Source organism: Mesocricetus auratus, unplaced genomic scaffold, assembly GCF_017639785.1.
Source record: "Mesocricetus auratus isolate SY011 unplaced genomic scaffold, BCM_Maur_2.0 Super-Scaffold_6730, whole genome shotgun sequence".
Classification (NCBI taxonomy): Eukaryota; Metazoa; Chordata; class Mammalia; order Rodentia; family Cricetidae; genus Mesocricetus; species Mesocricetus auratus.
The window spans coordinates 101,757,973-101,879,868 of NW_024429184.1; the positions used below are offsets into that span (position 1 = coordinate 101,757,973).

General features: G+C 38.0%; 1 protein-coding gene and 1 long non-coding RNA gene across 11 annotated transcripts; both read right to left on the bottom strand.

Annotated features, from left to right (window-relative positions):
• Positions 1-21,321: 21,321 nt before the first annotated feature.
• LOC110340730 lies at positions 21,322-23,288 on the bottom strand. Its single transcript, XR_005875743.1, has 2 exons — positions 22,244-23,288; positions 21,322-21,520 (listed from the first exon to the last, which is right to left on the bottom strand). It is a non-coding gene; the product is annotated as an uncharacterized LOC110340730 (long non-coding RNA).
• A 15,682-nt stretch (positions 23,289-38,970) lies between these two features.
• On the bottom strand, positions 38,971-121,093 carry Csnk1g3 (casein kinase 1 gamma 3). 10 transcript variants are annotated; one of them, XM_040741802.1, is made up of 14 exons: positions 120,961-121,093; positions 95,762-96,187; positions 87,414-87,454; positions 83,428-83,497; positions 78,762-78,910; positions 76,814-77,048; positions 66,037-66,122; positions 65,833-65,917; positions 64,288-64,433; positions 63,451-63,546; positions 60,082-60,177; positions 50,370-50,476; positions 49,862-49,885; positions 38,971-41,284 (listed from the first exon to the last, which is right to left on the bottom strand). In XM_040741802.1, the coding sequence occupies exons 2-14, from the start codon at positions 95,937-95,939 to the stop codon at positions 41,230-41,232; spliced, it is 1,368 nt and encodes a 455-aa protein (XP_040597736.1). In that variant the 5' UTR covers positions 95,940-96,187; positions 120,961-121,093; the 3' UTR covers positions 38,971-41,229. The 10 variants fall into 10 exon arrangements, with proteins under 10 accessions (XP_040597736.1, XP_040597737.1, XP_040597735.1 ...); XM_040741803.1 differs by having other exon boundaries at positions 60,088-60,177; positions 64,288-64,436; XM_040741801.1 differs by having other exon boundaries at positions 64,288-64,436.
• Positions 121,094-121,896: the final 803 nt, after the last annotated feature.

The window sequence follows — 121,896 nt, forward strand, 5'->3', positions numbered from 1 at the left end:
TTTTGGAGACTTGCTTATTGAGTTCTTTGCAAATTTTGGAGATCAGCCCTCTGTCAGATGTGGGGTTACTGAATATCTTTTCCCAATCTGTGGGGTGTCTTTTTGTCTTGCTGACTGTGTCCTTTGCCTTACAGAAGCCTCTCAGTTTCAGGAGGTTCCATTTATTAATTGTCGATCTCAGTGTTTGTGCTACTGGTGTTATGTTCAGGAAGCAGTATCCTGTACCAATTCATTCAAGAGTACCTCCCACTTTCTCTTCTAGCAGGGTCAGTGTGGCTGGATTTATGTTGAGGTCTTTGATCCATTTAGACTTAAGTTTTCTGGATGGCGATAGACATGTATCTATCCGCATTCTTCTACATTCCAATATCCAATTATGCTAGCACCATTTATTGAAGACGCTATCTTTTTTCCATTGTATAATTTTAGCTTCTTTGTCGAAAACCAGGTGTTCATAGGTTTGTGGATTAATCTCAGAGCATTTAATTCAATTCCATTCGTCTATCTGTCTATTTTTTTTGCCAATACCAAGCTGTTTTCAGGACTATAGATCTATAATAGAGCTTGAAGTCAGGGATAGTGATGCTTCATGATGTTGCTTTGTTGAGCAGGGGTGCCTTGGCTATTCTGAGTTTTTTTGTTTTTCCATATAAAGTTGAGAATTGTTCTTTCAAGGTCTGTGAAGAATTGTGCTGGGATTTTGATGGGGATTGCATTGAGTCTGTAGATTGCTTTTGACAGGATTGCCATTTTTACTACATTGATCCTACCTATACAAGATCATGGGAGATCTTTCCATTTCCTGGTGTCATCTTTAATTTCTTTCTTTAAGACTCAAAGTTTGTTTGATACAAGTCTTTCACTTGTTTGGTTAGCGTTACCCCCAGGTATTTTATGTTGTTTGTGGCAATTGTAATGGGTGCTGTTTCTCTGACTTCTTTCTTGGCCCTTTTATCATCTGTATACAGTAGGGCTACTGATTTTCTGGAGTTGATCTTGTATCCTGCCACTTTGCTGAAGGTGTTTATCAGCTGTAGGAGTTCCCTGGTAGAGGTTTTTGCATCACTTATGTAAACTATCATAGCATCTGCAAATAGTGAAAGTTTTACTTCTTCCTTTCCAATTTGTATCCTCTTGATCTCTTTTTGTTGTCTTATTGCTCTAGCTAGAACTTCCAGTACAATATTGAAGAGGTATGGGGAGAGGGGACAGCCTTGCCTTGATCCTGATCATAGAGGACTTGCCTTGAGTTTCTCTCCATTCAGTTTGATGTTGGCTGTTGGTTTGCTGTATATAGCTTTTATGATGTTTAGGTATGTTCCTGTTATCCCGGATCTCTCCAAGACTTTTATCATGAAAGGGTGCTGGATTTTATCAAAGACTTTTTCAGCATCTAGTGAGATGATCATGTGATTTTTGTTTTTCAGTTTGTTTATATGGTGGATTACATCGATGGATTTTCATATGTTGAACCATCCCTGCATCCCTGGAATGAAGCCTACTTGATCATGGTGGGTGAGTTTTCTGATGTATTCTTGGATCCAATTTTCTAGTACTTTATTGAGTATTTTTGCATCAATGTTCATGAGGGATATCGGTCTGAAGTTCTCTTTCTTAGTTGTGTTTTTGTGTGCCTTGGGTATCAATGTTATTGAAGACTCATAAAAAGAGTTTGGCAACAACCCTTCTGCTTCTATTGCATGGAATACTTTGAGGAGAATTGGTATAAGCCATTCTTTGAATTTCTGGTAGGATTCTGCGTTGAAGCCATCTGGACCTGGGCTTTTTTTGGTTGGGAAGCTTTTGATGACTTTCTATTTCCTCAGGTGTTATGGGACTATTTAAATTGCTTATCTGTTCTTGATTTAATTTTGGTAAATGATATTTATCCAGAAAACTGTCCATTTCCTTTAAATTTTCAAATTTTGTGGAGTACAGCTTTTCAAAATATGCCCTGATGATTCTCTGGATTCCCTCAGTGTCCGTTGTTATGTCTCCCTTTTCATTTCTGATTTTGTTAATTTGCATGTTCATACTCTGCCTTTTGATAAGTTTGGATAAAGGTTTGTCTATCTTGCTGACTTTCTCAAAGAACCAACTCTTTGTTACATTGATTCTTTGTATCATTTTCCTAGTTTCTACTTTATTGAGTTCAGCCCTCAATTTAATTATTTCTTGGCATCTGCTCCTCTGGGGTGAGTTTGCTTCCTTTTGTTCTAGAGCTTTCAGTTGTGCTGTTAATTCTCTAGTGTGACTATTCTCCAGTTTCTTCATGTGGGCACTTAGTGCTATGAACTTTACTCTTGGCACTGCTTTCAAAGTGTCCCATAAGTTTGGGTATGTTGTGTCTTCATTCTCAATGAATTCTAGGAAGTCTTTAATTTCTTTTTTTTTTTATTTCTTCTTTGACCCAGGAATGTTGCAATTGTGTATTTTTTAATTTCCATGAGTTTTCAGTATTTCTGCAAATTGTGTTATTGTTGAATTCTAACTTTAAGGCATGATGGTCTGATAAAATACATGGAGTTATTCCAATTTTTTTTTGTAACTGTTGAGATTTGCTATGTTGCCAAGTATGTGGTTGACTTTTGAGAATGTTCCTTGTGGAGCTGAGAAGAAGGTAAATTATTTTGTGTTTGAATGGAGTGTTCTATAGATGTCTGTTAAACCCAATTGGGTTATAACATCTATTAGTTCCTTCATGTACTTGTTAAGTTTCTGTCTTGTGGTCCTGTCTAGTGGTGAGAGTAGGGTGTTGAAGTCTCCCACTACAATTGTGTGAAGTTTTATATGTGCTTTGAGTTTTAGTAATGTTTCTTTTATGAACGTGAATGGCTTTGTATTTGGGGCATAGATGTTCAGAATTGAGACGTCATCTTGGTTGATTTCTCCTGTGATGAGTATGAAGTGGCCTCCTTCATCTCTTTTGATTGATTTTAGTTTAAAGTCTAATTTGTTAGATATTAGGATTTCTACCACTGCTTGTTTCTTGGGTCCATTTGATTGGAAAATCTTTTCCCAACCCTTAACTCTGAAATAACGTTTTGTATTTGTAGCTGAGGTGTGTTTCCTGTATGCAGCAGAAGGATGGATTCTGTCTTTGAGTCCATTCTGTTAACCTGTATCTCTTTATGGGTGAGTTAAGACCATTAATATTGAGGGAAATTAATGACCATTGATAGTTCATTCTTGTTTGTTTTGGAGTGGTTGCTGGTTATGGAACTTTATGTGGATTTCCACCACTTTTTCTTTTGCCTGTTGGTAAAGTGGGATTATCTATTGCCTATGTTTTTCTGGTTCTAGTTAACTTCCTTAGGTTGGAGTTTTCCTTCCAGAATTTTCTATAGGGCTGTGTTAGTGGATATGTATTGTTTAAATCTGGTTTGTCATGAAATATCCTGTTTTCCCCATCTATATTGATTGAAAGCTTTGCTTGGTATAGCAGTCTTGGCTGGCATCTGTGGTCTCCTAATGTTGGTAGAATATCTGTCCAGGAGCTTCTGGCTTTCATAGTTTCCATGGAGAAATCAGGTGAAATTCTGATAGGTTTGCCTTTATATGTAACTTGGCCTTTTTCCCTAGTTGCTCTTAATATTCTTTCTTTATTCTGTATGTTTGGGGTCTTGATTATTATTTGTCGAGGAGATTTTTGGGGGGTCCACTCTATTTGGTGTTCTGTAAGTTTCTTGCACCTTCATTGGCATGCCTTTCTTTAAGTTGGGAAGGTTTTCTTCTATTATTTTGTTGAATATGTTTTCTGGCCCTTTGAGGTGGGTTTCTTCACCTTCTTCTATACCTATTATTCTTAGGTTTGGTCTTTTCATGGTGTCCCAAATTTCCTGGATATTTTGTGTTAGGGATTTGTTGGACTTAAAGTTTTCTTTGGTCAATGAATCTAATTCTCATAGCATATCTTCAACACCTGAGATTCTCTCTTCCATCTCTTGTATTCTGTTGGTTATGCTTGCATCTGTAGTTCCTGACCGTTTTCCCAGTTTTTCTATTTCCAGCATTCCTTCAGACTGTGTTTTTTTATTGTTTCTATTTCAGATTTCAGCCCTTGCACTGTTTGAATTGTTTCTTGCAACTTTTGCTTTGTCTTTTGCTCCATTTCCTGAATTTCTTGGACTGTTTTTTCTTCCATCTCTTTAAGGGATTTTCTCATATCCTCTTTGAGGGCCTCTATCATTTCCATGAAGTTGTTGTTTATGTCATTCTCTTCTGGTTCATTTGTGTTGGGGTGTTACAGTCTTGTTGGTGTAGGGTCTCTGGACTCTGGTGGTGTCATATTGGTTTTTCTATTGCTCCTTGTGTCTTTATATTGTCTCCTTCCCATCTGTTCTTGCAGTGGGTTCCAGAGGGTGCCTCTTCCTCTCCTGGTGGGTGTGGGACCAGGGTTCCCTTCTGGTGGGTGTAGGCAAGTTCACTGTTGTGGTAGCTCTACACTTCCTGGTCTCGTGGGTGGAGAAATGGAGTAGGATGCTGGGATGCTTTGGATCCCATTGGGATGGATGGGGGTCCCAGTGGTATACCCCAGGCATATGGGTGGAGCAGGAGACTAGGATGCTGGGATGGAAGATGCAGCAGTAGGCCCCAAGCGCAGGCAGCCAGTCTTGTCCTAGTTCTGTGGGTGGAGCAGGAAACTATGGTGGTACCTTGGCTCCTGCTGCCTCCGCCGGGATGGAAGCCTCAGTCTCCTTCCATATTCTTAATTTATAATGTACAGTCTGCTTAATCACTTATTTTTCTTCCCATTTTTTCAGATAATTAAGTCCTTAAGAACCTAAAATATACTGGTTTATAGGTTAAATCATAAAAAAATCTGAAAGTTTTAAGTGCTTTAATTCCACTGAACTCTCCTGTGGTTAACTAATTCTGAGTCTGTTTTTGTTTTAAAGGTTATAATCTCCTCTTTCCAAGACATTTTAGTATCTAGATCTCAATGTGCCTATTTTGTGTGCTTTTTACACATTTTCCTATCAAGCCCTGCAGAAATAAATTAGGACTGACATTTTATGTCAGTTACAAATGCATTCATGTGTTTTAGCATATTCTTTTTGTTGTTGTTGTTAAGAAAACAGAAAAGTGTGAGAACCACCCAGTTCATTACCCTGATTACAAAGCCAAATGGAAAGCATAAGAAATTTTATGAGCCTGTTTTACTTATAAACAAGGATCAAAATGATAAATTCTAAGTAAAATAATTTAAGATACAGGGTTTCTCTCTGTAGTTTTGGAGCCTATCCTGGCATTCGCTTTATATTCCAGGCTGGTCTCGAACTGACAGAGATCCTCCTGCCTCAGCCTTTCGAGTGCTGGGATTAAAGGCAGGTGTGCACCCCCAACGTCCGGCATGTTTGGGTATATTCTTGTTACAGATGATTTGAGAAATGTCTTTTTTTCCTCTGTGATAAAGGTAACTTGGTCCTTTTGTGCTGGTGAACCCAGGAAATGCAAATTGAAGATTTATTTTCGCCCTCTTTGCCCTCACATTTCCCATGGTGTGTCTTGTATGGCTTTTGGGACCACACAGTCTACATGTTGAGAGCAGCCCCCTTCTCTAGGTCAGCACGCATCTAGCCATGCTGTCCTTCCAGACTTTCAACATCCCATTCCCTTCCAACCCAGGTCACTATTGGCCTCCTTTCATTTTTAAAAGCCCACTTATGCATTGAATTAGATACATTATTCATTTTCCAACATATTTTGTAGAAGCATGGTTTTCACTATATTTAGATGGATGAAATGCTAGCTAGCTATTACTGATTTTATTAGGTTGCTAAAGTCTCTTAAATTATTTTACTTAGAATTTATCATTTTGATCCTAGTTTATACATAAAACAGGCTCATAGTATTTCTTATACTTTCCATTTGGCTTTGTAATCAGGGTAATGAACTGAGTGGTTCTCATGCTTTTCTGTTTTCTTAAACAAGCCACATAATACAGAATTATTTCATTGCTCAAATCTTTGATAAAATGTTAATATCAAATATTCTGGTTCTGGGGAGGGGAAGGGGATCTTTGATCTTCACAGACACTGTCTTAAGGATTTTTCTCTCAACAACAATTTTGACATTTTCAAAAATCAACTATTTCATCTACGTTTCCAACTGCATCCATGAATTTCTTCATAATGGTATTATTGTTCGAATGACTTTTTTCTTTTAATTACTTATGTTTATGTGTGGAGCAGTGCACATGAGTGCAGTGACTGCAGAAGCCAGAAGAAGTTGTTGGATCTCCTGAAGCTGAAGTTACACATGGTAGTGATTCACTCTATGACATGGGTGCTGGAAACCAAACCCAGGTCTACTGCAAAAACAGTATATTACGCCCAGAGGCATCACTCCAACCCCAGAATTACTGCTTTATGTGATGCACAGTTTGTAATTACCCCACATACATCTTTTCTCTTGCTTCTAGTTGGTCTATGTGAGTCTTACTACAGGCTTATCTCTCTGGAATGTTTTCAAATCTACTCTCTTATTTGTTTTCTGCTTTCAGACTTTAGACATATAATGTTGATAGCCTCCAGAAATTTTGTTTAGAAAAACATCTTCTATAGTTACAAAATTCAAATATAATAAAGCAAAATAAGAGCGTATTTTTGTTGAAAGCATTGAAGACTAATGGTGTCACTTTCCTGTTGTGATCAGCGCTTTCATTTATCTAACAATGCCACAAGCCTTCTTTGCTCCCCAGATGATACTATCTTTATCATCCCATTTTATAATAAACAGCCCACTTGCTATAGTTTGGACATGGTTTGAGTATGTTCCCAATGATTCCTCTATTGGAGAGTTGGACCCTACTGTAACAATGGTGGTGAAAATTTTAAAAGTCAGGGCCTCACTGGGCAATATAATTCTTAGGGACACCACATATAACAGAAATTAATATAGTTGCCATGAAACTCCAGTTAGTTAGAGTAGATCATTATAAAATAGTGGGGTTGGCCAGGAATGTCTCTGGCATTCTGTCTCACTGTGTGATCTGACCTGCTGACACATACTGCCAGCATAATGCCATCTATTGTGTTGTGGTATATTTAAGGGTCCTCTTGCCAGAGGACCTTTAATTATATAAGGTCACTTTATTGGAACTTTCAGCCTCCAGAACTATCAGTTAAACAATTTTTTATTAATATTTTGCAAAACTTTCAGCATTTTGTTGTAGCAACAGAAAGCAAACTATTATAGAACACTCAAAAGTATCAAAGCTGCCAATGTAGTATGTGCCTTGCAGAAGTCACCACATGATGGCAAAGAGCACTATTTCCATTATAAGTTGTGTTCCCTAAGAAAACAAAAATATCATTCCATTGATAAAATATAATCTGTGGGGAATAACTATGAACTTAATAAATGTGATTTTTCTTACCATGTTTTGAGAGCCAGGGGCCAAGGGAGAAGAAGAGATTTAGTGTTAAAATTCTGTTATCTTGGCAATTCTAGATGATGTGGTGTAGAAAGAGAAGTGTCTTAGGTAGGGTTTCTATTGCTGTGAAGAAACACCATGACCACGGCATTAAGGAAAATAATTAATTGGAGTGGTTTACAGTTTCTAAGGTTCATCCCATTATCATCATGACGGCACACAGGCAAACAGGGTGCTAGAGAAGGAGCTGAGAGTTCTACACATTGATCTTCAGGCAACAGGAAGTGAACTATCTCACTGAGCATAGCTTGAGCATAGGAGACCACAAAGCCCACCCCCCTGGTGATACACTTCCTTCAACAAGTCCATGCCTATTCCAACAAAGCACATTTCCTAATAATGCCACTCCATATGGGGGCCATTTTCTTTCAGACCACCACAGGAAGCAAACAAAAATGGGCATTGCATTTATGTGACGAACTAATACCTCATGTTGGTATTTCCCATCCATCACATTTTCAGTCTTGGGGGAGAGGAAAAGAATGTAGCATAATCTCATTTGAACCCAGAGCCTAATCATATGTGGCCTTTAAACCCTGAAGCCAGAACTATCCCCCATGTGTGAAATGCAGTTATGGAATTTGATTTCCTATATGTTGTAAGCAATGTAACTGTTCTAATTGATGATGATAAATATTTGTAATAAGTTCTGTAAAAGTCAAAAATCCATGTCAATTTCAGCTTTCTATGTAATTTTTTATTGAACAAATAAAAAAATGTGAGGGGATGGACCTATGAAAAGTAGTGAAATGACACATGGGACAGACAAACAAAACATAACCCTGGCACAGCTCTCGGTTGTTCTGAAGCATAAGGCTGTAGGATTTAATTGACCTTAAAGCTGCTTCAGAATTTAGGATAGCTCCAAAATATTATGGTAGGTAGAAACCCCTTAATCATTTCAACATTTTTCTCTTTGCTTAACACCAGATCAAACCACTAACAAATCTTTACTTCCTTCTCCTTTCTGAGAGGTTTTTTTTTTTGGTTCTGTCTTAAATGAGACCCAGATGCGCATAATGGAGTCAGCTTTGCTACAGTAAGATGAAGTGTCCCACATCAGGAGGTCCAGCACACAGAATGAAGTTCCCGGAGCCAGGTTTTGGTTGCACTCTGCTAACCAGAGATACCAGGATTCACGAATGCACATGTGCACACAACCATACACACACACCTGAGTAGCTAGCGATAGGACTGTCGAATCCTCTGCTTTCCTTCTATAAATTCTCCTTTTATCACTAGTGATGAGGACTTTGCTGTGGACACTTGATATTTCAGAGTGCCAAAAAAGGTGAAAACAAAGCCCTCCACCAAGGGGCAGCCGCTCTTTGTGGTGTTCACTAAGCTTTCCCTTCCTACACTGCTGACTTCAGTGGGACCTCACAGTCACCGCCTCAGATCGCAAGACCTGTCAAGGCTGTTCTTTCCCTTTCCTTTTCCATATTGACTTCATCAGAGACTGAATACATCAACAATTATGCCTGTCAAATCAAGCCTTAAACTTCCTATACAAGTTTGAAAATATCCCCTGTTGTCATCAGGCCATCTGGAGTCAGGTCCTCTTCATAAGTTCCTATATGTATACAATCAGGCCAGTGGTTGACACTAGCAGCATCATTTTAAGGTTTCTTATCTAGGGCACCAAACTATGTCTGCATAATAGGAGATATGAAAGTAAGTCATGTTAGAAAAGATTGTGCAGTGACCAAAACTGTGCTCATATGGATTGGAAACACTTAAACAAAACTAATATATGATCCAATGAATACACATTTATATTTATGTATATATTAAGACATTCATGTAACTGGAAGCCTATAACACTCAAGTAACGGCATAATAACATATTATCCTCTGGTGTCTTCATATCCTCTAAGGTTTCTACAGTAATCTTGAATTACTTTGATATAGACATTTTTTAAGCAAGCATGAGATGAATACATAGGGAGAATATATGCGGAACATAAGTCTCCCGCACACAGGCCCAGAATAACCAAGTGTATATAAACAGAAGGAAATGTACAATTGTGTGTAAGTAAATATATACAGAGCTCAGGAAAAACAGAGTTGAGCCTGCAAAGACTGCAGCACTGGAGGATCCTGCCCCAGAATATTTATATACAGCCTGGAAGGTATTTATAGAAGCTTGCCGCCGTCTGAGGCTTCCCAGGCTGCTGTCTTGCCATTTCTGCAGGCTTGGTGACCCCAGCAGAGCTTCCTTTACAACCCTACTGTCGGGTACCTTCACCTTGCCCCAACATATAAACTCAAATGGTAATGAATTATAATTAGAGGAATCTTCTTTCCTAACAGCTCAAAAAGCAGAAAGCCACCAAAGTTTTCCAAATGCCATTATTTTTTAAGACAAATGGGGGCCAGGAGAGAACAGAGGCTGGTTAAAAAACAAACAAAAGCCTCTTCTCCTCTTTCAAGCCAAAAGCACTAAATGGTAACTGCCTTGTAAATCTCTCTCAATTTGCTCCATGTAAATCTCAAACGGGAGTTCTGGGCAAACCTTCCCTTAGAATGGCGTTGCCAGCGTGTTTGTGGAATCCTTACTGGCAGGTTTCTCTCTGCAGGAAACATCTCAGCTTCAGCTCCATTCTTTTGGGGGTACAAAAAGGCTATTTCAAAAGCCAGACGCTTTTTTTAAATATTAAAAAATAAAAAGACTTCAGTTCAGATCATAATTATTCTCACAAAGAAGTTGAGAAATGAGATTTTCTTTTCTTTCTTTCATTTTTTGGGGGTAGATCAATGGCTTTATGCAAGCAACAGCTCATGAATAAATCTCTTTTTAAAGATCTAAAATATGTCACAAGCTCATTATTAAGAATATATTCAAATAAGTGAGTCTGTGGTTTTAAGGGAGAAACACTGTGGTGCAGAAGTTGGAACCAGAGCAGCATTCTCAATGATGGATCTCTTTATTTTTTTTTAATTATTGGGAAAGTACGTTTTGGTTAGATTAAAGTGAGATCTGTGCGATCACTTCTCCTGCAGATATTTCAACTGTAACGAAATAATGCAACACTAATCTGTAAGACTTTTTCAGTAATAGATGTTTTTCCACAGTAAATCAATGCAAAGGCTAATTGGGGTGGAAGGTGACTATCTCTCGTGGTTATAAATACATTTGCATTGCTATCAATCTTTTCCACCACCAATGTTAAACGAGGCTGAACAACATAAAGGAAAGGAAAAGGGGGTGGGGGGAGAAAGAAAAAAAGTTCAATTCCAGCACATAGTACATGCTGCCATCAAGTGGTCAAGCAGAGAGTTGTCCTAACGAAAACAAAGCTAGCAACTAAATTGCTAATACCTTTAAAATCTACAATGAATCTTTCTTGTTTGACATGCATTTTTATCATGAATGGGGGCCAAACACAGCCTGTAGTCTTTTTTAGTATGAATCACATGCTACAATGTGACCCATAAAAACTAAGAAAAAAATAACAGAATAATAATAACAAAACTCTGTGTGCTGCTTATTAATAAATGCTATGTCTGCATCTCAAGCTTGCCTATTACATTGCCATGTGCTGGTGGCATTGATCATGGACCAATTAATAGTAAATTGTTGAATTCTCTTTTCTGATATTAAAAATAAATTTCTGTGACAGTCCCAGCACTAAATTTATACAAGTTTGGTCTTTATAATTTTCAGTTCATTGCTTAGACCTCTGAAGTAGATTGGTTACATTTGAGTGAAAAATGTTTCCCAAGAAGGTATTAGAGTGTGGAAGGTAAAGGTTTCCAGCTTACTGCACATGGAACTGTGTATCTCTAAGATTTAAGGTTAATTATAATATTAATTCATTTATGCTTTTCCTAACAGGAAAGAAAACACGACACGCAGGAAAAAACCCACCAAAAATTGACTACTTTGTTTATTTATTTTTATTTTCTATGCATGTTTTCCCTGTATATGCATATGTTCCTTGTGTGTGCCTGTTGCCTACAGAGCCCTGAAGGGGACTTCAGATCCCCTGGAGGTGGAGTTACAGATGGTTGTGAGCCACCATGTATGTTCTGGGAATGCAACCCAGGATCTTTGCAAAAGCAGCAAATGTTCTTATCATTGAGCCATCTCCCAAGACCCCATGTAATACTTCTTAATCAACAGATCTTAATGGTGTTCATGAGGAACTAGTGTATCTTTTATTTACATAATGGCAGATGCAGAAGCATTGGATGCACACTAGAAGGCTTATTCTCAAGGACATTCTCAATGGTGCAGGCAATTAAATCATTGTTCAATGAGGACTTGAAATATGCATCTCATCACCCATAGAGTTCTGGGGAAATGAGCAGTTTCTGACATTTCCAGATGGGGCGTGTCAAAGTATTGTTAGCTGACTACCCACAAGTCCCTCAAAATCAGATTCTTAGGTCTTCTTTTGTGCCTCTAAGAATTTCCTGAAGGCACAGACCAGGGATGTACATCTCTACAAAATCCCCCGAGAAGCCTTCTATAAGCTTACAGTTTAAGAACTACCTTAACTGAGAGACTGAGGGGAACATGTTTCTTCCCATTCAGAACAGGCAAGCCTTCCTGACTTCTAGTGCAGACTCCAACATCTCATACTACACTAATGCAGAGACTTCCCACATTAGGCCTCAACATCTGGTCACTGAGGCTTAAGCCACTTCCCACACACAATAGAGTCACTACCTGAGCTCTATCCATCCTATGGGCTTTAAGACTTAAAAGGTAAGCAGTGTTATGTTATTAATCTGCATGAGGCAGCTTCTATGTGTATTGCTACTGGAAGTCATCTTAGCCTCTTTTTGAAAGGCAGCTAAGTACATGCTCTCTCCTTTCTTTATGATAGACCAAATAAAACAAGATTAAGAAGCATAACCAAAGGGTGATAAATTATTAGGCAAATTAAATGCACACTTCCTTCTGCCACTAGATGAACACCTCAGGATGATGTTACTTTGTCATTCCTTAAAACTGGACTGGTTGTCAACTGTAGGTGGAGTTTTCTGTTCAGCCAGACAGCTCCCAAATAACCACACAGAGACTTATTATTGATTATAAATGCTTGGTCGATAGCTTAGGCTTGTTACTAACTATCTCTTACAACTTAAATTAACCTATTTTTTTTTATCTACACTCTACTACATGGCTATACCTTTTTTCAGCACAGCATGCTCATCTTGCTTCTCTCCACATCTCCTGACAACTCTGCCCTCTTTTATCCCACAGCTCTTTCCCGAAAGTCCATATAGTTGTGAAAAATGAGAACCAAGGAACTATGATAACCACTTGGCAGGTCAGAAGAGCCTGCCTGCGCAATAGTGGTACCACTGCTATGGGTGTAACCAAATATTCTCTGCTTGGGCTTGAGACCCACCCCACAGAAAAGAGCACACACCATGAACCAGGTTTTAAAAACCCATGGTAAAGGATGTTACAGGCCACAGGAAGGAACTAAACACTACTGTACTACTGTTAAGCTAAATTGACATAGTGTCAAACCATTTTCCAAATATTTATGTTTATACTAATAGAAAAATGAGACTCTCAGTCTTAATCAGCCTCTCTTTCCAGTGGACAATAGTAAGTGGCAGGTAAGTCCTGGGCCCTAAGTACAGGAAATACAAATGGGCTCTTTTCCCCAGAAGTCATCAAGTTACAGAAGGGGCTCATGAACTCATTCCTACTCCATGGAAGCGCATTGATGTCCTTGATCTTGTGAAGCCAACCACAGCTGCTTTGGGTTCATGAGTGCAACAGCATTGTCATGTCCAGAAGACATTGTTTCCACTTCTGTTCTCTCTGACCTGTGGTTCTCATGACCTTTCTGCCCCTTCTTCCATGATGATCTCTGAGCCTTGGAAGGGGATGTAATATAAACAGCCCATTTGGATCTGAGTTCTATTTCCTGTTAGATCATTCATGACCCAGTGGATGGCCCGCACTGGGAGGAACAGGTCTGGGAGAAGTTGTGAGGGGGACAGTGAGGATGAATATGATCAAAATACATTGTATGAAGTTCCCAAGGCATTAATTAAAAAGCAAGCTGGGATTGGTCCTTGGGCACCTGGCCCAGTGGGACTTCTTTGAACAGTGCCCCTCATTTTCTGGCTGGTTGCAAAGTATTGATGTGGACAAGAGCATCTAAAGACACTAACACTGCTGCAGACCAACCAGCACCTTCCAGGAGACAAAAAGATGAATCTAAATGGTGCACATACACTAACAGAGAGACATGACTCAAAACTGCCAAGAGGAATAGTAGACAGTGCTTCCTCTTGACGCCTGGCTTGACAAAGCAGAACCTGTAATAAAAGGATTATTGGGCAGGGGGACATGATGAAGAAAAGAAGCCACTAGCAATGGCACAAAGTCACAAAGTCAAAAATATTAGGGGAAGCAACATAAAGCCTTAGAGACAAAAACAAACAAACAAAAAAGCACCATTGAGCATCCAAGAGAGAGAAGAAACAAACACAAAGGTGAATACATGATGCAGGACTAACTAAGGAACTGAAGAGCAGAACTGAGCCCAACCATGAGCCCCGGCAAAACAACACTATTGGAGGCGATGCCAGAAAAACACAAGGAGGAAAGGCAGCAATGGGGAACGGCAGGAGCAAGATAAAGATCACCGGGAACACATGATTCAAGTGAGATTTACAGAGCAAGGATCCCAGGAAAGACTGCAAGCCTGGAGCAGCCACCTCTGCAGAACTCCGAGAGCTTAAAAACAGGTAAAGGAGTTTGAAGGGGCTGCTGCCCACCAGGATTCCAGCCACATCATCTGAATCAGAAAAAAAGTGAATGGTCTTACAGGAAAGTCTCAGAACACAGTGGAAGCGAACTTCGTCACAACACCTGACTAAAGAAAACACCTGGCTGAGACACATTTTTGAGAAGTCAAATAGGAAAAATAAAGCCCTTGTAAGTTTTAAAATAAATGAATAAAGCCTGGGGCTGGGGGCGTGTCCCTAGTCAACAGAGAGCTCACCTAACATATATGAAGTCCAGAGTTTGATTCCCAATGTAAAACCAGGCCCGGAAGTGCACACCTGCCCCCCTAGCATGGAGGAAGCAGAGGCAGGAAGATGAGAGGTTCAGGGTTATCCTTGGGTACACAGCTGAGTTTGGGGCCTGCCTGGACTATAAGGGATACTGTCACAAAATTGAATAGAAATAAAATAAAATGGCAATAGTGTTAAAGCTGAGGAACAATTGAAATATGCTTTTTAAGAGAAATTGTATATTAAAATCCTGAAGAAAAGACTATGTCACAGAGGCAGCAAACCCCCAACAAAGATAAAATACAGAAAACTACAACACTAATAAAGGGGGGAAACAACACACAAATATGATACCCATAAAATAATGTTTGGAGTAAAATGAACTTTCAAAACTATAACTCCTCTGAAACAAAAGTTTCAATAAGATATAATGGGACTCAGGGAAAGATCAGAAATACAGGTAGTCAGGGAGCTGTCAGAACCACACTGTAACATATACACAGCAGGCTTACATTAGAGACACTCAAAGGAAATAAAGCCATGTCTGAAAACACAAAAATAAAATTAAAATATTAGGAAAAAAACTGTTATTTGGTCAAAGGAAATACAGCATGTAGATAATCAGCATTCCTAAATAAGAAACAGAAATAATATATCCTGTGAGTGCTCTGAGGGGTAAATGAGTTCAGTTGACTTACATAAATGATAATTTAAAAGTAAATAAATAAATAAGTAAATAAAATCTAGTGAGCCTATTTATTAGCTCCCAAAATTATTCATAATTCAGCTATAACACTTACAAGTATATACTATAACCTACCCACTAAAGTAGACCTACCAGGCTATGTTAAGAGCTTGAGACAAATTTTAAAATGATTTACAATTCAGAAAAGCTACTCTCTTGGCTTCTTCTAGTAAAAGCACTACACAGTCATTGACACTGCTGTGAAGATGCCATCATCATGTATAAATTGCACTGTAAAATAAGTCATGTATTCATTTTACAGAGTATTTGGAGGTTTTAAGGTTCACATGGGCTTAGAAACATTGAGCACTGTCTAACTGTGCTCAGTGAAGGCCAAAGTCCTTCCCAGGTTTATTTTCAAGGGGTTATTAACTCTAAGGCTTGCCCAGTTCATGCCTGATACTGGGTATCTTACTAACCTGTGTGAACATGGACTCAGATTTAATTTGATTTTTACAGGCAAGGCAATATGACAGAGCCTGCAATTAGCTGTCACCTCTGCCTAATTTGTCTCTTCTGCATGATCCTAGTCTATTCAAATGTCCTCTTAGCACAAATGCACTGTGCTCAGTATGACCACAGACAAACTCACAAGTAGCTGTGGTTATCTACACAAGATCAAACTACTCAAGATTCACTCACAGTTCAGGAAGGAGCTTTCAAGGCCCCATACCTATTGGAGGGTCTACTGGAAGGTGATGGCTGCTCATGGAAGGAGAGTCACTCTCCTAGGGATGTAGCCACTGGTAGGTTGCTCGTGTTTCAGTGGATGGCACACACACATTTGCATGTGGGCAGCTAACTGAACACAGGGTGTTATTAATAATAAAAAAACACAATAGGTAGAGGACATGAAGTTTGCAAGGAGATGGGTTAGGGACTACTGGGGGATAGGAGGGAGATGGTAGATGGATATGATCAATATAAATCATGTAGCCGGGCAGTAGAAGCTCACACCTTTAATCACAGCACTCAGGAGGCAGAGACAGGTAGACAGGTGAATCTCTGTGAGTCCAAGGCCAACCTTGTCAACACAGCAAGTTCCAGAGCAGGCTCCAAACCTACACAGAGAAACCCTGTCTCAAAAAACCTCTCTCTCTCTCTCTCTCTCTCTCTCTCTGTGTGTGTGTGTGTGTGTGTGTGTGTGTGTGTAAAACTTGAAGAGTAAAAAATATTCTTTCAACACTCAACCGTCCCAAGGGTTTTAGTGTATCATTTATTCTGCTCAGGCTTGGACACAACAGGGCTGCTGTCCACATTTAAGTGAAGTTAGGAGATGTTAATTGCAGTTAATAGATAAATCCTAAATTCTAAATCCAAAACCAACTACTAAGACTTTCTTTTGCCTTATAGGAATTGCACATAGCTCAGCTGTGTATCAACACCCTCATAAAGGTGGAAGAGGTACAAAAGACTCAGTAAATAAACACAACCTACAAGTCTCTCAAAGCTCCCGAAACTTACAAGACTGACAAGACTCCACCCAATAGGTTAAACAGTGGCAACAGCCAGGGAGAAGAGACTCTGATCATCCAAGCTGTCTGCAATTCTGCAAAGAACTCCAGAGATGCAGCTGCAGTGGCTCCCCATCCATGCTTTATGGTGATGCCTTTGAGTTACCAATGTTCCTATAAGCAGCCCATATATACACTATAAGATCAATAAGCTATTGTTTGACAAGTTGCTCCTTTGTGGCATCATTACTTTGGTCTGTTGATGGTACTCTATCTGGAGTGAGTAGGCATTTGTTCATGTTCCTAGAAGTCACATAAGTGCCAACAGCTCAACATCCCCAGTGAACTTCTCTCTTTTCCAAGCAGCTCCATTTATGTGCAGAGGCACAAACATGTTAGGAGCAACTAGAAATCAAGGACAAAACACAGCAGCACCACAAACAATGTTGCTTTCCTGTCTTTATATCTGACACTTGGCTGGATAATGGCTCAAACAGGGTCCCACAGTGATCTCCAGAGGCTATCAGTTTCAATTTATATGTTGATTGAAAAGAAAAGTATCAGCTTAGGACCCCCAAGACCAAGTTCTCAGCACAAAAGAGATTTATTTGCCCCAGAGGGTCAGAGGGCAGAGAATAAGAGACAAATAAGAGATAGTGGATGAGGAAGAAAGGAGGGGAACAAGGGAAAGAGGTTAGGGGTATTTGTCCTGGGCAGAGGACAAAGAACTACTTCTGGATATTGGACACACAGATGTGGCACATAGAAAAGCGGTGGCTTTTAAAGGCAAAATTGGAAAACCTGTGTTAAGATGAGGTGTTTAATTTAATTGGGCACGTTAATTAAGTGAGCCAAAGGGGACTTTTTGATTGCTGGACTTCAATACTTTGATAACTGGACCTTAGTAGTCAGCCTTAAGACGAGGAAGTGACCAAATAAGGAACTAGACCTTGGTGGCTAGCTATTAAAATGTATTCTAATGGTTTTTCAGCAAGGTAGAGGGAATGAGGGAGAAGGGCAAGGCCTGCCAGAACCACACGGTCAAGTGGACTACTGTCCCTTCATTGATAGGGACTCAATAGATACTGTCAAATTAAAAGATCATGATCTATAATTAATTGGGATCTTATCCAGGTAGGGCCTGTTGTGCTATCTAGCTTTTTTGTCTATTTGCTTTGTCAACTTGATACAGCCAATAAGCAGCATTCTTCCATGATCTCAGCTTCACTTCCTGCCTCTAGGTTCTTGCTTAGGGTTCCTATAACAACTTCCCTAGATGATGAGTGTGACCCAAGAGTTGAAACAAACCCTTTTTTCCCCCAGTTAGCTTTGGTCATGGTGTTTTATCATAGCAACAGAAAAGTAACTAAGACACCTGTGATTCTAAGCCTCCTTTAAAAGAACAAGCTAGGAGTTAGGATTTCAAAGGGAGGAGAGCTAACGTGATAACAGTAACACTAGCCACAATGCAGTTGCACACTCAGAAATGTTGTCCGCTTCCAGATACTGAAGAGACATATTTTAAGACTCTCAAGGTACAAATGGCCAGGTCCTCCTGCTCCTAGATAACTCTAATGGCCATAAGGGTTGTTTTCAGCCCCTCAAGATAAAGGCAGCCAAGCTCCACCCTACAACGGAGAAACAAAAACAAAAACAAAACAACAACAACAACAAAAAAAAAACAAGACCAGGCAACAAAATCCCACCAATCCCCAGCTACCTTGGAAAACCTCCCTCCCCCACCTCAAGAAACCCTAGATAAAGCCTGTCTCCCACTCAGTTCTTTGCTATTTCTCTTCCAAGCAGAGGCAACCACCCTCTTGTATCTTTTCCAATAAATCTCTCATGTGAGGTTTGCTGTGGGGTGTGACTTTGTGGTATCCTTTGGCTCCCAACTGCCAGGATGTCTTTGCCAGGACCCCTTGCCCTTCAGAACTGTAACACTTACACATATTCTCCCCCTAGGGCTTCCTACAGTGGAAACTAGCCCTCCACTTCCTGGACTGTAGCCTGCAACACTGACTTCGCACTTCAGGTTTCTGACTCACAGTAATCAGAGATAATAAATCCATTCACTACATGTCTTGTAACTGCTAACAGCAATAATTGGAAGAACTAATGTATATCTTCCTTATCTAGAATGCTTAGTAATATCATTGCACTTTTTCTTGGCTAGCCAGAGAGCTAAACTTGTCTAGTATTTGTTTACCTCTACCTTTCCTACTCAGATTTTAGAATCCATGGCCTTTAGGCCAGAAAAAGAAGAAAAGGGAACAAACAAAAGCATGCGCCCTGACCGCTGTAAAAGCATGGTGCACTTACCATGTTCTAAGCATTCACACACGACCCAGTAAAATTCTTTTTATGAACCTGAAGAGCAGGGAAGAGCTTGTGACAGTTTCCAGATCTTTTGAAAAAGTAAAAACAGGTCCAGAGACTGGCAAGCTTCCCTCCTCAAACGGTAGGTCCCCCTAAAAGTGTCCTGCATTTCTCCCTGTGGTACAATTGGATAGTATCAGATAGGCTCTCTTCCCCGGCACTGCTAAGTTTATTTTCCATGACAACAGGACCTTGTAAGTAGATTAAGTTAAGGATCTTGTTGTTTGTGACCCATGTCCCTGCTCTCCCCCAAAGCTTTGAAGGCAAGAACCATGTTTTACTTCTTTCTATATATGTTCAGAAGAGTGACTAGTATAAATATGGGGCTCAATATGTTTGAGAAATGTACACATTTGGCCAGGACAAAATTAAATATAAAGTATGTAAGAAAGTCCAAAGAATGCAGGCCACCTTTGATGGTTCATATACCATTCTAGACATGACATTAGGGATCTTCTGGTCTTTATACAAGTTCTGCTACAAGAGGAAAAGAACTCTTTCGGTGACATCAATTCAAAGTATCCAGTGACAGATTTTAAAAGTAAGCATTTCTGATTCCTTTCTATTTTAAGTTAAAGTAGCCCACAATACTCTGTGTTTACAGAAACACACCACGGCTAAAAATGTATCTACACTGCTCTTTTGACAGCCTGTCTTGTTGATGATATCTTTAGTCATCCACCGCAGCTTCAGGAAGAGGGAATTCAGCCATTTATCACAGTCCTACAGAAGTGATCCACATTTCTGCTGAATCAAGCATGAAATAGTGCTGCATGTTGCACTCGAGCAAAACCCATCACCTCAGCTACCATACGCCACTAACTATTAAGACAAAACAAGAATTGGGTTTTCTACTCAATAGTCTACCTGAAAGTCTCTCTTAGGCAGGTTTGACCTTTACATTATGAATTCCATTTTACTGGAAGTGCTTACATTTGTGTTACTGCTTAATATGCACCCTTCCTGGGGAATCTTCCCTTACAATTCCTAACTATATTTATTCATGCTGAGTACTTGCTTAACTGCTAGTCAAAAATGCAGTAGTGTTAACCAGGGCAAAAACATGTCCTGTTATGTCGGAACTGTGAAGGTCAGACCAGTTTCATGTGAAGAAAAATGAGATGTTTTGTCTTTAGACTATTCAGTGCAATTTAAACATGCTCCTGGCTGCTTGTGGTGGCACCTTCCCCTATTTGTCACTTTACTGCTTTTCAACAGTGTCCTCCCTACCCTCTCTCTTGTGCCTTTTTAACTGAGTAATGTTATTTCTTGTGCTGTACAGCTTAAAGAATTTTGTAACATGTACAGCCATTGAAATTGTAAGTCAAAAATAGCCTTTTTAAAAAGCCAGTAAGGAAGTCACATTAATAAAATGGTTATGTATGCTTCCTTAATCAACAAATTAATCTCTTGGGTAAAATAATTTATTTGATTCTCTATGCTATCTTGAGAAGTCAAATGACCCTACAGGACTGCTCATTGGGCTTCTATTAAGCTTTCTTGATAGTCGTCTAAATCTAATTAGTACTAATGGTATATGCACAGGTTATCTACTGGAACACAAGAAACCTACTAGTGGGAACATTGTCAAAAACAAAACAAAAAAAACCCCACAATTCTCTTTCCCCAAGCAGCTATCAGGTGCCAATAAGTCCTCATTAAGAGGTGAGGCCTTTAATCCCAGCACCCGGGAGGCAGAGGCAGGCGGATCTCTGTGAGTTCAAGGCTGGGCTGGACCGACAGCCTCCAAACGATACAGAGAAACCCTGTCTCGTAAAAAAAACCAAAAAAAAAAAAAAAAAAAAAAAAAACAAGAGGTGAGGCCTTGAGAGTACCACGCCCATCTAGAATGAAATTTTGGCAGCTTGATCTTGTGCAGGCCACCATGGCAGCTGTGAGCTTATATGTGTAATAGCGTTTTCATATCCAGAAGACAGCATTTCACAGTACTCCTCCCCATCTTCTGGCTCTTACATTCTTTCCTTTTCTCTGTGGAAATGCTTCCTGAGCCTTAGTGGGAGGTGAGGAGATGGGGGATGTCCTTTTGTATGCTATATATTTCTCTTATTGATTGATGAATAAAGCTGTTTCAGTCCATGGATAGGCAGGAAGTATAGGCAGAGGGATACCAGAAGAAGAGAATTCTAGGAAGAGGAAGGCAGAGAGGAGCCACCAAGGAGACGCCATGTAGCCACCAAAAGAGTAATATACCAGAGCATTATGGTAAGCCAGAGCCTTGTGGCAATACACAGTTTAATAGAAATGGGTTAATAATTTAGAGAGAGCTAGCCAATAAGAAGCCTAAGCCATTGGCCAAACAGTTCTCAGTGTATTTATTTGGGTCTAAAGGGCTGCAGGATCAGGCTGGAAAAGAAACTTCTGTCTTCAGTGGGGATGATAAAGGTGTCCCATTAGGGCTGAGCACTCAGTCTGTCTTCTCAACGCTTTGATCAATTTTTGATGGCTAGCCATTTCAAACAGCTTCTCATCAAACTTCATAGTAACTCTTGTCTGAGTATAAACATAAACATGTAGAAGTTACATTGACTGACAACATAAATATTTAGTAAAATAAAAACCAACCTGTGTTGTGGACTATTTGTTTAACTAGGAAAGTGTTACATTTGTTTATGATGCATTTGTTTTACCTTGCCTGCCTAAGGCATCTGACTAATCTAATAAAAACAATAGCTAGGCAGTAGAGGGATAGGTGGGGCTGGCAGGCAAAGAGAATTAGTAGGAGGAATCTAGGAGAGTGAGAGAGAAAGAGAGGGAGGCGACAAGGGCCAGCCAGCCCGGCGGCCAGACATGGAGAAAGCAGGAAAGTAGGACATGCAGAATGAAAGAAAAGCAAAAAACCCTGAGGCAAAACATAGATGAAGAGAAACAGGTTATTTTATGTTAAAACAAACAAAAAAGGTTAGCCAGAAATAAACCTAAATTAAAGCCAAGCATTCATAACTAATAATAACACTCTGTGTTGTGATTTGAGGGGTGGCAGTCCAAGAAAGCCTAGTACAATCATGCTCTACACTGGGCCTATGGCCTTCCCACCTTCCCAGACACTGTGGGCTTGTAACCAGGATTATAGTACCAAGCAACAAATTCCTTCCTGTGGAGTAAGCCTCAAAGCCAATTAGAAACCAGTTAGCTTCTCGATATCATCCAAACCAATGAGCACATCGTGAGCTGCAGGTCCATACTGTAGCAGGAAAGCTCTAATACTAGATTTACCTTTTTCCCCAGTAGCCTGCAGAACACCTCTGGTACTATGAAAGCTAGCCACCATGGAGAACATTTCTAGGTTGGTTTGAGATTAAGTTTTCTATATCCTGCAGACCAAGTGTGATGTGTCTTCAGTTACAGGATCTTACCACGCAGCTATGGAAGACAACCAAGGGAAATGTCACTAGACTGTGTACAACATGTGCACCTGGCACGCATCAGATCCCTTAAACTGGAGTAACAGTTGTATGCCAGTATGTGGGTGCTGGGAGCGGAAACTGCATTGTCTGGAAGAGCAGTCTCAAGTGTTCATGGGTGCATTTGTCTTTTATCTAGCTTACTAGTCTATTTATTAAACAAATGATTGGGCTTTTATATGTAATTATTATCATTCTTTGTAGATTCTACATGTTAATCCCCTGTTTGCAGTAGAGTCAACAAAGATTTTCTCCTATTGCTACACTTGTTTCTTTTGCTGTACAAAAGCTTGATTTGATGAGCTCTCATTTGTCAATTCCTGGGTCTATTCCTGTGCTCTTACAGTCTCTTGCAGAGAAATCTTTGATTGTGCCTTTATCTTGGGAGTGCTGTGACTGTGGTTTTCTCTAGTGGGTTCTCTGAACATGTGGATATCAATATTTTCCAATACTGTTTGCTGAAGAGGCTTTTTTTTTATCAATGTGTATTTGTCAACTTTGACAGAGTAGTTGTAGGTGTAGAGGGTTTTTTTTTTCCTAATAGGACTGTTTTTTTATATCCCTGTACTGTTTTTGTTACTATAGCTCTATAGTAAAATTTGAGATTATGTATTGTGATGCCACCACCATTGCTCTTTCTGAATAGGAATACTTTAGCTACCTACCTGTGGTCTTCTATGTTACCATATGAATTTTAAGATTTTTTTCTCTAGGTCTGTAAATATTTTCACTGGAATTTTGGTAAGAATTACACTGGTTCTTTAGATTGTCTTCTACAGTCATTTTCATAATGTCAAATCTGTTGATCCATAAATATGGTGGAGTCTTTTTTTAAATTTATTTTACATACCAACCAGTGTTTCCCCTCCCTCCTCTCCTCCCATTCCTTCTCCCCACCTCCTTTCTACCCACTCCCATCATAAAGGGGCAGGCCTCCCACAGAAGTCAACAAAGCATGGCATACCAAGTTGAGTAAGGACCAAGCTCCTCCCTGCTTCATCAAGGTTGAGCAAGGCATCATCTCTACAGGAAATAGGTTCCAAAGAGCCAGCTCATGTGTCAGGGACAGATCCTAGTCCCACTGCCAGGGACCTCACAAACAGATCAAGCCACACAACTGTCACCTTATGAGGTATGCTTTCTATTTTCTAGTGTCTTACTCAATATCTTTTTTCAGTGTTTTAATGTTTTCCTCTGTTAAAGAGTTGTTTTTTTTTTAACCTCTTTGGTTCAGTTTATTTCAGCATAGATGAGAGGTGGGTTCATGAGGCTCTACCCCTAGCTAGGGAGTTATTGGTGGTTGATGGCTCCTGAAGAAGTAGTCATTTTTCCTTTGGGAATGTAGTCATTGCTAAGCTGCCCAGACTATAGTAGATAGTTCCATGCCCAGTCCAACTAATACAGCCCACATATGCATGGGCATGGGAATATAAGTATATTGGCATTGTGGTCCCTGCTGCCACCCCAGGCAGTGTTAATGCCTGAGGACCATGTGACTGTCTGATGAGACCACATTCCATGTTGGTTTTTGTGTCCTTTACTATCATTGAGGGCCATAATGGTGACCATGGTCCTTGATGTTGCTGATGGCTGTGTTGATGTCTGTGGATGCAGGCCGTATGGATGTCCCTGGTCTGTTCTCCCACTGGAGGCCATGTTGATGCTCATGGCCCCATGTTACCACCAACAACCATGGAAATGTCAAGGGTCTATGCTGCCATCTGGATCCATGTAGATGTCCATAGTCCATACTGCTACTGTGGGCCATGTTACAGTCCATGGTCCATGTTGCTGCTGGAGGCCATATTGATGTGTGTGGTCTGTGCTACAGCCTAAGCTATTTTGATACCTGCGGCCCATGCTGCCACTCTGTGACCTGCTTCCAAGGTCCATATTGATATAAAAGGCCCATGTTACCATCAGAGGCCATGGGGATGTCTGTGGTCTGTGCTGCCACCTGAAGCCATGTTGATGTCAGTGAACCAGGCTGTCAATAGAGGCCATGTTGGCATGTGTGGCCTGGAATGCCAACTGAAGCCATGTTGATATCAGTGAACCAGGCTGTCAATAGAGGCCATGGTGACATATGTGGCCTGGACTGCCACCTGAGGCCATGTTGATGTCAGTGAACCAGGCTGTCAATAGAGGCCATGTTGGCATGTGTGGCCTGGACTGCCAACTGAAGCCATGTTGATATCAGTGAACCAGGCTGTCAATAGAGGCCATGGTGACATATGTGGCCTGGACTGCCACCTGAGGCCATGTTGATGTTTTCTTTTTTTCTCTTTTTGTTGTGGAGGAGGACACAAGAGTAGGAGCTAGACCTGGGAGGACTGAGAAATGAGTGTGATCAGGGTGCATTATGTGAAATTTCTAAATACTCAATTAAAATATTACATTAAAAAGGTAATAGAAGTGGTAAAAAGTACAGAAACATAGAAGCTAAACAACTCATTCTTGAATGAAAATTGGGTCAAGACAGAAATCAGGAAGGAAATTAGATTAGGACTGAATGAAAATGAAAACATAACATGACAAAATGGGACAACAAAGCAGTTCTGATAGGAACTTCATAGCTTCTAAGAAGAATTTCATAACATTAAGTGCCTACAAAACAAACAAACAAAAAGATGGAAGGAGATGATATTAAAAACTTAAGAATACACCTGAAAGCTTTAGAAAAACAGAATGGTGCAGGCATTAGGACCAACAATAAATGGGAGCTCATAAAACCGAAAAGCTCCTGTATGGCAAAGGACACCATCATTCAGAAAAAGAGGCTGCCTACAAAATGGGGCAGGGTACCAATTATACATCTGACAGAGGGTTAGTATCTAGAATATACAAAAAAACTAAAAAAAAATTGGACATCAAAAAATAAATAGCCCAGTTTAAAAATGGAGTGTAAAACTAAACAGTTCTCACAAGATGAAACATAAATGGCTGAGAAACACTTAAAAAATGTTCAACATTCTTAGCCAGCAGGGAAATGTGCATTAAAGTAATTCTGAGATTCATCTTATCCCAGTCAGAATAGCCAAGATCAATAAGACAAATAGCAGTACATGCTGACAAAGATGTGTGATTAGGGAAACACTTTTTCATTGTTGAAGGAAATGAAAACTGGTACAGGGTACACCCATTATAGAAATCAGTATGGAGATTCTTCAAAAAGGTAAAAGTAGACCCATCACAAGATGGGCATACACTCAAAAGACTCTGCATCTTACTATAGAGATACCTGCTCACCAATGATCATTACTGCTCTATTCATGATAACCAGAATTCGGAAACAGGCCAAGTATCCATCAACTGTTGAATGGATAATGAAAATGGGATACATTTATACAAGGGAATTAATGTCAGTTGTTAGGAAAAATTAAATTATGACATTTGCAGATAAGTGTATGAAGCTAGAAACAATCTAGGGTGAGATAACCCAGACCCCAAAAGACAAATGCTGCATGTATCTCTTCTATGTGAATGTTTGCTTTTATGTTTTGAACATTAGCTATGTGTGTTTCACTTTGAATAGTCATAAAGGTATGGCATCTAGTGAGGGGTAAGGGGATATCTTCATAGGAAAGGGAGATAGAATATAGTCCTTTTTTGTTTTTTCAAGACAGTGTTTCTCTGTATTGCTTTGGAGCCTGTTCTGGAATGAGCTCTGTAGACCAGGCTGGCCTTGAACTCACAGAGATCCGCCTGCCTCTGCCTCCCGAGTGCTGAGATTAAAGATGTGTGCCACCAACACCCGGCTAGAATATAGTCTTATAAAGGAGAAATCAGAATAAGGATTAAACGGGAAGGTAAATGGGAGGGCAGGGTATTCTACAAATATCCCCAATAACAGGGATAGGTTGTATCTTTTATAATCACTGGTCAAAAGGGTTCTACAGATCCCCAAACATTACAGGCTATGCCAATGCTATTGATTACCTTCCACAGGTTGACAGTAACAGTCAACTGCTGAAGATATTACATATTTATGTCATTAAACATGGAGAAATTGAGCTGGTGCTCAACTGGAAGCGTCATCCCTACTGAGAAGCATTCATCATGCTGAAGGTATTATACATGCCACTGGAGCAGAAAAGTAGCCATCAATCTCATCAGCTATAAACCATGCCAGAAATAATGGTGACCCACCTACAAGATATGCCCACAGGTGCAGGAGTGTCACAAAGGTTATGGGAGTGACCAACAACTATTTAAAAACTGGATTTAAGGCATACTCCATGAGATGGAACCTGACACTGTAACCCAGGGCAAGAAACTGAGATTATACAGGTCATGGACCCTGAAGGGAAACCTACTGCTATTATTTGGCTAAATGAACACAGAGATAAAAAATTACTCCAAATGACATATTGCTACACCCACAGAGCAGTGCAGCCCTCATTCTGCATCAGAAAAGCTTCCTGTAATAAGATAGCAATGACACAGGGAATCACAACTGGACAGTGTGCTGAGAATGAGACTTCAGAGCACTTGGTCCTAAATGGGATGTCTATCACACCCCTCCCTTCAAGGCTCAAGGATCCATGAGGAAGAGTAAGGAGAAAGACTATAAGAGCTGGAGGTGGTAGATGACTTCAAAGAAATAGTATTTTCAATACACAACAGGGCTGAGCACATAAGAACTCATATAGACTGTGACAGCATGCACAAGACCTGCACAAGTCCAAGCCGATAGCTTCTGGGGGAGGAAAAAAAATCAGTTTTCTTCAATGGAGTGACACACCTATAAGTAAAAATGGTAAATCATTAGTGAACAACAACAAAAAAACCACACACACACATACCCCTAATACACACACACACACACACACACACACACACACACACACACACACACACACACACACAAAGCCTTGGACCAGATGGCTTCACTACCCAATTCTACCAAGTGTCTAAAGAAGAATCAATACCAACCTTTCTCAAATCCTTTCAAAACAAATGATGCTTGCTAACTCATTTGAGGTCAGCATTATTCTGATAACAAAGCCAGATGTAAAGGCCCCAAGTAAAACACAAATCAATATTTCTTCTGAAACATCAAAAAAATACTTTCAAACTAATCCCAACAGCATTTAAAATTCTGTGTCAAGGTGGGTAGAATACAAAATCAATGGAATACACCATTTAACAAATAAAGAAAAACTGTATAATCGTCTCAATCAAAGCAAAGCAAGGCATTTGACAAACTAACACTTTCATAATTAAAACAAAACATCCATATAACCACCTACAAATAAAAGGATACCCCCACAACTAGTATCATAATTACTGCTGAGATACTGAGCTGAGGACTTCCTACTGAGATATAGAAAAAGTTAATTGTAGGCTCCCACCACTTCTATTCAACATTATCCTGGATGTTCTCATGAGGAAAGACTGGCAAGAAAATGAAATTAAGGAGAAATAAAACTCAATTGGAAAGAATTAGAACTATTCCTTCCTCACTCATACTCACACTCACACACACACATACACACACACACACAATTTCCTAAAGAACACAACATTACTAGACCTATTTTACAGGTTCAGCAACGTTTCAGGATACTCAGTTCCCAGCACCCATCTTAGGAAGCTCAGAGCTGCCTGGTAACTCCAGCACCAGGAGATTCAACACCCTCTTCTAGCCTCTAGGGACACATGCCTTTAATCTCAGCACTTGGGAGGCAGAGGCAGGTGAATCTCTGTGAGCTCAAGGCTAGTCTGATCTACAGAGCAACTACCAGGGCAGCCAGGGCTAAATAGGGTTTCCCTTGAAAGAACATTACTTACATACATATATACACATGCATACATGCATACATACATACATACATAATACGTACACTGAGTAAAAGCTGATATACAAAAGTTAATAACATTACCATGCAAAAGAACCAAAAAGTAAAAGCAGCCCACATCCACTTCAGTCAACACATGGATAAACAAAATGTGCTATTCTTTATAAACTAGCAATGTTTTTCAACCACACGAAAAGAATCATGTTTACCAATAATGGGCCTTGACTACACTCTAATTCTAAGAAGTGAGATCTAATAGTCATATGTTATGTGGGCCTCTGTATAAGAAATGTTCAGAAACAGCAAATACTTGAGACTGAAAAACTGCTGCCAGGGGTGGGAGTCAAAGGGGTAAATGGGAAGTACTGTTTAGTAGGTACAGTTTATTGTGTGGGGGTGTGATAAAATGTTCTGGAATTATACAGCAGTGTGTTAACTGTATAACACTGTAAATGCATTTAATGCCATTGAGCTATACAAGTTGTGATAGTTAAGAGAAATATTTGTTAGGTGATTGTGATCTCAAAACACAGTGAGTTTTCTTACTGCTGTGAGAAAAACAAACCAACCAACCCTGATAGCAGGACAATTAAAGTGGAGAAAGGGCTTATTTGGGCTCCTAGTCTGAGGGTCTAGTTCATCACAGCAAGAAGAAGCAGTTACTCCTGTTGTCTTCACAACCAGGAAGCAAAGGGCAGTGAATGAATGCTTGTGCTCAGCTCATTTCCTCCTTTGTATTCAACCCAGGATCCCCACCAATGAAATGATGCTATTTATTGCTAAGTATTTAACTTCAGTTAAAGTAATCAAGCCAATCTCTTAAAGGCATGCCCTGAGGCTAATTTAATCTAGATAATAACTCATAGGTGTGCCCAAGTGTTCATCTTCTAGGTGATTCTACATCCCCTCAGGTGGTAATCACTATGAACTGTCACAGAGAGCTAGATAATCACAATGCACTCAATAACATATCTGTTCAAAGGTAGAGAAAAGATATATAAATCTGTCTATTCCCATTGTTTCAGTGTCTTCTTGTGAAAAACATCTAACGGGAGAAACTCTTCAGATCAGCAAGGGAGAGACAATATTGATCCACTGATCTGCTGTCACTTTCTCCCTGGCTTTAAACTACCATTTCTTGTTAGCGCCACACATTTAATTCACTATAAACATAGTATAGAATCAGAAAGGAAACACAAACGTAAAGTCGGATTTTTCACCCGGACATGACTTCCCATGGGTATTACCATATAGACATACACAAATAGAAACTTTCATCTGTGCCTAGACTAGCAAATATTACTGGCCCTTCGCTGGCTAGACTTAAAATTTATTTTGTTACGACATAAAATTTTAATTTCCTATTTTAAGCTATGACTGGTCAACAAGAATTTGAATAATTTTCTTATTCTGTTTAGCCGTTGTTAATTTTTTCCATAAAAAACAACAGTTGGGCCAGTGAGATGACATAGTCCTGAGTTCAATCCCTAGAATTTACATGGTAGGTAGAGAGAACCAACTCCCACAATCACACACACACACACACACACACACACACACACACACACACACACACACACACAGAGTGATCTGTAGTCTAAACATCTGGAAGGAAAACACAGTTACACTGCTTGGGTTGCTTGCATTGCCACACAGAACATAGGTGATTAATATGGACTATCATAAAATGCCAGCTAGGTGCATAATGTATCTTGTAATGATGAGGACTCTTCACAAGATTAATTGGCTTATGAAACTTACTCATGTAATAATATATTTTATAAGTAGATTCTCAGAACAGGAGAAAGATTTCTTTCCTTTAAGCATAAGTTTATAATCCAATCATCTTTCTATTGGTAAGTTTATACCCTGCCTAAAGGAAAAACGAAGGCTAATAACGGCTGATATTAAAATAAAACAATTTGAAGTAATTATGTGTGTGCTTTGACATTTTAAAGCACAAACCCCATGCTTCCGATGGTTCCCTTTGTCCAGGAACACTGTGGACACCCTTACATCATGATTCACCCATGCCAGGCAGCACTGAGGCAGCTTTGTCACCCGTTTCACAGACAAGTCCCCAGAACCTAAGCAGTCTTTTTCCTCTGCACCTTCCTGAGTTTGGAGACCCAGCCTAGCCACCTCCCCCGACCACAGGCCTCCTTTCTTCCACACCACTTTGTCAGTGGCATTGGGTGCATGCCCACTGATCCTTCCCTTAGTAATACATAGCTGGCTTCACCAGTGGATCTTAAAAATGAAGCATCCTCCTTGAACCTCTCCCCACTGGGCTGGCTCCTCTTGGGCAAGGTTTTGTGAAAGAATATGAGTTCAGGCTGTGTTGCTCTTTCACTCACTCACTCACTCACTGGGTTGCTTTTATGTTTTTACTTGAAAGGTGCCGAAAAACATCAAAACAGAGTCAAGGATATCTCACTACCCATTAAAAAAATAACTGGAAGACTTGGTGGATGTTGAAACCATGGCAGCAGAACTGGTAAGTGCTTTTACTCCTGATGTAGATAATCCAGAGGCATTCCCAGCTGTGGCCTAACTGGATGCCGGAATGGAACACTGGTTCTTTGTGGACCCTCCCGTTCAAAGCTTTTGCAGGCTTAAGGATCCCAAACAACTAATAATTTTAAAAGACTGTTATTCATACTATTTGCACCTAAAGATTGAATTTTATGTTTTGAAAAGGAACTTCTCTAGCTAAACAGAAATAAAAATTTTCATAATTGCTATTTTCATATTTAGAAATGCACTGGTAGACATGTTTTCAAAATTTTCAAAAATTATGCATTCTTCATGAATTCTTTTGTATTGCTGCTTGCAAATACATATTTCCAAACTTGAAATATAGGTGTGAACAGTGAAAAAAAGGAATATTATGTATTCATACAAAAGTGTCTCCACAAAAACCGAAGCCTAGAAAGATCAGGGTGGTTCAAGGTCATATAGCTAGAATGAATGTAGTTTCATGAAGTCTTGGCAAGAGTGAAATGGACATTTAAAATGATTTCTACAAGGAGCACAAATGGAGGTAAAAATATTAGCTTAAAATACCACAATAGTTACTATGACACTGCCATACTGAAGAGAACCAAGAGTTTCACTCAAATAAACTAAGCAATTAGTAGGACAGTAAGTCCTCACAATAATGCTAAACAATTGTGAAGGTAGGCATAAGAGGGGGTAGGAAACATGGTGTCAGAGTTGGAGACACTGGGCATTGGGACACTTCTGATTGGAATGTAAACTGAGAAGGGAGGAGCCAGCTAGTACATTAGGAGCATACATTCCCCAAAATGGATGGAGGACACTCAAGGTAGAACACACTACAGCATCTGAGCAGAAAAGAAGAAAGTGAGACAAGATTATGAAAATATACTCCAAAATATGAAACCCAAGAAAATCTAATTGAGGTGTACAAGCTGTTATCTAACATAGAGTATTAAAAAAAATACAAATCGCCTGATAGGGAAGTCCTGTGTATCTATCAATAAAGCACTGTTGGCCAATAGGGAAGCAAGATAGGCGGGACTAGGAATCGAGGAGTATTCTTAGAAGGAGAAACACAGGGAGTCAGCATGTAGCTGCCATGAGGGTAAGAAGTCCGGACCCTTTTCTCTGGTAAGAGTAAATACTTAAGCCAGAGCTAGCCAGTAAGAAAACAAGCAAGGCCAACAGCTTCATAATTAATACAGCATCCTGTGTGTTCATTTGGGACTGATGCGGCTCTGGGACCAGGCTGGCGGTAATGTTAGTGAAAGAAAACTGAAATGATTCAGATATCTCAACTTCTAATTTTCCAGGGCCAGGAAATCTGACAACACTAAAATCCAAGCTCCCAGAGAACACAGATATGAAAACCTGAGGTTACTAGTCTGGAATATATACAAGCATGCATACATACATACACACACAGGGACTGACTGATCAAGAAGTGTTTGCTCTTGACACAATGTTAGCACCTCATCTTAACATCTATGATTCTTAGTGAAAAGAAAAACACACCAACAACAAAACAACTCAGATTCCAATCCTACAATTCAAGAATGATCCCAAAAGGAAAAAAGAAGAGTAAGCTTGCAAAATGAAAAGTATCCCTTCTCTCCAGGAAGCTCAGATTTTAAAATATATACAAGAATTAAAAATAATAGGCAATTTAATGAGAAGTGATAAGATTCTTAGTTTCTCAATTAGCTGGGATTTAATACAAGGGTTTTATAAACCATGCACAGCATCAGGTGTAAAGAAAAGGTTGAGGATTGACCAAGAAACCATTAACACTTGACTTGGGCTTTGTTTCCATTTGCTGGCTGTCTTTAAATCATAGACAATAGTCCATCTAAGGAGTGGGGGGTAGGGCAAGAAGAAAAGACTTTGTATGGGTAGGTGTCAAACTTCAAAAGACAATGGATTCTTCAAATCCACATCAGCAAATTCACCTAGAGATCATCAGTGGCAACTGGAACACAGGAAAGACTTCAGACAGGAAATAAAACTATCTCTTCAGATGTAAAGGGAGACTGTACAGCCACAGACTGGCAAATGATGAGTCTGTGGGAGATCAGTTGCAATAAAAAGATAGTTTACCCATGTCAAAAACAGACATGTTAACCTTTAAGAAATAGACATCTAAAAAGAAAATTATGAAACCCTTTTTTCCCCTGATGGAATGAGAACAGTAAGGAAAGAAAGCCACCCAGTTGCCTGGATTATAGCACATATTGGTGATCAAGGGATGAAGGGTCACCACTGTTTTAAAAGAACAGTGATATACTGCATTAGTGGTAGAGTGGATAAATCATGCCCTTAGCATACGATTCCTCTGGCCTGTCTCAGTGTTTTACCCTGAGTCTTTTCTGTTTGCCATTTGAGCAAGGTATAAAATTAATCATTTTTAAGTGTCATTAGATGAGAAGTCTGAAATGTCAGACCAAAAGAATAAACAGGCATGATGACTTTAACTCAAGACAACATTTAACCAATACCAAACCTTGCCCCAAAGAGTAACAGCACTTAATGACTAGTACCCTGATCCTTAGATCCATGTGACAAAGCTATCATCTACAACCTAAGCCGAGAAAACTAAAGCTAAGAAAAATAAACTGGCAGTTTTCAAAAATTTAAGAAGTAATCTGGATTCAAATTACATTTATATGTGGCAGGAATGAGGGTTAGAGGCACTCACCAAATGTAGGAGAGTCCATCTGCCTTGTTTCTAATGCCATAAATTTCATCTGTCTAATCCCAGGGTAGGTTCACTCTTTTCAAGATCACTCACTGCCTCTCATCTAAGTTCACATGGGAGACTGGCCTACCTTGTCTACTATTTCCTAGCTCCCACATGGACTGTTCTTTACATTGCAATTCTTGGTACTACTTCAACATGCTATTTCCCGTTGTATGAAACAGAGTCATCTTTGGGTAAGTAATGTCTATCAATTAGATAAAACATAATTTTCCTCAAACATTCAAATCCTTTCACTGTGGTCTGCAGCCCATTTAGCCCACCTTCTGTGTTTGGTTAGCTCATGAGCTAAGAATGATATTTAAATTTTTAAATGGTTGAAAAATATCACAAGAACTTCTTAAAACACATAAAATTATATGAAATTCAAATTACAGTGTCCATAAATAAAATCCTATTGGAACACAGCCATGCTCATTCATTTACATATTGTATATGGCTGCTTTCATGCCACAAAAGCAGAGCTGAATAGTTGTGACAGAGACCATATGTGGCACTTTCATTGCTTTCACTGCTGTGCAAAACACTATAAATCTTAGTAATGACTATAATTCAAAGTACTTGAAGTGCCACACATATTGTCAGACATTTATTTTTTTATTACCAGTGCATATTTAATCATGAAAAAAGTAATCTTTAAGTACTGTACTTTTAAGGCACAGTGGAATGTGGACTATAATACAATTACATGGCAAAACATTGTGTTCATTATGCAATGATGCTTTAGCTGTACTAAAAGAATGTATTTCCATATTACCAGAGTAAGCACTCATCACAATATTTTTAAGGAAAGCAGTAATTAGGACAATTAGAAAACTAGAGCAGAGTATTTTATCACAGCAGTATTCATTCACCCATGCAAGTCTATCTGCGTGTTTGAGTGAGCGTGTATACACACACACACACACACACACACACACACACACACACACACACAAAGAATTTCCTGAGTGGCTTATATGTTAGTTAAACAAAGAAAGCTACTTACTAACAATGGGATGGAGTTAACTGCGTTTGACTGCAACAGTCAAAGAAAAGGAACCTGCCTGTTTGTGTCTAAGCTTTGCAGCAGTGAGTTGCGAAGATTCACACCCATCGTTGATTCAAGACCTAGGCAATTGGTTTTGCATAGTTTTCCTTGTCTTTTTTAAATCAATAGGTGTTAACAATACTACACAGCTCTTTACCTAAAAACGTGATATTGAGATCAAAGGGACTCAGGGATCCATTTTAATGAATACATTAAACAGAGCTACAGGAGTATTTTAAAAGAAGCTGAGAAAACACCAATTTGGTACAGCCTGAAGTACATCAATGCGTTGCAATGGATAATGCAGAAATATGTGTGTCAAGGAAAGCTACTGGACAAATTTGCAAAGCTCGAGAATATCACTGTTTAGAGTTGATAGCTACTTTATACTTAGTAGGTTATTTTGTGGGCACATTTATGTTTAACCAGTATCATCATCATCATCATCATCATCTGTACGTTCTGTCTGACTTCCAATATAAATACAGAGGCACATTCCATAATTCCAAACCAACATCACAGTATAATCAAGAGGAGCACATCTGACAGGTGTGTTAGCAAGTGATTCATCTTCAAAATAATACATGTTTAAAAGGAAATGGAGAAAATCTACTAGAACTTTTTCCAAATTACCACAAAGATTAACAAGAGTATTTTGATAGTATCTACTTGTGAAAACACTTTCAAGTAATGAAATACTCAAGATCATCAACAAACAAATATTTATGATCAATTTAGACTCCAGCTAAATGAAATAGCATCTCCTTAACAATAAATAAATGCTTATCATTTGCAGGCCTATATTACAAACAAACTTGTATTCCAGTATTAATATACTTTGAATTTCACCAGCAAAATATGAATAGAGTTTATTTTTAGTTGCATAAGTATATAAAAGCCTCAAAATTTGCCTCTTGGCCTATAAGGCCTAAACTTTATCCCCCCCCGACAAAAGTTTACCAATCCTAGGCTACAGAAGTAGAATGATTTCCAATTAACAAAAACTACAACTTAACAACTGGTCTAACAAACTATTTCATGCTTGGCAATGGCAACATACTCCTGCAATCCCAGTACTCAGGAAGCAGAGGCAAGAAGATCATGAATTCGGGTGGCTTAGGTGATAAACTGAGAACATGGCTTCAAAAAAACAAGTATTTTCATATCCCAGTAATATGACCTAATAATGATTTTATAGCCCTTTCTTTTAGTTATGATCTCTATATCCTCATAAAGAAGTTAATTTATTAACTTATGGCTCTGGTAAAAGCTGGGCAGATTCAAACTCGTCATCTATTTTCAACAGTAACAAAGTTCTTTAGTCATGATCATTCGTACTCTGGAAAATAAGCTTTGAACTCTGTAACCCATACGCACAGTCCTGAAAATACGACCAGGAACATACCGGCTAAGAAGGGACTTGAGACTCGCTTTTTCCCTGAAGTCAAACATTTTTCAAATACAACCATGCACTATGTTAACAACATCTGAAGATGTGTTTATAAAATTGTGAAAGCTGATAACACTGTTTTAAAACTAAGTTTGTACCTTTATGCTACATTTTGTTTTTCTCGGATTGAGAGTGGATATCTGTATTTCACAGCTCAGAAGTTACTGACTTTCCTTGTCTTTCACTCCATGTTTCACCCATTAGCTTTTTCACGTTCAATGAAATAATACAGGTCACAGACATATGGTAAACGGGCTAGGAAATGTGTTGTGCCAGTGGTATACAGGTACTACAAAGTCTGTAACAAAATAGTAAAAGGTAAAAATTCGTAACAAAATTGTAAAAAACCCAAGGAAGTATTTTAACCCACAACAGTGTTAAATAAATCTTACAAGTTCAAACGATGTCTCTGACAACTATTGGCATCCATAACCATTTAGCTAAAAACCATAACATAACAACAATAAAACAAATGCTTGATATTGAAGAAGGCCAAATAGTAGGTTTGATATTAGCAAGTCTGCATACGTTTTCTATGTTCAGCCAATCATTACCTCTTCCCAAAATAGTTTTCTAATTACTCCCTTTTAAAAACTAGTAAATGTTCTCTAATTCCAAATATCTCAACTAAATCTGACAATAGAGACACATTGTAAGCCTCTTGAGTCCTCTCCAAAATGATGTCACACAAAGAATGAGAATGCATGAAGTGTTAAATGTTACATTACTTACCAAGATGTAAATGTCTCATAGAAGACCCTAGTCTAGCTTACTTTCTTCTAAATCAGGTGATCTCATCACTATCGTGCCTTCAATAGCTATGCTTAAGCAGATAACCTTCAAAATTATCTCTTCCGAGTTTGCCTTACATCCTGTACTTTACGTGTGTTTCCTTGACTATATAAACATCCCTCAAACTTACCACATCCCACACCAAACTTGGGCACTTTCTCATCTCTCCCCTTACATGCTCATGTCTAAACAAAATATGTCACCATCTTTTAATAAACCCAAGCGAGACACAGAGCTAATTATCTATGATTTCTACGATTTCATCTCCACCAGCAGTATTATAACTAATAAACATTCTTGCTAATTACCTTTCTTTTCCTTGCTGGCAAACACCCTAATCTAAGCTATCCTCAGCATTTCTCCTTTACACATCCACAATGTATCAAGAGCAACCATTCATACCTATTTTAAACCAATTCACTTAAACGCAGAGGAGTATTTTTTGCTGTTGTTTTAGAGCATCAGATTTGACCACAGTTAAATACCTTTATGTCCTTTCACTTCTCAAGCGCATGGACACAACCATCAGAACAGCAGCTGTTTGCTCTCAGGTATTGGCCCCCGTGGGCCTGGAAAGTTGCTGGACCTACCTGCTAAGAAACTGCTGTTTTTACTCGGTTGCCGAGTAAAATGGTGTTAATGTCTCAAGCTGCTGAACAGCCACTTGACCCTCATACTGGAAGGAAAACAGTGCGATGAAAGCAGAGCCAAGAGATGATGCAAGAGAAGGGCAGGTGCCTGCTTTAACACCAAGATCAGCTATCAGGAGTCAGTGTTACCGGGCTTTACTATTAAGTAAATATTTTTATTGCCTAAGTCAGGTTGACCTATCACTTGCAGGTGAAAGATTTTTACTAAGTATTGTCATGGAGACAAGAAGCCACTCTAAAATCACACTGCTTTTCCCAGATTAAAGCCTGTTGAAGATTATGTGTCATCCTCAGACCATTCTGCTTCTATGTATGTATGTGTTGTGTGTGCTGTATGTATGCGTGAGTGTGGGTAGTTTTATGCCAACTTGACACAAACTACATTCATCTGAGAAGAAACCTCAATTGAGAAAATGCCTACATCAGATCCAGCTGTAAGGCATTTTCTTAGCTAATAACCGATACAGGAGCGCCTAGTCCATTGTGGGTAGAGGCACCACTGGGCTGGTAATCTTTGGTTCTAAGAAAGTGGGCTAAGCAAACTATGAGAAACAACCAATTAGCAGCACTCCTCCACGGCCTCTACAGGAGATCCTGCTTCCTGGTTCCTACCCTGTTTGAGTTCCTGTCCTGACTTCCTTCAGTGATGAACAGTGCTATGGAAGTATAAGCCAAATAAACCCTTTCCTCCCCAAGTTGCTTGGTCATGGTGTTTCATTACATCAACAGAAATCCTGACTAAGACACACACACAACCCAGAAGGTGATGCCATCTACCACTTGCACATCCATTCCAGGCAGGGTCTCTCACTGAGCCTGGAGCTCGACTGGCAGCCAGCAAGCCCCGGTGATCCTCCAATCCCCGCAGGACACCTTGCTGGGGTAACAGGTACATGCTTAGTCATGATGGTTTTTAATGGGGTTCCTAGGATTTGAACTTAATCCCTTATGCTTGTACAGGAAGCACTCTTACCTGCTGAGTCATCTCCCTGATCCACATTCTCCCATTCTCCTGATTTGTAAAGTCTCTGGTGCTCTTGCACACACTAGTCACAGGCTAAATGGTTTTACTTGCCTTATCTTGCCTATAGCATCCTTCAGTAAAAAAGACCCCATTAACACCATTTGGTAAAACTGCTTAAAGGGCCAACATAATGAGAAGTCAAATTACTGTTACAAATATATGCTCCCATCTGAAGTGGCTTTCTTCACTTAAATTAACAGTGAACTTTCATTAATAGCATGACTTCATTTTTAAAAATGGAGTAAAATCATCGTTTATTCCCTTACGTTATTAGAAGACAGATTTAACTAATTGATCTATTAAGTAACTCAGAAAAGAATATACATTAAAAACTGAGAACAAAGCAAGCTTAGATCCTTCCTGTCTTGTGTTCCTTACAACTGTGCTCCAACAAAGAATAAAAACAGAAACAAAATGACAAAAACAGGTTCCTTCTGCCTCTTAGAGAAATAAACCAACAGAATCAAATATTAAACTACTGTGCAGCAGTGAATGGCATTGGTTTACTCACGGTTAGAGGAAGGGGGAAAGAGAGTTTAAAAAAACTACCTTTATTTATCTTTTTCAGTTACATACTTTTAAACAGGGCTGTGTTTCAGTATTCAGACATTCAGGCAATGTTGACTTCATTAGTGTTGACAGAAAAGAAGCATAAAAATGCAAAACATTGTTGGCTTAACCTGAACATACCTGCATTACCTATTACTGACCAGTCTGTGTGCCAAAGACTTGTTCTTTGACACTAAAATGGAGCACTTAAAAATATTGCTAAAAAGCAAATGTCTACACACTGGCCTTTGCAGCAAATAAGGGTATTCATACTTTTAAAATATTTAAGTCCATAATTGGATTAATATACACACCTTCTTATGTATAAGGAGTTCAGATCATATAAACACTGTACAGTCCAAAAAACCCTACTGAGAATAAAACTAAATAGGCTTATGATAAGAAATACAGATATTGCATGTATTTACAAATATCATAGACACACAAATTTGGTCAAATACTGTAAAGAAGTGGTTTCACATTATAAATTGCCAAAACATCCAGCTAACTTGCTCAAAGCAAATAAAACCAAAAACTCAGTATTTAACTCCTGCAGTTTAGACATCATGGCTGTATACAAATATAATGGAAACTGCTGATCAAATTACACAGCAAATGCTTTCTAGGATGAGTGTAAGTCTTCAAAATCAAGAAAAAAAAAAAGACTGCTCATAGGATTAAAAGAAGCAATGATAAACAATATCCTGATTTGTGATGTCCATATGGGTGCCCAATTTATCAAAAGCAACACATTGAACTTTTGGCTAATAAGAAAAATAAATTACAAAATACAATTAAATACCTGTAAATTCAATAATGAAGTAAAAAAAGTGGATTCATTTCCTTTAATACATATTTTCAATGTTACCTTGAGACAAAAAAATAAATAAGCATACCTGAAGGTTCACACTTACGACAGAGAAGAGACTGCATGGAAAGAATAACATCTCATAAGTGAAAGATGAATGTGTGACATGATCAACAGTATCTTTCTAGCCAGTCTTTTTAACTTTTGAGAATCTGGCTAAGAGAATGTGACAAAAGTGTGCCTGTGTCCGTAAGGCTTAAAACAAAGCACAGTTGAAACGTGGAATGGACTCACTATAACAGAACAGCTCACTGTTCATCTGCAGGCACTGTGAACGCTACGGAGGCAATGCACCTGGCCCAGCCTCTCCAGACATTCTCCCATCATCAACACTATGCTCAAGACAGGCAAGTTCAGAGAGCGAGCAGAGCTGAATACAAGAGCTGAATGCACAGAGGGCGACAGAGTGGCCCAGTGTTTATTGCTGGGAATAGGTTTCTTTTCTTTAATCAAAGAACTACACAACAAACAGCCATCACTGTATGTGACATGCTCAGATTTCTGCTTCTGGGAGATGTGGCCACCCGGAAGCAGGCTTCAAGGGGCTCTAGCCTTACACACTGTATTTTCTCTCCTTAGCGTGTCTTTCACACTCCAGCATGCATTACTTCTCCAGTACTGGTCTTTCACTCTCTAGCAACATTATCTTCTGGAAGCATAGAGTGACATTACACAAGTATCATCAGTGCTTCTGCCACTGCTGCAGCCGCCTTTGACACGGTGGCACAGCAGAAGCCAAGCTCCTGTTTCCCACATTCCTTCTGAGTTATTTACCACCACCATCTGCCAATCCCATAGTGCTTTCTCCTCAGTACCTCTGGGCAGAGACTGTACCTTAACTTCACAGAGAGAATGTCAATATGATTTATGAATAACAGTACCATAACTCATACTGGTATCAATGCAGATGTTACAAAATAGGAACTTTTCAAGAAAGTTGTTTTTAATATTCGGGCAACTGTTTTCTCTGCTGCACTATCCATTGGAAAGAAAATTCCTGTTTGATTATGCTTTTATAGAAGACATAAAATCAAATTATGTGCAATTAATTGACACTTGGACACCTGTATTGCTTTCTGTAATAGAGAGCTTCTGAAAAATGTCATCTGGAACTGTGTTCACCAATACCACTTCACTGGTCCATTCCATTCAATGATGGGCAAAGCACTCACATTTTGACAAAATTTTAAAGCTTCCATAAAGTTAAATTAGGAGGGGAAATGAATGTAAGACAACCACAAAATGAAATATGAAAGTATGACATTTCTGTTTCAAGAGTGAGTCCTTGAAAATATATGTGGTCACTACAGAGATGATTTTAATCACGAGACAGCATATGAACATGTAAGTAACTCCCCAGGATCTCTCTGCATCCAGTCATTTGTGACGTTGTATGGTTTTCCTTTTTCTTCGTTTGAAAAAACAGCAGCACCTGCAGATGAAGAAAGCATTTCTTTACTATAAAAACACTCAAGTTATCAGAGACTGGATTTATCACGTAATTTAGATGGTCATCAGAGCACCAGGCTCGTGCAGGAGAGACACTGAGCACATCAGCGAAGCATTGTATTAGTGACCCTACAGCAGTGATTAAGACTGTGTCCATCAGCATGCCTTTGGTACAGCAGGACATTCTGTGCAACATAAAAAGGAGCCAGTAAGTCCACAAGACTTTGCTTCAAGAAGTGAAAAGCTACAGTGCTCTGACTCTCCATGGTCCTGCCACATTTTACTCAGGTTAGTTATTCAATGGTCTCTGTGTGTCATGCTTTTATAAAGGTCATCCATATAGTTTCTCCCTTTCTGTCTGGTAGTTTTGACTCCTGAAGCCACTGTTACAGAGGCAACAATGACCCCATTTCATTTTAGTAAAAATCAGTTTAGAATCTAAAACAAACAAACAAAAAATTAATTAATAGGAATTTCCTACCATATTTATCAACAGAAATATTCAACATTTAAACTAGCATAGCCAAAGTGAATCCATTTTATAATTCAAAACTTATATATCCAAAACTTGTTTTAAATATATTGGCATATATATATATATATATATATTTAAAAACTATATATTCAATCCTTGTCTTTTCCCTAGGTAAAAACTTGTATATATACACTCTGCCTCACTGGGGTAACTATTCAGAAAAGGCTGAAATAAGAGAGAGAGAGACAGAGACAGAGATGGGGGGGGGATATATTCATGGTCCTAAATTAAAGCTACCGCAATAAAACAAAAACTTTAAGTATACTGGATCAGAAAAACCAGCTATGTTTACTTTCAGCTATATGTACCTAATACTTTCTCAAATCTCAGATATATAATTTTCAAAGATAGAAATGCAAAAGGGACACTGCTCAGTGGCAGAGCCCGGGATTCAATCTTGGTTGTTACATAAATTGGACAGGAGGTAGAGACAGAAAGGCCAGGATTCAAGGTCAACCTCTGATAACAAGAGTTTGAGCTAAGCCTGGAATATATGAGACCCTGTCTCAAGAGGAAGGGGTAAAATACTATTCAAATACACCTTTCATTTTCTAGGAAACAGCCACAGAGTAAGAGCTAAAACGAGGGGGGAGGGAGAGTTATTTAAAAGAAAAGAAACAGACCAAATATTTAAAATATTAAATTAAGAACCTAGTGATATTTCAGTGAAAATTCAGTGCTGTTTAATAGAAAGTCCCTGTTCTGATATTAAATGTTTCTATACATTTTTATTTGTCATTTGAAGCTCCAAAGTACATTCCTTCGAAATCTTTCTACTAAACAGGTATGTTAAATTATATAAGCTTTTTACAACAGGAAATGTAAGGCAGCACAAGTTTTTGATAAGCAGGCTGCTAATCGCCAGTTTTTCCCCACTGGGACTCTAGTCACACTGCCTCACTTATTTTGCTTTTAGTTATGAATGCAAAGTTCTCTCCATTTGTTAAATGACCTTTCTCTCTAATGTATTATTAAAGTATGCCAAATCATTTATTTTAAACTTAATATAATTTTAAGAAAAATTCTAATGGCACAGGTTCTTTAAGTTCAAAAACAACACTAAAGTATTATCCAGAAACTTTAGACTAAATCCCACTAAATGGGATGGCCTACTATTAAAGCAATTACCACCAGAGGGCAGCATTGACATGTGTTCTACAAATGCATCTGCCCACAAAGCAGTGTCATTAAAGGAGTAAATTAGAATTTTAACCCCTGCTGGTTTTTAAGATAAAAGTCGTTTCAAAACCAGCTGACTCATAGACTTGGTGATTAAGAAATCATCCTCTCACTTATTTCCTGCTTCCAAACACTCAATCTGAAGCAGGGTTGTTTTCACAACACTGTCTTATTTTCTGCATTTACCGTTACTTTGAAATAATTTTGTTTGACTTACTACTTCCCTTCCCACTACAAGGAAGCTGTGTAATAGCAAGTTCACAGAACCAGCCCATCAAATGAGCAAATAGTTGGCACTCATTTAGTATGTGTTGAAGGATTTGTCTCATTAACACAATCAAACCCTACAGTAAGATGTAGTTAAAATTACAGGTATGTTCTGAGTCTAGAGTTCTTACCCATGGGTCACAAACTCTACTGGAGCCTACAAAAAAATGCTATTTCGGCATCATTGTGAGGCTTTTCTGAAGAACACTGACTTGGGATAGGATCTTAAAATGCTGAGTCTAGATCTCAAGGTAAGACACCTGGCACAGCTTCTGTATCCAATAATACTTACATTCGAAAAGTTATTTAACAAGTGGGAAGGAAGACTTTAGCTTTCAGAACTGAAAGCAAAACCAGAGAAACAAGTGAGGCGAGTTGAATCCAACAGCAGTGTAGACAAACTGGCAATCAACAGCCTGTGCCATTAGAATTCATCCTAAAACCACAGTGCGCCCCTTCCCATTCCATTTCACTCACTGCCCTCTTCAGCTAGACTCTGCAGTTTTCCTGGACCTATATCACACACATTTCTCGCAATGAAACTGCAGCATATTTTCCTGTCTGGGTCTGAGGTTCCTACCTTAACCTTCTACAACAAATTATCAGTATCACCTTTGGTGGAGACCATTACTGTGCATCCAGCCTGTATTACCTACTCAGGGCTTCAGAAACCAGTCTCTCCAGCCCTGGCTTAGTGAGCATACAGAAAAACATCTTTTATGACTAGTACTTACTTTTTGACAAAGAAGTATTTTACCTTAAAAGTAATACCCACAGTGCAATTCCTTATCTTTGGATTTCTTGATTTTTTAATTATTTGTTTGTTTGTTTTTCCAGATAGGGTTTCTCTATGTAACAGTTCTGGCAGTCCTACAACTCGCTTTGTAGGTCAGGCTGGCCTGGAACTCAAAGGTCCACCTGCCTCTGTTTCCCAAGTGCTGGTTTTCTTCATTTTAAAAAGGAAGAACTGTTAAACTAGGCAACAGTTCAGATCAGAAACAAGATTATGTATGTAACTTCCTTAAGTAGACACCCATAGTTCTGTGTCCTATGTCTTTCTCTCTATCCATTCACAATTAATGTCTCTGTCAAAAATGATGCGACCTTCTCACCTCTTTCAAGCTAGCTTAGCTCAGAAATTTCATCTTGAGTATACCATGGCTTGGAATTTTTCAGCAGAATTTTCCCTTTAAGCTAACCACATCTCTAATCTCAGCACATAAACTAAAGCAAGATCAAAAGCACAACCAGACTGAATTAGAGGCAGGCCATGCCCCAACCCTCTACTTCCCGAAGTCAGAGTTCACTTAAAAGTCGCTATTTGACAATTTGTCCTCATAAGAACAATCATGCCCTCTTGCTCATCAATTTCATCATTGGTTCTTCATTGGTTAAGATCTTGAGGCTATGGTGTTCTTCAAACTTTGGTCCCCCTATTTTCATGATCCTCTTAATTTTATCTTTGAAGAAAAGGGGAAGATGAGAAAGTGGGGGAAGAATTGACTTCCAATTTGTAGTGCACAACACGCAATCTTTCTTATCCCTTTGTAGCTCCATTTTTTTATCCTATACTGGTTACAGTAAGTGGGTAGAGCATGGTGATAGAGCACTTCCCTTACAGTATAAGGCACTAGAATGAACACCCCACACAAACACAGGTACACATGCAAGCATACATAAAACCTTACATATTTACAGCTGAAAACACTATCTAAAAGATGTATTTCATGTCTGCTAAAATCTTTGAATCATTTGAAATATCTTCCTAACCACCCAATCACCAAATATGCAATAATTTAACCAGGAAATATTAGAAGGGGGAAAGCATGCAACCTAGGAAAAGAAGTTATGCTCATATTCCTTAGTCTGAGTATCAGATGATTTGAACACTGTGTTAATGACCTTATAGAAATGTGAAGAATTAATCTGAGTAAAAGAAAGGAAAAAATGTGGTTAAAGAGTTTTAAAGCAAAGTAATTCTAAGGACTCTTGCAACCCAACTAGAATAAAGTTTTCCTGAACCCACAGGTTGCCATCTTTTAACACCACTTTATCTAGACATAATTAAGGTCATAAAATTTGTCCCCATACAATGTACAATGCAGAGACAAGTAGTCTATTCACAAAACTGTACAGACACCATGACTACCTAACTTCAAAGTCACCTCATTCCTTAAAGCAGAGGTTCTCAACTTGTGGATCATGACCTCATGGGAATCACATATCAAGATATCCTACATATCAGGTATTTACATTGCAATGCATAACAGTCGCAAAATTACAGTTATAAAGTAGACACAAAATAATTTTATGGTTGGGGTCACAACATGTGGAACTAGTTTAAAGTGTTGAAGCATTAGAAGACTGAGAACCATTACATTTAAGGAACCCTGCTATCTATCCCATTTTCTTCTCTGCGCAAAGACAACTTTATTTTCTGTTCCTTTACCACTGCCTGGTTCACAGTGGAGCTATATAATACATGTCATTATTCTGGTTTTTTTTTTTCATTTAGAAGAATTTCCAGCTCACTTCTTTGTATATAATAATGCATTTCACAGGTATGGTAAATAGCTTTAGTTTATGATCTTATCCACTGCAAATCTAAAGACAAAAGAAGCTGTATTTTTAATACATTGAGAAAGGCATCATGATGCGAGAGGTGTATAAAGAAAACAATAGGTGTCTCCTGTACCAATTCCTTCAAGGGTACAACCCAGTTTCTCTTCGATGTTGAGGTCTTTGATCCATTTGGACTTAAGTTTTGTGCATGTCGATAGACATGGATCTATCCGCATTCTTCTACATGCCAGCCTCCAGTTATGCCAGCACCATTTGTTAAAGATGCTTTCTTTTTTTTCCATTGTATATTTTTATTTCTTTGTCGAAAATCAGATGTTCATACATGTGTGGGTTAATATCAGAGTGTTCAATTCGATTCCATTGGTCTACCTGTCTATTTTTGTGCTAATACCAAACTGTTTTCAGGACTACAGCTCTATAATAGAGCTTGAGGTCAGGGATGGTGATGCCTCCAGATGTTGCTTTGTTGAGTAAGGTTATTTTGGCTATCCTGGGTCTTTTGTTTTTCCATACAAAATTGATTATTGTTCTTTCCAGGTCTGTGAAGAATTGTGCTGGGATTTTAATGGGGATTGCATTGAGTCTGTAGATTGCTTTTGGCAGGATTGCCATTTTTACTACATTGATCCTACCTATCCAAGAGCATGCAAGATCTTTCGATTTTCTGGTTGTACTCTAATTTCTTTCTTTAAAGACTCAAAGTTCTTGCAATACAGGTCTTTTACTTGCTTGGTTAGCATTACCCCAAGGCATTTTATGTTGTTTATGGCAATTGTAAAGGGTGACCTTTCTCTGATTTCTTTCTCAGTCCTTTTATCATCTATATATAGTAGGGCTACTGATTTTCTTGAGTTAATCTTGTAGCCTGCCACTTTGCTGAAGGAGTTAATCAGCTGCAAGAGTTCCCTGGTAGAGTTCTTTGGGTCATTTATGTAAACTATCATATCATCTGCAAATAGTAAAAGTGTGACCTCTTCCTGAACATAACACCAGTAGCACAGACAGTGAGGTCAACAATTAATAAATGGGACCTCCTGAAATTGAGAAACTTCCTTCTGTAAAGCAAAGGACACACTCAGCAAGACAAAAAGGCAGCCCACAGAATGGGAAAAGATATTCACTAACCCCACATCTGGCAGAGGGCTAATCTCCAAAATTTACAAAGAATTCAAGAAGCAAGTCTCCAAAACACCAAAGGATACAATTAAAAAGTGGGCTACAGAAATAAATAGAGAATTCTCAATAGAGGAGTCTACAATGGCTGAGAGGCACTTGAGAAAGTGCTCAACATCCTTAGCCATCCGGGAAATGCAAATCAAAACAACTCTGAGATACCATCTTACTCCTGTCAGAATGGCTAAAATCAAAAACACCGAAACAATTTACGCTGGAGAGTTGTGGTAAAAGAGGAACTCTCCTCCACTGCTGGTGGGAGTGCCAACTTGTACAGCCACTTTGTAAATCAGTATGGAGATTCCTCAGAAAAATGGGAATAAACCCACCACAAGACCCAGCAACTCCACTCTTAGGCATATATCCAAAAGATGCCCATTCATACAACAAGGATGTCTGTTCCACTATGTTCATAGCAGCACTATTTGTAATAGCCAGAACTTGGAAGCAACCTAGATGTCCCTCAACCGAAGAGTAGATAGAGAAAATGTAGTACATTTACACAATGGTGTACTAGTCAGCAGAAAAAAACAGTGGAATCCTGAAATTGGCAAATCGATGGCACTAGAAGAAGCCATCCTGAGTGAGGTAATCCAGTCACAAAAAGAGAAATATGGCATGTACTCTCTCATATATGGATTTTAGACATAGATCTGGGGAGTGCCAGCCTACAATCCCATGGCCAGAGAGTCTGGGAAACATAACCTTCATTCAGTGGCTGATGGAAGAAGAGGCAGACTCCCACGGCTAAGCACTGAGCTGAACTCAAGAAAGCCAGTAACAGAGAAGGAGGACTGATGAGCAAAGTGATTAAGACTGGGCAGGTTTAACCCCCAGAAACAGCTGACCGGACAAGGTTTAGCTCTTGAATCCCAGACTGATGGCTGGGAATCCAGCATGGGACTGATCAAGACCCCCTGAATGTGGGTGTCAGTGAGGAGGCCTAGGTAATCTATTGAGCCTTGCGTAGTAGATCAGTATTTATCCCGGGTATACAAATGGACTTTGGACTCCCATCCAACAATGAGAGATGCACTCTCACCCTGGACTCTCGGGGGAGGGTCTAGGCCCTGCCCTGGATGAATGAAATGACAGACTATGGACACCCCGATGAAGGACTTCATCCTCCCTGGGGAAGTGAGGGGATACTGGAGCGGTTGGTGGGAGGGCGTGGGAGGAGGGAAGGGAAAGGGAGAGGGACCTGGAATTGACATGTGAAGCAACCTTGTTTCTAATTTAAATTTAAAAATAAAAAAGCAAGCAAGCAATAGGCATATTAACAAAATAATACTAAAATATATAGCTTCAAAATTGGGTTTGGAGAAAACCAGGAAATGACAAGAGTAAGCAAGCTATGAAGGCCTTTGATGTCATATAAAGAAATCTGAACACAACCCTCCAAGGAGTGGAGGACAGTCTCTTCAGGAACAGAAGTCCCATGGCTTTCTTCATTCTTATATTTGTGGTTGTGAGCCTAGCCTTTAATGGCTGAGCCATCTCTCCAGCCCAGCTTTCTTCATTCTTGTCCTCCAATGCCTCCACAGAGAAATCAGTCTATTTTGCACACATACCCATAGGCATCACATTTAAATGAACCATATATTAAGTCCTTCTTGAAAGCCACCTTACAAAGCATTCTCTGAGTATTTGGTCAGGAAGTGGTCCTTTTCTTTGCAAAATTCAAAGCTTTACCATGTACTAATATCTACTAATGCAACTGAAATTTCAATATTTTAGCTACTGAATGAACATACAGAGAATAAATAGACTGGATTGAAAGGAAGTCTCTAAAACGAAGTGAACACAGACAGCAAACCCCCGTGAAGAGAAGGTCACCAGCAGTTAGTGATGAAGAAATAAATAGGTGTGATAATAGCTACATAGTCTCCGTACATGACAGACAAAATAATTGAAGCCTTACCACTTCTACTGTTTGTCTCAACTCCCTATGAGGTGGATAGTATTAGCCACGTTTTACAAAAAAAGAAACAAGTCTAAAAAAAAAAGAACCACATAACCACCCTATGTCATAACTATCCTTAGCACCTTACCTAAAATTCATAAACACAAACCATTAAGGGAATTTTTAAGTTTAATAACAAACAATAGTTCTCTTGAAATATACTAAATTTAGCCGTACCACCAAGAAATTCTTAAATAAAAACTGATTGAAATGGATCACTGCTTGCTTTAAAAAAAACACGACTAGCAAATGAATGTTTTTAAGGGTGCGAGTAAAATGACTGATAGGCTTTAAAACTAGGCTTTATTCACTACAAAGCAGGCTCAGAGATTTGTCTTGAAGAGAAACACTTAAACACAGAATTGCAAATGTAGGCAAATACCAAAAGTAACTAAAATTCAGTACCACTTCTCCCAGGAAGATTATTATTAGAACTATTAGAGGATTTTTAAAGTACTGGTTAGTAAACAAAGCATGATTTTAGTGATACTGTATGGGAAATAGTATGTATTAAAAAACTGACAACAAGGAAATATAAAGTATAACTCATAAACTTAGCAAATAAAAAACTTGCAGGTTACAAAACAAAGGCGCAAGCACAAGCAGGTTGGCATATCATCTATGCAGTTAAAAAGTGCCCCAAAACTATGTAACTTAAAGCAAAAAAAAAAGCTGCAGCAGGCAAAACAGCTCCTCAATAATTATTTCTTGTTTTGCAGAGCTAATGTTATTGTCATCAATTAATTTTCAGTTTACCAATTATAATTTCTAAGTTAAGAATTTTTTATATTAAATGGTGCTAAATCTTTGAAATTATAGTCAACGGAGCTATTTCTGCCTGCCTACACTTGAGAACTCACCACATATTCAATACTTTCTGGCAGCTACACACAGAAAAACAAAAAGAAAAGAAAAGGGAGAGAGGAAGAAAGAGAGAGATCATCAAAAATAGCCCATAATTAAATGAACACATTGTTTCGCATGCTTAATTTTTCTAAGCAGCATTACTGTAACTTATATCTTAAAAATTAATGTTAAATAATAAACATGAAGCATCCTACAATGCCAAATACTTACACTTTTAGATAGTAATAATTAATACAGCAATAATATTCATGCAATGTTCCTAATATCAAAAGCTAAAGATGTGCTATGAATTTCAAGTGAAAATTTGAACACAGTTCCTAAATAACAATTTTTGTATTAAGATAGCATTTTCTAAAGTAGTAGTACTTTAAGCAGTGATTATTATATCACTTCTTTTTGGGTGCTCTACTTCCTACAGAAAACATTGTGGAATAATTGTATGTAAATATAAAGTTCAAACATGCAAAAAAATACTGAAATAAGTTTAAAAAAAAAACGTACTTGGTTTCATCCATTACTTCTACTTCTGTAGGGGCTGTGATGGGCGCATTTGATCGCCCTGCCGTGGGGTCATCTGTGTTTAACTCTCCGTTTGTAGAACTTACAACCTGTTTTATAAAGAGAAAGACTATTTATATATATCAAACATACATACATAATCACATATAATAAGTAAAGATTATAGCATTTAATTAAAAAGTTAATATGAGGAACACAAAACAATTAGTAGATCAAAGCCATCCAAGATGTGCTTTTGACTTACTCCCTTTCCATCTTAACACTTATTTTCTGCTTCTTTCCTATACTGAGGTTTCCATCAGTTCTTTGGTGTGCCCATCCCCTTCGACACATTACATATGATCTACTTTCCCTCCTGTAATCTGTAGTCACTGAGACTTCCAATTCACACTGCCCAATTTAAAGACCCAGTATCATCCATTCACCTCATTGTGTAAAGCCACATCTGATCTATAAATAGGCCCACTGAGACACTCCCCCAAATGCATATCCTATTTAATCAGTTCTTACCACCTCTATTACCGCTAGGACCCCAGTGCCAAAACAACATAATCTCTCCTAAGAGCAAAAAAGCCTGTTAGTTAGTCTGCTGTTCTGACTTGCATCACAAGTAAGATACATTATCCACAAAGTAACCAGAGTGCTCCTTTCAAGGTACAAATCCCACTGTGGTAAGTCCCAACATTTGGCTTCTCATTCATCTTAGAATAAAAAGCTGTATTCCTTACCCTACATACTAAAGTCCCACCCATCCAATTCTAAAGAATGGGTCTATTTGGTTGACATTTCTAGAATTATAACTAAACTAGAAGGCTGAAATATCAGTGTTTTTTCTGATATTTCTGATATTTTCTGATTTCTTTTTAGAAAAGTTTATAAAAGTGTCAGATAATCTGAAGTTTGGCATTTTGGAACATAAGCAGGTGTCTTATAGTTTACTGCTTAAAGACATTCTACTGTGATAGTCCAACTTTGAAGGGAAAAACTAACCATATCATAGTTAGTATATTAAGGAATTGACTCTATTTTCACTACCAAGTTTCAGAGGACAGGAGGAGACCACAAGCAACTTCCAAAAGAAGCCATTCTCAGAGTCAGACCAGACAGAGCAGGCCTGAAACAAAGCAGCACCTTGGTCAACAAGGATTTGTTGGGAAGCGGGTATTGTCCCGGCTGTCTCTGCCTCCTAAATACTGGCAACACTATGCCCAGCTCATGAGCAATGATTTTCAAAAGCAGTATTTTCCAGTATAACCAAATTCATTAAAAAAAAAACTACTTATACTACTACCTTTCCAGTTTCTTTTATTTCTCAAAAGCATGGTTACCAAGCATATAGCACAGGTTTACAATACTAATGAATCAGATAGCCATCTAGCCATTAAATATATCAGAAAAACTAAAACACATGTATACCAGCATTTTCTAAGATATTCATTAAAAACCATGCTGATATGTGAGATACAGTTAAAAGAATATTTTTCAGAGTTTGTTGAACCCACGCTAGTTAACACACAAATTACTACATACTCTGAAAACTATAACTAGCGAATAATTGATAGCTGTCATTTAAAAAGATGACACCACAGTGAAACAGCTTTCTCGTGGACCATAGGTATGATTCACCACAACTGGTTTTCATTGTCTTTCAACCAAGATAAGGTAGATTCTCAATTTAACTTTCATTAATAGAGACATTAATTGTAGCAAACTTCTCTGAGTATCCAAATCTTTGGAGAAGCTAATGTAAAATGTTATTAGAACAGAAAATCACAATAAATGAATCACATTGATTCATACCAATGTGACTCACCAGGAAACTTCCTAAACTAATGAGGATGGAATTAATTACATAATAGAAATCTATAAATGCTCTTTTTCAGGCATCAGTACCCCAAAAAAACTATGGAGAGCAGATGGAATTACAATAGTCACTCGATTTTGTTCCTCATTATTAACTCTGCATTGCTAATGACTGGATTTAGAAGACTAAGACTAGTTTTAGAAATGTCTTTAGAAAGGTCATATACACAGTAAGCACAACTGAGATCTGTCTTCAAAATGAAAATTCCTCTTCTCCATTGAACCATGTACATTAGATACCACTGCAAGATACTTGTTTGCATCCTTTTTTGTGTCTCTATTATCTATATTTGACTCTGATACTATACATGCAAAGACATCAGACTACTTATTACAACAATTTATATTATTCTTCCATTTCCCTAATAGTACCTAACTGTACATGTCTTTGTGATTCTATACCTGTCTTATCCTAGGTTTCTGAAAAAAAATCACAAGATTCCTAATGCTCAAACTTCCCAAACAATCAGAAGGTCATTCAGTACACCAGTATCTTTCTGGTTGTTCTTCCCTTTACATACAGTTGCCAACCACCATTGTGGAATCCATTCTCAAAGGTAATGAGCTAAATGAAAATGTACTACAATGAAACTCGAGGTTACTGCTATCTGTTAAGACCAGTACATTCTAAAACCTAGTTTTAGAGATCTGAGTAGCCAGGTAGAAACACATCATACTGGGGTGGCAACTGTGCTCCTAATTTCCTAGCCCCCAGATCCAACCAAACTCTACTTTCTAGTTCTATCTCAAATCATTTAATTTCCCTCATATCTACTAATTACTCCTGCAACACAGCTATAGATTTTTGGGGGGTTCGTTTGGTTTTGGTTTTGTTTGCTTGTTTTGTTTTTTCAAAACAGGGTTTCTCTGTGTATCTCTTGCTGTCCTGGAACTCCCTCTGTAGACCTGGTTGGTCTCAAACTCACAGAGATTTGCCTGCCTCTACCTCCTGAGTACTGGGACTAAAGGTGTGCACTACCATGCTTGGCTGACTATTTTTAGTTTTTTAAAGACCTCCGTAACCCAGACTACAAGCCTTCATTGAAGATGGGGCAGGCCTCCTCAGTGTTGGGATTGCAGGCATGAGCTAACACACCCAGTTTTAGCTGGAGACTTTTCATAGTTGTATCTCTAACTCATACTTCTCTCCCTTTAATCATGTCTTTACCAAAGTAATCTTCAAGATCCCAGGGCAAGAAGACAGGATGAAGCTGCTTCTTTGTGACACCATGAAGAAGGGTCAAGATAATGAAACTTAGACTCCATTCCAAAGAGATACAGTGAGAACACTGGAAACACAAAGTGTTAGAACCAATGGCAAATACAGATGTAGCAAAAAGAAGGCCCTGCACAGCTCTCCAGGGGAGGAGGAACACACAAGTGCCATCTAAAGTTAAGTAAGAAGACCTTGGTAAAAAGAAACTAGCAACCTTGCCCAAAGAACATGCACACAGTTTACACAAGCCTTGAAAGTACTTCAGAGTTTAGATAGGGACTCCTCTGGCATAACAAGTTATAAATGCAAAGTGCTGTGGCCAGCTTAAGAGGGCCCTATGTTTAAGACTAAATTACCCTGGAAGCCCGATAACAATAAGCAAGCATAGTCCGGGAGCCTTGAACCAACCCAACACAGCTTTAAGTGAGAGATAATTACAGAAGGCAGACATAAAGAAAGAAAGAGGCAGCAGCCTCAGCTGGAGCAGTAAAGGCTATGGTAGCCAGTGGCCCCACCCTCAATCACTAAGAGCTTGGCCTCTCACCTAAGAATTACTGTGAATTCCAAGAAGCACAAACCAATCATCAGCTGATAAGCCAGTCTCTGAAACCACATATCTGCCACAAGTTTCACTGTCATAAGGACTGAGAACTCTGAAGTGGTTTGCTTGACATTTGCATCTTCCAGCAGAATGTAATACTGGGGAGGGGTGTAGAAACTCCCAGGAGTGGTGGTGCAGGCCTTTAATTCCAGCAAACACAGACAGTAGCAGGCTGATTCTCTGTAGGTTCAAGGACAGCCTAGTCAATATAAACATGCCCAGGACAGCCAGGGTTACATAGAGACCATGTGTTAAAAATCAACAGGAGGAAACAGGTCTGGCTGTGCAGGTCTGAACGCTGTGCTTGTTCTCCAACTCCCCAACACACTAAGGAGACATCTCTGGCTAGAACATTTAGACATCCCAGGTGTATAAAACAGATGGGATGAGGAAAGAATCTGTATGGTTCACAAATTGCATAACTAAAGACGGCTAACAGTCTCTTGTTACAAACAACAGAAGCTATTAAAAAGAAAGTTTTGTCAGACACCTCATACTTGTTCAGTTCAGGCTCAGCACCAGCCAGGAGAGAAAAGACAAAAAAAACAAAACAAAACAAAAACAAAAAAACACTCTCCTGTTTCAATAGATCCCTACCTAACTTCATGCCTCCGCCTGAAAACACCAATTCTGCTATTTTTAAATGAGATAACGTTTTATTGAATGACCACCTCTACAAGCAGGTTATTTCGCAATAATCCTCACAATTTCTAGCACTTCTTCTACTCTCCCAACAACCATATAATTCCTTTTTTATCCTTCTAAATTGTATCTGGGTTTAACGCTGTGTCCTCTGATGAAACTTCTGTTCTTATGGACTGGACAAAATTCCGGCTATATTCTTTTACTTTGTATTTTTGAATGTTTATTAGCATATGTTAATTAAGCAGGCTTCATCATGACATTTTCACACAGGTATATACTTAATCATATTCACCCCACTACTCTCGTTCCCCCTCCCACTTCTGCCGGATCTCCTTCCTCTTCCTAGTTAGTCATCCTACATTCATGTCTTTTTTGCCTGGGGGAGGGGACTAGAGTACTATGGGAACACGAGTTACAGGTTATTTGCAAGAGTATGGGTAACTTACAAATGGCTACACCGCTAAACTAACACTCCAACTTTGAGACACACAAAGAAAGCTACTTCATCTTCTCCCTCTTTACTTCTCCATTTTCCTCTTGTTGTGCTTTTAGCAGCATCTTAATTTTACTTTCTGCGTTTTAAAAAAGGATTTCATGTTTTTATTTTTATAATAGCTGTTATATTTGTCTAGTTTATACATTTTCTGATTATTAAGCAATCATTTTTTAGTTTTTTTCTTCTTCATAATATTCTTTACTTTTCTTCCTTTCCTCTTTTATTTAACCCTGCTTCTCCTTTGTTTTCTTCTTTCCCTATTTCCTTCCTTTAATCTTACAGAACATTACATTATTCTTGCCATTTTCTGTTGTTAGTGCATCAATGGCTGTAACTGATCTTAAGTGCATTTCTATGTCATGTTTTTTAATTAATTGCTGCTGTTACATCGGTGTGTTTTGTACTCTTTGAATGGTACTGGGTTGAGCAGAGGAGCTGCTCACTTAAGAACAACCTGAAATACAAAAGAAGAGATAAGCAGCAGACACAGGAGTCACAAGACAAACGAAAAGACAAGGCAGCACAGTATATCCAAGACCATCAACCACTGAAACAGCTGAAGAGCCAGGTAAAGAATCCAAAATCTACTTCTTAAAGCAACAAATGACTCCAAGAAGATCAAGTCCACAACGAAAAAATCAAGCCATAGATACTAAATTCAGCAACAGAAACAGTTTGTGGCGGCGGGTGGTGGGTACTCTGGAGACAAGAAATCCATTTAATTTAATGGTGGAAAACGTCACCATAGACCAGGTGAAACACAACAAGGGTTATCAGAGCTTGGAGAAAGGTTAGGAAACCCTACATTTAAACATAAACAAACAAACAAACAAACAAAAAAACTAGGCAAGCATGAGAACAACATGAAAGAATTCTGAGACAGGCTCAAGAAAACAAACTAAACCTCCAAGGGGTAGGAGCAGAACCTGAGACAAGAAGCAATAAGGATCAGGTCAAAAATTAAGAAAAGAGGGGATTAGGAGGCTGATACAAAGTATCAATGAAACAAAGGAGTTGCTTCTTTGAAAATGTAAATAAGATTGACAAACCTTTGGCCAAATTAACCAAAACAAAGAGACAGAAGACCAAAAGTATATAATCAGAGATGAAAAGGTGGACAATAAAATAACAATGAAATCTAGAGGGTCCTTAGGGGATGCTCTGAAAAATGATGGAAAATATAGAAGAAATGCGTAAATTATATTTATATAGAAACATCTACAACATAAATAAGCAACAAGATAGGAGCAGTGATAGTCTCCTAACAAAGAAAAGCCCAGGAATGGAGAGACTCACTGACGTGAATTCTCTCAGAACAATGAACATTGGTGTTTTACAAATACTTTTTTAAAACAAAAGAGAAAGGGAAACTGTCCCATAATCAATATTTGAAGAAAATGTTACTGGTACCAAAACCAGATAAGGAAACAACAAAAAGAGAAAAACAAAAATGAAATGAAAAACATTAAAAAGAATACTCCATGATTAAATTTACATCATTACAGGGAATGCACAGAAGATTTACTATATACATATAAATAAATGTAATGATGTATGTAAATATACTTGGGAAAATAAATCTCATGACTATTTCACTAGATGTAGAAAAGGCCTTTAACACAGTTCTATATCTCTTTATAATAAAAGCTCTAAAGAAGTGAGAAACAGAAGATGCCTCAATATCATAAAAACTATAAATATCAAACATTCTATTAAAGTGGAAAGACTGAACACATTTCCTCTAAAGTCACACATGAGATAAAGACATCTGGTAACTCTACTCCTATTCAATACATTGCTTAAAGTTTAGCTAGATCAATACAGGAATAGAAAGAAATAAAAGGCACACAGGCAGGAAAGGAAGAAGTCAAATTACACCCATTTGCAGACAATAGGGTTCTTCTTCAAAAGACCTCAAGGATTCTAATAGAAATCACTTACATCTATGAAACAATTTCAGTAATTCAGCAGGGTACATAATCCACACTCAAAAATCAGCAGCTCTTTTATACCAATAACAAACTTGCTGAGAAAGAAATCAGAGGAAAAAATTCATTCACAAGAGCTTCAAAGCGAAAATACCCAGTCAGAGACTAAGCAAAAAGATGAAAGACTACAAAGAAAATTTTAAAAATTTGAAAAGAAACATTTAAGTACAGACAATGGAAAGAATTCCCATAATCATATAGTTATATGGCCAAAAAGGTTATAAGTTCAATGTAATGCCCCACAAAATTTCCATGGCATTCTCAACAGAACTAGAAAACAATTTTAAAGCGCATCTGGAAGCTCAGAGGCCTCAAATGGTCACAGTAATTGTAAGCATTAAAAGCAGTGGTGGGGGTACAGATGTCAGATTATACTACAAAGATTTAAAACTAAAAACAGCAGTGTACGGGCACAAAAACAGATACACAAACCAATGGGAATAGAATAAAAACTCTAGAAATAAGCCCACATAGTTACAGCCACAGCAGGCACTGGAGTAAAGACAGCCTCTTCAACAAATGATGCTTGGAAAACTGGCTGTTTGCATACAGGAAAAAAAAAAAACCACTAGATCTCTATCAACCACCATCACAAAAATCAACTAAAATGGATTAAAAGTCCTAATGTAAATATAAACATCTAAGAACTGACAGCTGTGATTGGATAGAGTTACAAAACTTCTGTATAGAAAAGAAAATTGGCAGAGTAGAAAGACAGCCTATAGGAGAAAATGCTTGTCAATTATGCATCTCAATGAAGGTTAGTATCTAGAAAAAAAAATATATATATATATCCTAAAAAATTAAACACCAAAAGTTCAGATCATTCTATCAATAAACTGGCAAATTAATTTAACACACTTTTTAAAAATAAGAAAATACAAATGACTAATAAATGCATGAAATGTAACCAAAACCCTTAGCTGTCAGGGAACAATGACTAAATTCCACATCCACACTCCATCTCATCTTGAGTTGAACCTACTAACGTCAATTAAACAAGGCCAGCCATGGTAGAGCACCCATTTCATCTCTGGGAGTTTGAAGCTACCAGTGTTTCTACACAGTGAGACTCAGAAAGAAAAAGGAGGGAGGGAGGGAGGGAGGGAGGGAGGGAGGGAGGGAGGGAGGGAGGGAGGGAGGGAGGGACTAGTTTCATTAGTCTAAGTATGCATAATCATAATAATTCAAGTAATTCTGAATGCACATGACATAATTTGCACGTAAATATAATAAATCCAGTCTTTATTTTGTAATGGGATATGATTCTGGCATTACCATACTTGAGGAGTTAGTAGATTACTCATTAAACTTTTTAAAACATTTACTGTATTAAGTCAATTTAAGATCGAAAAGACAGAGGAGTGAGGGAAAACTGGTCAGAATCTTAAAGGGGGGGGATGCAAAAGAATGAAAAGAAATGAAATCAATAGCATGAGCATAACTTTTTATTTTTATCTATGTATTCATTCTATTACTAGAATTCTACTGGGTAAACTGATCACATACTGAATATTAGAATGAAGCTGGATAGAGCCTCAAAAGACAGAAAAGCTTTGAAAAGGAAGGAAAAAATACAAATGCTCTAAGGGAAAACAGAGCATGAACTGCTGATGTGGGAAACAAGTAAGAGGAATAACAGGCTAGGAAAACAGACTCAAAGGAGTGCTATAAATGGTAGGGAGAGAGTTCTATTAGAACCTTAGCTGTTGCAGATCTCCCTGAGCACTAGCAAACATGCAGCATAACACAAACAAGAGAACTCAGAAGCAAGTAATAATATATGTAAACATTTCATGCAAATAAACATACTTTGCTCACTTAGCTTTTCCAATGATATGAATTCTGCCACTCTTGTCTTTGAATCTGTCACTCCAGAATTCATATAGCTAGCTATTCAAATATTTCTACTACATATTACTAAAAATCTATATATTTTTTATATATTGAAATGGATGGTTACATAATTTATCTCTAAAATGCAATGATGAGGAAAACAAGATAGTTCCTGAGACTTAATTTTGAACTGATTTTTAGAATTTAAATAAAAATGACGCAATATAGATTTAGCTAATTAATAATGTATTAAAAAGAATGCAAAATTGATAATAATGGAAAATAGTTCAAGTAAAAATATGCAGAGGAACAAACCAAAACATAAGAATTTCATAGTGAAACAGGTTGAGATAATGTTCATTAGTTGCTGTAAGCTAGCATTTAGATTGCTTTAAACAGACCTTCAAGGCTACAGTCTCCCCTGGTTCTACAGTCACAGCTAAATAATTACACTTAGAGGCCAGACAGAGAAGAGCAGTAGCTGGACTGTTCCAGTGAGGAAGTAATGGAAAGAGGAAGCAAACCATAAGTAAGGACCTGCTTTCAATGGCAGAAACCACAGCTTACTGAATATCATAAATGTAGACACTCAGCAGCTACTTACTCTAAGTGCAAACTGGACCATGTTTCTAAGTAGCACAGATGAAAAGGTTTAGATAACTATGAGTGAAACTTGACAAAAGCAAAGTCAGTGGAAGGGGGGAAAGTTTTATAAATGTTTTATTTAAAGCATCAATAAAGATATTTAGCTTAATATTTGAAAAACAATCTCAACTCATACTTAGTACAGCTCATTTTTTTCTAACTTGATGCATGACTTAAATACTGTTATGTGTACTTGCAAAAATGAATCAAGGCAAACTGTAGCATTCCTGGTGGTCTTCCTAGACCATGTTAACTTTGGCTTTGGTTAAGTAACAAAGGAATAGGATTATGGATAGGATTCGGCAACAAGCTTTCATAAGAATAGAGTATCATGCCATGAGTTCAAAAAAAGGTTAGTTGTATAAATCTGGGGAATAATCACTCATGCAAAAATCAGAAAATACCTGTACCGAGCCACCATGTCTGTCTGCTGCAAGGTGAGCTCTCAAATGGTGGGGATTTGCCTGCTGGGAGTCCCAAGCTGCCCTGTGGTCTGCCGACTGCCATTTATTTAATGCATGTGGCATGCATGGAAGAAGAAAAACCCAATATGTTAAACATCTCATCCTTATAATATACAAAACAAATGTATAAAAGGAAGTTTAAAATACCCTTACTATTCTAAATCATACATACAGCTATTTATCTCTGAAGATGAAGGATAAATTTTTTACTGTTAAATTCAGTAATGATCAGCACTAAAAGTAAGTTAGAACCATAAAATTTTAGAAACAGAAGAATTTGGGAAAAAGTCACATGTTCCTTGAAGTTCACAAATCAATTAACCAAGAACCCGGGAATAAAACTGTGTGTGCACTGAAAAATGTCACTGTGCTTTCAAAAAGAATCCTCAGTGGTTCTGCCATGAGGAGCTATTTTTAGCAATGTGAAAAAAATAATCCTCAAAAAGCTGAGATCCTAGGAAATGCTTCTCTCTTTCATTGTATTCTGTTTCTACTGCAAGTATAATAGGAGAAAACAGAAGAGGTCTTTGAAAAGTGAAAAGCCCTACCATAATACGATGAGAATATAACAAAACAAACACTTTAAAAAACTGATAATCTCACAATTATCAATCTCTTTGCTGTTTTAATTTATGAAGAATTTGGTTCTAATTAAAGAGTCTTCTTTTATGAAACAGACTGAAACCTGAGGGTTTTCTTAGACCCCTTGGTAGATGTGTCTGGGAATAAGTACAGGCTACTAACATCCAACGAGTAGAAATTAGAATGCCTTCTTAATTGAACTCAGTTTCTTGATTTCAGGAACAGGCAAACAGTACTAACAGAAGAGAGAGTTCTTATCATTTGCTTCTGAATTAGTGACTTTAGAAAAAAACATTCATTTCACGGATAAAGACACTGACATTCAACTATCCTAAGGATAGTTGACTTAGCGAAGAACACAGTATGGATTCCAACCAGGACCAGCTTCAACAATGCTACCAATTTCCTGACACTAACTACAAATGTCCTAGAGTCTCTGGTGTTCTTCTTTCTTTTTCAACCAAATACCACAAAATACTGCCAATAAGTGCCAAGTATGCTGGGCTAGAGGGAGCCCATGATTACTGGAGGCCAGAGCAACCTTTTCTGGAACAGATGTTAAATATAAGCAAAGGGATATGGGAAAAAAACATCTGAGAGTAAGCTTCCTAAATTAAACTGTATTGTGCAAAATTACAGAGGCCCTGGTATAAAGTTTGCCATCAAAACCACTGTCAGAATTCCATCTTTTCATCTCGCTCTAACTCCATAGCCAGAATTTGTGAATTTGTAGCTGACACTGAAATAAATTACAGGAAATCAAATCTAAAAATGAAAAAGATGCTAAAATTGAGAGATAGCTGTGTAACTGGCACCTGGTGACAGACCTCAGTAAGGAAATATTAAGAACTAGGTGCACTCTTTTCTTTATAAACACTACCACGTACCGTTTCACACTTTGTATGTTAACTGTAGCTTCCCTGAACTGCAACCACTACTGCTCTGTCTGCACCATTACAGTACTCTGTCTCTTAAAGGAACTCATGTTTCTCCTCTGTTGAACTGGGAACCATGGAGTCTTGTGGTAAGAAAAGAACAACTGTTCACTGATGCATTGATATTTAAGAACTTTTTATATACAAATAGCTTTTCTTTAACAAGAAGACTATACACAGCCCTATCCTTAAGGATTTACTGAAGCATTACACACACATAGAAAAAATCTTCCCTGCATTTAGTGCAAAAAGAACTACAAAGAAAATACAGACCCTACTGTCAGAGAGTTTACATCAAAATGGCCATCTCTTTGTAATATGTAGAAAGTTAGAAGCAATTCAACACTGAAGGCTTCCCTTACTACAATGTCTTACTACAGCAACTTGTAAGTAAGTTAGAGAATACCAATCACTGATGTTCCAGGAACATCCAAGAAATTTATTCTAGTTTAGAAAACAAACCAGATCTCAACTTCTGAGCCCTATACTTATATAGTTATTTTGCCAGATCATTCAAGTTATCAACTAATTATGTTAGAGTTGAACTAATTAATGAGACCTTTCATTTTTCTGTGTCAAACACTAAATACCAAATCTTTCTAAATTAGCTATGCCATTCATATTGACATATACATCCTAAAGAAAGCATTTTGTTTAACTACATACTTTGAACGAATGATGCTCTGTCCTTTAGTTTTCATCTCGTTTTAAACATCACTTGAACTTTAATGGGGTAAAAGAAGTGAAAATAAAAAGTGGCAAGATAGAATCTACACAGGGCAATAACCAAGAATTTCTAGGTACTCTGTGATTCAAGGAAATAGTAAAATAAGCAGAAAGAAAATCCTCTTGCAAAAAGAGCCACAAAAATATTGCTGAAATTTTCAACAGCTATCCATGCCCTTCCACAGGAAACATGACTCTTCATGCTCAATCTCATCTCTTATCTCAATCACTATCTTACATTCCTTGTCTCCAATTTAGGCTCTGTTCCAAGCAAACTAGACTGACTGATATTTCTCAAACAAATAATCTACGAGTTTTAGCTTCTAGCTTTTTGTCTTTCATCTCTCTCCCCACCCTTTCTCTTTCCTCTCTCTCTTTTCCCTGTCTCCTGCTCACTACTCTTAAAATGCCTTTATTCCATTATTTGCCTAAAAGAAGTCCATTTACCCTGCAGGCTCATCATGAGAAACAACCATTTCCATATTAGATATGCAAATGTATATAGCATATCTTCTAAGTGGTATATTCCAAGAATGTACAGCTTATTCTACTTCAAAATGTAGTTATCTGTACAAAAATTATAAGAGCAATATCATTCTTAAGTTCAGATTTACTGAGAGTAAATTCATTTTCTAATTAAATTCTAATTAAAATTATATTCTTGAAGTTAGTATGTATTATTACTAGTTTATATGTGAGAAAATAGGCCTTAGGAAATTAATTTATACAGAGTGAAAACACATTCATGTTTGTCTTGCTTCCAGGGACAAGTGAGCTGTTAACCAAACACCACTTAGTCACTTAGTACAGACTGTCTTCTCTGCTTCTCTATTTCTAAACACATTAATAAAAAAAACCACTTTATATAGCAGAAATTCATTAAAGAACTTACTGAATTAACTATAGAGAAAAAGAGCAAAAGTTGCTATAATTCTAACACTTCCATTTTAATAGTACCAAATATTGCTTGGGTTTGTACCATGAATTAGGAACTTATATGTATAACGTGTGACCCGCTGAAGAACAATAATGAAAGTAGAGATTTCATATCCAAAGGGCAGCAAACCTGGTTTTTAGACGGCTGCATCTTATCTCTGTGTTGGTGTGCTTCTCGATTCGATGACAGAGCGGGGTCTTGCTGAACTGCTCCCACTGGGGTAGGCTACAAAAGAACAATAATCAGTGCTAAAATGGCCTGCTTCAGAATTCCCAGCTATAGCTGCATTAGCTGCTTGAAGGAATCAATGAATCAACAAATGATATCGCTAAGTGAACTAAGACTTCAAGAACACTGGTCTCAAGCACATTGATAAAGGTTTCCAGAGTAAAGCAAGAAGAACACAGCAACCTTCTAAAGTATTTTTAAGACATTTAAACATTTTTCAATGTATTTACTTCTAGGTGTATAAGGGTCTTCTAATGGTCATATTATTTTTAAGTTACTTTCTCACATTAATAATAAAAATGAGTTATGAATCTCACATACGACACTAATATATAAATTAAAATTACAGAATTTTAAAAATAGTTTTTAAACAACAAAATTATGTATTTAATATCTTGATTCAGAGAAGCTTAATTCTTAATTCTTAATTTCGATCAAAGCAGAACATAAGTTACCACAGAGACACAGGCAATACGATGATACCATAAGAATACTACATAGAAATGTCATATTTCTTAAACAAATTAAGATAGAAAGTCCAAAATAACTCATCAACCTTTTATGAAAAACAGAAAATCCAGTAGCAGAGCTTAATAAAATTCCAAGTATGGTGACCCCTGAAGAAATGTTCCCAAACTGGAAATAAAAGGAACTCCTTACAAACTATTATCAATCTTCAGTGGAAATATCTTACACTAATAAATATAATCTTTTACTATAACATCATAAAATACCCACCAACTGTTTACCAATCCAGTCGTATTCATAATCAAACATATATCCTTTGCGATCAAACAAGTCAGTAAAAAGCTTTCTTAGGTAATCATAGTCTGGCTTTTCAAAAAAATCCAGCCTCCGTACATAACGAAGGTACGTTGCCATTTCTTCTAGAAAGGAAACAAAGTTATTCTGACTATATATCTCTGTAATAATAAAAAAGCAACAAAAGTCTATTTCAATTTAAATTTTTCAATTACAGCAAAATTAAGAAGAGGGGAAAAAAGAGAGAAACGAAGAGGAAAAGACATGAGCCATTTAGTTTAACCACTCACTATGCTTGTGACATTTATTTCCAAAGATTAAAACATTTCTTAATATTATTTTAATAGGTATCTGGAGGTGTACTAAAGGTTGAATTAGCAGCTCAATGGTACAACTGTCTAATCACAAGGCATACTTCATGCATATTTTAAAATTTATTCAAAACACTGCTGGAACTAGCTCACATGAGAGCATCTGCACTAGCTTGCTGTGTTTCTCTCAGCTGCAGTAACATATACTAACTTAATAACAGGAGACAAAAGTTCTAACCTTTACCGTGAGTAGGATTTTAACCAATCAAGCTGGCAAAATGTGTGAAATCTTCTCAAAAAAAAAAAAACTGACATAGGAACACAAGAGATTTCTTTTAACTTCTAATCAGTTACTTGGGTAATAGATACATGTCCACAAGTTTATAGTTTCACAAGGAAAACCAAAAATCTAATGAATAAAGTTGTTAACCAGTTAAAAAGAGTATTCCAGCATTATATGGTAGGCTACCAATACTAAAACCTTAGACGTGGAGATTTCCTGGCCCCTCTGCTCCCACTGACAACGAATAAGGAAATATATGCTCTTTCAGAGCACTGGTTTTATTATTGATACCGTTACACAGAAAAGCCAGCAAATACAAAGTGATATAAGACCTCCATCTTGAACAAAGTCAATATTTATATTTCATGTTACCGTGCAAACCACATCAGATATTTGATAATTACCAACAGGAGGCTGAAGCAGGAAGACAGAAAGTCCCAAGCCAGCCCTGGGAGCAGAACAAGGCCGCAGACAGGCCTGGGTAACTCAGCAAGCTTCTATCTCAAACATAAATTCCTAAATTAACAATTCTCAATTTAGGATTAAGGAATTTTTATAAAATTAAGTAATATTTTAACATCTTTGACATCGAGATTCAAATAACTAACAGTGCACTAAATGACATCACTTATATTTTTTTGGTATGTATTTCAACTTATTAAAAATGGATCACTGAAGAAAACATGACCTTTAGCTTATCTTAACATAATTAAAAGACGGAATTGTCTTCATATAATGCCATCTTGTGGCGCAACTAGACAAACTCTGTGATCTATGCAGTAATTGTTAGCAACTTTTAAATAACACTTTTAAAGTACTCATGTTTTTCAAAGTGTACAAAAAAGTATAAACGCAAGCAGTGAAAATTAGCCTTTGTTCTGTGCATAAGTACTGTTTCAATTTTTGAAATTTACCATTGTCCATTACCTGGAAAGTTTTCACATAATACTTCTATCGGCGTGGCTCGTTTTGTGTCTCCAATTTTCTGATACCTCTCTTTTAACGTGTCAGCCTGAAGCAGAAAAGAGCAGTGCAAGGATGTGGTGTTTTAACAACTATTTAGTTGTAACAGAAGGCCTTAATATACATTAAGATTTTATGAACTCCAATAAAGAAATTACCAAAATTTACCTTTAAGCCTTGCCAAGGAAGGCTGCCTCTCAGGAAGTACATGAACATATGGCCTAAAGCCTCTAAATCATCTCTTCTACTCTGCTCTGAAACAGAAGGGAAACATGAAAGTTCACTTTCACTTATCAGCAAAAATGGAGAATAATTATTTCAACGTTTATAACAGAAATGTAAAATTTACTACCTATAAATAAAAAAGTATACATAAACTCTTTTTTACAAATTATCATATTTAAAATATGCCATATGATATCTTCATTGCTACTGAAAATGTATTTACCTGCTTAGATACCTATTCATGGAACTAGAGACCAATGGAAAAGAGCTTCAATGATCAAACTGAGTATCTCTGTATCCCACAGCTCCATCTTAAAGAGTCAGAACAGAACAGGCTACAGGTTCTGAGAAACCCTGGAGTTGAAAGTACTTAGTATTCTTTAACTCTGAATTTCCTAAACACATATGAGCACAAATTTCCATCCCACATATTCTCTATTAAAAATAAACAGAATTAGTATTGAAACCACTTAGTAAACAACCATGTGAGACACATACCAACATTAACTTCTCCACTATTATTTGTTCCCTAAACGCTACTATAACAACTGTCATTTTAAGGGGTTTTGTAACAAAATATGCAGCATTTCAATGGCTGACAGTAAGAGACTAAGACTCTGGAAGACATACAAATATTTCAATATTTGTCACTGGAAATTAAGATTCCTTTATTTTTAAAATGATACAAAGAGGTTAACAAAGAAGAAAAAACTTTTAAGAAAATGCAACATGCCAGCTATGTTTCTCAAATGAGCCATCTTACTATGTATTATTCTAAACAATACTCAATGCATTCACAAGAACAAACATTCCAGAGTACTGAGCTGCAGTAAGATGAAAGTCAGGAGACCTTTGACTTTCCACCTTGTGTTTCCACAGGCACTTAATGCTTACACTGCTACTCAGTATCCATCATTCTCCTACACTGCAAGTTACAGGAGAGTTCAGGGTCCAAGAGTCTTAAAAAGAAAAAGTAACATAAAGAAAACATTTTTTACAAACTCCAGATGAGAATTGAAAGCATTTTGGAAGGTTTTAAAAAGCTCTGAGAAGCTGGCCTCTTGCTGATAACTGACGAGTTGGATATGGTAGAGCAGATGTATGTGCATTTGAAAAGCTTAGTAGACGATACTGAAGTAGAGTCGGGTTTTGTAAATACTAGAGAGAAAAGCTTTGCTCACTGTAATAAAATATACCCTTGACACCACATCTGCATAACTATCACCACAATCAAGACTCTAAATAGCTCTGCTATTAATTTCCCTTTCCACCTCCAACCTGTAGCCTCAGGATCCCACTTAACTGCTCTGTCATTGTAGATTAGATTTGCTTCATACAGTAGGAATTATACAGTAAAGATTCATATCTGAATCCCTCAGTATGCTTTGATGATTCACCCACACAGCTCCATGCATCAAGAGTTCATTGCTTTTCATGAAGACAACCACAACAGATCCACCTATTCGCCTATGTAGGCTCCAGTGTGCAGCTACTGTGGAAAATAGAAGAGCCTGAGTCTTGGTGCGACCACTCATTTTCATTCATCTTGAGTAAATATTTCGGAGTCCCTCACAACATCATATGGCAGTGCACACTCAGCTTCATAAGACACTTTTAAAGTGTGTTGTGAAGAGGTTGTGCCATTTCAGATCCCTACTAGCAATATGAGATCGCCAGTTACTTAGAAATTTAGTATTGTCAGTCAAGACAATAACTATGACACACAAACTTACTGTGGGTTAACAGTATCTTACTGACTAATGCTCTTGAACTTCAAATGTTACTACTGTAAATCATTCATGAACTCTATGTCTGCGTGTGCATGCGCGCTTTGTATTTTCATGAAGTCCAATTCATTTCCAATTTTTCTCTTCCTATTCCTACTGGCTTATGTCCAATTCAAATAATTTCTAACTAGGCCTTGAAAGCACAGATTTTCTATTTTTATAACAATAGATTTTATAGTTTTGGTCCTTATATTTAAACCTACTATATATTTTGAAACTGCTTTTGGTATAGAGTAAAATAATAGATCCAATTTTTGCCAATAATGATAATATGGCAACAGTGGGAGGAGACAATGACCACTATGTCACCAAGAGGTTACCTGCTGAACTGCCTGGGAGCTATGCAGAAAGCTTCAGAGAAACTGTATAATCGTCATCTGTGTTGGGGTGGGTTTTTTGGTGATGAGGCTGCTTTTGAGTCATTCTGCTTCTGAAAGCAATCCCTCACCCATACTCTTGTTAGTAGCCTCAATAAAAATTCATTGGTTCACCAAATTGCACTCCAGTGCAACTGTTAACTTTGGTCTGTTGTAGTTTTGCTTTCTGAGATGAACATTTAATCTCCCCCAGAAAAAGTCTCTCACATAATCTGAGCCTATATATACATACATATATGCATGAACACACAGACACACACACACATGCATATTTTTTATAAAAAAAATCTTAATACAACTTTAAACCTTACCTAAATATAAGGCATTACTGATAAATTCTATTAAAGGTCAAAAAGTATCAAGTCAACAAAAACTCTTTAGAAGTAAAGAGGTTTTCAACTCGTTTTCCTGTTTCAAATACAAAATTACTGCAAGTTACAAAAATTGTAGGAAATATAAGCAAGCATAAAATCCCTAAGAAGGTAATGTTCTCTGACTAAGGAATCCTCCACCCTTAGAATATAAGGTTAGCTTAACTTCCTAAGGTGAATCTATGGGGACTGGGGAAGAACATACGGGGACTCAGTGGGTAAGAGTGCTCGCTCTGTAAGCACAAGGCCCTGAATTTGAATTCCCAGCAAGCACATAAGGCAGAAATGGCTGCCATTGCCTGTACCCCCAGAACCTGGAAGCAGAAACAGGCAGTTCCCAAGAGCTTGCTAGCTGAGACAGCATGTGTCCAGTTCCATGAGAGACTGTCATGAGTCAATGAAGTAAAGCCCTGATGGCCTGTTCTGGATCCTACATGTGCTACATACTTGCACACTCACATGCATGTAACACACACACTAGTAACTGAAATTTAGGGGACATGACTGTATGAAAGTCTCAGAGCATACAAAGCATTTGAGAAAATCTAGCATGCATTCATCATAAAAATTCTCAGCAAAGGCTGAAGGAATGTCTCAGTGACTGACTGTTTCCTAGCTTACACAAGAACTTTCCTCAGCTTGATCCTCAGCATCACAAAACATACTGTTTTAGGTTAAAAAAAAAAAACCTCAGCAAATTAAATTATAGAAATTTGTTTATCCTAACAAAAACAAAACAACTATGAAAAGTCTGTGCAATTTGTGCTATTCTTTTTTCTTTGTTTTGTCATCCCCAAGGCTTCGGGGATAATAGACAAACACTCTATCTCTGAACTAAACTCCAAGCTCTCTTTTTCCAGTTTTTTCTCCCCTTGTTTGCTTTTTACTTGAGATCGGGTCTCGCCAACTTTTTCAAAATGGCCTTGAATTTGCACTTATAAGCCTAGACTGGCCTTAACTTTGTGATCTTACTGCCTTAGACTCCACAGTATGTGGGATTATATTCCTGGAGCCAATAGACATGGCCTAAGATAAATTTTTAAATTATAAGAAACACAGTCTAAGATGGGGAACAAAAAATAAGAATATCTATTACTTTATTTGTACTCAGCATCACATGGAAAATTCTTTTTTCTTTTGGGGAATCGGGGTTATGGAGACAGGGTTTCTCTGTATAACAGCTCTGGCTATCCTGGAACTTGCTTTGTACATCAGACTGGCCTCGAACTCACAGAGATCTGCTTTCCTCTGTCTCCTAAGTGCTAGGATTAAAGGTGTGTGCCACCACACCCAATGGAAAATACTTGACAGTTCAACAAAGCAAGAAAAGCATCATTTAATTACTGAAATGTATTCAGGGGCCAACAAGACAGCTCAGTGGAGCAATCCTGGTGACTAGCACCCACATAAAGGGATGAGAGAATGCACTCCGCATGAGTACCATGGCATGTGCAACCAACAAACACATGCACACATAAAATAATAAGTATAGAAACAAAACTTTTAAAGGTATCCAGATTGGAAAAAGAAATGCTGTTTTTCTTTATAGATATGCAATGTAGAAAATTCTAAGTAATCTGCAAAATATTTCAATTAATACTAAATTTAAATTAATTTAAAAACCAACACCTTTATACAACAGTATCAAAACTCAAAAAAACATACAAATTTACCAATATAAAAGTGTGTGTGTGTGTGTGTGTGTGTGTGTGTGTGTGTGTGTGTGTGTGTGTAAAATAGCATCTGCTTATCTGCTTACAAAGACTTGAAAAAAATTAACTCGCTTAAGTTGTCCTCTGGCCTTCCAAATGCATCCCAACACCCCCCCACATATATATATATATATATATATATATAATTTTAGCCTTACAGTAGGATTCTGTGTTAAAGAGAGAAATCGTACAAAGCCATTTCTACTCTAACAGAATGGTACTTAGTTAACACATTGTCAAAGAAAAAAGATCATGCAGCGATCTCACCCTTATCACTCCATCAAAGGACAGTATTAGATTCATAATCTACAAGCCACTATAAATTCAATACATAAATAGAAGCTAGTAAAGTAAGCCAACTACTAAAACTCAATCCAAACCCCTTCTACCTTCATAATTGCTTTCTTTGTGTTCTTTTACCAAGTGACACCTAGAAATAAATGTCACCAAGTGGAAAGTAACAGAAGTCACAAGAAAGCTTTCTCTTTGAAATAGAGTAACTAAGGAACACCCTTGAAGCTTTCAGGAGTTCTGTTACATGAAAAAGATCTCTCACTGGTTATCAGGCCCATTATTAAACCTGTTCACATTTTTTTCTAAATCATGTAACTGAAAAGGCCTGTTTGAAATGAGTATTTCGCTTGGAGCTATGACTTATTATGTAACTTTTTAAAAGTTTAAATGGAGATTTAAGTACAGTCAAAATTTCTCTTAAATAAATTCAAAGCAATTTAATTTGTAGAATTAATTTAAACTTTTACTCATTAGAAATATATGTATTACATATAAAAACACATTTTAAGAGCCTTACATAAATAGAATGTTTTTGAGTTATAATTTCACCTAAAATAGAAATTATCTCATATCTTGAGGACAGTTTCAGAAAGGTTAATGACTACCAGTACTTAGGAGGGCAGGGTTCTAGGTACTTGTGTACTTCTGTTCATTGGGGACGTGTAACAATAAAATCAAGTTTGTTGCAAACCTCCTGCAATGCTTTTCTCTTAAAAATTCAACATTACCTTTTCTCCAACTAGATATGATTGTACTATTCAATTATCTGTAATTGTCCATATCAATTAAATTTAATTCTTAACAAGAAAATATTTTTTCATGAACTCAAATTTATCTCTTTCAACTAGAATATGAAAAATGCTTTTTTAGAAGTAGGAAACTTATTACTTCATTTCCAAAAAACAACTAAGGCAAAAGACAAGTACTACTGGTAAGAGAACTCAAAGAGTAAAAACTCTTCAAGAGTTCTAGGACATTCAAGATTTCTTCTGGCCCCACAGACAACTGCACTCTATCCAAATACTATTTTACAAACATACATGTATAAACACAATTAAAAATAAAAGTAAATCTTTTGAGATGGATTTATTTAGTATTTCCTTATAAAACTTTTTAGTAGTTTTCTCTTATATTTTTGGTTGTGAGCCTAGCCTTTAGAGGCTGAGCCATCTCTTCAGCCCTAGTAGTTTTCTCTACCCCACAATTGTCACAAAATTCACTGAGCTCTAGTTTCTTCAAATTACATAATAAAGATGAGTTTTGGTGTTTTTCCAAAGACAATACAAGTCCAGAGCATGATAGTACATGCTTGTAATCCCAGCTAAGGCAGGAGAATGCTGACTTCAAACCTAGCCTGATAAACACAACTGAGTTCCAAGATGCCCTGAGCTACAAAGGGAGTTCCACACCATACTGGCTACACAGAAAGACCATGTCAACATAAAAGAATTACATAATACAGTATGCAGTAACAGCTCCCTCCCCTAAACACACAACCCAACACTATCAAGAAAATCTAAATATAGACATTCTTTTTCTGAGAAAGAGCCCAGTGCATATAGTCACTTAATTCCTAAACTAGTTCTCTCTTGAAATCTTTCTCAATGTAGATATAATTCAGTAAGTCTGGTTAATAAGTTAAGAGAAACAAATCAAAGTAAGGGAAAAGTTAAGTGCTGCCACGAGGAACCATAACATACACCTTGGCAAAAAAAGACAAAATAAAGTTAAAAGATGGAAGAGAAAACCCTCATAAAAAATAAAAATACAATGGATTTTCTCTAAGCTTATTGGTGTGTGTGAGAGAGAGAGAGAGAGAGAGAGAGAGAGAGAGAGAGAGAGAGAGAGAGAGAGAGAGAGAGAGAGAGAGAGAGACAGACAGACAGACAGACAGACAGACAGACAGACAGACAAAATACTTAACTTCAAATTACTTTGACAGGAAAAGATATAAGCAGGCAGAAGAGTGATCCAAGAATTACAATAATGAGACTCAAAGTAACAGTCTTTAAAAATCTACTCAGCAGTAGACATATAATTACAGCAAACATTTCAGAATAAAATACAAAGAAGAAACAGCAACAGCAGCTTCTTTCACTAAGTAATAACCTTATATAAAAATAAGCAAAGATATAACTAAGTCACCGTATTTGTCTTCTGACCATAAATGGCCTTATGCCATGTTAAGATCAACAGATAGTGTAAAAACAAAAGGCTACACAATGTGGTTTTTATACTATTCATCTATAGTATAATGTAAATACCTTTTTCTGATTAGATCTGATAGTCTGCTAATCTTCCAAAGGAAAAATACTTATATAATGGTGCAATGTAAAGAAAGAAATGCAGACGAATAAATGAATGAATTACTGATGCCTTAAAAGTAACCACTAACAGGCTGGGGATATAGTTCACCAGTTCAGGACTTGCCTAGCAGGTGCAAGGGTCTGAGTTTGACCCTTGATCTCTGCAAAAACAAAGGCAAAAAAAGAAAAGGTGAAAGGAAGAAAAGAACATCATGGAAAGGAGAAAGGATAGGGAAGGAAGGGGTTGTTAAGATCCAGACAAAGCTGGGAAGGCTTCAGTCAGACACATATAAAGTAAAAAAATCACATTCAAGAGTCACATTTTCTCTGTCCTGTTTCTTCTGTATTATTTTCTCCCTCTTCACCAATCATGTACTTAAATCATTTTCTTAAATTTAAAGAAACATGAAATACCTATGTCCACAGGTATCACAAACTCACAGAATGTACAGAATGCACCCAAACACATACGGTTTTAGGTGCCTCTTATTATTTGGAATTCATGTCTTCTGGCAAACAAGCACTTCCTCTATTAATATTATCCACCTGCGTTAGACTTGCTAAGTAGGTCTTTGAAAAGTATATCCTATAGCTTTTGTTGTCTGTAGATTCCTACAACAGTTAAATGTCACTTCCCCAAGCTCTGAAGGCCTTTTTTAAACAAAAGTTTACTTTGCCCTTTCTACAAATAGAAAGCTGCAACATACACACACACACACACACACACACACACACACACACACACACACACACAAAATTAGCCCACAAGGAAGCTATGACCTCATGTCTTACAATAAAATGGTTGTGAAACTTTGTTATTTTGAAACAGTCTGTAACAACTCCCTTTAAATGAAACTTTCTCATGGACAATTGCACACGCAAATATGGGTGTGACTGGCTTTAGAAGAAGGCACCGGCTGGATACTCAGTTGTGTTTTAAATCTGTTAGGAGAGTTTGCTATTGTAAGGACTCACAAAAATATTATCTGAATAAAGCCTGTATTTTACCATCTTATGTCTGAAACTGTGCTTAAAGACAGACTCCCATTTCTCATGCATTTCAGATGTGTAAGGAGAAAGCTGCATGAGCCTAGTATCAGGCAGGCTGCCAGCAACAATGCCAATGCTACTTAATTCAGCGCTGAGCAGCAGAGCAAAGACTTGTAATCTGTAACAGCTAAGTCTGTGGAAAGCTGCTGGAAATGAAGCAAAGATCTTATTTTATACTTTAAGTCAGTGGTTCTCCACTTCCCAATGCTGTGACCCTTTAATACATTCTTCATGCTGTGATAATCCCAACATAACATTATTGCACTGCTACTTCATAACTAGTTTTGCTGCTGTTATGAATTATAATGTAAGTATCTGATGTACAGGATATCTGGTATACAACCCTGTGAAAGGGCCCTTCAACCCCAGAGTGGTCGATACTTTAAGGCATCTGAGCAAATGGACATGTGATTGCTTTACATTCCTGCCTAGTCCTTGCGACTAAGCTGCTAGCAGCAGTGTCTAAAAGCAGAGAATCAAGTCTGTGCTTCCACTGACACAAGCACAAAGCGTAGTTTAAGAAAAACCCATTACAAATACAAGATGAAATTGTTTTTGTTTTTGTTTGTTTTTTGAGACAGGGTTTCTCTGTGTAGCTTTGGAGGCTGTCCTGCAACTCGCTCTGTAGACCAGGCTGGCCTTGAACTCACGGAGATCCGCCTGCCTCTGCCTCCTGAGTGCTGGGATTAAAGGCGTAGGCCACCAACACCCAGCTAAAGATGATTTTTAAAAGAAAAAGAAAACTTAGTGTGAATGAACACACCATAAATAAAACCTTAACCACTGTTTCGCCTAAAACAAAAAAGAAAAAAAAAAACTAAGTCTAGATAAGTCACAGATATCAGAAACCAAAATAAGGCTTCTAGATGAAACATAAAGACAGAGCTGGATTATGCAATGTAAACATTTGTTAACACATTCTATAACCTAAGTATTTGTGCTGTATTCAACATAAATTTTGTTGAAATTTTAAAAAGAACTCTGATAAATAATTAAAATTATGTGCAGTAAGCTTGCTTCACAAAGGAATTTTGAAGCTATATTCTCAGTAGCCTAGCTTTCAAAAACTGAGAAAATGAATAATGGGCAGACTTCTCTCTGTTAACAAAGGAAGATAAATATATAGAAGGGAAATGAATATAGATAGGGGAGTACTACTTTGTAGTGAGCAAACTCAAAACTCAGAAGTACCAGCATAATCTTGAAGCTCTACTAGGAATGCATTAGTGTTTGTGTACATAGTACACATGTATAGCCTGTGTGTATGTGTGTGTGTATACACACACTTACACATTACCCAGACACTAGTTATAATACCAAAGCACAGCAAGAAGCATAACCAGGGGCAAATCTTGGTCTTCAAACACCATCATTATCAAACAGAGACCCAGGACATCTTTAGGCATGACTGGCTATGCCTGGAATAGAGAAACTACAAAATCAGAAAGTGGTCAAAGAATGCTTGACTGTCAGGAGGAGGAGCCAGCTTCGAAGGAGCACTCAGTGGCCAAACTTTCAGTCTCTACAGATATAAGTCAATAACTGGGTGAAAGAAGAAGGTTATGATGTTAGCATATCAGCTAATAACTATGTAAGAAACAGAGAGAGGGAATCATCAATAGCTATTAAATCTAGTGGGTAAAAATTTATTCAAGACCCTTTCATGGTAGTATATGCCTATAGTCCTAGAATGTGAGAGGCCAAGGAGAAAGGATTTCAAGTTTAAGGGCAGTCCAAGTTATGACGCTAGGCCCTATCTCAAAAGAAATTTAAAAGCTGGGCAGTGGTGGCGCACACCTTTGATCCCAGCACTCAGGAGGCAGAGGCAGGCAGATCTCTGAGTTCCAGACCAGCCTGGTCTACAAAGCTACACAGAGAAACCCTGTCTCCAAAAACCAAAACCAAACAAAAAATTTAAAGAATAACATGGTTACAAAATTTCAAAGAACTACCTACAACATGCTTTTTATCTGCCAAGGGAAAATACAATTCTCTGGAGAAACTAAGCAGATATCATCTAAGTAAGTGAACAGACCCACCTGGAAATACCTAAACCAACTGACTCTGACATAATACAAGAACAAAACTCCGAAGTTTCCTCATAGATGTGTATTAAACATTCATGCCAATATCTAATCAACAAAAAAATAAGAGACCCAAACTAGGAACATTCTAAAATATTGCCCTTGCTCCTAAAAATAATTAAATGAAGACCTATAAAAAAAGGACTTATAAAGGCCATAGAGCTGATTTAAAAATTTTAAAGACTAAAACCATACAACACATAATACAATGTCCCAATTAGATCCCGAACTGAAAAAAGGAAAAGAAAACAAAATAAAAATGCTATACATTTGATATTTAACTCTGTATACACAGAGCAAACACATTTTAAAATTGATAACTTGTCCAAAGCCATACTGCTGGGAAAAATACTCTAGCCAACATTAGAAACCACCTCTGCTTGCCTTTACACTCAAGGTTGTTAGCATTATACCCAATTGGTCAGGTTGCTACTAACCTGGCTAGCTGTATAAGGGAGCTATAATCTGAATTAAGTTAAAATTGTGCATTAAAAGAAATAAGCAAATGGATCCTCTAATTGTATCAAAGTTGGACATTTCAAGTTATCAATGGGAACATTTTACCCTATACAGGGCCTTATTATCAAAATATAAAAGAAAGAAAAGTATAGGTATGTGGTGAACAAAAGTTACAATATGGGCTGCATTAATTTGGAAACACTGAAACACAGTAGCAAACAAGCTTACACTTCTGACACAGCAGAATTCAAGTCTCCACACTCACAACATGTTCACATACCTTTTCCTAAATGTGTGTTTATGCTCATGTATCTAGCTGTTCCTGTAAGGCTTTTGTGTTCTCTGTATGGTATATGTTTCTTTGTCTCTGGATCAATATATTCCTTTGCCAAACCGAAATCTATGATATGAATGACTTGCTGGGTTTTGTTTCCTGGCCGTCCTATTAAGAAGTTCTCAGGTTTCACATCTCTGTATATCAAGTTCTTTGAGTGGACATACTCCATGCGAGAAATCTTAGTGGAAAAAGAGAAAATAATTTTTATTTTAGATTTTCACTAGCAAATAAAATCATGATAAAACCAAGACATAACTTTCACAATAAAAATAACATAATAAAGAAAACAACTAGGAATTGCTCCAACTCTTTAAAGCTAAAAAGATGTCAAGTCTTCACTTCCTCAAAGAATATATGTCCATTTCAGACTTGAAATGTTTGTCTTTGCTGTTACGGTCACAGGTAAATGAAAGTATCTGAATTTTAGGAATGCATTTCCTAGCAGTCAGATTCAATCACCATTTTCAGAGGATGCTAAGTTAAAGTTAAGAAACTTTATTGATTAAAAATAAAAACCTCAAATTCAAACCTAAAACACACTCATAAAGCTAACATTTTCCATCCTCAGTTCAACAATCAGGCAATTTTTAAAATCAAAAAACCTTAAGAATGTAATTTTACCTTCAAAAAATTACCATCGAAAAATTAACATCATTCAGTATTCTTTTTCATAATAGATTTTTCCTAGGAATTAAATACTTTCAAACCTTGAAACTGAAAAATTCTAAATTCCAACTATAATAACACATGTATCTATATTAATTTTATTAACACAAACATAAACATGTTATATTAACTATAAATATAGAATATCTATATGTAGCTATATTTATATATAAATAAATCATAACCATAGTATATTTATTATAATAATTTTTCATATTCTCAAATAATGTTTACCATACAAAATAACTGAACAGAACTTTAGATATAAAGTAATTGTTCCATTTGTGGCAAACCTGGTTAGCAGCGCCGTGTCAGCACAGTCACACGGGCCGTTCTATTCTGTTTATTAACAAACTGTAGCTCATACTCCTGTGACCTATGCCTTAATTAACAATATTTAATGAGTATTTTCTGGGTCACAAAAATTCTTTTAATGTAGTTCTTAGTAGCTATATATTACATTATGATTTTCATGATTTATCCAATTCACCCTGTCAGCTCCACTTTACAACTTTATTTACCCCTATACATATATCTATAAGTAGATATTTCCAACATAAACCTGTAGAAATAGAATTAATGACTAAATGAATTAAAAACCATTTCAAGACTTCTGCAGTATTCTTCTATTAGCATTTATGTCAAAACTGTGTAAAACTCATCTCCAATGTTTCCTCAAAGGCTCCCTGAAATGTAAATACTGAAGTATATATACTGCTCATTAGCTTTTTTCTTCTTTTATTAAGTCATTAAAGTTAACTTCCAAGAGGATTCAAAGTTTTCATCTTACACAAGAAAAGAGTCATTAAATTATTAATTTAGATACAACTAAAATGCACTTGGGTCAGTAATTTTACATTTTGTGCATCCTAGAAAGACAATAAAAAAAGCAAAAACCATTTCTATTATATGGGCCCAATGTTTCATATGACAAGGTCAAAAAGCATTAATGAAACTTTTAACTTAAATTTATGATAACCAGGCATGATGGTACACATTTGCAACACCAGCACTCAGGAGGCAGAGGCAGGAGGATCAATAGTTCAAGAACAACATACACTGCATAGGGAATTTGAGACCAAATTTTGGTTACATGAGACTGGGTCTCAAAACAATCAAGATATATAGATAGAGATTGAGGAACAGAGTGAGAGGAAGGAAGGGAACTTGTGATCAAAGAACTATGTAATTGTTCAAGCAAGTTCTAACACCCTGCTTTACTTACCAATTGTATAGCTATCATAAGAACTGTTTTAAGAGAAAATGTTCTATCACACAGGTCAAACAAATCTTCCAAACTAGGTCCCAGTAGTTCCAGCACCATAGCATTGTATTTACCACAAGGGCCAAAATAGTAAACTTGAGGTATACCATCTAGAGAAAAAGAAAAAGTCATTCAATAATTTCATCATCTTAAATACTAAGCCTTTTTCCTGGAAAACCAATAAACAATATTTTAATTTTTCTAGTTTAAGCACTTTAACAGTAAATTTATTTTTTCCAGAACAAAAAGCACTTTTATGATTAAACCTCCTTCTCTAATCCCACTTCTTGATGTTCACAAAGTAGACCAGTACACCTGTACTGTAGCTGTGACCCCGAAATCATATAAAAAGTACTTTATTTTCTCTCTGCAATCTTACCTGCTTTATTTATTTAGCCTTCTATTTCTATAGACTACAGAAAAGCTTATACAATAGGAAAGAGCCTACTTTTACTAAGGTAGGTCTCAATGCTGTCTTTAATAACTTCATGCCTGGCATCCTAAAATCAACGCAAATATCTTCCCCTTAAGTGTGGCAAAATCCTACGGTTTCACTCTTACAGCTAGGGGTATGGTGTGGGGAGGTATCTCTCCCTCCCTCCCTCCCTCCCTCCCTCCCTCCCTCTCTCCCTCCCTCCCTCTCTCCCTCCCTCCCTCTCTCTCTCTCTCTCTCTTTCTCTCTCTCTGTCTCTCTCTCTCTCTCCCTCTCCCTCTCCCTCTCTCTCTCACACACACACACACACTCCTTATCAGAAGATCTGAAGTCAATCAAAAGGCAGATGGGTTGTCTAGATGGGTTTAACCTTATCTCATCTTTAAAAAAGCAGCTCTAGAAATCAAAACCATGAGAAGGAGTGAGAGCTTGTCCAGAGTCTTAAAGAAACAAGCTCTGTGTTAAGTAAGAAGAGATCCCCATACCTATAGCCATTAAGAACTGAAGTCTGGCAAAAACAAAACTAGTGAGTCCAGAGAGGATGTTAACCACAGGCCACAGCCCAGACTCACACCTTCATTGTAGCTCTGAAACTTTCAGCAGAACCAGGTAGGCCATGCTGGGTTTTCTGAACCTTGGAAACTGAAATAATGAAGTTTCATGATCAATTACAAGCTAGCAATGGTTAAGACTGAATTTATTCCACTAATGATTTGGAGCAAGACAAGAACCTGCACTTTGAACTCTTCTATTCAATAATACTTTAACAGAGCAAGCAGAATCAAAATGGAGTTACCCATGATAAAGTTCCATGATACCAAATATAAGACTTGTTTAACTGACCTTTCAAGAAACCAGAAGCCTCATGTTGGTGGCACACACCTTCAATCCCAGCACTCAGGAGGCAGAGGCAAGCAGATCTCTGTGAGTTCAAGGCCAGCCTGGTCTATAGAGCGAGTTCCAGACAATACAAGAGAAATCCTGTCTCAAAAAAGCCAAAAAGAAACCAGGACAAATTTTCTAGATAGTCTAGTTTCAATCAGAGTGATATTTAAATTCCCTCTGCTGTAATCCTTACACAAAGTGATGCAACATAAATTGACATTAACCACTCATGTGTTGTCTACTGTTTGTCTACCCTCTACTATCTTGTAAGGGAAGTAACTCTGAAATGACCAATCTGCTTCTTGTTCCTTATTTTGCTTTTTTCAGCTTTTTCCTGTGTAGAGAACCACTCTCTTCTGCACAGCTCAGCAAGAAACTTAATTTCACTGTAATCCCGGCATTCTAAGAAGTTGTGGTCTTACCTGGGCTGTTTACAGAAAGATACTGATGCAATTTTGTTTGTTTTGCTTTGCTTTGTTTTTGGAGACAGGGTCTCATTATATAGTATCCACTTGCCTGGAACTCATTATTCAGACCATGCTGGCCTGCAACTCAGAGATCCGCCTGCCTCTGCCTCCGCAGTGCCAGGTATAAGGTGTGTGCCACCATGCTGTCCTGGTACAATCTTTTAAAAAAGGAAAACTAGCCTGAGAGTACAACTCGGTGACAGAATTTTTGAATAAGTGTTCATAATGCCCTAGTTTTGATTTGTAGACCTGGGAAAATACAGGGTTTATTCTAAGCTGTGAATGGTGACTTACACACCACCTTTATCTAGAGCAATACACAATACATCCTCCAATACACAATGAGTTGAGGCCAACAGGTACTACAAGACTAACCCTAAAAAACAGAAAAAGAAAGAAAGGGAAGGAAGAAAGGCAGGCAGGAAGGAAGCAAACTAAAATCCTTAAAACTAAACTAGTGTTGAAGTCCTATCCTTTGGTAAGTATAAAAACAAAGTATTCTTGAGAATCCACAGAGAAACTACTCAAGACAAACTGATAAAATTGTTACCAAGCCCCCCCCCCAAAAAAAGAAAAAAAAATCAAACTTTCAAGCAAGAGTTACAATTTTGTAGAATTTACATCTACCAACGACCTTAACTTTATAAGGCTTAAATATCTGAGGGTGACCCGGCCCAGGCAGTGAAGAAAAGAAGCTGAGGCAGCACACGGCCTGCCCCCAGGGTGCACCCCACCAGGGACATGGTGTTGTCCCACCGCATGGCCCTGCTGCAGCTGCCATCTGGGTTGATGTCCACAGCTGTACCGAGTTGGTTTGGTCCCACCCTCACTGGCTGCAGTACTCAGGAGAGCAGGTCCTCCACCTCTCCTAGGTAGCACAATAGAGCTGACGCTGTTGGGAGGTGGGGGCATGAGAATGGGAGAGCCCCTATTGTGATTGCCTCTCACCAGCTGCAGAGAGTGGACTCTGCACCTCACCTGGGCAACACAGTAGAGCTGGCCCTGGTGCTGTAGGCTAGGTGAGCCAGCTCAAGGGCATGACAGCAAGAGAACCGACCCCACCCCCTTGCACCTTGCTGCATAAGTGAACTAGCAAGAGTAACATTGGAGAGCTCACCCTAGTGGTGAGGATGGGGGAGAGCTGGCTGGCTAACCAACCCTGCCCAGATCCACCCAATCTATGAACAGCAGGAACACGTGAAGAGGTCGGCCCTGTGGATCCAAAGCTGCATGATGGCCACAACACAATGATACCCGAAGAGTCCTAGGATCCATAGCGTAGCAGAAGCCAGAGGCCTCGACTAGACCAGCGACTCTTTGCAGTGAACACTTGTAAGTAGAGCTGTGTGGACTGGGGGTTTACTGTGTGACTCACTGTGCCACAATGCAGCTTCCACAACGAGATTTTTTTTCTTTCCTCCTAAGTTTTATTTTGTTTTATTTTGAGGGGGAGGTTGAGAGGGCAAGAAGCATGTGAAGAATACACAAGCCATGATTTTCTCATAAAGCACAGATCAAGAAGCAGAGGGGACGCAGGAAGAAGGAAGGGAGGTCTCCTAACTTCTTAGAAGACAACACTATGACATCGTAATTTTAGTAACAGTCACTACAGTTATCACCAAATCAGTGTAGATTTATTTGTACAGTTCAAAGAACCTCAAAAAGTCGAGTCATTCACTTGTGAAGCAATGTTTCCCATGTGAATACTGACAATATTGAAAGTTACAGATTAGTAACACGATATAACATAGAAGCCTCTCTCCGGAGAGGAGGCAAGCAGTGACAGGAAGTGAGCCGCAAAGCAGGACAAAGTTGGGGCTTCACTAGGACATTCGCTCTGAGAGGGCATTCCATGTGCAACAATACAGATGTGAGAATAATTACCTCATGCAGATAATAGTAAACTGAAAACTAGAACGTGGCCAGCAGAAAAAGAAAGAATATGCTCAAGGACAAAAGAGCATATGAATAAATGCCTCAATGAAGACCATGAAAACACAAAGAATTGAACATAATAATGAAAACAATTCAAGACATAACATAACAGTAGAATTGAATAAAGAAAAAGATCAATAAAGAAAACCCAAACTGAAAAAAATTTGGAAATGAAAAATAACAAAAGCTGATTGCATTACACCTTAGAGGCCAGTGTCTCAAATCAGTTTCATGAGGCTAAATGGAGGCAGAGCCACACTCCCTTTACAGGACAGAAACCAGGAGCCTCCTTCAGGATCATAGAGCTGTACACATTCTTCAGTTCACTGACATCACTTAACCAATCCCCCATGGATAATCGTCCCTTTCCTGTGTATGCCAAGTTTCTCTGCCTTACTAGTAAAGATACTTGAGGCTGCATTTAGAGCTTACCTAGACAGCATCCATGAGTCTGCTATAAGCTAACTGTGGGTTTCAGGAATCATCATGTAGATAGATTTAAGGAGCAACTTTTATACCATCATAATAACAGTAATATTGCTAAAGGGGATAACAGTATGAATGCTCAGCAGTCAAGGCATTTGCCAACAATCCTAACAGCTGGGTCTCGTTCCCAGAACACACAAGGTGGAGAGAGAGCACCAACTCCTACATGCCATCACCATCCTCCACGTGTGCACCACAATGCACACTGTCTCCTGAAGTTGGAACTGCCCTCCTGACACATGCACTAGGAATTCTCATCTGCTGGAAGAGCATTCTTAGCCACTGAAGCATCTCTTCAGCCCCAATTAAAAAAAAAAACATTTTTGGAAAAAGAAATCTCTGTAATAAAATTTAAAATTTTATCGTATTTAATTTTACGACAACCTGTATTATTCCAAATTTTAAAATTCATATAACTTACCTCCAGATCCTAACTGCTTGTAGAATCTGTATTCCAAATGCAGCTGTGGTGCTCTGGATTTCATGGGCTCCTAGGCAAACAAGTGAATAAAGAAAAGACATTTCAACTATAAGACAATCACTGGATTCTAATACCAAATTCTTTAAGCTATAATATCAACTCATATAAGCTATAATATTGTACTTGGTATCTCTAATCTTCTAGATCTATATCAATCAGCATTGTGCTCAATGTTCACTAAATTGATACCACCTGTAAACATACATAAGTATTTGAACAGATACCAGAAGAAACCAACAGAAATTTAAAAAAAAAAACATAATTAAAAGCATAGTTCTCTACAACAAAAGATAAATACAACAAAACAAAGAAACTAAGGGAAGTAAAGGGTTAAAAGAAAAACCTATCCAGATGCATTATGGGGGGGGGAGTAGAAACTACACATCAGAGATCTGCACAATACAGGGGACAGTGATGATCACAAGCAAAACCCAGATTCAAGAATGAGAAGCCTAAGCAGGTATGTGAATAAATATAAAGGAAACACACCAGAAACAGTCATAAGGATTATTTATAGAAAATAGTATGCTGCTTAAATCTTGAGGTGCAATGCAGAATAGTAGTTAAAAGTACAGAGATTGAAACCTAATTACACTAGGTTAAAACCTTCAGTGTCCCACTTCACTAGCTGTGTGGTTTGGAAAGTTAGTTAACTTTGCTGTATGTTGCAGCTGCTCATCTGAAAAAGAGTTAAAAACTTTTTATGGCCCGCCTCCTTCAGAATGCATGGTTGTGGGTGTAATATATAAAACAGTGAAAATAGAGCCTTCCACATAGCACACCATAAATGCTGGTTATCTAAAAATACACACCCTTAAGATGTGGAATAATGTCCCGTTACACCACCACAACTGAAATTAAACATACATCTTAATCACTTCTCTTTAGCAATTTTAACTAGATTCCTGTGCTTTAACAGCAGTAACACAGTCACAATACCACCATGTAGGGAAACTCACATCACCAAAGGATGACATTTTCAGTGGTCAACAGGCAATGGGTTACTATATGAATGAAAACACCTAGATAAGCTACCAATCTGAAGTAAGGTAATAAAAGACAAACATGAGCATCTTTTAAGCTAAGACAGAAGTTAAGATCTGCTCTCAAAACATCATTTCTCAGAAATACAGAAATGAGTTATGTCTAAAAGTGCACAGACATACTAACTCCACATGACTGTTTTTATGACTGTTTCTAAAAAATTATATCTCACCTACTGCACTTAGATACAATTAATACAACAAGCCACACATAGAAAACAGTAGACCAAAATGCAAGCATTCTTCTGACCTTCCAATAAATTTACGGAAAATATGACAATAGGCCACACTTACCTCACAATACAAAAGTAAAACTGCTTCCAGTTACTCTACAGTATGAGTAGTAGTAATTTTGTATGCAATGCTGATCACTGCACTTAAAAAGAAAAGGACAAACAGCTGGGTGTACAGGTGCACACCTGTCATCCTAGCATTTGAAAGTAGCAGCATTGGGTCCAAGGGCATTCCCCCTGCACAGCAAGCCCAAGGCCAGCCTGAGCTAGAAAAACACTGCCTAGAAAGACATATTAAAGGGCACCCTACCCACATCTCCCCAGGAACAGACAGAAAAGAGAGATATTCAAAATAAACTAAATAAAAGTGCTACGTGTAATGAATAAAGAGACTGGAAGATGACTTGATTTCCACTTACTAACACGCCGGGACAGGACAAACAAGTTACAAATCTGAAAGTAACAAGACTTGAGGGTCACACCTGATGAATTAACCAGACAGAAGCAGCCAGCCTGGCAGTGCTCCTGTCCCCTGTGCACATGCTGTTAATTATGACTGCTTCATCCTTAGCACATAATACCACACATTTCTATCCTGGAATACCACCTCCAACTCCATATAATAGGCTAGAACGTTAAAAAATAAATTCCAACTAAATCAGAATACCCATTCAAATATTGTAGTTCCTGTATGCTGAGTCTCTCTGCTGTGATTCCTCCTATATACTAACCTCTTTTGTCTGTTTAAATTGGCTGTCTATGTAGCCCTTTAAAATTATTTAATGCAGTGATTCCAAACTATCAAAGTACTGAGAATAAGTGACTAATGATTATTCAGTACTAAATGGGGCAGCTTATGTCAACACCCCCCCAATCCCCCACACACACCCTGCCTTATTCCTTAAAACCTCAAGGAATATCACCTTCCTAAAGAGGACAGAAGGAATTTAAAAGTCAGAGCAGGGGAAGCAGTGTGGTAAAATGCTGTCTTCTGGCATGACATGGCCAATATACTCATGAGCTCAGAATGGCTAAGGTTGCCTACACAAGCCCTGAAAAAAACAAGCCATCAACACTCCAGCTCTGATGAAGGAGGGATACATAAGGCACTCTCCACAGCTGACGAGTTACTGGCAGTTGATGGCTTCTGGAGACTCTGGAGACGGAGAGTAAATGGGGTGGGTGGGGAATGACAGGTTGACCATGCCCTACTGGATAGCCCCACATCCACAGGAATGTAGGCAGCACTAACTGGGCTCAGTTACCTCTCATTTTTGTTTTTTTTTTAAGGGCCATGAGGTGGGAGGGAGACATACAGGACGAAGTGGGGTGGGGGGGATGGCTATGATCACGATATACTGTCTACATTTATAACATGGATAAAGAATAAACTTTAGATACTTTTAAAATAAAACAATATTTATACTATTGGGCACTTGAGACCTTAATAGTAAAAACTTCTCATCAAAAATTAGAAATCATTTCCTCACCTTTGACATCTCTGAGAGCTCTATTATGTTAACTGACTCTTGTGACTGATTACCACAAATCCAGTTAAACAACAACAGTGACAATCCTGACATAACCTTATCAGAGTTTATATTATAAAGTCAAGGACTAGACCTTGAAACCAGAGAGAAATATTCTGGGTGTCAGTCCCTTGTGTCCTGTGGTGCCACAGCCCGTGTTTATCTTCATCATGGTGAAAGGGAGGAAAACAGGCCTACACTCACAAAGACACTCACAAATAGGGACTTTCCACTGCAGTTCAAAAGCTTTCTTCCCATTGCCGCTTCCTCTAACAGTCTGACTCATATCACCCTAGTAACAGGTCACACTGTCGGGACAAGGGTTACACGGATAAGGAGAATGAGAACATCAGCCAAACTGAACCTCAGGGAAACCCGATGGACAACCAGAGAGAGAAACTATGCCTCATAAAAATCATTCCTAGCTCTGTGTAGGTGAACACTCCTTTAATCCCAGCACTTGAGAAGCACAAGTTTGTGGATCTCCATGAGGTCAAGGCCAGCCTGGTCTATCTAGGACAGCCAGATCTAAATAGATTATGCCTAAATAAATAAATAAATAATAAACAAACAAATGAATAAGTAACAGAAATGAATGAATAAAACTAGTTTCTGGATACAAATTCTTCCAGAAGAGAACTATTTTGTACCTGTCACACTGAGCACATGAAATTTGAGAATGTTCCCTTGACAGAACTCCTTGCTATCACCCGTACTCAGATGGCTTTCTGACTCCCTGAAAGTCAAGCAACAAGCAGCTTTACCTTATAAATGTGTGTTCAAACATGATCCAAAATGCTAAAGACATATTTATTTTGTCTAAATGCCTGAATGAGAATGAAAAAATTTTGCTTTTCTCCACTTTAAAAAAAAAAACCCTTTCTAAACTAAAAATACTGACAAATTACAAAATTTCACTTCCATGATGCTGCCAAAGACAAGACAGAGTTTTCATGGTAGAGAAAACACAGATATGCTGCACATCATTAGGTACATGAACAAAAGGCCAGTTATGCAAGCATAACTTTTTGGATGAACACCCAAGCTATAAATATAAAGATGAAATATTGATAAGTCAATAATTAAAGGAAACAATTATAGAATAATAATCATGAACTTACCAGTTTAATCGCCACATATTCATTTGTGTATAAATTTTTCCCTTGAAAAAGAAAAAAATAAGTCAGAACCTGCTAATATTTTTAAATTTAACTCACATAATTTTTTGACCTGTGTTGCTTTTTGAAAAAAAAGTAAAACATTTAACTAAAGCAAAATCTTTTCTTTCAACTCTAAAGAAAAGGAAATTGCTAAACTTACTATAAACTCAATAATGCATTTAATATTTCACACTTAGATTCCAGTTAGAAACTTGTACCAATAAATATGTTATTCAATTATAATAAGAAAGATATTCTGATTTTTGATATTTCATGCAAATTAGGAAATAACCAATATTCAAGCAAATAATGAATACATTTTAAGCCAGAACACCTATGTAAAAGAAGAATATAAAACCCTGCCCATCCACCATTTCCTTTTAATCCATTATGGAATATCTTATTAGGCCACATATTTAATCCAACACACACACACACACACACACACACACACACTCTGGAACATGTTTAAATATAATTAAATAAGAAGCTAATCAATAATTGGCTCAAAAAACTCATTAACTACTTTGAGAAAAGAATTATTAGTGTCTCAACTTACAAACAAATTAATTTCAACTATAGAGTCAAATATAAGAACTGAAAGAAAATACTTATCATATCATTAAATGGAGACCTTTCCAGGGATAAGAAAACATGAAGAACACAAGATTTTACACCTATTTGGTTATATGAAACTTTAAACTTCTAAATACTGAAAATTATGTTAAATACAAAGGTATGTAAATGACAATTCAGAACACAGGCTTAACATCACTAACAAGCAAAGAATTTAAATAAACTACAATTATCTTTGTGTTGACTATAAGCTAAGAAAATTCCAATAGTCAAAATCTGCAGCCCCAGGAAAATACTATAGAGAAATTGAGAGTTAAGATGGAGAGAAGGATAGTATGAAATATAGATTAACATACATCAGAAAGAATTAAATAAAAATAATTTCCAGTATTTTTAAATTGCATAAGTGACTATTGTAATGAAAACAGAATGACTTGTTGTTAAACCAAGAAAGTGACTCTGGTTACAATGACCACTAAAAACAAAATAGGCAGTTTATCAATTTACATGCCTGGATTTTTCTGCCCAGCACCCTTTAGTCTTTCAGAGAGCTCCTAATCCAGCTTTAGATGTGCTGCTATCTTTACAAAGAAGAATTTTCATAGACATACTCTAAACATTGCCCTTATGGCATAAAACTGTGTAAACGGGGCCAACATTTCTATCAATGCTGAGTAGCACAGATCTCATAAACTCAACATACATGAAAGATTTTTTTGGTTTTTACGAGACAGGGTTTCTCTGTATTGTTTTGGAGGCTGTCGGTCCAGCCTGGCCTGGAACTCACAGAGATCCACCTGCCTTTGCCTCCCGAGTGCTGGAATTACGTGTGCCACCACCGCAACCATGAAAGATTTAACCTAACAGAAATACCAAAAGTTGTACAAATCAAGTTCTATTCTGAAACTCAGTAAACAAACCTACATAAATAATTTTCAAATTTTAGAAATATTTTATATTTTTAACCAACTAGTTTTGCATTTAGAAATGTTTTCACATACATATTTAGGAACTCATTATTATGAAAATGTAGATGTTTTCTAGGAAACTAAGAGAAGAGTGTTATTAACAATGAAGAACCTGATTTTAGACAAGTATCCTACTCACAACTGAGTCAAAGATTAAAAATTTATGTTTCCGCAGAGCATTATAACCTCTTTGTAACTATATAATTTTTATCTGAATATATGCAGGAAAAATTCAAGACAAGTAGTCAAATATAGACCCCACAGAACCAAAACATACCAACATTTTTATTGGCTTTCATATTGTATAGTCTAATCTTTTATGTCACAGCAAGAAAAGACAAAAGCAAGCAAAGAAAAAGAAATTGAATCCTACAAAGCATCATGCTTGTTAATACTAGAGATCTGGTGGGGATTACAGTCATAAGTGAGTGAAGATCATACAATACAATCTTGTTGCTGAGTACAGTCATAGCCCTACAGTTAGATTTTAATCAGTGTGTCACACAAAGCGAAAGGTACACCAAGTGGGTCTGTCTGTGTGATATGAGTAAGACAGAAGGATACAGAGAATCTCATTAAGGCTACAAGTGGACTGGGCCTAGTTCAGTGATATCTTAATCTATTTCAAGTGTCATTTCCAATACAGTTTTCTTCTGCACTGAACCCGAAGAAGTTTTACCAATATTGTGGAATTGGAGTTATTAGAGAAAACTACGTCCTTCAGATGTTACAGATATGTTTATAGTAGGGTCTACCAGTTACCCATCAGTATTAGCAGTGTACTTCCCACAATAAAGAATGTCCAAGTTTAAAAATGGTTTTCCAGCTATAAACTAATTTTCCAGGCTTTTTCAGCTTAGTGAGGCCAAGTGGCTAACTCGAAAGCAGTGGACATGAAGTATGTATGACACCTCCAATTTCCAGGAATGTATTATGTTCCTGATTCTTCTTCCTTCTTCTCTTTGGCTGACTGGAAAGGAATAGCAGCTAGTAAGATCACACTACAGACACTAAATTCACACACTGATCATACAGGGTACAGACAGGCCGAGTGCTCTCCCTCTACTCTGTGTTATGTGGAAGAAAACAAAATAATTTGATGAAAATTACTGCATTTCAGGATTTTGAAATTTGTTGTCATAGCATCGCTGTCAATTTTTAAATTTTTACATTTATTTACTTAACTATTGGGGGGCAAGGTACGAATGTGTCATGGAGTACATGTATGGTCAGAGGATTAAACTTAGGTCATCATACTTGGTGACAAGTACCTTTGTGCACTAAACACCACCATCTACTCTTTATTTTTACATTTTCACATGTTTTAGAACGCGCAGAAGAAAAGTCAGTAAACATAAAAATTATGAATTTACTCAAATCTTTATGTAATGGAGATATAAGGCCTATGTAACTTTCAAGCACAAACATCAAGATAAGGAGTCATGAGCAATACAGGACTAAGAGGAGAAAAACAAAAATAAGAGAAATTACAGAAACACCTGTGGAAACTTATTATGTCAAAAAGTACACTATCTTATTTCAGATATGGCAATTCACAGAGCAATATATCTAAAGTTTTTTAATGTAATTTCAATCGGGTGCAGCCGTAAGAAAACAGAGGAGAAGCTCAGGGGAATAAAATTAATTATATTTACAAGTCTGAAGGGGTCATACAGGAAGCCAGAGAGAAGAGGTTCTCAACCTGTGGGTCACAACCTCTTTGGGGGGTAGTTAGACAACATTTTCACAGGGGTCGCCTAAGGCCATTGGAAAACACAGCAGCAAAATTACAGATGTGAAGCAGCAATGGAAATAATTCTATGGTTGGGGTCGCTACCACATGAGAACTGCAGCATTAGGAAGGTTGAGAACCACTGCCATACAGGACTGCAAAAGCACCGTTTGGGTGAGGTGGCAGAAGCCAGGAATGTAAGAAAAGCTTAAGCAAAGGTCTTTATTATTAGTTTTTTGGGGAAAGGCAGGACTAGGTAAATAGATTAGGACTGATATATCTCCATAGTTCCAATGACCTTTGGGTAGAGGGCTGGGCTCTAGTAGCATGCCACAGAATACTGTTCCTGGTAAATAGGTGGATAAAGACAGTAAAGCAGGGATAGGATAATTCCCATACCCAAGGCATGCCCCTACCTATGACTCTTGTAATGGCTCTTTTCCTAAGAATTGACCAACTCTAGGAGACGCAGGCTCTCTCCGAACAAAATGGTTTTTTGTTTTTGTTTGTTTGTCTTTTTAAGATACCCAAAGACTTATGTGTATTCCAGAGGACCTGGGTTCAATTCCCAGCACCCACATGACAGCTTACAACCATCTGTAACTCCAACCCAGTGGATTTAACACCCTCTTCTAACCTCCACCCCTGCACATACATGGTGCACTGACAAACACACAGGCAACACACACACACACACACAAAAAGGGGGGGGGGTTGAGGAAGAAGCCTGGGCATTGAAACTTGGTGAAATAGAAGCCAAGAAAATTCACAGTAAGTTCTTTTACTTCAAACGAAAAGAACCTCAACAGACATTGAAGCTACAGAAACCCTTGGATAATTTAGACATGGGGCTCTCACCTGCCCCTCACCTACACAACACCAAGTAGAGAGTACAAAGCCAGGATCTAAGGCCCCTCACCTTTCAATTTAGGCCAACCCATTCAATACATTAGTGCTGGTATCAATATTAATTCAGAGAAGCTTAATGTTGCAATGAACTGTAGTTAAAGCCAGTGGCTGAAGCAAGTGAAATCAAGTAACTGTCTATGATGTCATCAACCCTTAAGGCTCAGAGAACATGAAGAAAGAGGGGGCAGAAAGAATTTAAGAGCCTAAGAATTGGGAAGAGTGCATGAAACGCTGTGTTCTGGATATGACATGACTACACTCATGAGCTCAGAGCAACTGGGGCTATCTTCCTTCACAAGACCTGCACAAGCCCGAGGCCATCAACATTACAGCACGAGTGGGAAAGACTCAGGAGGTGCCACCCCCGCTGAGAAACCGCTGGCAGTTAGTTGCTACGTTAGAGTAAGGGAAAGCATTTTCTTCAAGGAAACGTATCCACTGGTAAGTTGTCTGTGCTCTAGTAAATAATCCCCCACACAGGCACGGGCAAGGCAGCCCTAATTCAACTCAGTGGGGGCATTTTCTAAAAATAAAAACATGAGAGCAGGAGGGGAAACTGTTGGGAAGAGTACAGAGCACTTGAAAAGGACATGAGAGGTGTATAGGGATCAAAATACAGCACATATACGCATGAAGTTGTTAAGGATTTTGAATTATTTTTAAAAGATGTCCAAGAGCATAACATGCACAAAGGGTTTTAAACACACAATATAATTCTATTATTTTAGCTAGTTATGTTTGAAGTGTTTGGTATGTGCCAAAAATATTTTTAGGAATTCTGAATTACTGTTCAAACTTGAATCTATCTACTAACAGGCAAAAGTGCAAGTTTTACTGCCAACATATAAAGATAAAAGAAAACAACCTATAATTTAAAATAAAAATGTATTTAAAATTTGATTTAAATAAAATTTAAATTTAATGTTTATCAGTTTGTTTAGTTTTTAATCTCGGTCATTTTTTGAAAAACTAATAACCTATAAGAATAGTTTCCAGCAGTGGACAGCACTGTCTCTCCTTGGGGTAACTACACCTGGGATGGGGCTGGGATTATCTTTGAGTTTTATGTAAGGTTACAACAGCAAGTTTTCAGAAAGTTCTCAAGTATCTAGTGCATTCTACGATAAGAGACAGCTTTCTATAAAAACAAAAACTGTCCAGCGAAAAACAGGGCATCCTTGTTGAAAAGAAGTAACGACGTACTAAGAGCACTGGTTACTCTTCCAGAGGCCTGGGTTCAATTCCTAGCACCCATATGGCAGCTCATAGCCATCTGTAGCTCTCGTCTCAGAGAATCTCACACCCTCTTGTAGTCTCTGCAAGTACTCACATATACACACAGGAAAAATACCCACACATATAGACTAAAAATAAAGATTAATAAAAATTAGAATCTAAACTTTAAAAAAGTAATGCTTAGAATAGCCTATTCTAAACGTAGAAACCATGGAGGGCTTTGGAGTGAAAATAATAAAAGGTCCTCTCAGTGGTCTCTGAGTAAGAAAAATTAAAATGACTAACTTAGCTCTGTATGTCTTTGTATGTAGAGTTGGGTGTATATATGTAAAATACTTACCTATCCATAAAACAATGGCATGTCCAGAGAGAGAAGATATATTTCTTTGCTGTATATGGAAACCCTCCCTCCTAGAGAGGGGAATGAAGCATAAAGCTCAGGAAGTAAATGATCTTCTAAATCCTAGAGGGCTGAAGCTTCCAGATATTCACAAGGCCTCTCTCCAAGGCTAAGTTTATGGATGCAATGAACAGCTGCTTCAAGAGGGCACTCTCCCACCCTTGAGGCTATGAGAAGGTCACTCTCATTGCCTGTAAGTTAGGCAGATCTCCAGAAATGCAACTTTTCCTGAGTTGGCACCCACATATGGTGGGCTTTGCCGTGACACAACTACCTTTGACTCACACCAGCCTTTCACAACATACTGAAATTGACGCCAACAAACTCATGGGTTCACCAAGCTCGATTTTGATAGAATCCTGTCTTTGCAGGAAAAGTCTCGTATGTTATTATAGTATATTACGTTGACTTTTTAAAACTCAAATGTTTAATATATGTAAGTATAACACACACATATATACAGCACACTTAGATTCTATGTGATCACTTGATTGGATATAAGATTAGAGATACTGAGCCAGCACATTGTTTTTATTTTTGCTCATTCACAGATACAAAAAAAGGAATGTTCCACAATATAGTATAATTTCAATATATGGTTCATGAGACACTAGGTCTCATACTATTCTGGTTAAGTTGGACCACTAGAATTGTTCTATATGAATACACACACTCAGAGTATAAGGATAGTTATTTCTCAATTACGTGGAAAACTATAATAAAAACAATCAAAGCCTATACAGATAGTTTTAATCATATTATACTCTAAATTTAATATTTATAATAACCTAGAAAGTGATTCATGAACATTTTTCAGAATTTGATCAATGTTAAGAATTGGATTGATGATCTCAAAATTTGACAGAAAGTAAATAATTAGTATCTCTAACTCCCAAGTAAGAACACTATCTTTAAAAAAGAAGTCAGAAAATATTTGCCCTTTCAAATATTTTAATCTCTACTAAATGCAAAACAACCTGCCAACTACAGCATTTATAGCTCCGTACAAAGAATGTCACTAGCTTTTATTAACTTGCTTCTTCATTCATTCATATTTAATGTACATTACCAACACAGAACAAATGAAATAGAAGAGAAACTACAAATTAGGGTGTGTTACAAGATGGTAAGAGATAGCTCAGCAGAAACATACAAATAGTTTTATTTTCAACAATAGATGAAACCCAGGGAAAACTATGAAGCCATTTTTTCCCTCAACTTCATAGTCTTGGTGGTCCAATGAGGTAAGCCTTTAATGTACCTAATTACATAAGTACTGAATTCCTATGTCACCATGTCACATTTCTTGATTCTTTTCGATGGAGACAGCTTCTCTACTGCACTAGGAATAAGATTGAAATCTCACATCTATATCTGCCACTGAACTGCTCTGTGGCATCCAGAAAGTACCTTCCCTATGGAGCCCCTGGTTCCTGAAATGGACAGCTAGGAACTTCAGTAAGTCCAGCATTTCCCAATCTATTACAGCATGAGTAGGTAGATGCTCTGAGATATCTGTTAAACAAATGATCCCGAACCTTACCCCAAACACAGCAGAGCAAAGGAAAGGGGAGGATGGTGCAGAGAAACAAGCTATTATAACAAGTAAAGTTAATTTATACAGTATCTTAACTTGACTTTAAGCCACATACATGATTCTAAAGTAATGTTACTAAATTTTTTGAAATATAAAAATGGAGCCTAAATATCCCCCCCCCCGAAAATATACTATACAATAAAAGACTTACTGGAAGCTATGGCCCTTTTAAATTTTTATTTACCTGTTTATATGTGTATGGATATTTTACTTGCACAAACATACAAACAAAAAAACTTACATACATACATGCATGCATGCATACATACATACATTTGTGCACTATACACTTGAGCTTTATGCTTAACAAGGTCAGAAGAAGGCACAGGGTCTCTTTGAACTGGAGTTACAAGTGGTTATGCACTGCCAGTGGTCCTGGGAATCAAACCCGGGTGCTGTGGAAGATCACTCAGTCACCTCTCCAGCCCCTGTATGGCCTTTTAAATTTATCTTGTTTTCTCACATTTTTGTTTTGTTTTTTGTTTGTCGAGACAGGGTTTTCCTGTGTAGCTTTGGAGGCTGTCCTGGAACTTACTCTGTAGACCAGTCTGGCCTCAAACTCACAGAGATCCACCTGCCTCTGTCTCCCAGTTGCTGGAATTAAAGGTGTGAGCCACCACCACCTGGCTCATTTCTTACATTCTTAAGAAATATGAATGGTTAATCCTAAAGAAATAGACATCTAGATACCAGGGAATTCCTTACAAATGAAAATACAAACTTTTCAATAGCTGTATTCATTATAACCAGCATTTTGAGAAACAATGGTCAACTAAAGCACCCACTGTGTACACTTAAAGTCTTAACAACTAAAACAACAAAGTGGTTTTTACAAGTGTATTCAGTTAAACACTGCTCTTCACATAATGTAATAAAAACAAACAGCCTTACCTAATCGTAATTCTCCAAAATTGCCACATCCAATTTTTTTCCCAACTCTAAAGTTAGGTCCAACCATTAAAACTCCAGATGAAGATGACCCAGTTCCTCGAGTGCTGTGCCCTGATCGACCACTGGGTCGTGCCATTCTATCATCTGATTTGTCCTTGTCTTTCTTTTTATTATCCATATCAAGTTTGCGGTACTCCACTTTGAATTCTTTAATCAAGACAAGCACAATGAAATGGGGTACTGTAAGAGTAGGTGCATCACTAGGTAACAGTACCCAATGAGCAATGTTAGCACTCAAACTTCAGCGGAGAGTCAGTCAACTGATGCGTGTTCATCCCATTCGGACAACTGTTCGCAGTTGTCTTCTCAGCAAAATATGTCTTTCAAGTTATCTTCTCAGTGATATAAGCTGGTGTTGATAGAGAGCTGGAACATTGAGAAGAGGAAACTGTCAACACAGGTAACATAAGTATTTAGGAAAGTAAATGATAAAAGCTTAGGTTACTGTTAAGGCCCCTAAAATCAAAGCACAGTAGACTCTTAAATCAACCATTAATTTTCATGTCTATACTTTAACACAAACATCACAAAAACAAATTTAACTTTAAAGAATGTCTGTATTTGTGTATACATGTGTGTTACATGTGTTTATATGTTTATATGACCATGAGCATGTAGACACATATACATGCATATATGTATGGAGGCCAGAGGTAGAAGTCAGGTGTTTTACCAGTTTTTGCTGCTATGGTTAAAAACGTAATAAAAATCTGCGTATAAAGGAGTTTATTTTGGTCACATTGGTGAGGAAGGCAAGACAGCAGGTGGCCCAACTAGGAGGGTGAGAAATGATATCTCAAGCATAAGTATCAAGCAGAAAAAGCAAACTGTAAGCTGGCTGAGACTAAAACCTGTCAACTTACCTCTCTAGTGACAGACACACTTCCCCCAACAAGGCTAGAGCAGCACCACCAACTGTAGGCATATACATGTCTACAGGGCCAATCTCATTTAAATAACTATAGGTGTCTCTCTTAATAACCTAGGCAGTGCTTGTGGACTAGCCACGGTGGAAGGACAGCCAGTTCCAAGGGTGCCCCTGCCTGTGCCTCTCTCCAGTGATACGGTTCCATCATGCCCAGCTTCTTACATGAGTGCTGGGGTGCAAACTCGGGTCCCCATACTTGTTCAGGAGCTACTCTTCCACCTGAGGTATCTCCTTTTCCCCCACAAACACGAAACTTAAAAATCAGGGATATGATTGTTTTAAAACAACAAAGGAAGAAAGTACTAGATACTCCAAATTCAAGGTTACTGCAACTGGAAAAAAGACTACTCAAAAATTAATATAGTTATTCTATTTAAAGGCAGAAAAACAACACTTTAAAATTTTAAATCCTAATTATTTTCTTCACTCTTACTCTTAATTTTTAGACTTTTCAAAATATATTTTCATTTTATCTTCATTTCAAAAGTATATTCCCATTTCCTCAAACATTTATACGTAGGAAAGAGTCACAAAACTGATAAAGAAAAACATAGTCTTCATATCTCTCAAGGAAAATAAATTCTACGTAACACTCAACCTAAGTTTTTTAAAAACGTAACTTCACAAGGCTAAGAGATGTTGGAGAAGATAGGTATGATAGTTTCTTTTAGAGACTGGGTTTTATTATGTATCACAGGCTGGTCTCAGACTTGCAATCTCCTGACTCAAAAGACTCCCAAGTTCTAACATACAGCCATATACCACCAAGCCTAACTACAATACACAGATAAAAACACTAGAGCACTAAAAAAGACATTGGTGTATTAAAAAAAAAAATCACACACTTCCTTCAGAAACTTCAGCTAGCAAACACATATGAAATCTTGTTTATCATACTCACAATGGAAATACAGATTAAAACCATAAAAGTATCATTTCATAGTCAAAAGTATGTTTAAAAGACTACCAATAGCAGTGCTAGCAGGAATTAAGAACAAGTAGACTTGTCATTAATTTCTGGTGCAAGTGTAAAACAGTATGTCAATGGAACCAAGTTTGACAGTTTATAAAGTAAATGTATATTTGTCCTATGACCTAACAATAAAACAATGTATTCAGAAAGATTTGTCATCAATTTTTACTGTAACCTTATTTATAAAAACTAAAACTGGACACAATCAAAGTGTTCTCAACAGAAGAATAAGCAAATAACAGGATACTATTTGAAGCACGAGTAGGTCAAAAGACACCAGGCACAAGTGAGTTATAGTCATTGAAATCCTAGTACCAGCAGAATTAAGCAACAGGAATAGAAATCAGAGTCGTGGTTTACCAAGTGGAGGGCAGTTCACCAGAAAATGGAGGAACTTCCTCATAGAAGCGTATGTCCTGTACCTTAATTAAGAGTATACACAGCTACGTATTTGTCAATACATAAAACTACATTTAAAACTTGTACATGGTGTCATATGTACATTGTACCTCAAAATGCATTTTTAAAATAATAGCTGGACTGACTGAGGGTAAAGGCATAGTGCTCCAACCACCATAAACTGTCCTCTGACCTCCACACATATACAGAGACATATAAATATAATTTAAAATAAATATTAAAAAACAATGCCAAGTCATGAAACAAAAATTTAGAACAATGCCTCAAGGATATACATCCCCTTATTTTTACATAAACTTTACCTTAAAATGCAGCTTTTAAATAGTTAATGGAACTGTTAACTATTAATAGCACTATTTTTGAAACTTTCAAAATAAAATTCCTTCTCTTTTATTCCATCTAGAAGAAAATTATTTTCCTTTGGAAATTTTCCTATTTTCAATATACAGTCTTTCATTTATGCTTAAACACTGAGCGATCCAAAACCATATTCTGCATATAAGAAACCAAATAATCCACAAATGAAGTAAAAATGTTCCACAAGGGTTTATACATTTCTCACTCCTCAACCTATTTGCCTTCCCAGCAGTAACTACTCCTCAGTTTACTGAATGTGCTTCTTGTTAAAGCCGTTGTATGTAGAAATACTTGTTGACTGCTCTGTCTGTGTAAAAGGTGCACAGGAAGTGTTCAAAGAAAACAAACTGCTCCACAATAGAAACAAAGTAAAAGAATATCATTAAACTCAAGAGCTCTTACTCTCTGCCTTTCATATCCTTCCGTCCCTCATGAATCTTAGAAGGGAGGGAGAAGGAAGCTTAGCAGCAAGATGAAGGAGAACAGAGACAAGAAACAGCCCTAAATCCCTTCCCTCTGGAAGGTCCAGAACCAAGGTCCACGCCTGAAACTGGGAAGTCAGGAAGAAGCAGTGAACTAGCTTAAAACAGAACCTTAAAAAATGAACAGGCTTTTTTAATCACTGGGAATGAGTGCATTCCCAAAACTGAACTTTCTGATAGATAATAACAAAGCAATGGAAACTGACTAGGAAATCACCCATTCATTGCAATAAGGCAACAAGTCAAAGTATGACAACAATGGTCACTAAGAAACTAAGACATCTCCTATTCTATCTCACTCAGTTCAGAACATTCCAGAAACTACTCATAAACTTGTAATATATAATTCTTATTTTTAAAACTATTTTTTAGAAAATAAAATAGCTTAAAACTAAGACCTTCAGTTATAGGGGTAGTTGGTGGGATGGCTCAGCAAGTAAAAGCACTTGTCCCAAAAGCCTTATGACCTGAGTTTGAATTCCCCAGAACCCATGTAAAAGCCAGACAGTGTATTTATTATCTTATTCCTAACACAGGCACTTATGGGGAGAAGGGTCAACTAGCCTGGCTATGCCAAAGTAAAGAGACCGTTTTGAACAAGGTGAAATGGCAAAGGCAAACACTGGAAGGTGGACCTCTGACCTCCACACAGGCACCACGGCCACACACAGAGAGACATCATACATAATACACACAGACATACACAAAATCTCCACGAGAACCAGGCATGGTGGCACATGCCTGTAATCATATCACTTGGGACACTAAGGAGGATTGCCGAGTTCTAGACCAGACCCAAATAGTGGTGGAACTTTCTCTATGACAACACCCATGAAGCAGTATATGTAACTTTATGATCCCTGACCTTAATTACCATGCTTGGAGCTAGAACAGTTATGCATATTATACATTGATAAATGAGTGTAATTCTAGTCGATAAGCTTTATTTGTACATAGGGCTCTAAGAGCTTTATGAGAAAACCTAAATACATACTCTATTCCCCTCATTGGCAAATATGAACTGACAATCAAGGATCACTAGACATGTATGGAAATCTAATATGAAAAATGTTTCCCCTATGGAGGGGGAGAGTGAGGGGAGGGAGGGAGGGAGGGAGGAAGGAAGGAAGGAAGGAAGGAGGAAGGAAGGAAGGAGGAAGAAAGGAGGAAGGAAGGAAGGAAGACACCCTGTTAGTAAATTATTTAATAAACAAAAGGGGGGCATCAAAGAAATGCTAAATTGGGGAAAGATAAACCTAGAAAACTGCACAGACCCAAAGTTGGTCTTAAGGAGTACCAGCCAAGGTCATTGATTTTCAACCTGCAGAATAAATTTTTACAAAAACATAAAATAATGTATGAACCCTAACCATGTACAAGTTATGGTAAAATTAATAGAAGTTTGTTTGTTCATTAGGTACAAATAAAGTAAATGAAAGTACAGAGACAAGAAATTTCTGTTTCTTGCATAATATTAAGTGAAAAGGTAAGGTAAATGTTTACTACGATAAGCAATAGAGGTAAAATTAATATTTAAAGTATCAGAGGAAAGGAATAGATGAGGTAGAAGTAAAAAGACTGAAGAGTAATAGAAAGCCAGAGTAGGCATGCTAAAACCCCATTATTCTAGGTGGATACTTAAAGGTAACACAAAATTGAAAGAAAGAGTTGAGGACTTCTGAATCTGAAATCCATAACCCCGCCAGTATTTTTCTGAAGAAACATAGTTTTCAAATGATGACACTATCTTTAAAAAGTAAAGAACAACTAAAAAGGTATCCTTTCACTTCCTCACTTAATTGTTGTATAAACACCTTCTTAGATTATACAGGGCTGGGATGGAGCTCTTTCATAAAGTACTTGTCTTCTATATTCAAAGGCCCTGAACCCCAACCCTAGCACTTGAAAAACAGATAAATCTCAGAAACAATCTACTTAAATACTAAGTAGCACCAGTGATTGAAATGCCAACTGTTTTTTTTAAGTATCTAGAACAGTTTCAACAGACATACTATAAAAGGCCTAGAAAATATTTAAGTAAGAAAACCAGGAAGGAATACTGTTCAGTTTAGCACCCACATAAAGTGAATTTATTTCTGCATTTTCTAATGAACAGAAAGCACAAATGTGACTAAGTATGATTCACTGTGTCCAATTAAATTCCAGCTGCTTGAAAAAAATGGCTAAGGAAAGAACTGTAGTACTGAAGTACTGTAGTACTGTAATACTGCACTTTACCTACAGATGCAATCAAGAGTGAAACTAAGAACATGTTCAGAGAAACAGTCAATTTAAAGGATACAAGAAACATGACTAAACAGATCTTAAAGATTGGGCATCAAAACTACTGAGGTGTGCCATAGAAACACACCCTGCTCACAACTTTTCATAACACAAAGTATAATGCCTAAGGATATTGTAATTTTTGTAACACAAGTTTTCCCCTTTAACTGAAATCTTAATCCTTCTACTAACTAAAATTAGTAAACAGATTTAGCTACGTGAATGTGTATAAATGGTAACAAAATATATGTTAAAAGACAAGGAATTGGCCAAAAGGGTACTTTTACAATTGTCTTTAAGAAGGAACAAATATGAATAATCACTTGTCTTGTTTTCATGAACAACTTCATTTTGATATAGTGACATCCACTAATAAAAGAGCTTCGTGATTTGGAAAACACTAACATTACCTGACAGTGTAGACATATGAGGACTGATACACTCTAATTTGACAATCACTGATAAATCTTCAAAACAGAAAATCAGATTTTCTAATCAGCATGGTTCAATCAGTTAAAATCTTACAAAAAGGGCTGACCTCTTTAAGGACACAATCTGGATAAACCAGAGAAACAGTCTGAGAATATATTTACATAGTTATGTTCTGGAGAGTAACCCAAATAAACACCAGTGAAAAGTTCCAGATTTTAAAACAATTACATTACACTAACTTTCAAAATACTGTTGTAGCAAAAAAAGAAAAAGAATCATCCCATGAAACTCTAACAGAAAGTATAATTTATAAATTCAAAACTGTAACATACAAAGTTTCAAATTTTATATTCAAATCTTATTTGTGATAGTGTTATTTCCCTGCAGGTTTCTTACATAAAATAAAAACATATGTATTTATACAAGCAACACTAAATAGACTCACTAGGTTATGTGTATGTCTGTACGTATGTGTATGAATATAAAAATAAGAGACCTTGAATTTAAAAGGAGTAGAGGGAACATGGAATTGGAGGGAGAGAAAGAGATACAAATGGTGTAAAGTATTCATGCATAAAATTTTCACAAAGTATAAAATTAAAACTATATACTAAAAAAGGTTCATTGGGGTATCAAAAATGTGTTCACTCTCTAAGAGAAAAGCATATTAGAATATGTGTCTTCAAGCCTCTCTGAAATTTAAATGAGCGAAGACATTTGCAATGTGATGGCAGCAAGTGTCCCAGTTACTGGTTTCTGGCATTACTCCAACTGCAGTTGTCTAAGAAAAGAATAATCACTTATTTTTAAAGTTAAACCATTAGCTGTAATGTCAAAAATATAGATCAATTTCTTTAATTACATACTACAAAAATTGTTTCAAATTACTTAGAACCTATCATCTAAAATGACTTAATATTTCTGAAATTTGATTTCAATGATGTCCCTCTACACTCCTATGAAGAAGATCTAGAACCATCTAGGCTTTGGAACCACCTAGAATGGGAAAAAGAAAAGAAAAAGGAAGGAAGGTCGGACGGAAGGACGGAGGGACAGAGGTAGGGTTAAGAGGTTACTAACTAGTTTTTACATTCTCTCAACTGTAGATTAGGTAGTATCTACTAGTCTCTCATGAAACTCAGTTATTTAGGACAAAACTATCTAATAGAAAAGAAAATGGAGTACACACATGTAATAATAAAAATCTTTTTTTTGTACTATCTGTTTTATTTTGAGACAGGAACATACAGTCCTGGCTGTCCTGGAACTCACTTCTGTCGACCAGGTTGGCCACAAAGCCACAATGACCCACCAATCTCTGCCTTCCAAGTGCTGAGATCAAAGGCATGAGCTACCATGCCTGGCCAAAAAAAAAAATCGTGTTTTTGGTTCCATAAATGAGTGTGTGTGTGTGTGTGTGTGTGTGTGTGTGTGTGTGTGTGTGTGTGTGTGTGTGTGTGTGTGTGGTTTTCCTAAGTAAAATACATTTCTATAGGTTGTGGTCAAAGATATTTCTACAATTAAAGCTAGTATATAATAAGAGGAATACCAAATCATAGCACATTATAATTAGGTACAACTAAGGCAATTTTTAAATAAGAAACTTTATCAAATTCTAAGCTTCCTCAGCAGAGGAAAGTTTGTAAGTCTAATTAAATGAATTTTCTAGTCAAACAGATCTGACTATTCTCAAGTAAGTAGATGCCATGATGCAAAGAGTTTCAACATGTTCCCAAGGGCTCACATGTTGAAAACTGGGTCCCCAGTGTGGTATTAGAAAATGGTGTGATTTTTTTTAAAGTCCTAGAAGAAAATCACTAGGTCACCAGGATAAACTCTTGGAAGTGATTTAGTTCTTAAAAGAATCAAAATCCTCTGCTTTCCTGTCTCCCCATGTGACTTCTCCATCCACAACCATAAGGACACTCAAAAGGAATTCCTAACCAGACCCAGGCCAATGTCATCAGCATGCCCTTAAATCTTTAGAACTATGAGCTAAATCACAGTGCAGTGTAAACGTGAGCATGTAGTGTGAGTGTGATCACATTTGCACATGTGTGGGGAGGTTGTGGCTGACTTCCTCAATTGCTTTCCATATTATCAGGATGGGTTCTCTCTCTGAAACTAGTACTGATTGATTAGAGCAGCTAGTCAGCAAGTTCCAGAAATACAGCTGTCTCCACTGTTCCCTGGCAGTAGACTTATGGATGTAGGCAACAACCACACCTGGATCTTTTACAAGAACCTTGGGAATACAAACTCGTGTTCTTATGGTTGCACAGCAGACACTTTGCCAATTATGAGCCATTTCATCAGCCCCAACTTCCTGTCTTTATAAAAGCACTCAACTTCAAGTTTTCAGAACCCTAACAGAAAGCAAACCAATATATTAGGATGTGTGTGTGGGTCCACACAGTGTCTTCTGTGTGTTTTATTTTCAATTTCACAAGTAGATTTGTTTTTTATATTTATTTATGTGTATGCCACATATGTGCAGTTATCTGCAGAGGCCAGAAAAGGGTGTTGAATTTCCTGGAGCTGGAGTTACAAGCAGCTTGGGAGCCACCTGACATGGGTGCTTAGGAACCAAACTCGGGTCCTCTGAAAGAGCAGTAAGTGCTCTTACCTTCTTAACTACTAAACCAGCTCTCCAACTTCTCCTAAGTGAATATAAACATTCACCCATCCTTCCTGAAGCCCACAAGTCTCAACAGTTAGTAGTAGTTCAAGTCTCAACTGTGAACTACCCAGTCTCAAGTACCTATTGTATTACATACAGAGAACTGCAGGTCAGACTCACATTCTGACCTTTGAAGAACCATCTTTCCAGGTCAGATTGTGAGCTAGAAGCCATCAGAACCACTGGTTGATTGCAGTTTGGGAATAAATGAAACAGGAAGATTTTATTACTCCATCAGCTACTTATTCCAGAACTGACCCAAACAACACTCCAACAAACCTCTTCTACCATGGAACCCTCTTAATTACAGTAACAACTTGTCTGACAAGACACAACCGGAGGTATAACAGCAGGAACAATGTTATAAGTGTAGTCTGCTGCTTTCTCACTGGTTTTAAGGCCTGCTCCAGAAGAGAAAACTCATGCCTACTACCATAAATCTGGCTATGAACCCATGGTTGCAGAGCTAGCAGGCCCCCATGGTGAATTTATTACTATTATTCTGCTAAACTGTTCCCTAAATTCATCTTTCTGTAGCCCTCAATTGTCACTAGGAAGTTTCTTTTTGCAGTAGACAGTGGTAAGCACAAAACTCACAACTAATCAGAGTAGAGATAGTGTCAGTAGAGCACTCAGCTACAAAAAGGAAGTGTACATCATATTCCTACTCAGGGACCATCAAGGAAGAAGGGAAAGAAAGACTGTAAGAACCAGAGGTGAGAAGAGTAGGTATGAAAGTGCCTTTGGAACATGACAAGGACCATTGCACCGAGAAATCACAGCAGCTGTCTAGCCTGCTTAAGACTGCAAGATCAAGCCACTCAACATACTAGCATAGAGGAGTTCACAAGTCTCCACTTCTTAGGAGCTACTGCCAATTGATGGCTGCTAGGGGAGGGAGTCCGTAGTTTTCTTTAAGGGTGTGGACCCTGGTAGGTGAGCCATACTCCAGTAGATGGCCCCATACCCATGGATATATGAGCAGCATAAAATGGACTTGGTGAGTTATTTAAAAAGAAAGAGGGCATGAATTGGAAGGTGCTGAGGAGGTGGATATAGGGGAGTCAAACAGAAGGGTTGGGAGTGGATATTATCTGTACTTCTATGACCTACAACTTTTTAAGTACACCTTTTATATTCATTAAAAATTATTTTCTTCTGTTCATCAGGAAAGTGAAAAGCATCTTATTCACAATAGTTATGTTTTATCAGGTTGGTGACTATACAGAATAATCAAACACTGAACCACTGCTCCTAGGAAAAACACATTCAAGGTTTGTCCAGACTCTTTCTTTGGTAACAAAAGTTCAACCAAACCAACCAATATTCAAACTTATTTTATGTATGTTTCTGTTTTAAAACACTATACCTATCCCTGCACCTAAACTGACTTATTTTCTCCAGGACACACACATTTCCTTATGTTTAGGAACATCATTCATCACTTCCACAGTAGGTCTGGGGTCATTTTAAACAAAATCACACAAGGAAAAAGGAAAAGAAAGGACTCATCATGAAAAGCAACACCAGAAGACTAAGTCACCTTATTTAACCTCAGTTGGAAACACACACTGACTAAATCAAAGTTTTTTCTACTTTTAATAAGTTCCTGTTTGTGACTCATTTGATACTCACAACAGCAAGGAGTATTAATTATCAGACTACAAATCAATGTCAGCAACCAGGAAAATTTGAAAATATGGACTCCTCAAATAGTCAAAAAAAAAAAAAAGGAAAAATCTCCTCTAATTGATGAAATTTTTCTCATTGAAAGTATCCCACCTCGTGCTGGGAAGATGGTTTGGTCACACAAGCAAGGAGTTGAGTTTGGATCTCTCCAGCATGCAAATAAAAAGCTAAACACTGCTGCATCTGTGTGCATCGGAAGCCCTAGGCTGGGGTAGGCGGATCTTAAATTGGGGACCAATGTGGGCAACACAGTGAGAAACCTTGACTTGAAAAAAAAAAAAGAATTCCAGGGTTGGAGAGAGAGCTCAGGTGCTTGCTATATAAGCACAAGGACCTAAATTTAAGCCTCAGTACCATCAACCCTCTTTGAACTACAATCAGGAACTAAAGAATGCATTTGTAATCCGAGCACTAGGGAGGCAGAGACAGGAAGATCCCCAGGGCTAACAGGCCATCCATTCTAGCCAAATCCTGAGACCCAGCTTCAGTGAGAGACACTCTCTCAAATCACAAAATGGAGAACAAGTAAGGAAGACACCAGCTGTCAACCTACACACACACACACACACACACTGACACACTTTCATCTAATAAATGAATAAGAAATGAGAATTAAATATCACCACTATGTGACTCCTGATGAATATAATGATACTAAACAAAGATGAGGAATGATTGCTAATATCATAAGAACCAACTCTTTTCGATAGAGGCAAAACATTTGAAACTGAATCAATCAGACCTCTGCGTTTCACTGTCCATGTTAAGAAAGCCTAGAGAAAAATGCTTTATTCTTCTATTTAGTATCAAAATACTCCAATTTGTTAATCTGATGTCCTCAAAAGGCATGCTCCTCAACTTGTCTTCCCAGTAACAGAACACATTAAAAACTGTTTAAAAGAAAAAGGCAAATTAACTAAGATAATAAAAAAAAAACTGTTTAAGAGGATAATCAATGATCGATGAAAATGTTCTTAGAAATTTCGAAGTAGTAATTCATATAGTTGTTTCCTTTCTAAATAAAGAGCTAGAATGATGATCATAAAGTTGTAAGGCAATTTAGAGTTCCAAGACACACCACAAGAAATTAAATAATACCTCATGGATCAAAGGTCTTTTTTTTTTTTTCTTCTGGTTTTTTGAAACAGGATTTCTCTGTGTAATTAGCCTTAGCTATCCTGGAACTAGCTCTGTAGACCAGGCTGGCATCAAACTTAAAGATCTACCAGCCTCTACCTACCGAGTATTGGGATTAAAGGTGTGCACCACCATTCCCTAGCTAGTATCAAAGGTCTTTTTTGTTTGTTTGGCTCTTGTTTTTTGTTTTTGAAGATGGGTTTCTCTGTGAAAAAATCCTGGCTGTCCTGGAACTCACTCTATAACTCAGGCTGGCCTCGAAAGTTCTTTAATATTGTAATTTTGACTCCCCAAAATGCTAAGATCCAAAAAGGGAAAGAAAAGCAAAAAACTGGGCCTAGAAGTCTGGGCCTATACAACCCAGCAACATGACAGGATGAATAAGAGGGTTATGGGTTCAAGGCACCTAGTTAACTTAGTTAATGAGCCCCTGCCTCAAAATACAAGTATAAAGAAGGCAAGGGACAGGACTCAATGGTAGAGCACTTGCTTACATGTACACAGCCCCATATTCAATCCCCAGGACTTAAAAAACACCACTAAACATATACTAACATTTTTAAACAATAAAAGCTCTTAAAAGTTACTTTCCTTTAAATAAGTCTAATAAGCCTATTCTAGGAATAAAATTTAAAAAGTTAAAGCTGAAGAACTGAAAAAATGGTTCAGTAAGACTGCTTGTTGTGTCGGGCGGTGGTAGTGCACGACTTTAATCCCAGCACTCGGGAGGCAGAGGCAGGCGGATCTCTTTGAGTTCGAGGCCAGGCTGGACCGACAGCCTCCAAAACAATACAGAGAAACCCTGTTTCGTAAAAAACCAAAAAAAAAGACTGCTTGTTGCACAAGCAAGAGGATATGAGTTTGAATAAAAGCTGGTGTGACTTCATGTGCCTGTAAGCCCAGTCAGTATTGTAGGAGGCACAGGTAGTTCCAGGTGCAGAGAAATAATACAGAGAAATAATACAGAGAATGATAGGGCCTACCCATACATGAGAATGTAAGTGCCTGCTCAAACACACACATTAATTTTCAAAATGCTAATCTTCCCAATAAAAAGATGAAACAATTCATTTATCCAACCAATTGGCAGCCACTAGATGCCTACCATGGGCCAAACATAGAAATGAAGAAATCAAAATAAGACACATACAGATTTTGACATGGTACATTTAAAGGCAGTAATATAAAGTACACTATATACTACAATGAAAGTACAGGGCTTTCTGAGCACATGCCAAGTGTACAGAACCACATTGTAAGTAGAGACGTTGGCTATCTACGAGGTTCAACATGCTCACTATAGGATGTGCAACTTCAAGTGCCTGGTATCTTGGTACATTCAAAAGCACAGATAAGCACGTGAAGCCCTGCTCACTGCTCCCTACCCTTCAGGATGAAAAGAGAATAAGAAGAACATAAACACAGTCAGTGTCATTCCCCTACAGCAAGTTCCTACAAGACTTTCATAAGCAGGTTTGTTTCTGCTACCTTTATAGCAAGCAAAAAAAAAAATCTGAGAATGCACAATTTTAAGTTTCTTGAGGAACACTATTTTGAGGGAGGAATGAGAAGATTACAAAGAAAAGTAGAGAAAGGAAAAAGTAAGCTAACTGAGAAGGTAAGGATTAGAAAGTAAAGGGGAAGGGGAGCCAAGATACGTATAAAGATATGTACAGTGGTAACTTAAAAATAAACTAAGGAAGTTCAAGGAAACTAAAACAGACACCCTTGAGTCTGTCATTAAGTGGGGCTGGGGGAAAGTCAAAATGTAAAAAGAGGGCTGTCTGTAGGTGCTCTCACAGGAAGTTATCATGCGCACTACCCTTGATATACTCCTGAAGACTGAAGAGAGCAACTGGATACTCAACTGCGTCCAGACTCCTTACATGGGCTCACACTCAGCATCCTAACAACACTATGCTTCTGGGACCTCACCAGGCCCAAGATCCAGGGTTAGTTACTCAGTTAGGAGGACTAAAGAAAGCAGGAAAAGTGGACATGCAATAACTTTCAATACTGTTACAGAAACTAATGCAAATTAAAATAAAGTCCTTTTGATGAGCAGAAACTTACAAGGAAGCAAAAAAAAAAAAAAACTGAAACTACCCAGGGAAGTAAAATACAAACATTCCTAGCAAGTAATTCTGTGAAAAAGCAGATGCAAATCCACCGAAATCCACACAGCACCTTTCAAAGTTCTTGCAGTCACCTCTTTTAGTTTTCAGAAAGTCTCAGGATTTTTTACTGCATACACCCCAGTAAGGACAAGACAGCACATTTAAAAAGAAAAGACACAGCCGTGCGGTGGTGGCGCACGCCTTTAATCTCAGCACTCGGGAGGCAGAGGCAGGCGGATCTCTATGAGTTCGAGGCTGGGCTGGACCGACAGCCTCCAAAACAATACAGAGAAGCCCTGTCTCATAAAAACCAAAAAAAAAAAATAAATAAAAAAGAAAAGAAAAGACACATACACTTGCCAAATCTATAATGAAGCCTACAAACACATAAAACAGGGAAATAAAGGTAATAGTTTAGGGAATCGCAATATACCTCTGATGGCAGACTGCTTGCCTACCATGCACAAGACCCTGGGTTGAATCTCAGCACTTAAAAAAAGACAAAGAAAAGAAAAACAAAACAACATCTAAAGGGTCAGCAAGACTGCTCATCATATAATGGACCTTGTCATGTAGAAATGGCAACCAGATCTCCAGACCCACACAAAAGCTGGAAGGAGGGAACTAACTAGAGTTGTCCTCTGATGGATAGCATGCACACACGTGCACACACACACACATACCAAGAGGCCACAACATATGCACACACACCATACACACCATACTAATAACATCTCAGAACAGATTTTGCATATTTAAAACAAGTCAATCGATGCCAAACACAAAAAATTATTCATAACAAACAGCAGTCCTATAAAACAGTACTCATTACTCTTTATTGTGTGTTGATTTTACTATGGTACTGTGGTATTTTGCTGAATTAACAATAATTTCCAATGCCAGGTGTTGGTGGCACACGCCTATAATCCCAGCACTCGGGAAACAGAGGCAAGCGGATCTCTGTGAGTTCGAGGCCGGGCTAGTCTACAGAGCGAGTTCCCAGACAGTCTCCAAAACACTACAGAGAAACCCTGTCTCGAAAAACCAAATAATAATAATTAACAATAATAATAATTTCCAAAAGTCATTCATAATGTTCACAAATAACATGTTCTCCAAATCCTAGTATGCAATGTTAAAGCTCTCTACCACAAATTCTTAAATATCAGGGTATTTTTTAGAAATCTAATCCTTACAATTTATAAAGTAATGGCAGAAACTTGCCACCATGCAGAGAGAGAGAGAGAGAGAGAGAGCGAGAGAGAGAGAGAGAGAGAGCGCACATGCATTGGAACTGAATTGAACTCATAATAAAACATCTTGTTCCCAGCACTCAGGAGGCAAAGGCAGGCAGACCTCTGAGTTCAAGGCCAGCATGGTCTACATAAAGAGGTCCAGGACATACGGGGGGGTGGGTGGGTGGGTGGGTAGGTAGATAAAAGGCTTGCTCCCATTCCATCAGACCAAAAGTGTTGTAACAATTGAGGCTACTCCTGAGCCAAAAGCCAGCTAGCATCAAGTGAGACACAAAAAAGAAGCTCAAATAGCCAACAATGGCAAAAGGATCCTATACACACCTATTATCAGTGTACAGTGTGTATACAGTGTATACATTTCCTAACTATACTCAATATAGGCGATATAATATATAGACAATAAAATATATCTATTATAGATAATATAGCATATCTATTCGCAATATTTCTACTGAGGAAAACTCAGGTACTTGTAAGCCATGAAACAAAAGAGAAGAAGTACATCTGCTATATGACCACTGAGGTCTCTTCTGTCCCCAAGGAGACTCCTCCATTTTGGCACTTAGCAGCTAAGAAAGGAAGTTCAAAGGTTTGCGGTCTGGGTTATACACCAAGACTCTGTCTCAAAAACCTTTAAAAAAAAAAAAAAAGCAACCCAATGATTCTCTAAATATGTCACTATAACATAAATAACTTTCAATTAGCAAGCATTCTTTAAAGATTAAAGAGATGTTTTTGTTTTTATTACTTAATTCTTAATATTTCCAAGGGTACTCCCTAGTTGCTGCTGTAATTTCTTCTTGATAAATTTCTGTTTAAAAAGCCTTACAAGAGATCTTAAATGTTCTAGCTTGGATGCTATGCTTACCGATAATTGCTAATGTGAAATGAATATGCCTCATCGAGGAAGCAGGATCTGATGATGCTATGAAAAGTCACTTCTTTTTTAACCTGGCCCTGTGTGTGTGTGTGTGTGTGTGTGTGTGTGTGTGTGTGTGTGTGTGTGTGTGTGTGTGTGTGTGTGTGTGTGTGTGTTTTGGTCTCATTCTATAAACTCATGGCAACCCACCTGGATTGGCCTTCTGAGTACTGGGACTATAGGTCCATGAACCACCATGCCCTTTCCATGCATTTCTTTATCATTTTCACACTCATCCCCAATTAAGATGACAGCATGAAGTCACTGGTTTTTAATAGTAAAAGGTGTGTATAAAGAAAGGAGGGAATCTTTTCAACCTTGCAGCCAACTAGAACAGCCTATAGAAATCTAGAATATACCAACACTCTGGGCCATCACCACATTCAAATATAAATGAGTTAGGCAACATCCTATGAAAATGTTAGCAGGGATTTGGGCTCAGAGCCACTGGTAGGAAACGGTCTCCAGGGCCCTTTCTCTCCACTCAACTACTAACAAAGTGTTAGCGTTCCCATTCTCAGGCGTACAAACACAATCTTATACATATGCGTTATATGCTTTTCTTCTCTTACCACAAGGAGGAAAATACATGCAATAAGATTCAATCTTACTCCTTTTTTTGAGACAGAAGTTCTCTGTGTAACAGTCCTGGCTATCCTGGAACTCACTCTGTACACCAGGGTGGCCTCAATCCCACAGAAATCCGACTGCCTCTGCCTCCCAAGTGCTGGAATTAAAGGTGTGTGTCACCACTGCCCAACCATTTACTTGATTTTTCTCATCCTAAATACTCATAAATTACTTTTCCAGTCTTAAAAAAATTTTATAAATACAGTATTAAGATAATTAACAAAGCATACAGCATATATTCCATTTAATCAACTAACATTAAACATATCAGAAAATATACAAAAGAATGACTTTTTAAACAGGTAACATTTTAATACCTTATAAACAATAAGCATTTATAGAATCTCAATTACATAAAGATATTTTAGCCAAAACATACCTTGACATTCACATGCTAGAAAAGAACTCAGAAAACAATCTACCATTTGCTTAAATGAAAATTGGTATCACAAGATTCCATGTCTTGAAGAATTAGATGTAGGAAGTAGATGTGTTGCTGGTACTACTACTTTCAGATCCCAGGAATGAATACAAAATAACACTTTTACAAACCTCTACACCAACAAATGCCACCTACACAACAACTAAAGCCTAGTAGTTATACCTGCAAACTGGTGTCAGGCAATCCATGATTACAATTTCATTATAAGGATTTGTGGTCATATGTTTGCACACATAACCATACATAAGACTAGTGGGACAGGATGAATGTTCTCTTTTCTCCATTACTTTACCAAACATATTTGCCTGCCAAAAGAATGTACAGTACTCATTGCTAGAGTAAGTATTTCAAAGAAATAGAAAATAAACATGACACAGACTGGGTGTAAGGGGTTTAAAAAAAAAAGCATTTTCACTTCCCTTTTCACAAAGGAAATTCTGTACATAATTGTAACTCTAAATATATCACATTCTAATACACTGTCTAGTACTCTTGCAAAAACAAATCTAAAAAAATATACAACACAATCATCTCAAAATAATGAGAAACCTATTACTTTTACAAAGTACATTTATACTGAAAGGTATCACATGGCCAATTTAACCTTAAAACTTCAGAAGTCTACTGGAATGGCTCAGTGAGTAAAGTCCTTGCTGCATGAGCATGAGGAGCTGAGGTCAGATATCCAGCACATGCTGGATACAACTGCTGGGCACGGCAGCAGCACATGCCTGTAATCCCAGCATGAGGTCATGGTGAAGGAAACATGGCATAGATATATAGGTAGATCCGAGGGGCTCCAGCCAGTCAGTCTAGCTGAAATAGCAAGCTCCAGGTCCAGGGACAGACACCACCTCAAAAACTATAGTAAAGAGAGGAAGATACTGAAGGTGAACTCTGGCCTCTACAAGCTTACTCACAGACAAATGCATTCTCTCTCTCTCTCTCTCTCTCTCTCTCTCTCTCTCTCTCTCTCTCTCTCTCTCTCTCTCTCTCTCTCTCACACACACACACACACACACACACACACTGAATACGTACATACACATACACTCTCATATACAACTAAAAATTTTAAGATGTCAATGCATTCAATTTTACAAATAAAAATATGTATCAATAATTTAGGGAACACTTATTTCAAGGTATTACACGATGGCAGTAAAAAATCATGTATAAAAATACCTAAACTGGCAGAAAACATTCTCACTAGAAATCTATTCTCTTCACTCAAAAAAAAAAAACAAGATATTTTCGGATGAAGAAATGCAGACATAACTGAAAATTCAAATACAGAAAAATACTAAAAGGAAAATGTAAAATTATTTCTAATATCACTTATAACTTTCATTAACATATTCATTTGGGAGATAAATAGTAAATATATTTATGTACACATGCACATGTCTATGCCTTCCTTTATATAAAATGAAGGCGGGAAATGTCTAATATAACTCTTCAAAATGAATATATGTAAGTGGATGTATCCTCACTCTGTTTTGCATTTTCATTGAAGCAGGTCAAACTTGAGATTATTCAGTGAGTGTATGACGCACAGGTGTGCACTTCAGTGTTTGTTACTGCTTATTTGAAGAGAAATGAAAAAAAGATCTGTTACTTGGAGAAAAAAGAACCCCTCGGGCTGACTGCCTCCAAAGACTAAGAGCACGGTCCCTGCCCCAGAAATGCTTGGCCGACTGATGTGCAGCCACAGCCTGAATCTGCACCGGAGACAAGTCTACTTTATGGCCTCCCACCTGCTGGTCAGAGGGTATGACACTAGTAATTTGGAGACGAGAGCTCTACTAATCAAGTGCATGACATCAATATTTCACTCAACCTTCCTATGACTCATTCAATTTTAAAACTGTGAGATTCTCCCACGCCTCTCCATCCCACCACCACTGTTTCTCCTGTTGTCAAATGTGGTAAGAAACCACCCTTTCTTCCTGTCATTGGGACTCCCCAATTTCAAGTTTGTCAGACACTTTAATTTCCACAGAGCACTTACTCTCTGCTTGGTGTGAGGAACATCGTAGTCTACTGAGATCAAAGGTGTAGGCAGTATTTTGAACAAGGACCAGAGGACAGTAATTAAATAAACGTATTCATGAATTTTTTTATTTGAAAGTAGAATAGCTTCAAGAGTGCCATGTAAAATATATAGTCTTACTATACTTGGATACCCTATTTTAGTGAGTCAAGAAGTCAGTTTAAAAACTAGAAATATTTTTAGGTCTGAAAAATATTGAGCCTGGAGTACATTTAAGACAGTACAACATGGAAGCTTTCTAACCTTTCTTCCAATGTATCTGTATAACACGGATGAGTTCAAAGCGCATTTACATGCATTATTTATTTCATTCTCAAAACAAGCAGATGTAATGGTCACTATTGATTACATTTCTAATATCCATTTCTCCCATTCTTTCTTCTCACACTATTTTCAAAATATCCTCTCTCCACTACGTAACTGTAAAGCAAAGGGTATATCCTAACCAGTAGACACCAAACATAATTATTCCCCTTGTCCTAACTGGATAAAACAGGTGCAGCATGAATTCTGACCAATAAAATATGAAGAAAAAAATATGCTGGCAGGCCAGTGCTAAGATTTCTTTGATTTGGGAGGGAGGGACAAAACAAGGAGGGCAGGCAGGCAAGCAAGCTCCACAACCTCCTCTGCCAAAACAATGGGAGCTGATAGCAGCCTACAGATGTACTGAGAGCACAGACCACAGCCACAGTCACAGAGAGGCAAACAACTACTCAAGACGCAGCCTTGAGCCTTCCTGATTCCAGGCCACACTACAGTACAATGCATTTCAGCCTTCTGAAGCAGTGGAGCCCACATAAGCAGCATATCCCTGCATCTTTCTCAACCCGGACCTTGTTCTTTTCCTCCTTTCCAACTTGAGCTCAGCCCGGTCAACACAGCCATCTTCAGCCATCCACAGCATGCCCTGCGTCCCACTCAAGTGTCCCTGCTACACATCAAGGGAGTGGTATTTTACTTTCTAAGAACAACCTCACCTAACAATTCAGCACAGCAGTCCCTAATTAACTAGATGAGCTACAAAAATGAGAAGGCTCTACTCAGATGCTGATGCTGTATAAAAGCTGAAAAATAGCTCACAAAATCCGGCCAGTCAAGTGTAGTGCAAACTATATGAGACTAACATTAATCACATAACTAGATATTTAAACAATTTACTCCCAGAAATGACCGTCTGGTAGGGTCAGGAATATCAGAATTTCCTTCTTGTTTTCAAAAGAAGATGCAGCCAGGCACAGTGGCTCAAGCCACTAGTCCTAGCACTTGGGAAGGTAACACGAGATTTAAAGTTCACGATCAACCTGGGCTACATGTGAATTCCAGGTTAACCTGCACTACAGAACAAAACCATCTCAAAACAAAACAAAGCAACAAAAAGAACAACAAACAATCCACTCATTAAGAGATACTTACTATTAAGTAAGACTCAACACTGATGTAACTAGAAGATTTGATTTTAGGAGATTCCTTTTTAGTTTATTTATCAACAGATGTCAATTAACTTTCAAAAATTTTAATCTACAGAACAACAACAAAAACCCCACAGACACTAATAATTTACGGCTCCAAAACAAGGTCCATTTGCAGGGCTATCTTGCAGTACATCTCACAACACTTAAGCAGCCTTACTGTGGGTCTTCATACATTGTCCTGGGTTGACATTCCATCCTCCCCATATTTCAACTGTAATTGGTTTTGCTACACTGCTGTTTCCAACAGTCAAATGGTTCTCATACAAACACGTTTCTGACCTCAGAATTTGCTGAGGGTTTTACTGCAATATGTGATTACAAAATCAAATGTAACTGCCATCAATGGTTTGTGGAGCATAAATCCTAATTATCCTTGGGGGGAAGGACAACTGGTAGGAATGAAAGTCCAAGAGGAAACTAGAGTAGATTACTGCCACCCCATGCAGCATGGGCTTTGCTCTGTCACTTCTACAGAGAGAAGAAAGCATCATTCAAACTCAAGAGTGGTTTAGGCAGAGGTCACTTAAGAGGCATTTTCATACACTGAGTATTCCCAAGAATCCTGGGTTATTCTACAGGACAATTAGCCTTCTAGCAGTTGACACATACCTGCAATTTCTGAAGATCTATATGGCATCATACCTCGGCACTTTCACAACAGGTGGCTGAATCGCAATGAAGAACGTAATGGCAGAATCAACCCCAACCCTCAATCTCCTCTCCTCTCCTCTTTCCCCAACACACAATGTAGCTATAACCTAAACAAAGTATTTCTAGGCAATCCAGAATTGGTTAAATGCAAACAAAAATTTGAACACAACTTCAAGTCTGACATTACTATACTAGAGGAAAAAAATCATTAGATAGTTTAAAAATATATATAACTGATGTGATATTTTTTTCCTAAGCCACTGAAAACTATAAAAATAAAAGTTGACATGATTCAGTCAACAAATTTATTAAACTTAATTCTAAGTAGGTCATACATCATTATTAAAGACAATGGCTAAAATGTATTTCTTTCTACTCAAAACACACTAACACTTGATGGTTAGGGATGCTAAGGTGAGGGACTGGAATGGATGAGGAGATATAACCACTAGGAACATAGTCAGTATGCGCTAACCCCAGGTCCTATAATAGCAGGGACCTTCAAACACACAGTTTCTAAACTTCATCTTTGAGAAGTGAGTTAGGAAAACCTGCTTAACGGTGAGTATCTAAAAATAATCGCCACATACACCTCTCTCCTCCAGTATTTGCTAGGCAAGCACTCTACCACTGAGCTATAACCCCAGGCCTTATTACATATTTTCCCATTAGTTTCCAGGCCTTCCAGAGTCACTCCACATTAAAAAATAATGCATACTTGATTCCAAAAATAAGACCCCAAGTATGAAACTGTGGATCAACACAAAGGGAATGCTTGTCAATGAAATTGTTTTCTGAGCCTATAGATTCCTTGCAACTGGAAAATGACATCTATCCCCAAATTGCCACTTCCAAAGAAAGTGCCAACTTTCTTAAAGGGTCAACACTGGAACATACTAACAGTATCAAATATTATTATTAAATGCCAACTGCTGGAATAAAGAAAAAAGTATGAAAGTTGAAGAAAAAAACAATATTGGTAAATAAGAAGGGGGGGGACTCAAATATACATTATTATTCCCAAAATATATTTTCAACCGCTTACTTAAAATCACTTAAACTTCCCTGCTCTCAAAATGGGAGTCCCATCAATTAACTGAATCCCCGCGAAGAATTCAAAATGGTACTACACAAAGTAGACTTAAAAGTAAACTATAGCTAGTTTTCTTTTTTTAGGGGGTAAGTTTCAAAATATTAGAAACTTGATCACAATCTAGGTCTTTTTAGTATTAAGAGAGAAATTAGAAAGGGAAAAAAACTTCATTGTAACAAGGTTCACTTTTTTACAAGTACTCAAAACTGATGGTATGAGGGTGATATCTCTGTAAGCACTATGATAGTGATTTGAGGGTTAAATTGTTTTAGAGTCTACTAATATTTAAGATGACTAAAACCTAACATATGTTTACCTGAAACTATGGTTATTCTCATTTTACCATCTTACTATTACAATTAATTTTCTTCATGTGTAGATTTTTTTCTCATGACACTTTATCCATAGCAAACCTCACCTTCAAATACATTCACAGTAACAGATTATGCAATGGCCTGAATTTTGTTGTGTTGTTTAAAGTTCAGCCCTCCCTTTATTTTAACTGTGTATACTGTTTGGGGATACCCTTTATAAGTAAACCAATACTTGTTCTATTCTGGGAAGAAAATAAAACTGAACTAAAAACTATACCATAGAAATTATGTGTTCTATTCCCAGCAGGGAAAAGATTACAGGATGGATCAGAGGGAACACAGAAATAATTGGAGAGCTTCCCATTTCTCCCTGAGTCACTTTTACAGTCTTGATTTATTTCACGTAAAACCAATTACAAGATTACCAGACACGCCCATACTCCAATGTAAGAAAAATTACAAAGCCATGTATAAACTGATTTCCATTGTATGCATCTGTTTCCCCCTCAGTAGCAGAGATGATAGCCAGCTAACTATTGAGTTATAATTTGTTTCCATTTGTTTTTTTGTTTTTGTTTTTGTTTTGTTTGTTTGTTTTGTGTTTTCAAGACAGGGTTTTGGTATAGTTTTGGAACTCACTCTACAGACCACGCTGGCCTTGAACTCACAGAGATCCAACTGTCTCTGCCTCCCTAGTGCTGGGATTAAAGGCGTGTGCCACCACCGCCCGGCTTATAATTTGTTTGGTAAACATAGCATTCTTACTTGCGGTCTTCTTACCACCATGGAAGAGATACATTTGGGCCTTCACACCTCCAACTGATTCAATGCCAAATACCAGGCATTGGGAACCGAACCCCCACGGCCTGCTCTCCGCCTACTCTCACAGCTTCCTCTTCCACAGCAGCCTTGCATCCAGCTCGACAGGTGCTCCAACACCCAGCCATGTGACAGTGTCAGCTGCCCTCCACTTACAAAAGTACTGTCCCCAGCCCCCTGTGCCTATGAACAATTTTAAGGCCCAAACACAGTGTCACAGCTCCACACTCACTCACAGCTTCCTTCAAATTAGTATATTTCACACACACCCCATGCTGCCACAGCAAGCTCGAGTTGCAATTATCTGTGGCCATGCCTGCTTCTCCCTTGAAGGCAGCTAGAGTCTCATTCATATTCATAATTCTACCCAGTCTTTCTAATGACATCAAGTGGTAAGGGCATGAACTCATTAAATTATCACTTGATCCTAATCCCAGTACTTTATTTTGAAAAGAGTAACAAATGACTTCTGTGTTTAGATTTGTGTTATACATTAACATTTGCAAATCTAATAATGAAAATGTCGATAATTACATAATTCATTAATTTTTAAGCTGATAAAGGGGGGGTCACGAACATGGAGTACATAAATCATCAATAATCATTCCTCAAAATCTCCCACAACCTCAAAAAAAGTCAAATCTATACCAACATTAAAAGCAAGGTGGAACACTAGCTGGTTATCCTAACACTCAAGAGGCCTCAGCAGGGGGGATAAAGAATTCAAGTCCAACCTGAGCTATGCAGTCAGATCCTGTTTCAAAATTCCAAAATAAGTAAATAAAAAAAAAAAACTAGAACCTTTCTGTCCCCAGGTCCTACATTATTTCCTTCTATGTGATGCATACAGATCCAGAAATGCAAGCTCACTTAAAGCAAAACTATACATTCTATTAAGGTGAACGGCACACAATGTACTTGATAACACCTTTCTTCCAGTGCCTATATTAAATCTTTGTGAAGCTAGAACAGCTAATATACAAAATATGAAGTTTCCCTTAGGACAGATTCACAGGGGAAGCAAAGTTAGGTAACCATTATAAAACACTGTAAGCACATTTCAAAAAATAAGCAATTAAGAATGCAACAAAGCATCTGATTTTTGTCACAGAATATATTTTCTTAAAGCAGTCTCACGTCTAATTTTAATTATTCTCATACAACTCCGTGACTATTTTTCTTCCACCTTGTGTTTACAGAGAAAGCCAAGATTCTCGAAAGAAGCATACATTTGAATTTGTTGATTCTATTCCACTTTCACAGTTCGGTATCTCTACCTGTGGTCAAATGCCAAGTATAAGCACAAGAAGTAATTGCAAGACTAAGAAACTGTTTTCGTTAAGTTTATTCTTCAAAGGCGTCTCATCTTCTAATGTGAAGTACACGTAGAACAGAATGCTCAAATGAGGGCACGGACCTACGCCCCGACACTCACCCCGACAGAGCTAAAAACTCATCCCGGGCCAGAAGCAACAACAGTATAGCCCGCTGCCACTCACACTTCTCCCTCACCTCAACTTTTCGGCCTCACGCACACACGGGGTGGGCGAGCAGGAGCGATCGTGGACCTCACAGCCCTAAGTCCCCCGATCCCAGCAGCACACAGGATCTCCATCACCACCCCGCACCCAAGCACCGCGGCGCCTCCTCCCCCGCGAGCCGGTAAACACAGCAGCCCGACCCAGGAGCCCACCGCAGGCACGTCGCCGCCTTCCCCGAGAGGCTCGGCCAAGTTCCGAGTCGGCGGAAGGAAGGCTCGGCACACCGTGGCTCCCTCGCCGCCGCCTCGGCGGTGGGAAGTTGCTCAGCGCCGCCACCGCCGTCTCCTCCTCCTCCTCGCCGCCCCGGGGCTCGGGCAGCCGCGCGGCCGCCGGGCCCCTCCCCAGCCCGGCCCGCAGCCCCCGCGTCGCCCGCCCCGGCCTCGCCCCGCCGCCCGCGCCCCTGCCTCGCCCCGCCAGCCGGCGCGGGCCTCCGCGGACCGGAATTTACCTCAAGAGGCGCAGCCGCGGGCAGCGGGCTCGGCCAGGCGCTCGCGTCCGCCCGTCAGCGCCGGCACATCCCCGCCGCCGGCGGCCGCAGAAGATGAACGAGGCCGGGGAGAGGAAGGTGCGAGCGAGGAAAAGGACGGGCCCGCGTCTACTGGCTCGGCGCGCCGCCGCCGCCGCCGGCACCTCCTACTGCCGCCGCTGAGCGCCGGGTCGTCGGCCGGGCCGCGGCTGTGGCCACCGGTGCAACCGGGAATGAATGCACGGCGGCGCCTCGCTTATCCGGAGGTCAAACATCCTTCGGCCTCGAGCATCCGGAGCGGCACCGGACCCGGAAGTGAACACATGAGAGGAGGAAAAAAAAAAAAAAAGAAAGAAAAGAGAAAAAAAAAAAGGAAAGCGTCTGGTCTCTCCAGCGGCGGAGGCCCCCAAGCTGCCCGCATCAGCGAAAAAAGCCGAGGGGAGCCGAAGATGACACAGGCCGGCTCGGATTGGTCGGCTCGCCGGCCGGAAAGGAGGCCACGCGCTCATTGGCTGGCAGGGCCGAGAAAGTCTTAAGTCCCGCCCAGCCCCGCCTTCGCAGGAGCGGCGCGCGAGAGGGGAGCGGTTGTAGGTCCCTGGTGGCTTCTGGCTGGAGCCGTGGGAGGCAGGCTAAGCGAGGTCTGCAGAGAACTGCGAGAGCTTCAGAAATGCTGCCAAGAGTCAAGGGACAGAGCATTCAGGCCATCGTTGCTCAGCCAGGGTGTCAAGGCCTTGAACAGAGTCTGGACGGCCCTCCAGGTGCCAGCAAATCAGGACCAGGTTGTTAAGGTCTCCGCCTTCTGACCCCAAGTGCTATACCACGGATTCTGGGTGCTTAAAATAATGGTTTGTGGTTCACATTTTTTTAGCCTTTTTGTTTTTCAAATGAAGCTCTAGGAGTATGGGCACTAAACGTGAC

Coding starts and splice junctions, on each gene's coding strand:
- Csnk1g3 (XM_040741801.1), bottom strand. CDS start 95,939: ATGGATAATAAAAAGAAAGACAAGGACAAATCAGATGATAGAATGGCA. Junction 87,455..95,761: donor TTTTGGAGAATTACGATTAG/GTAAGGCTGTTT, acceptor TTCTTTTTCAAG/GGAAAAATTTATACACAAAT. Junction 83,498..87,413: donor AATATGTGGCGATTAAACTG/GTAAGTTCATGA, acceptor TTGTTTGCCTAG/GAGCCCATGAAATCCAGAGC.